The following is a 144,179-nucleotide window of genomic DNA, read 5'->3' as shown; positions in this document are numbered from 1 at the left end:
GCACCTGGGCCTGTGTAGGGATGTGATTCACTGAAGGAGGTGGGGATGTTTTGGATTTTATTAGATGTTTGTATTGTATAAGATGTTTATTTGTATATTTCGTTCACTACCCATAGAGTAGGTGGTAGCAGTACACCAATAGGTGTAGACTGCCATGAAACCTTAAAGACGAATAAATATGGTCGTATCCGGAAACGATCATTTCATTTCGATCATTTCGAAAACAAAACGTTTATTATTTCAGTGAAATGCCTGATTCACATAAATATGGTCGTATCCGGAAACGATCATTTCATTTCGATCATTTCGAAAACAAAACGTTTATTATTTCAGTGAAATGCCTGATTCACATTATAGTGCCAAACTAAACTATACTGGGCTGGCCTGGTTATACAATAATGCCTCAGTGAAAATATCCAAGCCAGCACAGTATGGTTCGGGTCAGTCCTATAGAATGAGCAATTAGTGTGTATTGGTGGTAAGTAATACAGGGTTCTATGGACTGCCTGCATCTGTCCATAGAGACTGCTATTTAAACAGACTTTGATTTGGTAATAGTGTAGTCGGCTGACTTACCCTTTTCTTAATTCACGGCCTCATACTCTTCTTTCTCTCTATAGGGATTAATCAGACACTTCAGGCCTATCATGGAGACCTGAATTGCAGAGTTCCAGCAGAAGGACCAAGCCAGAACTTAAATCACTCCTTCGTTCCCTTCCTCTACCCTTCATTCACAAATTATTTAAATAAAATGCATTGCTTCATTCATTGTGAATAATTGCCTTCCCGTTTTTGCCTTTGTCTGAAGTCGCCAATAAAGCTCAAATAGTTAAACAATTTAACAGTTGTGCTGTATATGTATTGTTCATTTAAGACTTGCAAAATTCAATCTTGGAATTGGTATTTGTTTCTTCATTTTGATGAATTGGTGTTCGTCTCTCCTGTCGTTTAACAGAAGGAACATTGTTGAGGAGCATGGTACATGCAATTGCAGCTGTTGATGATACAAATGAACTACTGTATGAATATCAGTATCCTGCAATTGCCCTATGAGGTCATTTAAATTTCTCACAGCAGAAATAGATGAATCCAGTCCACCATGTCAGAGTGAAACAGACCAAGAACAGTCTGGCATGTGATCTGACTGAATTAGCCCCCACCCCCAATTTGTTTAAATATTTTTTTATATAATTTTTGATTGGGCTCTTCAGATAGTATATGAACATTTCATAAAAAAAAAAAATTCAATGATTATTACAGAAAATTTGTTTTAAAAATGCAACATGTTCTCTCAGCCTCATGGCAAATGTGTAAAATAGCATGAGTTTAGTTCTAAAACTGCAAATGTTTCTCTGCCCTGTTAACTTTGCTGGCCCCGCGAAATGGAGGTATGCCACTGTTAGGACCGCATGGTCTATTAAGCACTTACAATGCCACAGTATGATTCATAATACCCATAAAACCTAGCGGTCAAACAGGAAAATGGTTCCAATAGTTTGTTTTTCCACCATTCAATTTTAGAAACACTTAAAATAAGGGTTGTGTTTTCTGTAGGCTTGCCCTAACGTGACCTTTTGATAATCGTGTAAATCTCTAAATATATTCGGCTTTCCTCTGATTCGAAAATGCTGTTTAGCAGTAGAAGTAGACATCGTGCAAGACTACAAATCCCTGCATACTCCGGCAGTCGTTACTAGCTACCTTGATCCAAAACGAAAGATATATTGAACATTTTAATTTACTATTCCATATTAACTAATGTCTTATTTGTCTATTTAGTCTTGTACAGAATACTTTCCTAGTAGCAATCAGATATTTATAGTGTGCCATGAATACTAGGCTAGGTTTTTTTTGCAAAGAAGTGTTATATAAATAATCTAATATCAAGCATTACTAGCAGACCTCAGATAACTCTGGGCCCAGTGTCCTCAGTCAAGTTTAGAGCCTACGTGCAATAACATGATTATCCGAAGGACACACAGCTGCCATCACGCAAATATACTCCCCTGTAAACTACAAAGAACATCCTGCAACACTAACGAGCTTAGAGTGCCAAACTATCTCACTGACATTGACCCTTGCATGCACTCCTGCAAAGACAGGAAACACCTGAGCCTAAAGCAGACATTGCCAGTCCCCCTATATCCACGCTTCCTTGACACACATACATTTCATGAGCACTGTACACTCACACTCTACCCCCCCCTACTGGTCGGGTGCCAAGAGCAGAGGACTTTGCTGTGCACCAATGGGGCTCCTGCTCTGGCTAGAGCAGGCCCGCCTCCATCTCTTCAGGACCAGTCAGAAGACCAACACGACGAGACTCCACCTACATTATTCTGTGTATACATTCTGCTGTAAACTCTGGCTGAGCAGCCTAATTATTCTGACTCCTCACAGAGTCATATTGCTTAGGTCCGTGCACGATGTAGGACAAGATATCTTTGACCAATAAACTGCCGTTTTGCTACACCTGATTCCACTCTGTCCAGCGTCCATGATGTGGTCTCGCCCTCCTGTATTTGAACATCAACAGAAGCTATATTGCTAGCTACCTACAGTACCAGTCAAAGGTTTGGACAGACCTACTCCTTCCAGGGTTTTTCTTTATTTGTACTATTTTCTACCGTGTGGAATAATAGTGAAGACATCGAAATTATGAAATAACACATATGACATGTTGTAACCAAAAAGGTATTGAATCAAAATATATTTGAGATTCTTCAAAGTAGCCACCCTTTGCCTTGATGACAGCTTTGCACACTCTTGGCATTCTCTGTACCAGCTTCATGAGGTAGTCACCTGGAATGCATTTCAATTAACAGGTTTGTCTTGTTAATTTGTGGAATTTCTTTGCTTAATGCGTTTGAGCCAATCAGTTGTTTTGTGACAAGGTAGGGGTGGTATACAGAAGATGGCTCTATTTGGTAAAAGAACAAGTCCATATTATGGCAAGAACAGCTCAAATAAGCAAAGAGAATTGACAGTCCATCATTACCTTAAGACATGAAAGTCAGTCAATGCGGAACATTTCAAGAACTTTTAAAGTTTCTTCAAGTGCAGCTGCAAAAACCACAGGAAACAGGAACAGGAAAGGCACAGGAAAGGAAGACCCAGAGTTACCTCTGCTGCAAAGGATAATATTTTTTGCAGGAATCTCCTTGTGATTGATTCTGCCGAAGATTGTATCTCTGCTGGGCTGGGCAACCTGCTTTTGCTATCTCGGATTGCAGCCCAAATAAATGCTTCAAAGAGATCAAGTAACAGACATCTCAACATCAACTGTTCAGAGGAGATAGTGAATCAGTCCTTTTTGGTCAAATTGCTGTGAAGAAATCATTACTAAAGGACACCAATAAGAAGAAAATACTTGCTTGGGCCAAGAAAAATGAGTAATGCACATTGGACCGGTGGAAATCAAATCAAATTTTATTGGTCACAAACACATGGTTAGCAGATGTTATTGCAAGTGTAGAGAAATGCTTGTGCTTCTAGAGCTGACATTACAGCAGTATCTTAGAGATAATATCTAACAATTCCACAACAAAACCAAATATCTAACAAATTCCACAACAAAACCAAATACACACAATCTAGTAAAGAAAATGGATAAGAATAAGTATAAAATATATGGATGAGCAGTGACAGAATGGCAGGATGCAATAGATAGTGCAGGATACAGTATATACATATGAGATAAGTAATGCGAGATACGTAAACATTTTTAAAGCGGCATTATTAAAGTCACTAGTATTCCATTTATTTAAGTGGCAAAATGATATCAAGTCTGTGTAGGTAGGTAGGCCTCTCTCTGCTAGTGGTGGCTGTTTAACAATCTGGTGGCCTTGAGATTGAAGCTGTTTTTCAATCTCTGTCCCAGCCTTGATGCACCTGTACTGACTTCACCTTCTGGATGGAAACTGGGTGAACAGGTAGTGGCTCAGGTGGTTATTGTCCTTGATGATCTTTTTTGCCTTCCTGTGACATTGGGTGTTGTAGGTGTCCTGGAGGGCAGGTAGTTTGCCCCCAACGATGCGTTGTGCAGACCACACCACCCTCTGGAGAGCCCTGCGGTTGTGGGCGGTGCAGTTGCCGTACCAGGGGGTGATGCAGCCCGACAGGATGCTCTCAATTGTGTAAAAGGTAGTGAAGGTTTTTGGTGGCAAGCCACATTTTTCCGCCTCCTGAGGTTGAAGAGGTGCTGTTGCGCCTTCTTCCCCACACTGTCTGTGTGTGTGGACCATTTCAGTTTGTCAGTGATATGTACACTGAGGAACTTAAAACTATCCACCTTCTCCACTGCTGTCCCATCGATGTGGATAGGGGGGTGCTGCCTTTGCTGTTTCCTGAAGTCCACGATCATCTCTTTTGTTTTGCTGACATTGAGTGAGAGTGTTTTTTCCTGACACCACACTCTGAAGGCCCTCACCTCCTCCCTGTAGGCTGTCTCGTCGTCGTTGGTAATCAAGCCTATCACTGTAGTGTCGTCTGCAACCTTGATGATTGAGTTGGAAGGTGTGCATGGCCACGAACTCGTGGGTGAACAGGGAGTACAGGAGGGGGCTGAGAATGCACCCTTGTGTTGAGGATCAGGGTAGTGGAGATGTTGTTTCATACATTCACCACCTGGGGGCAGCCCATCAGGAAGTCCAGAACCCAGTTGCACAGAGCAGGGTTGAGACCCACGGCCTCGAGCTTAATGATGAGCTTGGAGGGTACTATGGTGTTGAATGCTGAGCTATAGTCCATTAGCAGCATTCTAATGTAGGAATTCCTCTTGTCCAGATAGGTTAGGGCAGCGTGCAGTGTGATGGCGATTGCATCATCATCATGGACCTATTGGGGCAGTAAGCAAATTGAAGTGGGTCTAGGGTGACAGGTAGGGTGTAGGTGATATGATCCTTGACTAGTCTCTCAAAGCACTTCATGATGACAGGAGTGAGTGCTACGGGGCGATAGTAATATAGTTCAGTTACCATAGCTTTCTTGGGAACAGGAACAATGGTGGCAGGCTTTAAAAAATATATTTATTTTATTTTATTTAACCAGGTAGGCTATTTGAGAACAAGTTCTCATTTGCAACTGCAACCTAGCCAAGATAAAGCGTAGCAACACAGAGTTACACATGGAATAAACAAAACATACAGTCAAGAATACAGTAGAAACAAAAGAAAACAAAAAGTCTATATACACTGACTGCAAATTAGGTAAGATAAGGGAGTTAAGGAAATAAATAGGCCATGGTGGCGAGGTAATTACAATATAGCAATTAAACACTGGAATGGTAGATGCGCAGAAGATGAATGTGCAAGTAGAGATATTGGGGTGCAAAGGAGCAAGATAAATACATACAGTATGGGAATGAGGTAGATAGATGGGCTGTTTACAGATGGGCTATGTCCAGGTGGAGTGATCTGTGAGCTGCTCTGACAGCTGGTGCTTAAAGCTAGTGAGGGAGATATGAGTCTCCAGCTTCAGTGATTTTTGCAGTTCTTTCCAGTGATTGGCAGCAGAGAACTGGAAGGAAAGGCGACCAAAGGAGGAATTGGCTTTGGGGGTGACCACTGAGATATACCTGCTGGAACGCGTGCTACGAGTGGGTGTTGCTATGGTGACCATTGAGCTGAGATAAGGTGGGGATTTACCTTGCAGAGACTTGTAGATAACCTGTAGCCAGTGGGTTTGGCGATGAGTATGAAGCGAGGGCCAACCAACACGAGAGCGTACAGGTCGCAGTGGTGGGCAGTGTATGGGGCTTTGGTGACAAAACGGATGGTACTGTGACTGCGTCCAATTTGTTGAGTAGAGTGTTTATAAATGACATCGCCAAAGTAGGATGGTCAGTCTTACGAGGGTATGTTTGGCAGCATGAGTGAAGGATGCTTTGTTGCGATAAAGGAAGCCGATTCTAGGTTTAATTTTGGATTGGAGATGCTTAATGTGAGTCTGGAAGGAGAGTTTACAGTCTAACCAGACACCTAGGTATTTGTAGTTGTCCACGTATTCTAAATCAGAACCGTCCAGAGAAGGACGGGTGGGCAGGTGCAGGCAGTGATCGATTGAATGCATTTAGTTTTACTTACATTTAAGAGCAGTTGGAGGCCACGGAAGGAGAGTTGTAGGAATTGAAGCTCGTCTGGAGGTTAGTTACCACAGTGTTCAACGAAGGGCCAGAAGTATACATAATGGTGTCCTCTGCGTAGAGGTGGATCAGAGAATCACCAGCAGCAAGAGTGACATCATTGATGTATACAGAGAAGAGAGTCGGCCCGAGAATTGAACCCTGTGGCACCCCCATAGAGACTACCAGAGGTCTGAACAACAGGCCCTACGATTTGACACACTGAACTCTATCAGAGAAGTAGTTGGTGAACCAGGCGAGGCAATCATTTGAGAAACCAAGGCTGTCGAGTCTGGCAATAAGAATGTGGTGATTGACAGAGTCGAAAGCCTTGGCCAGGTCAATGAATACGGCTGCACAGTCATGTCTCTTATCGATGGCGGTCATGATGTCGTTTAGGGCCTTGAGCGTGGCTGAGGTGCACCCATGACCAGCTCTGAAACCGGATTGCATAGCGGAAGGATTAATTACGGTCGGTAATCTGTTTGTTAACTTGGCTTTCGAAGACCTGAGAAAGACAGGGTAGGATAGATATAGGTCTGTAGCAGTTTGGGTCTAGAGTGTCACCCCCTTTGAAGAGGGGGATGACTGCGGCAGCTTTCCAATCTTTGGGAATCTCAGATGATACGAAAGAGAGGTTGAACAGGCTAGTAATAGGGGTCGCAACAATTTCAGCACATAATTTTAGAAAGAGAGGGTCCAGATTGTCTAGCCCGGCTGATTTGTAGGGGTCCAGATTTGGCAGCTCTTTCAGAACAGCTCTTTCCAGATTTTGCAGCTTTCTATCTGGATTTGAGTGAAGGAGAAATGGTGGGGTCTTTGGCGGGTTGCTGTGGAGGGTACCGGGCAGTTGACCGGGGTAGGGGTAGCCAGGTGGAAAGCATGGCCAGCCATAGAGAAATGCTTATTAAAATTCTCAATTATAGTGGATTTATCGGGGGTAACAGTGTTTCCTAGCCTCAGAGAGCAGTGGGCAGCTGGGAGGAGGTGCTCTTATTCTCCATGGACTTTACAGTGTCCCAAAACCTTTTTGAGTTTGTACTACAGGATGCACATTTCTGTTTGAGAAAGCCTTAGCTTTCCTAACTGCCTGTGTATATTTGTTCCTAACTTCCCTGAAAAGTTGCATATCACAGGGGCTATTCGATGCAAAAAAAATAAAAATAAATTATTTATTTATTTTACCTTTATTTAACCAGGTAGGCAAGTTGAGAACAAGTTCTCATTTACAATTGCGACCTGGCCAAGATAAAGCAAAGCAGTTCGACAGATACAACGACACAGAGTTACACATGGAGTAAAACAAACATACAGTCAATAATGCAGTATAAACAAGTCTATATACGATGTGAGCAAATGAGGTGAGATAAGGGAGGTAAAGGCAAAAAAAAAGGCCATGGTGGCAAAGTAAATACAAAATAGCAAGTAAAACACTGGAATGGTAGATTTGCAGTGGAAGAATGTGCAAAGTAGAAATAAAAATAATGGGGTGCAAAGGAGCAAAATTAATTAATTAATTAATTAAATACAGTAGGGAAAGAGGTAGTTGTTTGGGCTAAATTATAGGTGGGCTATGTACAGGTGCAGTAATCTGTGAGCTGCTCTGACAGTTGGTGCTTAAAGCTAGAGAGGGAGTGTTTCCAGTTTCAGAGATTTTTGTAGTTCGTTCCAGTCATTGGCAGCAGAGAACTGGAAGGAGAGGCGGCCAAAGAAATAATTGTTTTTGGGGGTGACTAGAGAGATATACCTGCTGGAGCGTGTGTTACAGGTGGGAGATGCTATGGTGACCAGCGAGCTGAGATAAGGGGGAACTTTACCTAGCAGGGTCTTGTAGATGACATGGAGCCAGTGGGTTTGGCGACGAGTATGAAGCGAGGGCCAGCCAACGAGAGCGTACAGGTCGCAATGGTGGGTAGCATATGGGGCTTTGGTGACAAAACGGATTGCACTGTAATAGACTGCATCCAATTTGTTGAGTAGGGTATTGGAGACTATTTTGTAAATGACATCGCCGAAGTCGAGGATTGGTAGGATGGTCAATTTTACAAGGGTATGTTTGGCAGCATGAGTGAAGGATGCTTTGTTGCGAAAAAGGAAACCAATTCTAGATTTAACTTTGGATTGGAGATGTTTGATATGGGTCTGGAAGTAGAGTTTACAGTCTAACCAGACACCTAAGTAATTGTAGTTGTCCACGTATTCTAAGTCAGAGCCATCCAGAGTAATGATGTTGGACAGGCGGGCAGGTGCAGGTAGCGATCGGTTGAAGTGCATGCATTTAGTTTTACTTGTATTTAAGAGCAATTGGAGGCCACGGAAGGAGAGTTGTATGGCATTGAAGCTTGCCTGGAGGGTTGTTAACACAGTGTCCAAAGAAGGGCCAGAAGTATACAGAATGGTGTCAACTGCGTAGAGGTGGATCAGAGACTCACCAGCAGCAAGAGCGACATCATTGATGTATACAGAGAAGAGAGTCGGCCCGAGAATTGAACCCTGTGGCACCCCCATAGAGACTGCCAGAGGTCCGGACAGCAGACCCTCCGATTTGACACACTGAACTATATCAGAGAAGTAGTTGGTGAACCAGGCGAGGCAATCATTTGAGAAACCAAGGCTGTCGAGTCTGCCGATGAGGATGTGGTGATTGACAGAGTCGAAAGCCTTGGCCAGATCAATGAATACGGCTGCACAGTAATGTTTCTTATCGATGGCGGTTAAGATATCGTTTAGGACCTTGAGCGTGGCTGAGGTGCACCCATGACCAGCTCTGAAACCAGATTGCATAGCAGAGAAGGTATGGTGAGATTCGAAATGGTCGGTAATCTGTTTGTTGACTTGGCTTTCGAAGACCTTAGAAAGGCATGGTAGGATAGATATAGGTCTGTAGCAGTTTGGGTCAAGAGTGTCCCCCCCCTTTGAAGAGGGGGATGACCGCAGCTGCTTTCCAATCTTTGGGAATCTTAGACGACATGAAAGAGAGGTTGTACAGGCTAGTAATAGGGGTGGCAACAATTTCTGCACATAATTTTAGAAAGAAAGGGTCCAGATTGTCTAGCCCGGGCTGATTTGTAGGGGTCCAGATTTTGCAGCTCTTTCAGAACATCAGCTGAATGGATTTGGGAGAAGAAGAAATGGGGAAGGCTTGGGCGAGTTGCTGTGGGGGGTGCAGTGCTGTTGACTGGGGTAGGAGTAGCCAGGTGGAAAGCATGGCCAGCCGTAGAAAAATGCTTATTGAAATTATCAATTATGGTGGATTTATCAGTGGTGACAGTGTTTCCTATCTTCAGTGCAGTGGGCAGCTGGGAGGAGGTGTTCTTATTCTCCATGGACTTTACAGTGTCCCAGAACATTTTTGAGTTAGTGTTGCAGGAAGCAAATTTCTGCTTGAAAAAGCTAGCCTTGGCCCTTCTAACTGCCTGTGTATAATGGTTTCTAGCTTTCCTGAACAGCTGCATATCACGGGGGCTGTTCGATGCTAATGCAGAACGCCATAGGATGTTTTTGTGTTGGTTAAACCTCTTAGGGATAGTGAGACGCTAGCGTCTCAAGTGGCCAATAGCCTCGGGAAATGCATAGCGCCAAATTCAAATAAAAAGCGATAAAACTCAAACTTTCATTAAATCACACATGCAGGGTACTCAATTAAAGCTACACTCATTGTGAATCCAGCCAACATGTCAGATTTTAAAAATGCTTTTCAGCGAAAGCATGAAAAGCTATTATCTGATAGCATGCACCCCCCTGAACCAGCTGAAAACAGATGTAAACAAAATAATTAGCGTAGCCGACGCTACACAAAACGCTGAAATGAAATATAAAACATGCATTACCTTTGACGAGCTTCTTATTTGGCACTCCAATATGTCCCATAAACATCACAATTGGTCCTTTTTTTCGATTAAATCTGTCCACGTATACCCAAAATGTCCATTTATAAAGCAGGTTTGATCCGGAAAAAAACAGCTTTCCAAAAGACAACGTCACTCCAAAACATTTCAAACTACTTTTGTAATCCAACTTTAGGTATTTTTAAACGTTAATAATCGATCAAATTGTAGACGGGGCTAACTGTATTCGATAGAGAAAGTAAACAAAACATGCTCCTTTTTCCCTCTTGCGTAACTATCAAAAGTGTAACGTGTACCAGGAAGTGCCTCTTCTTCATTTCACCAATGATTAACTTCAACCCAATTCCAAAGACTGGTGACATCCTGTGGAAGTCATAGGAACTGTAAAATGGGCACTATCTAATTTCCCTTGACAAAGACAAGTGAGGGAACTGTCAGAGGGAAAACATTTTTTTTTATTCTGAATAGTTTTTCCTTGGGGTTTTGCCTGCTACATAAGTTCTGTTATAGTCACAGACATGATTGAACCAGTTTTAGAAACTTCAGAGTGTTTTCAATCCACACCTTGGATCTCTGTACCTTAAGTTCCGTAGTGAATATTTAGATTCTGCACACAGCTATGAATAGCAGAGAAGTAGACGAGTATCCCATTCACTCTAACTTCTTGTCTAACTTGTTGCTATGAATAGCAGAGAAGTAGACGAATATCCCATTCACTCTAACTTCTTGTCTAACTTGTTGCTATGAATAGCAGAGAAGTAGACGAATATCCCATTCACTCTAACTTCTTGTCTAACTTGTTGCTATGAATAGCAGAGAAGTAGACGAGTATCCCATTCACTCTAACTTCTTGTCTAACTTGTTGCAGTATTGGTCAAAATAGACACTGCTTGCCAAAATGTTAAAAAAACTGATGTTGGTGCTGTTACTTCAACTCCTGTAACTTTTGATGCAAATATCATTTTTGTCTCAAAACTCCAGATTTGAGTAGCAGAGAAGTAGACGAAGCTGGAACACTTGACATTTCTTGTCTAAGTGGTTGCAAAGTGGATTTATTAGCTGATTTGTGTCAAAAATGGCTTGATTTCACTTACAAAGAATGTCACTTGGAAGTGATGATGTCACAATGGGGCACTTGAGTTTCTTGAGAGATCCAATGAAAGCGGAAGGAGGACATAAAGAGGACAAGAAAGTGAAAATCGGAAACAGTATAACAGATATCAAAAATTCTATACAAACAACTTGATCGAGACCGTTGCGAATTTGTTGATATTGGAACGGCATTTCTAGCTTAAACGGTGTAGGAGGAGTGTCTCCTCATGATTTTGGCCCTGCAGCTTCTGCGAGTATCCTAGTCAACGGTTCCATTTGGAATATTATTATTGACACAGAGAGCTGTTAGTGAAGAGCAGGTGAGGGGTTTCTTAAATCGCTCTCCCTCGAGAACGGTAGACCCAATTTTAAAAGCGTTTCCGCCCTTGAGAAGCAGAGAAGTAGAGGAAGATTTTATGCCAAACTATGTTTGTGTAACTGTTTGTTTAGTGGTCAAAACGATAGTTGTTTGGGAAAGTAATAAATTGCCTTGCTGCTGTGGCATGATTTACAGACACTTGAAAGTTAGGCGATGGGTTACGAAAACGGCTATAGTTACAGATTGGTAGCCCCGATTTGAAATCCGCCTTTTTCTATGAAGAGCAGAGATCCAGAGATCCAATGAAAGCGGAAGGAGGACATAAAGAGGACAAGAAATTGAAAATCGGAAACAGTATAACAGATATCAAAAATTCTATGGTCAAACGTGATTTGGAGCTTGTTTATGGAAAAAAGGTTATTTCTGTATGTTGCAACTTGCTGAAAAGTGTCCACAGTGTTCATATCGTCTCAAATAAACAGCACAGCAAAAATTGTACATCCAGAGTGCATCAAACATGATTTAGAGCTTGTTTATGGAAAAAAGGTTATTTCTGTATGTTGCAACTTGCTGAAAAGTGTCCACAGTGTTCATATCGTCTCAAATAAACAGCACAGCAAAAATTGTACATCCAGAGTGCATCAAACATGATTTAGAGCTTGTTTATGGAAAAAAGGTTATTTCTGTATGTTGCAACTTGCTGAAAAGTGTCCACAGTGTTCATATCGTCTCAAATAGACAGCACAGCAAAAAATGTACATCCAGAGTGCATCAAACATGATTTAGAGCTTGTTTATGGAAAAAAGGTTATTTCTGTATGTTGCAACTTGCTGAAAATTGTCCACAGTTTTATTATCGTCTCGAATAAACAGCACAGCAAAAATTGTACATCCAGAGTGCATCAAACATGATTTAGAGCTTGTTTATGGAAAAAAGGTTATTTCTGTATGTTGCAACTTGCTGAAAACTGTCCACAGTGCTCATTTCATCTCGAATAGACGGCACAGCAAAAATTGTACATCCAGAGTGCATCAAACACAATTTACAGCTTGTTTATGGAAAAAAGGTTATTTCTGTATGTTGCAACTTGCTGAAAACTGTCCACAGTGTTAATTTCATCTCGAATAGACGGCACAGCAAAAATTGTACATCCATACCGGTCTTTATTTTGGCAAAATAACATGTGTTTCGGTGTCAAAGTGTCAATCATAGAGAGAAATGAGAACTCTAGATGGATATACAGTTGAAGTTGAAAGTTTATATACACCTTAGCCAAATACATTTAAACTCAGTTTTCCACAATTCCTGACATTTAGTCAGAGTAAAAATTCCCTGTCTTAGGTCATTTAGGATCACCACTTTATTTTAAGAATGTGAAATGTCAGAATAATAGTAGTTAGAATGATTTATTTCTGCTTTCATTTCTTTCATTACATTCCCAGTGGGTCAGAAGTTTACATGCACTCAATTAGTATTTGGTAGCATTGCCTTTTAAATTGTTTAACTTGGGTCAAACATTTTGGGTAGCCTTCCACAAGCTTCCCACAATACGTTGGGTGAATTTTGGCCCATTTCTCCTGACGGAGCCAGGTTTGTAGGCCTCCTTGCTTGCACATGCTTTTTCAGTTCTGCCTACACATTTTCTATAGGATTGAGGTCGGGGCTTTGTGATGGCCATTCCAATACCTTGACTTTGTTGTCCTTTAGCCATTTTGCCACAACTTTGGAATTATGCTTGGGGTCATTGTCCATTTGGAAGACCCATTTGCGACCACCATTTTCTGGAATTTTCCAAGCTGTTTAAAGGCACAGTCAACTTACTGCCAGTCTGGCAGGCTGGGACTGAAAAAGGCTGGAGCTGTGGTACATGATGGTACATACATCATCATCAGAGTGCTAATAGTCTGTCATAAGAGTGGGAGGCTCTTGTGTGCAGTACGCCAGTGTCGATTCAACAACCATGCTCCGTTCAGATGTAGGGTTGTGTTTGGTACCAGCCGGCCAGGATGTGCTCAAGGGCATACTCAATGGTTGCAATACGACTGTCCAGTGACTTAATCTCCTTGTGCATCTCAGTGCGTTGAGATTTGTGCCCAGGCAAGGATGAGCGATGGCGTTTATTGGGCGGTGGATCATGGACGAGTGAGACCCGTCATTAGACCTGGAGTGTTTGGAATTATCATTGATCTGTGTGACAGACTCAACAGATAGTCCAGTGGAAATGTTTGTGGTGTGCAGCTGACATCATAATTAAGGGTTTTTTAATTCCCGAGACAGTTTCCACGGTGAAAAAGAACACAGAACAGTTTAATTACCTCTGGTTATGGACACTTTTTGCCAGCAATACAGCTTCCACGGCCTGGTCCTCACACAGTGAGCATCTGGATATGACCGTTCAATCTAAAGCAGCACATGTCATTTTTTAGGATAAATCAACACAGCCAGTGCTGCTTACCTGAGATGCCATCTTCGTAGGTGTCCGCTTTGACTTCCTTTTGTGTCGGGGAAAAAATTGCTTTCAGACCAATTATTTACGATTTCGACAAAAAGACGCATATAACAATTTGCCTGTGAATAATCACACATTCATACAAACGTGCTACTGTATGCAGAAGTCTTGACGCGAAACTGAAGACGCTGCCCTATATGTTTCTCCTTGCTCCCTCAGAACTACAGATCTATACGTGCTTTATTTCAAAGGGATATTGTATCCATTCCTTATGTCACAAGTTACTGGAATACATTGGTCACTAATATCTGTTGGAAAAAACTATGGGTATTACCACACAAATACTTGCTTGTTAACAAGGTGAAAGGTCTCCTTCAGAATGATTCGTAGTATTACCCTGCGAATCATTACCTGAAGAAACTTTAAAAAAAGACTAACTTTGATTGTACTTTTTGTGTTGAGCATCCAGAAACAGTTTCACATTTATTTTGGCATTGTCTACATGTAAAATGTAGACAATTTCATCCCACCGTTCCGATTCTGGTCCTTCCTGACAAGAGTAATTATCTATCTCAATTTCTGAGTCACAAACAGATGAATCTAACCATGTCTCAGTAAAACATAAGACACCCACCTCTGATTTGCAAACCAACAGGCGTATCTCATCGATCTTCGGTAGTAGGCTTCGGACGTTTAAGTGCACAAAATGTAAACCCTTCTTCCCAAAGGCCTCATTGAATTCCTGATCCACTTGTAACTCGCCTCCCACTGCGCTGCCATCTTCCACTGCACTGCCTCCGGTGGCTTCTCTGTCGCCATGGAACACCCCTCCCCAGGTGCTACTCCATTGTCCTCACCACTGTGTCCCCCATCACTCGCCTCTGGTCGCCTCCGCTCCACTGTGGACCCCCCCTCTGGTGCACTCTCCACCCTCGGTAAGTCCTCTGGTCTCACTCCACCTCACACACCCCGCCGGTACAGCACACAGACAGCAACGGTAAGCTTCATTGACCTCATGACTTCATGTCCAAAGCTAGGATCGCTGCATTTTAGATGAATCCACTGCGCGCATTCCAAACATACCAAAACTTTGTTGTTACTGTTTGTTAAATGTTCGCAAGAGGAGCATGGGTGCATAGGCCGTTTGATGGGGTTCGTGATAAAGTGAGGTACAGGGCATTGATGGATATCACCCGATAAGAGAAGGCATAATGTTATTATAAGTCAACTTGTAACTGGGTTTTAGTCCAGAGAGGCCAGAAAAGTTATATAGATCGTCAATGAGATAATGCAGTAATCTACCTTGCGGACTTAATTTAAAACCTGAGTCATCGGCACACCTTTGTTTTTTTGCCTTGGATTTCTAATCCCTTAATCTATTCTTATTTTCTCTGATTTTAATAGCTAGCATTTCAATGGTCATAACGAATAGATATGGTGACAGCGGACACCCTTGTTTGACTCCTCTTGACAGTTCAAAACTCTCTGAGAAGTAGCCGTTATTTTACCCCTGGGGTTGCTATACATTACTTTTACCCATGACTGGTTTGTTGGTAAGTAGCTATTTTTAGTTTATAGATAGCCAGCTACATGTGGTTATTTGATAGGCTAGGCTATGATACTGTGATGTAGGCAACTAGCTAAATATATAGCCTCTCCCTAACGTGTAATATGAGGAAGATATGCATAGATAACGTTGCAGGTTTGATCCCAGCTAGTCAACGATAGTTAACTCATAATCAAGCAAACCTGATGACATGTTTGATGCATGTTGCCAGCTTGCATTCAATAATGTTTTAACTCAAACTGGCTAGCTACTGTATGATACCTAAATAATCTTTTAACAAGGCACACCTGTTAATTGAAATGCATTCCAGGTGACTACCTCATGAAGCTGGTTGAGAGAATGCCAATAGTGTGCAAAGCTGTCATCAAGGCATAATCTGAAATATAAAATATATTTTATTTGTTTAACTACATGATTCCATATGTGTTATTTCATATTTTTGATATCTTCACTATTATTCTACAATGTAGAAAATAGTAAAAATAAAGAAAACCCCTTGAATGAGTAGGTGTGTCCAAATGTTTTACTGGGCCTTTGGAAAGTATTCAGACCCCTTTTTCCAAATTTTGTGGCGTTACAGCCTTAAAATGGATGAAAACATTTGTTTAAATGATCAGCAATCTACACACAATACCCCAGAATGACAGAGCAAAAACAGGTTTTTAGAAATGTGTTCGAAAGAAAAAACGAAATACCTTATTTACATAAGTATTCAGACCCTTTGCTATGAGACTTGAAATTGAGCTCACGTGTATCCCGATTCCATTGATCATCCTTGAGGTGTTTCTATATCTTGATTGGAGTCCACCTGCTATAAATTCAATTGATTGGACATGATTTGGAAAGGCACACCTGTCTATATAAGGTCCCCCAGTTGACAGTGCATGTCAGAGCAAAGCCACAACGTCAAATAAATTGTCTGTAGAGCTTCGAAACATGATTGTGTCGAGACACAGTGCTGGGGATGAGTACCAAAAAATGTATGCAGCATTGAAGGTCCCCAAGAACAGTGGGCTCCATCATTCTTAAATGGAAGATGTTTGGAACCACCAAGACTCTTCTTAGAGCTGGCCGTCTGGCCAAACTGAGCAAGCGGGGGAGAAGGGCCTTGGTCAGGGAGGTGACCAAGAACCCGATAGTCCCTCTGATAGAGCTCTAGAGTTTCTCTGTGGAGATGGGAGAACCTTCCAGAAGGACAACCATCTCTGCAGCACTCCACCAATAAGGCCTTTATGGTAGAGTGGCCAGACGGAAGCCACTCCTCAGCAAAAGGCACATGACAGCCCGGTTGGCGTTTTCCAAAAAGGCGCCTAAAGGATTCTCATGCAATCATAAGCAATAAAAGGGCATATCTCATAAACGTTCACAATCCTGGTAATCAGCTATGCTTTGCAATAGGCCTAGCACATTTAGTCAACCCTGGATGTACTGATCTAGAGGCTTTACAAATGTCTCAGGAGCTTCAAAATACCGTGGTTCTAGGTATTCAGGATGCTGTGACTTTCTCTGACATAGTCAAATTTGAAACATTTCTGAACATCAAGATTGTGGTTTTGTACCACAGTAGAGCTAATGCAGCTCTCTTGAAATTCCAGAACAACCCACAACCTCATCCTCAGATTCTGTACTTTTATGTGCAAAACTACCATTATTATGCTATTACCAACATCACAGCATTTTTAGGAGCGCCATATGTGTGTATAGCATGTCATACAGGATACACCTGAAAGGGGGGGCACTCTTGTCGTTATAACTGTATGTCTGGATGAAACATGTCTGATGCAACCCTTAAACCTAACAGACTGTATTAAACCTAACAGACAATCCTGTGCGGATTGTCAACCCACATGTCGTTCGGCCTACTGCTACGAAAAACACAAAATTGAAACATGGCACCCCAAGGCATGTAAATCTGTAAGCAGTTGTGACATTAACAAGAAATGTAAAAAAAAAGCCATTGCAATTACAACCTTAAAATAGACAACCCTAAACCTCATGTGTGTGGAATCATACATTGCCCAATCTATAAAGGGCCTTTGAAAAGCAGAGACGTTGCAGTGGTTCAAGAAGTGCCACATGAGTGTTATATTCAGCCCTTGGCTGAAGATGAACATTCAGAGAAATATGTGCTTTATGATTTTGAGACTAATCAGCAATCTCATTTGCCTATTTTTGTATCTACCATGACTTTCAAGGGTGAAAAGTGGTCGGCAGAGGGGCTCAATTGTGCACTCCTCTTTCTAAAACAGAAAAGTACAGAAACTTCACATTTATAGCTCACAATTCTAGAGACTATGAATCCTATCTTCTTTTGAACAACACAAGGTGTTGTGTCATTGCTCAAGGTAGTAAAATCTTGTGTTTTGTAGACCCGCCTTCAACCAGAGATACATTGACAGTTTAAGTTTCTTACCAATGAGATTGGCTCAAATGCCTGAGGCCTTGGGTTTGGAAAACTCTGTAAAAGGGTGGTTTCCTCATTTCTTCACATCTGAGTAGAATCTACATTATATTGGATGTTATCCCAGCCCCGAAATGTACAGGTGTGATCAAATGTCTCCCAAAGAGCGAGAGATTCATGACCTGGTGTGTCATACATAGCACCTTTGATTTCCATAAAGAGATGGAGTCATACTGTGACAATGGTGTGGTTATACTTTGTGAAGGATGCCTCAGATTCAGAGAAGAGGTCATCAAAGATGCAGGAATTGACCCCTGGAGTTGTACAACTATTGCATCGGCATGCATGAAAACCTATCGTACACACTTTTTACCTCCAGCATCCATAGCTATTCCATCTCCTGACAACTACCGACGCCAATTCAAGTCATACTCTAGTTGGTCCATTCAAATGGTTGGAGTACTTGGCCCAGGATGAAAAAAAAATATTCACCATGTTTTGAATAGGGGTGAGAAGGCGTTTGGGCCTTATCACATAGATGGATACACACAGATTGACGGTGTTGAGACCGTGTCGGAGTACAACGGTTGTTTCTTCCACGGTTGTAAATCTTGCTTTGTGCCCCAGACCATGTGTGTCCTAACCCAAAATTATTTTGGGGAAATGCACCAAGAGTTCCAAGACAAATAGGAATCTTTACAGGCTACTTACGGGTTGAAAGTGAATGTGATGTGGGAGCATAAGTGGACCGCACTCAAAAAAGTCTCATCCTCATGTTTGAGCTTTCCTTTCCAGCTTTGACACACCAGAACCACAACAGACCTTACCAATGCATTGACATTGTGGTATTTTTATTTACTTTACTAGGCAAGTCAGTTAAGAACAAATTCTTATTTTCAATGACAGCCTAGGAACAGTGGGTTAACTGCCTTGTTCAGGAGCAGAACGACAGATTTGTACCTTGTCAGTTCAGGGATTTGAACTTGGAACCTTCCGGTTACTAGTCCAACACTCTAACCACTAGCCTACCCTGCCGCCTCCCGTATGTAGGGCAACCCGACGAGACAATAGGATATGTCGATTTTACATCCCTTTTTCCACATGTAATGAGTTCCTCATGCTATCCTATGGGGCATCCTGAAATTATTCACCATGACTTTGACTTACCCCAAAACTATTTTGGTCTGATCAAAGCAGCTGTCTACCCTCCTAGGGGTTTGTTTATGCCAGTGTTGCCTTATAAGGGCCCTCAAGGAAAACTTTTCTTTCCTCTTTGTTGCAACAAGTGAAAACAACAACCAGGAAAAAAGCCTTGTGATCACTCAGATCAAGAAAGAGTCCTGACAGGAGTATGGGTCACAGTTGAATTCTCTAAGGCTCTAGAGACGGGGTATCGTGTCGCCAAAATCTTTGAAGTGTGGAACTTTTCCAGGAAATCAGACACTCTTTTTAACTTCTTGGATATAGGGGGCGCTCTTTTAATTTATGGATAAAAAAACGTGCCTGTTTTAAGAGCAATATTTTGTCACAAAAAGATGCTCGACTATGCATATAATTGGCAGCTTTGGAAAGAAAACACTCTAAGGTTTCCAAAACTGCAAAGATATTATCTGTGAGTGCCACAGAACTCATGCTACAGGCGAAACCAAGATGATACTTCAACCAGGAAATGGGCAGAATTTTCAAAGCTCTGTTTTCTATTGTCCCCTTACGTGGCTGTGAATGCGCCGGGAATGAGCCTGCCCTTCCTATCGTTTCTCCAAGGTGTCTGCAGCATTGTGACGTATTTGTAGGCATATCATTGGAAGATTGGCCATAAGAGACTACTTTTTCCAGGGGTCCGCCCGGTGTCCTTTATCTAAATTGGTGCGTAATCTACAAGCTTCACGCAGTCATCCAGGAGAGAGAAGGCTTTCAACGAACGATATATCATGAAGAGATATGTGAAAAACACCTTGAGGATTGATTCTAAACAACGTTTACCATGTTTCAGTCGATGAATTAATGAATTAATCAATTAGTTAATTTGGAAAAAAGTTAGGCGTTTTGAAGACAGAATTTTCGTTTTTTTTTGGTAGCCAAACGTGACGCACCAAACGGAGCAATTTCTCCTAAACAAATCATCTTTCAGGAAAAACGGAGCATTTGCTATCTAACTGAGAGTCTCCTCATTGAAAACATCTGAAGTTCTTCAAAGGTAATGATTTTATTTGAATGATTTTCTGGTTTTTGTGAAAATGTTGCCTGCTAATGCTAACGCTAAATGCTACGCTAGGTGCGCTAGCTGTTACACAAATGCTTGTTTTGCTATGGTTGAGAAGCATATTTTGAAAATCTGAGATGACAGTGTTGTTAACAAAAGGCTAAGCGTGAGAGCTAGCATATTAATTTCATTTCATTTGCGATTTTCATGAATAGTTAACGTTGTGTTATGCTAATGAGCTGCGGGGATAATTACACTCCTGGATACAGGTTTTTTTCGTAGCTAAACGTGACGCACCAAACGGAGCGATTTCTCCTAAACAAATAATCTTTCAGGAAAAACTGAGCATTTGCTATATAACTGAGAGTCTCCTCATTGAAAACATCTGAAGTTCTTCAAAGGTAATGATTTTATTTGAATGATTTTCTGTTTATTGTGAAAATGTTGCCTGCTAATGCTAACGCTAAATGCTACGCTAGGTGCGCTAGCTGTTACACAAATGCTTGTTTTGCTATGGTTGAGAAGCATATTTAGAAAATCTAAGATGACAGTGTTGTTAACAAAAGGCTAAGCTTGAGAGCTAGCATATTCATTTCATTTCATTTGCGATTTTCATGAATAGTTAACGTTGCGTTATGGTAATGAGCTTGAGGCTGTATTCACGATCCCGGATCCGGGATGGCTCGACGCAAGAAGTTTTAAAGAGTACATAAAGACCTTCTTGAGATGCAAGCAAATGGCTTCAGGCTATCCTGCATCGGTCACAGATCAAGAGAGCAAAGACTGTAACGGCTGTCGTGGGTTGAAGAAGGTGAGGACCAAGGTGCAGAGTGGTACGTGTTCATCTTTTTTTATGAATTGAACAATGAATGGAAAAACAACAAAAGAGAATGAACGAAACCGAAACAGTTCTGTCTGGTACAGAATACAAAAACAGAAAACAACTACCCACAAACACAGCTGGGAACAGGCTACCTATGTATGGTTCTCAATCAGAGACAACGATTGACAGCTGCCTCTGATTGGGAACACATAGAAATACAACACACAGAACAAAACATATGATGAAAAACATATAATGACAAACATAGAATGCCCACCCCAACTCACGCCCTGACCAAACCAAAATAGAGACATAAAAAAGGAACTAAGGTCAGGACGTGACAAAGACAAGTACATTCAAGACTATCACGACAGAGAAGGCATACTTCTTGACCCTGACAGAATAGAGACCTTAGTGCTGCTTTTGATAGCATCGATCACCACATTCTTTTGGAGAGATTGGAAACCCAAATTGGTCTACATGGACAAGTTCTGGCCTGGTTTAGACCTTATCTGTCGGAAAGATATCAGTTTGTCTCTGTGAATGGTTTGTCCTCTGACAAATCAACTGTAAATCTCGGTGTTCCTCAAGGTTCCGTTTTAGGACCACTATTGTTTTCACTATATATTTTACCTCTTGGGGATGTCATTCGAAAACATAATGTTAACTTTCACTGCTATGCGGATGACACACAGCTGTACATTTCAATGAAACATGGTGAAGCCCCAAAATTGCCCTCGCTAGAAGCATGTGTTTCATACATAAGGAAGTGGATGGCTGCAAACGTTCTACTTTTAAACTCGGACAAAACAGAGATGCTTGTTCTAGGTCCCAAGAAACAAAGAGGTCTTCTGTTGAATCTGACAATTAATCTTAATGGTTGTACAGTCGTCTCAAATAAAACTGTGAAGGACCTCGGCGTTACTCTGGACCCTGATCTCTCTTTTGAAGAACATATCAAGACTGTTTCAAGGACAGCTTTTTTTCCATCTACGTAACATTGCAAAAATCAGAAACTTTCTGTCCAAAAATTATGTAGAAAAATGTATCCATGCTTTTGTCAGTTCTAGATAAGACTACTACAATGCTCTACTTTCCGGCTACCTGGATAAAGCACTAAATAAGCTTCAGTTAGTGCTAAATATGGCTGCTAGAATCCTGACTAGAACCAAAAAAAATTATCATATTACTCCAGTGCTCGCCTCTCTACACTGGCTTCCTGTCAAGGCAAGGGCTGATTTCAAGGTTTTACTGCTAACCTACAAAGCATTACATGGGCTTGCTCCTACCTAATCTCTCTGATTTGGTCCTGCCGTACATACCTACACGTACGCTACGGTCACAAGACGCAGGCCTCCTAATTGTCCCTAGAATTTCTAAGCAAACAGCTGGAGAAAGGGCTTTCACCTATAGAGCTCCATTTTTATGGAATGGTCTGCCTACCCATGTGAGAGACGGAAAACTCGGTCTCAACTTTTAAGTCTTTACTGAAGACTCATCTCTTCAGTGGGTCATATGATTGAGTGTAGTCTGGCCCAGGAGTATGAAGGTGAACGGAAAGGCTCTGGAGCAACGAACCGCCCTTGCTGTCTCTGCCTGGCCGGTTCCCCTCTTTCCACTGGGATTCTCTGCCTCTAACCCTGTTACAGGGGCTGAGTCACTGGCTTACTAGTGCTCTTTCATACCGTCCCTAGGAGGGGTGCGTCACTTGAGTGGGTTGAGTCACTGATGTGATCTTCCTGTATGGGTTGGCGCCCACCCTTGGGTTGTGCCGTGGCGGAGAACTTTGTGTGCTATACTCGGCCTTTTCTCAGGATGGTAAGTTGGTGGTTGAAGATATCCCTCTAGTGGTGTGGGGGCTGTGCTTTGGCAAAGTGGGTGGGGTTATATCCTTCCTGTTTGGCCCTCTCCGGGGGTGTCCTCGGATGGAGCCACAGTGCCTCCTGACCCCTCCTGTCTCAGCCTCCAGTATTTATGCTGCAGTAGTTTATGTGTCGGGGAGCTAGGGTCAGTTTGTTATATCTGGAGTACTTCTCCTGTCCTATCCGGTGTCCTGTGTGAATTTAAGTATGCTCTCTCTAATTCTCTCTTTCTCTCTTTCTTTCTCTCTCTCGGAGGACCTGAGCGCTAGGACGATGCCTCAGGACTACCTGACATGATGACTCCTTGCTGTCCCTAGTCCACCTGGCCGTGCTGCTGCTCCAGTTTCAACTGTTCTGCCTGTGATTATTATTATTTGACCATACTGGTCATTTATGAACATTTGAACATATTGGCCATGTTCTGTTATAATCTCCACCCGGCACAGCCAGAAGAGGACTGGCCACCCCACATAGCCTGGTTCCTCTCTAGGTTTCTTCCTAGGTATTGGCCTTTCTAGGGAGTTTTTCCTAGCCACCGTGCTTCTACACCTGCATTGCTTGCTGTTTGGGGTTTTAGGCTGGGTTTCTGTACAGCACTTTGAGATATCAGCTGATGTACGAAGGGCTATATAAATAAATTTGATTTGATTTGATTTATGTCCAAATTCCTCCTTTTGTTAGGGCGTATAGTAAACAACTCGAAACTCATGAGGCACGGGCAAGTCCAGCGGAAATGTCGGACGAAAATTCCAACAAGTTATATTACTGGTCATAGAAACAGATCAAACGATGTATAGAATCAATCTTTCGGATGTTTTTATCATAAATGTTCAATAATGTCCCAACCAGAGAATTAATTTGTCTGTAGAAAAGCAATGGAACGAGAGGTAACTTTCTCATGACCGCGCGTCACGAGACCGAGGCTGCTGGCAGACCTCTGACTCATTCTGCCCCCTTCACAATAGAAGCCTGAAACAATGTTTTAAACACTGTTGACATCTAGTGGAAGCCCTAGGAAGTGCAAGATGACCCATATCCCACTGTATATTCAATAGGGAATGAGTTGAAAACCTACAAACCTCAGATTTCCCACTTCCTTGTTGGATTTTTTTCTCAGGTTTCTGCCTGTCATATGAGTTTTGTTTTACTCACAGACATCATTCAAACAGTTTTAGAAACTTCAGAGTGCTTTCTATCCAATACTACTAATAATATGCATAGAGGAGCATCTGGGACTGAGTAGGAGGCAGTTTACTATGGGCACGTACATCCAAAAGTGAAAATGCTTCCCCCTATCCATAAGACGTTTTAACAGCATGGGAACTGGACTATGGCGCAAATGAGGGGTATTGTGAAGTATGCGTCATGGGCAGTGTTAATAGTAGTCAGGTTACTTTGGTAGCATTGTTGGGATATCATCTTCTGAGGGCATTGATGTTGAAATGTATACAGTGCTGAGTTACCTCAAGAGGAGGTCAAGTTGAATGAGGCCAACACAATTGTATATCAGGTGGCTATGGAGGAAGGAGATGAGGAGCAAAGTGAAAATCACATGGCTTGGGAACACCCCTTGGAGCCTGTGGTCTTAACAGGGAAGACATGGTGAATGCGTGAGTTTTTTTTAGGGACTTCATTTTTGTGGAAACCAGCAGAGAAGTATACTGAAGGCATAGTCAAGTGAAGAGAGAGTGGGAATTGTCATGTTATCAAACTTTGGTTTTGTCTTTGTATATATAATAACACATTATTAATACTGTTATGTTTTGTTTTTTACTTTTCAAGTCTTGTGATATCACTCTCTTAGGAACCAGAAGATGAAATGGATGAAGTCAAAAGCTCCAGCTGAAATGTCTTTTTTTTTCAACGAGAAATGGAAATAAGAGAGTGTGCATAGTGTGATTATAGAATAGAGGCCATAAGTCTTGGAGTTGTAAACATAGTAATATACTGTAAATGTTAACCACATTAGTCTACGTTAGCTTAATCCTGTAGAGGTTTTTAAGAGGGAGGTGACCGGGGGGAAAGTGGTTGAGGTGAGGCGAATGAGCAGTAAGAAAAGTGAGGGTGGAGTAGAAAGTACTACACTGCTGTTAGAGTTTGAAGGGAATCTTCCTAAATGAGTACATCTAGGATTCATCAGCTTTTATGTTAGGGAGTTTGTGCCAGTGCCGCTTTGGTGCTTTAAGTCAGCACATGGGACATGCAGCTAGCATCTGTAAGGGGCAGAGACATTCTGCGAGGTGTGGGGGACCACATGAATATGGCAAGTGTGGGGTGGAGGCCAAGGTAAGGTGCTGGAATCACACAAGTACTGGTATTTAACCCTTTCTCCGAAAGCTGAGTATCCTCCTTACACATCTGAACAGCCAGTACACCTCTGTTGCGTGACAGAACTTTAGTGATATCTGTTCTTCCTCACTTCATCTGACCTGAACTCGGCCAAAATTCCTCACTCCTCCCCAACTCACGGCTGTCCTGTTGTCTTTTACCAGACTGTGGCCCTTCTCCTTCCAATAGGATCCCTGATGTCTAACAATAACATATTCTGACAGATTGTAAATGTTCTACGTTCCCCTCTCTCCCTCAGTGACATGAGTAAGGAAATTTCATATGTTCAAGTTTAGAAGTCAGAAACCATCAATCAGTCCCCACTTTTGAACATTATATAGACTTGGAAATTACTTATAAATGAACAAAAAATAAAACACGATTAACATGGGGTTGGAAGTAACATGAATATTCCCCAGGACATAGACATTTCTGATATGGGCAGAAAACTTACATTCTTGTTAATGTAACTGCACTGTCCAATTTACCGTAGATATTACAGTGAAATAATACCATGCTATTGTTTGAGGAGAGTGCACAATTATTGTCACGCCCTGGCCGTAGTATTTTGTGTTTTCTTGATTATTTTGGTCAGGCCAGAGTGTGCCATGGGTGATTTATGTGGTTTGTTTTGTCTAGGGGTTTTGTAGTTTATGGGATTGTGTTTAGTATTCTAGGTAAGTCTATGGTTGCCTAGAGTGGTTCTCAATCAGAGGCAGGTGTTTATCGTTGTCTCTGATTGGGAACCATATTTAGGCAGCCATATTCTTTGAGTATTTCGTGGGTGATTGTTCCTGTCTCTGTGTTTGTTGCACCAGATAGGGCTGTTTCGGTTTTTTACGTTTCTTGTTTTTGTATATTGTTCGTATTTTTCATCTTTCATTAAAGATGTATAAAGATAACAGTGCTGCATTTTGGTCCTCCTCTCTTTCACCAGAAGAAAACCGTAACAGAATCACCCACCACAACAGGACCAAGCGGCGTGGTGACAGGCAGCGGCAGCTGGAGCAGTGCAAGGAGGAATGGACATGGGAGGACGTTTTGGACGGCAAGTGTTGCTACACATGGGAGGAGATCCTGGCGGGAAAGGATCGCCTCCCATGGGAACAGGTAGAGGCAGCTAGGAGAGCAGAGGCAGCCGGTGATACGAGGAAACACGGTTGGCAAGGAAGCCCGAGAGTCAGCCCCAAAAATGTATTGGGGGGCACACAGGGAGTATGGCGAAGCCAGGTAGGAGACCTGTGCCAACTTCCTGTGCTTACCGGGGGGCTAGAGAGACCGGGCAGGCACCGTGTTATGCTGTGGAGCGCACGGTGTCCCCAGTGCGGGTGCATAGCCCGGTGCGGTACATACCAGCTCCTCGTATCGGCCGGGCTAGAGTGGGCATCGAGCCAGGTGCCATGAAGCCGGCTCCACGCACCAGTGCGTCTCCTTGGGCCGGCGTACATGGCACCAGCCTTACGCATGGTGTCCCCGGTTCGCCTGCACAGCCCAGCTATTCCACCTCGCCGCACTGGCAGGGCGACCGGGAGCATTCAACCAGGTAAGGTTGGGCAGGCTCAAGAGCTCCAGTACGCCTGCACGGTCCGGTCTATCCAGTACCACCTCCACGCATCAGTCCTCCGGTGGCAGCTCCCCGCACCAAGCTTCCTGTGCGTGTCCTCGGCCCAGTCAGTCTTTCATTAAAGATGTATAAAGATAAATGCAGCGTGGTTTGGTCCTCCTCTCTTTCACCAGAAGAAAACCGTAACAATTATGAACTTGAAAATGTATTAATAAACCAATTAGGCACATTTGGACAGTCTTTGGACAACTTTGCACATGCACTGCTGCCATCTAGTGGCCAAAACTGTGCCTGGGCTGTATAAAACATTATGGCCTTTCTCTTGCATTTCAAAGATGATGGTACCCTATTCTCCTACATTTCTCATTTCCAGAAACTTCAAAGTGTTTCCTTTCAAATGGTGTCAAGAAAATGGATATCCTTGCTTCAAGGTCCTGGGCTACAGGCAGTTAGATTTAGGTATGTCATGTTATGTGAAAATTGAATGAAAAAAAAGAAACTGGAGCAGCAGCACGACCAGGTGGACTGCGGACAGCAAGGAGCCATCAGGCCAGGTAGTCCTGAGGCATGGTCCTAGGGCTCAGGTCCTCAGAGGAAAAAAAGAGAGAATTAGAGAGAGCATACTTAAATTCACACAGGACACCGGATAAGACAGGAAAAATACTCCAGATTGACCCTAGCCCCCCGTGTGGTGATAGAAATATGTAGGAATAGAGGTAACGTTCTAATAGTTCATTTCTATAACCCCATCAAACCTCTCAAATCAGCGCAGTTAGAAGGCAGTGGTTAGAGCATTGTAGTAGTAACCGAAAGGTTGATAGATCGAATCCCTGAGCTGACAAGGTAAGAATCTGTAACCCACTGTTCCTAAGCCGTTATTGTAAATAAGAATTTGTTCTTAACTGACTTGCGTAGTTAAGAATAACAAATAGACAAACATTGGCAGAAGAATGTCCTCACTGAAGAGCTGTCATAGGATGCCACCATTCCAACCGGTCAGTTTGTCAAATTTCTGCCCTTCTAGAGCTGCCCCGGTCAACTGTAAGTGCTGTTATTGTGAAGTGGAAACGTCTAGGAGCAACAATGGCTCAGCCACAAAGTGGTAGGCCACACAAGCTGACAGCATGGGACCGCTGAGGGGTGTAGAGTTTAAAAATTGCAACACTCACTACAGTGTTGCACATCTTCCAAGGAAGGTTATGTCAACACAAGAACTGTTTGTTGGGATCTTCATGAAATGTGTTTCCATGGCCGAGCAGCTGCACACATGCGCAATGCCAAGCGTCTGCTGGAGAGGTGTAAAGTGCGCCACCATTGGACTCCAAATGCATAGTGCCAACTGTAAAGTTTGGTGGAGGAGGAATAGGGGTCTAGGGATGTTTTTCACGGGTCTGGCTAGTCCCCTTAGTTCCAATGAAGGGAAATGTTAATGCTGCAGCTAATAATGACATTCTCGACTATTATGTGCTTAATTGAGTATCTTACATGTGTGATTTAATGAAAGTTTGATTTTTATGTAACTTTTTAAAATTTGCCGCACTGCATTTTCCCTGTTTTTTGCCCAAGTGGGACGCAAACGTCCCCTATCCTAAAGATTAACTCAGAAAGCGTTGAGACCTCGACACCATCTTTTTTTCTGGGCTAAAAGCCCATTTGGTCAAACCTGTGCTCACCAAGTTTCGTCTTCGAAGTCTTTTCCGTTTAGGAGAAATGGCCATGTCCGTTTGGTGATCTTTTGTCCATTTGCAATAAGCAGCCAGTCGCCATCTGGTGGAATTTTCCGGAACAGCGGAAAAATGTCCAAACATGTATTTTATAAAATGGAAACCAAGTGTACGAGAGACTTTATTTGATGACGACCTGAGTCTGTTGGCCTATTTTAATAACACTCGCGGACATCTATTAACCTCTCTGGGATATGTGGGACGCTAGCATCCCACCTGGCCAAAAGCCAGTGAAAATGCAGAGTGCCAAATTCAAATAAATTACTATAAAAATCAAACTTCCATGAAATCCATGTAAGATACCAAATTAAAGCTACACTCCAGCCAACATGTCAGATTTCAAAAACGATGCTATTATCTGAGGATAGCGCCTCCGTAAACAAAGAGAGAAAAGCACATTTCAACCCTGCAGGCGCGACACAAAACGCTGAAATAAAAATATAATTCATGCCTTACCTTTGACAAGCTTCTTTTGTTGACACTCCAATATGTCCCATAAACATCACAAACGGTCCTTTTGTTCAATTAATTCCGTCGATATATATCCAAAATGTGCATTTATTTGGCACGTTTGATCCAGAAAAACACCGGTTCCAACTTGTGCAACGTGACTACAAAATATCTCAAAAGTTAACTGTAAACTTTGCCAAAACATTTCAAATGACTTTTGTAATACAACTTTAGGTTTCTTTTAACGTAAATAATCGATAAAATTGAAGATGGGATGATCTGTGTTCAATACAGGAGGAAAACAAACTGTTGCATGCTTTCAGGTCACGCGCCTCTATCAAACAGTACACTTCAAGTTACCCTCGTTCAAGATGGCCGTACTTCTTCATTACACAAAAGAAAAACCTCAACCAATTTCTAAAGACTGTTGACATCCAGTGGAAGCGATAGGAACTGCATGAAGTTCGCTTAGAAATCTGGATTCCCAATGAAAACACATTGAAAAGAGAGTGACCTCAAAAACTAAATCTGAACTGTTTGTCCTTGGGGTTTCGCCTGCTAAATATGTTTTGTTATACTCACAGACATGATTCAAACAGTTTTAGAAACTTCAGAGTGTTTTCTATCCAAATCTACTAATAATATGCATATCTTCTCTTCTGGGGATGAGTAGCAGGCAGTTGAATTTGGGCATGCATTTCATCCGGATGTGAAAATACTGCACCCTGTCACCAAGAAGTTAACCTCTCTGGTATAAGTTTGAAGCTAGCGTCCCACCTCGACAACAGCCAGTGAAATTGCAGGGCGCCAAATTCAAAACAACAGAAATCCCATAATTAAAATTCCTCAAACATACAAGTATTAGCCACCATTTTAAAGATAAACTACTTGTAAATCCAACCACAGTGTCCAATTTCAAAAAGCCTTTACTGCGAAAGCACACCATGCGATTATGTTAGGTCTGCACCTAGTCACAGAAAACCATACAGCCTTTTTCCAGCCATGGAGAGGGCTCACGAGCCAGAAATAGTGATTAAATGAATCACTAACCTTTGATGATCTTCATCAGATGGCACTCATAGGACTTCATGTTACACAATACATGTATGTTTTGTTCGATAAAGTTCATATTTATATCCAAAAATCTCAGTTTACATTGGCGCTTTATGTTTAGAAATACATTGTCTCAAACAAAGATCCGGTGTTAAACGTAAGAGTAAAGAGTAAAGATACATTTCTCCTTAATCTAATTGCAGTGTCCAATTAACAGTAGCTATTACAGTGACAAAATACCATGCTATTGTTTGAGGAGAGCGTACAACAACAAAACACTTTTATAACAGCAACTGGTTTGATACATTCATCTCTGAAGGTAAATAATGTACTTACATTCAGTAATCTTGCTCTGACTTGTCATACTGAGGGTCCCAGAGATAAAATGTAGCATAGCTGTGTTTGATAAAATAAACGTTTATGTTCAAATGTAGGAACTGGGGTCTACAGTTTGACCCCACTGCTGTCTCTGGCTCTACACCCACCCCGCCCGGCCATCTAGATGTGTGAAAGTTAGAGTATTAACCTAAGTGTGTAAACAAAAAAATGTTATGACCATAGCATTTTTATATGTTCTCTATAGTTAGATGTATCAACTGACCAATTGGAAAACTCCTGGCAGATTTGATACGACATATTGTGCAGTAATGTAATTCTTCACTGGATCAGTCTGAAACTTTGGACACACACTTCTGCACTTCTAACCCTAACCCTAACCCTAAGCCAAAATCTAAATAAGTTACAACTGGACTACTATCTGAAAGTGTGGCCTTTCTCTTGCATTTGGAACAAAAGAAAATCAGATTTTTTTATTTTAGGGGGATGCATGTTTTTGTGTTTGTATTATCTTTTACCAGATCTAATGTGTTATTCTCCTACATTAATTTCACATTTACACAAACTACAAAGTGTTTCCTTTCAAATGCTATCAAGAAAATACATATAGTTGCTTCAGGTCCTGAGCTACAGGCAGTTAGATTTGCGTATGTCATTTTAGGGGAAAATTGAAAAAAAAGGGTCCGATCCTTAATAACAGACTCAAACACAATCACGCAATAGGCTAAATACAGTTAGCTTCACAGCTTCCCCCTGGGAAAGACGACGTATTGTAGCAGCAAAATATGATGTGTTGAGGTGGTGCTTCGGGAGAATAGACAGACAGAATAGATAGGTAGGGAGCAGTGGAGGCTGGTGGGAGGAGCTATAGGAGGACGGGCTCATTGGAATGGCTGGAATGGAATTAATGGAACGGAGTCAAATGTGGTTTCCATATGTTTGATACAGTTGAATGTGACATAAATTAGAATAATAAAAGGAATAATTAAAAAAAGCTAGATGGAATTAAAAAAGTACATTTGCAGAAATATAAAGGGAAGGCTCTCAAACACATTTACTCTACATGACAGAGAAGCATGTCAGTTCTATGTAGCACATTTCTATCTGACCGTTCTGCCATCTGATTACAGCTAACATGCTGTGAATGTGGGCTGTTAATTGCTAATGACTGTCACTTGCTGCCAGTGTGATTGGCTACCAGATAACACCTGGGGAGGGCCACATGCGACATCAATTACTGTGTTCCAGTGGTATAGTTTACAGCTGGGCTGCACTTGGTTGTTGACAGTGGTGGGCCACCTACAGGCCAAAGCTCCCTTTTGATTTGGCATGATGCATGTTTTTGAATGTTTGTAAGTCTTCTGAGCTTTTCTTATGCGGTGTACTTGTTACATCTGGAAATATTAATGAGTTATATATTTTTGTGTTATCTTAGTGTGACATGGATTTTGCTAGCTGTCCCAGTCACTGGTCTGTTCCAGAGTCCTAGTTCCAAGCCCAGTTCACATCCAGGTTAGTGCTACCTAATTCATTTTCTATTTAACCAGGTAGGCCAGTTGAGAACAAGTTCTTATTTAGAACTGCGACCTGACCAAGATCAAGCAAAGCAATGTGACAAAAACAGCAGTTGTACATAAACAAATGTACAGTCAACACAATAGAAAATACGTGTATATATTTATTGTGCAAATGTAGGGAGGTAGGCAATAAATAGGCCATAGAGGTGAAGTAATTACAATTTAGCATGAATAACACTGGCATGATAGATGTGTAGATGATGTGCAAGTAGAAATACTGGGGTGCAAGAGGGTAAGTAATAATATGAGGGTGAGGTAGTTGGGTGTGCTGTTTACAGATTGGCTGTGTACATTGATTGGTAAGCTGCTCTGACAACTGATACTTAAAGTTAGAGGGAGCTGTAAGATTTTTGCAATTTGTTCCAGTCAAGGATTGGAAGGATAGTCAGCCAACAAGAGCGTACAGGTCGCAGTGGTGGGTAGTGTATATGGGGCTTTGGTGACAAAACGGGTGGCACTGTGATCGACTGCATCCAATTTGCTGAGTAGTGTTGGAGGCTATTTTGTAAATGATGTCACTGAAGTCAAGGACTGGAAGGATATTCAGTTTTATGAAGGTATGTTTGGTGGCATGAGTGAAGGAGGCATTGTTGTGAAATAGGAATTTGATTCTAGATTTAACTTTGGATTGGAATTGCTTAATGTGACTCTGGAAGGAGAGTAGTCTAACCTGACACCTAGCTAGTTGTCCACATATTCTAGGTCAGAACTGTTTAGATTAGTGATGCTAGTTGGGAGGGTGCAAGCAGAAATCTGTTGAAGAGCATGCACTTAGTTTTACTAGCAGTTGGAGGCCACGGAAGGAGTGTTGTATGGTGTTGAAGCTCGTTTGGGGGTTTGTTAGCACAGTGTCCAAAGAAGGGCCAGAAGTATACAGAATGGTGTCATCAGTGTAGAGGTGGATTAGAGAATCACCAGCAGCAAGAGCGACATCATTGCTATATACAGAGAAAAGAGTTGTCCTGAGAACTGAACTCTGTGACACCCCCAGAGACTGCAGAGGTCTGGACAACAGTCCCTCTGATTTGACACACTTAACTCTATCTGAGAAGTAGTTTGTGAGGCAGTCATTTGAGAAGCCAGAGCTATTGAGTCTGCCAATAAGAATGCGGTGATTGACAGAGTCGAAAGCCTTGGCCAGGTTGATGAATACGGCCGCACAGTATTGTCTTTTATTGATGGCGGTTATGATATCGTTTAGGACCTTGAGCATGGCTGAGGTGCACCCATGACCAGCTTGGAAACCAGTTTGCATAGTGAAGGGACTGTGGGCTTTGAAATGGTTGGTGATCTGTTTGTTAACTTGGCTTTAGATTTTTTTTTTTTGAAAGGCAGGACCGGATGGATATAGTTCTATAACAGTTTTGGTCGAGTGTCTCCACCTTTTTAAGAGGGGGATGACCGCGGCAGCGTTCCAAACTTTAGGGATCTCATACGATACCAAGGAGGTTGAATAGGGGCAGCAAATATTTTGGCAGATAATTTGAGGTCCATATTGTTTTGCCCAGCTGATTTGTAGCTCTTTCATAATATTGGCTGTCTGGTTTTGGGTGAAGGAGAAGTGGGTGGGTGTTTGGGCAATTTGCTTCAGGGGGTGCTGAGGTGTTGGCCGGCGTAGGGGTTGCCAGGTGGAAAGAATGGCCAGCTGTAGAAAAATGCATATTGAAATGATCAATAATCGTAGCTTTATCAGTGGTGAGTGTTTCCTATCCTCAGTGCAGTGGGCAGCTGGGAGGAGGTGCTCTTATTCTCCATTGACCTTAGTGTCCAAGATCTTTTTGGAGATAGTGCTACAAGAAGCAAATTTTTGTTTGAAAAAGCTAGCCTTAGCGTTTCTAACCGACTGAGTATATTGGTTCCTGACTTCCCTGAAAAGTTGCATATCGCGGGGGCTATGCGACGCTAGCCCCCCCAGTTAAGTCTGGGGTGAGCTAAGGGTTATATCGGGTCTTAGTTCTACATTTTAAGAATGGGGCATGCTTATTTAAGATGGTGAGGAAAGCACTTTTGAAGAGCACCCAGGCATCCTCCACTGACGGGATGAGGTCAATATCCTTCCAGGATACCCGGGCCAGGTCAATTAGAAAGGGCTGCTCGCTGAAGTGTTTGAGGGAGTGTTTGACAGTGAGGGGTTTTTGTTTGACCGTGGACCCACTACGGGTAATGAGGCAGTGATCACTGAGATCCTGGTTGAAGACAGCAGAGGTGTATTTAGAGGGCAAGTTGGTAAGGATTATATCTAAGAGGGTTCCCGTGTTCACGGGTTTGGGGTTGCACCTTGTAGGTTCATTAATAATTTGTGAGATTGAGGGCATCTAGCTTAGATTGTAGGATGGCTGGGATGTTAAGCATGTCCCAGCTAAGGTCACCTAACCATACAAACTCTGAAGATGGATGGGGGGTGATCAATTCACATATAGTTTCCAGGGACCAGCTTCGGGCTGAAGGGGGTCTAACAAGCAGCAACGGTGAGAAACTTGTTTCTGGAAAGGTGTTTTTTTAAGTAGAAGCTTGACTTGTTTGGGCACAGACCTGGATAGCCTGCATAGTTCTGTCATGCTAGCTCTGTAGTAGATTGCAACTCTGCTCTCTTTGGCAGTTCTATCTTGTCGGAAATGTTATAGTTCGGGATGGACATTGGCGGCCTTCCTAAGCCAGGATTCAGACACGGCTAGGACGTACGGGTTGGCGGAGTGTGCTAAAGCAGTGAATAAATCAACTTGAGGCTTCTAATGTTAACATGCATGAAACAATGCTTTTACGGTTACAGAATTCAACCAATGAGAGCGCCTGGGGAATGGGAGTGATGCTGGGAGCTGCAGGGCCTTCTTGGTTAACCTCTACATCACCGGAGGAGTAGGATAAAAGTATGGCTGAAGGCCAAAATAACTGGTCGTCTAGTGCATTTGGAACAGAGTAAAAGGAACAGATTTCTAGGTGTGGTAGAATAGATTCAAGGCATAATGTACCGACAAGGGTGTGGTAGGATGCGAGTACAGTGGAGGTAAGCCTAGTCATTGAGTGACGATGAGAGGTTTTGTCTCTAGATGCTCCTTTTAAGCCAGGTGAGGTCACTGCATGTGTGGGGGGTGGAACAAAAGGGGTAGCTAAGGCATATTGAGCAGGGCTGGAGGCTCTCCAGTGAAAAAAGACTAACCAAAACAGCAGTAGACAAGCCATCTTGAAAATAGGGAGAGGTATGTGTAGCCGAGTGATCGTAGGGTCCAGTGAGTAACTAGGTGACCTGGAGGCATGGCAATTTCAGACAGCTAGCAGATGGGCCTCGGATGTCGCAACGGGAGAGTCTGAAGTAACCCCCTCGGACAGTTACATCGGCAGACCAGTCGTGATGGATCGGCGGGGCTCCGTGTCGGCAGCAAATGGTCCAAGTCAATTGGCAAAATGTATTGAACCCCAGGAATTGTCTGGATCTCTTCGGCTAGCCGGGAGATGGGGCCTAGCTCGAGGCTAAGTGTCGCTTGCTTCAGGACAGACGTTAGCCAAGAGTAGCCACTCGGATAGCAGCTAGCTAGCTGCGATGATCCAGAGTAAAAGTTCAGAGCTTGCAGTAGGAATCCGTAGATGTAGTAGAGAAAAAGCAGTCTGATATGCTCTGGTTTGATATCGAAGATGTCTGAGTCAATGGTGATGACCGCTAGCAGTGGCTAACTGACTACTAGCCGTTATCTGGCTAGCTTCTGAACGGGGTTCCAGTTCTCATGTATAAAAAAAATATTAGATCCATACCACATTGGGTGAGATGGGTTGCAGGAGAGCATGTTCAGTCTGTAGATTGAGATTAAAAATATATGCGAAGAAAAAATGAGACAAGACAAAGAACATATCTGACTGCTACCCCAAATGATCTAAGTTGTTTAATTTTTGCCTGTAGTGCATCTGTACCTACTTAACACTGATCAATATGACTTACTGGCACCTTCTCTCCAAACAGATGGTGGTTTGAGGTCTGAGTGCCTTTGGAATATCATGAGGCTAACATTGGACGAAGCTCTGGCTGTGGGGAGCCAGCTAGAAATTGCTGTCATCAGTGAGTAGATTCTCCATGTTTATGTGAACGTTACTCTCAAATCTGCTCTGCTCTTATCCACCACTGTGCTTTCAGATGGCACTGAAATTATACCGTTGTCGCCCACCTTGGCTGCCCAGTGTGGATACAGCATGGACTCTGACCCTTGGGGGAACACAAAAGTCTTTGTGTCCTTGTTGGGCTGTTATGTTGACAACCAGGTAATCTTAAAGGGACATTGAAGTTCACAAATGACAACTTGAGGGTGTTTCTTGATCTGGTTACCTGGTGTCTGTTAACTCCTCGAATCACTAATGCGTATTCATTTAGGGAAAATGTCAAAAGCTCTTGCAGCACTACCAGCGTTCTAGGTATTCAACCCCTGTTTCAGCCAGTTTATGTTTAGTGCATAATGAACTTGACCCAGTACTACATTTGTTCCCATAGGCGGATGAGACATTTAACCTTGGCCTGCGATTCCAAATGTATGGCGATGGCCTGTCAAAGAAGATCCAGCATGACGTGACCGAGACATGCAGCTACTCCCGCTGGGCGTCCCGGGAAATTCTCTGTGACAGGAACTACATGGAGGTGAGGCAATCCTGATCATCCCTAGATTTTCAGGTGGCCATATCAATACATGGCTTTACAGTACATTTGGATTGGGGGGTGCTGGCAGGCAATGGTTTGGTTTAGAATTTACTGAGCATGCTTTGGTGACTTGCTCTGTCCCTTAGGTGTCAACCCTCATGGTCACTCCAGAAGTCCCAGTCACCATGGATGGCCAGAAAGTTCAAGAGACCTGGCAGGATGCCATCCCTGACGTATGTCTCATGAATAGATTTAGTTTGTATACAGCTGGCAAGAATGACTTGTCTGAACTGAGTTGCTATTTTCCCTTGATAGGCCGTTGCGCCAAACAGCATCTGGAAGATGACATTTCACACCCCTGACTCGAAGGTCATGGTGCTGAAGGATGCTCACCGAGCTGGCTACGGTGCAATGACTACCCCAACAAGACTGGTGTTGCGAAGCCCCTACAACATGCCGGAGACCTACGCTGAAGAAGTGAGCCTCTGCCCAAGCATCTTCTGCATCCTGGTGTATCACTTCCCTGTTAGCATGGCAGACATTTATTGGCTAGAATATGCCTGTCATGTAGAAGGATCATTTTCCTTCTCTCCCCAGGTGGCAGGAGTTCCCATGGAGGTCTTCAGTGTGTCCACTTACTACAAGCAGGTTCGCAGGCTGGCCATCATAGTTTCGGCTGCTGCCTGTCCTACAGGTATGTGTATATGTTGTTTAAATGGGACTCTCACTATGTTTTCATTCCTGCTTGGAGTACTGCTGTAGCATAGGGGTTTTGTCCCAGCTTCATTTATCACACCTGACTAAACTGATTGGTGAACTCCCTGGATTAGCAGTATTGGCAGGTTAGCCACTTAGCTGGGGCTACTTAGCATTGAGGATCACTAATCAATGTGCCTATGGAACTGCTCATTTGCTTCCTCTGCAGGTGGCTTGGTCTTCACTGATGAGGTGATCACCTGGTACGTGCCTCGCCGCATCCCCCCGCTGATCTCTAGCGCCTTCAAGATCCTGGAGACTCACATGGGCATCGATGGCCAGAGGTTGGACAAAACCATGATGGCCATCAGACGCTACAAGCTGTCAATCACAGAGTCCCATGTTGTCATTGAGCTTCCTGTGGGGTCACCTGATGGCTACTACAAGGTCTGACATGACTTACATTTTCATTACGGCACAACTAATAATTTTCAATGGTTCATTAGCATTTTGGACTAGTCCCTTTCAGTCAATTTTCATCTGTTTGGTGCCCATTGAACACAACCCTCTTAAGATGACATTATTTACCTGATTTGTAATTACTTCATTCTGAGTGCAGAGTCACGCCCCAGATTATTCATACCACATAACCTACACTGTTGAACCCATGCTTGAGTTGCTGTGGAGGGCAGAAGACACACGGGCTGACACGCGATATAAAGTCCTCTTTCCCATCACTACCCCTCTGATGCCCAGACCTCCACATGTTACTGAAAGTGAGTCTACTTCACTTGTAGTAAAGGCAGGCTGTATAGTGCTAAACTGTTTCCCAATGTCTAGTTTAAATGGGTGCTAGTCCAAGTAGGAAGTCATAGCTTGCTGGTCCCGAATACAAAAATGATGACACTGATGTAGAATATGGCATGTTGGCTCTAATTCAATTACTCTCTGCAATGTTTTGTGCATTAACACACCCCATTAAACGTAGCTGTTTAACCCATGTTGGCCTCTACCCGTTGTCTTCTAGGCATAGTTCCTGAGCAGAAGGTGTTCAACGTCCTCTTAGGGACCTTCCTCCATGATGTGTCGCTGCTGAACATTACTTTCACTACTGGGGTGCTGACTGTCACGGAGTGCAATGCCAGAGGTTTTGACTTTCAGGAGCACCGCTTCGCCAACAGCTCAAAGACCTTCTCGCTACAAGTGCCCTTCTCAGATGAAGTTGTCCTGAAACATGTAGGTCCCTTTGGTCAAATCGATTGTAGAATGTTGTAAATATATTTATGCCAGTATAAATCTCGTAAAGTAACATTTTGGGATTTTCAGTTTAGAGTACTTGAACAGATGACATGCAGAACACTACCAACATGTAATGCTCTTTTTTTTTAAACTTCCACAATCTGCAGAACCCTAATCCCTTGACAACTGTCTACTTCCTCCCTCTGGTCTTCGGTCTGCTCATCCTGCCTGAACAAATCCCATTCCCCCACCCTGCAGAGCTGGAGGCCTCCCTGGAAGATGTTGGTAAGGCCACTTGGGTTAAATCTCCTCTAGCTCCCTTCAGTAGAATGACTCAAGGATGTTGGGCATCATATTGCATGCACCCAGCCAGGTGCTTCAGATCAACTAAAGGATTCGATTATTTGTCATGACAGAACTGAATTTAAGCTTTACCCCTTTAGTTCTTCCCACGACCACTGGATTCTGTGACCAGGACAATTTCTACATTTCTGTCAAATATGGGAGCCAAGGGGATAACTTCCAGATCATGATGCTTCATGCTGGTTCATGGAGGGAGCTAGACACTGAGCTGTATAGTCTCACTGACAACAACACTCACGTCAGTATCGTAGTGCCGTACACCGCTCCTGATACAGTTTTTGAGGTATGAGGTGTCTGCTCATGTTTACTTGTAGCTCTAATACCACTACACTACCCTTGCAAGCCAAACTTGTGTAACAATGGGGATCAGCTAACCTTTTTATTGACCTACCTAATAAGCCAGGGGTTGTTAGACTTTTGCCCCAGTTTCCAGATTTGTACATTTCCACGTTGTCTTAATGTAACATGTTTTGAAGTTTAGCTTACTTGGGGCCAATTAGCAGTGACTGTTCCTGACCATCAGTTTAATCTTGTCCAGCTGCTAAATCGTACTTGCCTGCCCCTGAATGATTGTTTTATATTTTTTAAGACGGTGCAGTCTGACTCTATCAGAGCCAGAGTAGACTTGTTGCTCTTGGAGACCCCTAACATGTGGCAACTCAACGACCTCTCGCTTGCCTGCTACTTCCCCTTGACCATGACTGGTTTGTTTTCAATTTTAAGTCATATGCTTTATACTTGATTAAGACTATTAGAAAGTTAAAGAGCTGATTTAAATATTACAAGAACAGCATGTTGACTTGGGTAAGGGTGCACTACCTTTTCTACACTTGCTTTGTTGAACACTTTGCTTTTATTTCAGAGTGCTACCCCAATGGCACAGTGACTGCACTGGCAGTGAAGGTGGAATCTGTTCGCAACCTAAACCCCAAATACCTGACCTTGAGTGACCAGTCATGTAAACCGGTCTTCAGCAATGACCGCTTTGCCTTCTTCTCCTTCAACCTCAACTCCTGTGGCACCACCAGAACAGTGAGACTGTTTCTGGGCCCATAGTTCTAAAGTGTCTCAGATTAGGAGTGCTGAGCTGTGACCTGGTTTTTAATTGCAGGGGCTATTTGTGCCTATGTTAGCACTCCTGTGCTGACACAGGCCCAGTTGTCTAGACTTTACCTTTCTGTACTGTAAATGACTTGTCTAATACTGTACATGTACTGATAAGTTTGCAGCTCTAATAGGCCTCTCCTCTCTTTGTAGTTCTTCGACAATGTCATGGCGTACGAGAATGAAATCTCCATGCACCACAGCATGGGCAAACATAAAAGTAGGAAAGGTCTAATCAATCCAGACTATCGGTAAGAATGTGCCACTATGTTGTGACCACCCCTCAGTCATATGCATATCCCTCACTGGTTTGACTGCTTCTTTCAGGCACACAGTCTCCTGCTACTACCTGGTCAACGACACTGAGACCATGGCATTCCGTACTAGGCCAAGGAACAGCGACCCCAAGGCTGATCCTGGAGTGGGACAACTAGTGGTCCAAATGAGACTAGCCCAGGGTAAAACTAGACTAGTTTGGGTGCAACCCTGTCCCAATATGGGTGTTCTATTCACTGAATGTTGAGGTTACATTTTTACCTTAAACCTAAACTTAAGTATGCTCAATTTTTCCAACCATAGATGTCTAAATAAATCTTATGGCTGGGGGGGGTGGTTGTTATCCCTATTCCCTGAAAGTGATGTAAAAATATTTTTGATAATTCATCAACATCTAATTAACATCTAACATGGCTACCCTGACTTTTTGCATCCCCCCCCCCCTTAAACTGCTGCTATATCTATGCATCGTCACTTTAATAACTCTACCTACTTGTACATATTACATCAACTAACCGGTGCCCCTGTACATTGACTCTGTACCCATATATAGCCTCGCTGCTCTTTAATTATTTGGTACTTTTATTTATTTTGTAGTTATTTTTAACTGCATTTTAAGTATTTGCAAGGTCTACACCTCTTGGCGCATGTGACAATTCTATTTCTGTTTTCAGAGGTTTCTTATGACTTATTCTACCAAACTGAGGACTACCCAGTGGTGAAGTACTTGCAACAGCCTCTGTATTTTGAAGTGGAGCTGATGTGGTCTACTGACCCTCGGATTGCACTGGTCTTGGAGAACTGCTGGGCAACTCTACATGAGGACAGGACCACTCTACCTAGCTGGGACCTCATTGTGAAACGGTAGCTAGCATGACTTTTGATATACAAACTTTGAGACTTGTCTTGGATAACCAGGATAACCAAGTGACATGATTAGGGTTGCAGTTACTAGGATTTAAACTTGTCTTAATTTCTTGTTGCCAGCAGTTTGCTTGTCTGCACACTGGGCAAAAAAAGTAAACGTCCCATTTTCAGGACCCTGTCTTTCAAAGAATTTGTCAAAATCCAAATAACTTCACAGATCTTCATTGCAAAGGGTTTAAACACTTTCCCCTGCTTGTTCATTGAACCCTAAACCATTAGTGAACATGCACCAGTGGAAGGGTTAAGACGCTTACAAATGTTAGACAATTAAGGTGACCATTATGAAAATGTTGGCCACTAGAGGCCTTTCTACTGACTCTGGAAAAACACCAAAAGAAAGATTCCCAGGGTCCCTGCTCATCTGCGTGAACGTGCCTTAGGCGTGCTGCAAGGAGGCATGAGGACTGCAAACATGGCCAGGGCAATAAATTGCGACGTCCGTACTGTGAGATGCCTAAGACGGCGCTACAGGACAGACAGCTGAACGTCCTCGCAGTGGCAGACCACGTGTAACACCTGCACAGGATTAGTACATCCGACCATCACACCTGCGGGACAGGATGGCAACCACTGCCCGAGTTACACCAAGAAAGCACAATCCCTTCATCAGTGTTCGCAGGAGGCTGAGAGAGGCTGGACTGAGGGCTTGTAGGTCTGTTTTAAGGCAGGTCCTCACCGGCAACAACGTCTCCTATAGGCGCAAACCCACCATCGCTGGATAAGACAGGTCTGGCAAAGGGTGCTCTTCATTGCCGAGTCGCGGTTTTGTCTCACCAGGGGTGATGGTCAGATTTGCGTTTATTGTCACCGGAATGAGCATTACACTGAGGACTGTACTCTGGAGCGGGATAGATTTGGCGGTGGAGGGTCCATCATGGTCTGGGGCGGTGTGTCACAGCATCATCAGACTGAGCTTGTGAGATTGCATACAATGATGTCAATGCTGTGTATTACAGGGAAGACATCCTCCTCCCTCATGTGGTACCCTTCCTGCAGGCTCACCCTGACATGACAATGCCATACTGCTCGTTCTGTGCGTGATTTCCTGCAAGACAGGAATGTCAGTTCTGCCATGGCCAGCAACGAGGACGAATCCCATTGAGAACGTCTGGGACCTGTTGGATCGGCGGGTGAGGGCTAGGGCCCCCCCTTTGTTTAAGGACACGCTATTCCATTTCTGTTAGTCACATGTCTGTGGAACTTGTTCAGTTTGTCTCGGTTGTTGAATCTTATGTTCATACAAATATTTACATGTTAAGTTTGCTGAAAATAAATGCAGTTTTTATATGAACCTGACAACTCACCCTGAATTCTTGCTGCTATATCAATCTCCATTCATTGTGGGGGATGGCCTATGGCTGGCGTGATGTGGATGGGTAGCCAGGCTAAAAATGATTAGAACCCAGGGTCAGTCACTACACACCAAACAGGGAGAGACTACTTTAACTTAACCAAAAAATTGGTGTTCTGCTGCATAACATTTAAAGCAAATGTATTCTCTTTCTCCCCTCAGTTGTGAGAATCTTGATGACCGCTACATAGTCTTCCATCCAGTTGTTGCAGACGCCAGGATTCATATACCCGCTCATGTCAAACGCTTCTCAGTCAAGATGTTCACCTTCACCACGGATGAGACAGTCCTGAAAGAACAGGTAATTTAGACCAGTTGCTCTGAAGGGCCTACGTTCTTTGTGATGCTAGCTTGAGTCATTTAAAAACTATATATTAAAACTGACTCCTCTCCATAGATCTTTGTTCATTGTGATGCAGACCTCTGCGACACCACCAAACCTGATGGCATCTGCTCTGGCCAGTGTGCAAGCCCCCTTTGGAACGCAAAGCCTCTCAAACCAACTGGCTCAAGAAGAGGTATGTTCATAAGTCAACCCCCCCCCACATTAGTACCACATTAGTATGAACTTCGTCCTGTCCTCCTGACCCTTTGTATGATCTTGTTCTAGGTCGCAGAGCTGCAGACATCAGCCAGCATCAGATCTCATCTGGACCTATTCTTCTGTCTGACTCATCCAACTTTGTTTAGAAAATGTAATAAAAGTGTTCCATTTATTTGTTTATGCTTCATTGTACAATTTTAAATAAATTCCGATTGGTTTAGTCAGCACCTTAAGAACTCATTTCTTTCAAACTCTAACGTGGTGCTGAGTAATGAGCTAGCTAGTCCAGGGATAACTTGACAAATGGTGTGCCCCCTCAACAGAGGTTGTTGGGACACTGACACTTGGTCATGGCAGTGAAGCTATTTTTCAATAAAGTAATACAATTGTATTAACATTTTAACTCTGGTTCAACTCTTTCCAACATTTCAGGACCAGTGCTAACACTAACACAATACCTAAATATTCTAATAACTAAGACTTGACATTCTTGGTGACCCGGGTACATGGCATCAAGGCCTTCTCCCATGCACTGTAAGGCTTTGTCTCAAAGTGGTGCACAACAGTATTCCCACTGGAAGTAGGAGGGTTGCCCCTTTCACATTGCCAATGCATCCTGTGACAAACTAACCAGGGGAATGAAGTGTGTACTTTTCCCATTGGCTTCTGACATTATGCCAAATATTTGACAACTTTCTCTTGCAATGTAAATCCCTTGCTACTTAAATTTCCAGGTGTTTTTAAAGGGGCACTGCACCTGTTGACTTTGCTTTTGGGGGGGGGGGGGCTTGCTCCTGCAGAATTGCTGGCAGAAGCCAAATCTGAGTTGGCTTGGTCTCTGGGCAAGTACACACCAGTCAAACCTTGCCTACAGCTGCTTCCTCCTACTCAAACCTGCAGGTTGAGTTCAGTTACTACAGCTGTATGAGATTCTGGAGGAAGCTTTGACTAGGTCAGTAGTGTAATGTAGTTGCTTAATTTTAAACCCTTTTACCTGCCTCTGGACCAGGTCTCTTAGAAGAAGAAAAAAAAGCCAGCAGCAGGTTGGAACAATGAGACAAATCACAACTTTGAATTGGACGGAAAAGCATCCAACAAGTGCTCAGCATATGTGGAAACTCCTTCAAGACTGTTGGAAAAGTCTTTGTCCTGTCGTGTCCCTTGTATATATCGTTTTACATATTTTTCGTCGCATACCCTTTAAAATATTTTGCTAAACCTCCATCTAAATACTCTCCTGCAACCCGCCTCACCCAATGTGGCGTGGATCTGCTTTTTTTTTTCCCCCTAAAGTATTTACTTCGGATCCGGAATCCCTCAACTGAAGCTAGCCAGCTAACTACCAGCTATCAGTCAGCAAACCATTGCCAGCGGTCATCAGCTAACCTTCAGCACGGAAAGCTCTCGTCAGGTCGAACAACTTGACTCTAACCAGAGCATAACGGGCCTGTTATTTTTATCCCCGGATTCCTACCGCAAACTGAACATTTTCATCTGGATCTTCACAACTAGCTAACCGCAATCACGGATGACTACTCCTGACTAGCGTTTCCATCCCAGAGCAAGCACCAATTAGCTTGAAGCTAGCCCGGCCAGGGCTCCTGTGCTACCACCGAAGTATACTCCTGGGCTACAATATCCGGACCCCTTCTACAGCCGGTACGGGGCATGGAACCCCGCAGATCCCCTACGACCGGAATACGGACATAATCTGCCCGAGGACTCCAACAGGCCCCTCAGGCGCGACGCCCGCTGAAGGCCCATTATGCTAACCAGCTAGACCTGCTAGCTACCTAGAGCTACCTGGAACCCTACTAATTCCACGACCGGTCTATCGATGTCACCGCACGAAGAGGCAAAAACAGACTTACCCCCATCGTGACATCCCCCAAAGGCCTGCTATCTGCTTGCTTGCTAACCCGGTCTGCTAACTGCTAGCTTGCCGGGCCCGGTCTGCTAACTGATAGCTTGCCTGCCCGGTCTGCTAACTGCTAGCCCTTGCTAACTGCTTGCTTGCTAACCCGGTCTGCTTGCTAACCCGGCCTGCTAACTGCTAGCTTGCCCCGGTCTACTAACTGCTAGCTGCCTGCCCCGGCATGCTAACTGCTAGCTTACCTGCCCAGTCTGTAACTGCTAGCCCATGCTAACTGCTTGCTTGCTAACCCGGCCTGCTAACTGCTAGCTTGTTTAGCCCCGGCCTACTAACTGTTAGCTTGTTAGCCTGCTAACTGTCTGAATCGCCGTGTCCCCAGCCAGCCCAACCACTCACTGGACCCATATGTTCACTTGGCTACGCATGCCTCTCTCTAATATCAATATGCCTTGTCCATTACTGTCCTGGTTAGTGATTACTGTCTTATGTCACTGTAGAGCCTCTAGCCCAGCTCAATATGCCTTAACCTACCATGTTGTTCCACCTCCTACATATGCGATGACATCACCTGGTTTAAACATCTCTAGAGACTATCTCTCTTCATTACTCATTGCCTAGGTTTACCTCCAAGGTACTCACATCCTACCTTACCTTTGTCTGTACACGATGCCTTGAATCTATGCTATCGTGCCCAGAAACCTGCTCCTTTTACTCTCTGTTCTGAACGTGCTAGACGGCCAGTTCGTATAGTCTTTAGCCGTACCCTTATCTTTCTTCTCCTCTGTTCCTCTGGTGATGTGGAGTCCTGCAGTCCTGCAGTGCCTAGCTCCACTCCCGCCCCCCAGGTGCTCTCATTTGATGACTTCTGTAAATGTAAAAGCCTTGGTTTCATGCATGTTAACATTAGAAGCCAACTCCCTAAGTTTGTTTTACTCACTGCTTTAGCACACTCTGCCAACCCAGATGTCTTAGCCGTGTCTGAATCCTGGCATAGGAAAACCTCCAAAAACCCTGAAATCTCCATGGCTAACTATAACGTTTTCCGCCAAGATAGAACTGCCAAAGGGGGCGGTGTTGCAATCTACTGCAAAGATAGATAGTAATACAGAACTCTGCAGGCTAAGTCTGTACCCAAACAATTTGAGCTTCTACTTCTAAAGATTCACCTTTCCGGAAACAAGTCTCTCACTGTTGCCGCTTGCAATATACCTCCCTCTGCCCCCAGCTATGCCCTCGATACCATATGTGAATTGATTGCCCCCCATCTATCTTCTGAGCTTGTGCTACTAGGTGACCTAAACTGGGACATGCTTAACCTTTTGCGTGTAGGGGCAGTATTTTCGTTTTTGTCCCAAAAAAATGTACCCATTCGAAACTGCCTATTTCTCAGCCCCAGAAACTAGAATATACATATAATTGTCAGATTAAGATAGAAAACACTCTAAAGTTTCCAAAACTGCCCAAATATTGTCTGTGAGTATAACAGAACTGATATTGCAGGCGAAGGCCTGAGGAAAATCAAATCAGGAAGTGCCTCTTATTTTGAAACCTCTCTGTTCCTAAGCATGCCTATCCTCCATTTAAAGGGATATCAACCAGATTCCTTTTTCTATGGCTTCCCCAAGGTGTCGACAGTCTTTTAACATAGTTTCAGGCTTTTATTTTGAAAAATGAGCGTGAAGGATCACATTGCGTAAGTGGGTAGGTGGGGGCTCTCAGAGTGAGTTTTGCGCAACTGAGTAAAGCGGCCATTGTTTCTCCCGCTGTTATTGAAAAAGCTACACACTCGGTTGATATATTATCGAATACATATTGTAAAACAACTTGAGGATTGATTATAAAAAACGTTTGACATGTTTGTGGCGTGTTTGATCCAGAAAAACACCGGTCCCAACTTGTGCAATGTGACTACAAAATATCTCAAAAGTTACCTGTAAACTTTGCCAAAACATTTCAAATGACTTTTGTAATACAACTTTCGGTGTTTTTTAACGTAAATAATCAATCAAATTGAAGACGGGATGATCTGTGTTCAATACAGGAGGAAAACAAACTGTAGCATGCTTTCAGGTCACGTGCCTCTATCTAACAGTAAACTTCAAGTTACCCTTTTTCAAGATGGCCATACTTCTTCATTACACAAAGGAAAAATCTTAACCAATTTCTACAGACTGTTGACATCCAGTGGAAGCGACAGGAACTGCATGGAGGTCCCTTAGAAATCTAACCCATTGAAAAGAGTGACCTCAAAAAAAAATCTGAATGGTTTGTCCTTGGGGTTTCGCCTGCTAAATAAGTTATGTTATACTCACAGACATGATTCAAACAGTTTTAAAAACTTCAGAGTGTTTTCTATCCAAATCCACTAATAATATTCATATCTTATCTTCTGGGGATGAGGAGCAGGCAGTTGAATTTGGGCATGCATTTCATCCGGACGTGAAAATACTGCACCCTGTCACCAAGAAGTTAACCTCTCTGGTATAAGTTTGAAGCTGTCGTCCCACCTCGACAACAGCCAGTGAAATTGCAGGGCGCCAAATTCAAAACAACAGAAATCCCATAATTAAAATTCCTCAAACAAACAAGTATTATCCACCATTTTAAAGATAAACTAATTGTAAATCCAACCACAGTGTCCGATTTCAAAAAGGCTTTACTGCGAAAGCACACCATGCGATTATGTTAGGTCAGCACCTAGTCACAGAAAACCATACAGCCATTTTCCAACCAAGGAGAGTGCTCACAAGTCAGAAATAGTGATGAAATGAATCACTAACCTTTCATGATCTTCATCAGGTGGCACTCATAGGACTTCATGTTACACAATGCATGTATGTTTTGTCCGATAAAGTTCATATTTATATCCAAAAATCTCAGTTTACATTGGCGCTTTATGTTTAGAAATGCATTGTGTCAAACAAACATCCGGTGAAAGTGCAAAGAGCCACATCAAATTACAGAAATACTCATCATAAACACTGATAAATGATACAAGTGTTTAACATACGAATAAAGATAAACTTCTCCTTAATGCAACCGCTGTGTCAGATTTCAAAAAGGCCTTACGACGAAAACACACTTTGCGATTATGTTAGTCCACAGAAACCCATACAGCCATTTTCCAATTAGAGTGTCACAAAAGTCAGAAATAGCATTAAAATTAATCACTTACCTTTGATGATCTTCATCTGGTGGCACTCCCAGGTCTCCATGTTAGACAATAAATGTTTGTTTTGTTCGATAATGTCCCTCTTTATGATCAAAAACCGTATTTTTGTTTGTGCGTTTTGTCCGGTAATTCGAATGCTTATGTCCAGACGAAATGTTTTTAAAAAGTACAATTAAAGTTAGTAGAAACATGCCAAACGATGTTTAAAATCAACCCTCCGGTTGTTTTTGTCATAAATAATCAATAATATTTCAACCGGATAAAGCTTCGTCAATAGGAAAGGAGAAACAAGAAAGGCGCGTTCCCGATCAGGCGCATGGCTGATGTTTGGAAATTTCCACTGGCCTCTGATTGAAAGTGCTGTTTCTCCCTCATTTTTCAGAGTTAAATCCTGAAACAACTCATAAAGAATGGCCACATGTAGAGGAAGCCACAGAGCTCGTGAACTGGGTCCTAAGTCTTTGTATGATGGATAGGCTTTCAATGGAAAAACAGCCTTTCAAAATAATAGTACTTCCTGGTTGGATTTTCCTCGGGTTTTCGCATGCCATATCAGTTCTGTTATTCTCACAGACATTATTTTAACGTTTTGGAAACTTTAGAGTGTTTTCTATCCAAATCTACTAATTATAGGCATATCCTATCTTCTGGGCCTGAGTAGCAGGCAGTTTAATTTGGGCACACTTTTCATCCAAAATTCCAAATGCTGCCCCCTACCCTAGTGAAGTTAATGGACTGTACATTTACAAAATGGAGATCCTCATCAACTATATGGGTAATGCCATTGGTGTCTCTTATCTAGGTAAGACACTAAAGTGAGAGTGGTGTGGAGCCTTCGAGGGACTCCGCAGAACCGTCTTTGTTTCGGCGATGGTCTTAGTGTTGCGACGAGAACGCCACTTACAGCTGCCGCTGAGAAAGCAGGGAAGACTGAAGTACAATAATGGCCTACAGAGGTATTTGTTTTATTTTATTTTTTATTTTTACAGGACAGTGGACATTAATCAATGTTTCAGTAAAAGTGCCGGTTTTAGCCAACCGGCTAATTTTCAACCGTATTTATTAGTGATCCCCATTCTCTTCCCGGTTTCATGACTGAGGATCAGGTTACAGTGGATTACAGTTCTACAGAAATCTCTCCCTCCAGCAGAGAGATTGATGGGGGGGGTTATGACCTCATGCCCATCGGAAGTTATGGCAGCAGCCATCTCTAGAGTGAGAGACTGGAATGTTTGTCAGCCCAAAACTATGTTTCACAGCCCAAAACTACAGGACATCAAATTTCTTCAGCCAAAACGGTGGTAACAATGATAGATGGAATATGAAGATAGAATATCCAGATCAAAGAGAATGTTTTTGTAATGATGAACTGTGATTTTAGTTGTCTAAACAAGATCATAGTAAGTCCTAATACCTTGCCTTGTAACTAGCTATGCCCCAAGGAATCCAGAGAGCGTTTCATAAATACAGGAACGCCCCCTTCTACCCTGGGGTATAAAACATGCGAGTTAAGAATTGACATAGCACGCGGTCCTCTAGTCTGCAGCCAGGGTCCACGATTAGTCACGATCCCAAAACGAGGTTGAGGAAGACAAAGGAACCTCTTAACAATCAATGCTACGGTTGATTGCTGTATCTAGGAAGGTGAATTCAAGCAGGACCATCCGGTTGTTCTTTTCAAGTCACCGGTTGTCTACACGGCCTTCTTACCCATGGCTGATTAGCCGTCCTCAGAAGACCACTCTCACAGAACGAGTGCAAGGAAACAGACAACTAAGAGAAAGGACATCGTGACATCTTTGGGCCTCATCACATTAAGGTCACGACACTGGGGTCCAAACACATTAGATATTGTCACAGATATATTATTACCCCTGTTTTTCACAAGCGTAGCAGACTGTGAATTCTGCAAACAACATTTCTGGCAGGACAATATATAATGGTCATATTGGTCATGACTCCCGAGTGGCGCACAATGGGATTGCCTTGCTGTGCTCCAGCTTTATCCACTGTAGGTGGACAAGTTTCAAGGCAGGAGTCACGGGAAGGGCCACAGAGCAGCGCACAGAAGACAGACCTTGCCCATGGGGAAAGGAGAAAAAGGAGGGGGGGGGGGGGGGGGGTGGACCCGCACTGGGTAGCACAGAGCTACACTTTAAGGGGCATTGCATTTATAATGGCACTGACAAGGGAAACGTTCCCGCTGTTCTTAGTGTCTGTCCACAATTTCAAACCAAAACAATGTAACTAATAATGGTGCGAAAAATGCCTCTTAGATATGAATTCGGAGGGTAGAAATAAAATAAAAAATAGAGCATTATACCTCTCACTAAAGGTGTCAGTCAAAAGTCATACTTTAATCCAAACTGGAATTAACGAAAAATTACATGAAAAGCACATATTTGTAAATTCCAAACTCTAAAAATAATTGGAAAGGTAAATACAAATAATTTGTGACATTGTGGTTACAATAAAGAGTGTAAACAAGATGTAAACTATTTACAGCAGTGGCATTTTGAAAACAGGTTTTCATGAATAAAAAACACAAGCTGGCGCACACCCAGAAAAAATATTTTGTGTGGAGGTGCATAAATGGAGAATAAACTTTCAACTTTCAAAACAAAGGGAGTCGCACACTCCACACAAACTCCCAGTAATTTAATATATATATTTAATATGTCATAAACTATTGTTTTTAACAGTTTCACTAATTCATACTAATTAAGTTAATCATTATGACACACCCCTCACTATTGTCATTAGTTACACTAATTTCACTGTTTGTCTACATAACCTGGCTCAAGTATTCATGACATTAACCTGAAGAAGGCACAGTGATGCCCAAATGTTGGTAAATACCTAATAAATTATTGGGATTTCATGTGTGGAGAGTGTGATTCTTTGTTTTGATAGAAACAGGTTTTGACAAGTGTACTGTAGTACTGTAGCAGGTGTAGCCCTATAGTAGTAGCAGGACAATAGACTCTTATGCAGATGTTTATTTCAAGTACATTTTAGATGCACTTCCACTATTGTTCCTACTCGATCACGTGTAATGTGCTTCGTGACATCCAAATATGTTCTCTTTGTCACGCCCTGATCTGTTTCACCGGTTCTTGTGATTGTGATGTCTGGCATATGAGCTTGTCTTTTTATGCCAATAACAAATTCACATACTGTATCAACACAGAACCCGCAACTTTGAACACTTTAGCGATTGTTTAAATGCGGCGTGATACAAAGTTGGACTATTTGTAAACAGTATTCGTGCTCTCGCCCATATATACTGCCAATTTTAATATGTTACCTAATATCCAGTTTTTATTTATTAATAAATGTTACCTAATAATGTTACCTAATCTCCAGCTTATTATTTTGTATTTATTATTATTTATTATCCAACCCCAAAATCGGCTTCTGATTCTTCCCGTTACCCCACTAAATATACTACTTTTCTTCATTTTAGCCAATTTCGAGCTCTATTGCCTCTACACTCACTTTTCCAATGACCAACGGACCCACACACTATGCTTCGGTATTTTTCTACTACCCCCGCAATATACATTTTGAAACCTGCCATCAGAAAATACACATTTTATCAATATACTCACATACCCAAGCTGTGCTCGAATACCCTTACTAATATATTTTGTACTACATACTGAATGAGTATATACTTCCTACTATTAGTTCATTTTAGTATACTGTAAAACACACCATAACATTTCAGTTTGAGCTTCACATGTTTACAGGAAGTTGATGTTGTTGCTATGCAGCCTCTTGCTAGCTTGTAAGCATAATAAATTACTAGTTGATACATTTTACGACTTTGGGTGTTTCGCAGTTAAGCACCCAAGCTAACTGGCTAAAGTTGGCTAGCTACTTCCAGACACAAATAAGAGAGCACCTCACTCTGACCACTTTCCTCACCCTAGCAGAGTTGGTAAGGCTTTTTTCATATTATCCAAAGTGTTTGGTGACTAACTGTGCTGCTTGCAACAATTTAATGATGTTATTTTTCCCAGACATTTACTGAGACTGGCCATATTCAATGAGTGTTGAGCATTCTTAATTCATCAGTTATTCTGTGCTCTGGTACATTGACGAGAGTGCTCATTGATGAAGAGACAAACCATTGGCTCCTCACGGCGGTTTAAAAAAATCTTTAAATACTGTCCAAGGGTGTCAACTGTCTCTACCTCAGGTCAGTCCATATGTGGGTTGTAAAGGGTTGTTTTCGGTGTAGGTCTGGTTTTCCAACCTCCCCTAGCTGCCCTCTGTTTGGTAGGTTTGTTTTGACATGCTCTGGCGAAATGTCCCTTCTTTCCGCAGTTGTAACAAGCAAAGTCTTACCATTAGAGTAAAAAATAAGATCACTTCAAGATAAAAACGTAATATTCAATATTGGTAAGTTAGACTTACTGAAGCCTTACTTGACATACAGATTAGATCCACGAGAGAAAATCTGGTACTTACAGGTATCCAAGAGAAAGAAGAAGTTACTAAATGTGTAGTTAGGGAGTTCCTCCTTACAGCGTTTCAGATCCCACTCGAAGCTGTCCAAAATCCAACTGGAACATGTACACTGTTTCGGACAAAGAGGGCAGAGGTATGAATGCCCAATCGTTACCAAATGTGCTTTCTTTAAAGATAAAATAATGGTTAAAATCCTGGGTAAAAGACTTGCTGGCACAAAAATAGGCATGAACGATCAATTCCCGAAGGAAATTGCAGAACGGCGTAAAGTTCTGTATCCAGTCTTAGATTGAAAGGAAAATAGATTGAAAGGGAAATGCCTAGCTTTCATAGTCGATAAACTGTATATTGATAACCAAATGTTCAGAGACACAGACTACTCTAAAGATTACAAACAATTACGAATTTATTTTCTCATTTGCAACTGCGACCTGGCCAAGATAAAGCGTAGCAATTCGACACATACAACAACACAGATTTACACATGGAATAAACAAAACATACAGTCAATAATACAGTAGAACAAAATAAAACAAAAAGTCTATATACAGTGAGTGCAAATGAGATAAGTTAAGGAAATAAATAGGCCATGGTGGAAAACGTAATTACAATATATCAATTAAACACTGGATTGGTAGATCGGCAGAAGATGATTGTGCAGGTAGAGATACTGGGGTGCAGAGGAGCAAAATAAATAAATACCAGTATGGGGATGAGGTAGGTAGATAGATAGCTTGTTTACAGATGGGCTATGTACAGGTGCAGTGATCTCTAAGCTGCTCTGACAGCTGGTGCTTAAGCTAGTGAGGGAGATGTGAGTCTCCAGCGTCAGAGATTTTTGCAATTCGTTCCAGTCATGGGCAGCAGAGAACTGGAAGGAAAGACGACCAAAGGAGGAATTGGCTTTGGGGGTGACCAAAGCCAATTGAGATATACCTGCTGGAGCGCGCGCTACGAGTGGGTGCTGCTATGGTGACCAGTGAGCTAAGGCGGGGCTTTACCTAGCAGAGACTTGTAGATAACCTGTAGCCAGTGGGTTTGGCGACGAGTAAGAAGCGAGGGCCAACCAACGAGAGCGTACAGGTCGCAATGGTGGGTAGTGTATGGGGCTTTGGTGACAAAACGGATGGCACTGTGATAGACTGCATCCAGTTTGTTGAGTAGAGTGTTGGAGGCTATTTTATAGATGACATCACCGAAGTCGAGGATCGGTAGGATGGTCAGTTTTACGAGGGTATGTTTGGCAGCATGAGTGAAGGATGCTTTGATATAGGAGGCCGATTCTAGATTTAATTTTGGATTGGAGATGCTTTATGTGAGTCTGGAAGGAGAGTTTACAGTCTAACCAGACAGCCAGGTATTTGTAGTTGTCCACGTATTCTAAGTCAGAGCCGTCCAGAGTAGTGATGCTGGACGGGCGAGCATTTGCGGGCAGTGATCGATTGAATAGCATGCATTTAGTTTTACTTGCGTTTAAGAGCAGTTGGAGTCCACGGAAGGAGAGTTGTATGGCATTGAAGCTCGTCTGGAGGAGAGTTAACACAGTGTCCAAGGAGGGGCCAGAAGTATACAGAATGGTGTCGTTTGTGTAGAGGTGGATCAGAGAATCACCAGCAGCAAGAGCAACATCATTGATGTATACAGAAAAGAGAGTCGGCCTGAGAATTGAACCCTGTGGCACACCCATAGAGACTGTCAAAGGTCCAGACAACAGGCCCTCCGATTTGACACACTGAACGCTATATCAGAGAAGTAGTTGGTAAACCAGGCGAGGCAATCATTTGAGAAACCAAGGCTGTCGAGTCTGCCAATAAGAATGTTGTGATTGACAGTCGAAAGCCTTGGCCAGGTCGATGAATACGGCTGCACAATAATGTCTCTTATCGATGGCGGTTATGATGTCGTTTAGAACCTTGAGCGTGGCTGAGGTGCACCCATGACCAGCTCTGAAACCAGATTGCATAGCGGAGAAGGTATGGTGGGACTCGAAATGGTCAGTAATCTGTTTGTTAACTTGGCTTTCGAAGACCTTAGAAAGACAGGGTAGGATAGATATAGGTCTGTAGAGGTTTGAGTGTTGTCACGAACCGGCTCAACGCCCGTAACAAAGGGAGACAACGTGGAGATAAGGAGTAACAAAATATATATTTATTAACTAAAGCAACTAAGGAAAATATACAATGGTGTGTGTAATCAGTAATCAGTAGTGTAAGTGAGTGTTTTGCATGAATGTGATAATGCAGGGTGTTGAAAGGTGCCAAAGCAAACAAACAAAAGGCCACCAAGAACCACAACACAATCTACAAAGGTGTCTGCATGGAGAGAGTCTTCTCCATGAATGGGGAAGTGGTGTATTTATCCTGGGAGACACCGGGCCCAGGTGTTTCCCATAAAGCTGACGACCCTCCCAACTCCGCCCACCAGCATCCTAATAAGGAAATAACAGAGAGAGAATACAGCAGACAGAGTGGGAGGGTCGTCACAGTGTCAACCCCTTTGAAGAGGGGGATGACCGCGGCAGCTTTCCAATCTTTGGGAATCTCAGACGATACGAAAGAGAGGTTGAACAGGCTAGTAATAGGGGTTGCAACAATTTCGGCAGATAATTTTAGAAAGAGAGGGTCCAGATTGTCTAGCCCGGCTGATTTGTAGGGGTCCAGATTTTGCAGCTCTTTCAGAACATCAGCTATCTGGATTTGGGTAAAGGAGAAATGGTGGGGGCTTTGGCGGTTTGCTGTGGAGGGTGCCGGGCAGTTGACCGGGGTAGGGGTAGCCATGTGAAAAGCATGGCCAGCCGTAGAGAAATGCTTATTGAAATTCTCAATTATAGTGGATTTATCGGTGACAGTGTTTCCTAGTCTCAGAGCAGTGGGCAGCTGGGAGGAGGTGCTCTTATTCTCCATGGACTTTACAGTGTCCCAGAACTTTTTTGAGTTAGTACTACAGGATGCAAATTTCTGTTTGAAAAAGCTTGCCTTAGCTTTTCTAACTGCCTGTGTATATTTGTTCCTAATTTCCCTGAAAAGTAGCATATCACGGGGGCTATTCGATGCTAATGCAGAACGCCACAGGATGTTTTTGTGCTGGTCAAGGGCAGACAGGTCTGGAGTGAACCAAGACTATATTTATTCCTAGTTCTACATTTTTTTGAGAGGGGCATGCTTATGGTGAGGAAAGCACTTTTATGAATAGCCAGGCATCATCTACTGACGGGATGAGGTCAATGTCATTCCAGGATACCCCGGCCAGGTCGATTAGAAAGGCCTGCTCGGAGAAGTGTTTCAGGGAGCGTTTGACAGTGATGAGGGGTGGTCGTTTGGTCGCAGACCCATTACGGATGCAGGCAATGAGGCAGTGATCGCTGAGATCTTGATTGAAAATAGCAGAGGTGTATTTGGAGCGCGAATTAGTTAGGATGACATCTATGAGGGTGCCCATGTTTACTGATTTGGGGTTGTACCTGGTAGGTTCATTGATCATTTGTGTGAGATTGAGGGCATCAAGCTTAGTTTGTAGGATGGCCGGGGTGTTAAGCATGTCCCAGGTTAGGTCACCTAGTAGCACGAGCTCAGAAGATAGATGGGGGCAATCAATTCACATATGGTATCGAGGGCACAGCTGGGGGCAGAGGGAGGTCTATTGCAAGTGGCAACAGTGAGAGACTTGTTTCCGGAAAGGTGAATTTTTAGAAGTAGAAGCTCAAATTGTTTGGGTTGCAGACACCGCCCCCTTTGGCAGTTCTATCTTGGCGGAAAACATTATAGTTAGCAATGGAGATTTCAGGATTTTTGGAGGTTTTTCTACGCCAGGATTCAGACATGGCTAAGACATCTGGGTTGGCAGAGTGTGCTAAAGCAGTGAGTAAAACAAACTTAGGGAGTAGGCTTCTAATGTTAACATGCATGAAACCAAGGCTTTTACATTTACAGAAGTCATCAAATGAGAGCACCTGGGGGGCGGGAGTGGAGCTAGGCACTGCAGGACCTGGATTAACCTCCACATCACCAGAGGAGAAGTAGGATAAGGGTACGGCTAAAGACTATACGAACTGGCCGTCTAGCACGTTCAGAACAGAGAGTAAAAGGAGCAGGTTTCTGGGCACGATAGCATAGATTCAAGGCATCGTGTACAGACAAAGGTAAGGTAGGATGTGAGTACCTTGGAGGTAAACCTAGGCAATGAGTAATGAAGAGAGATAGTCTCTAGAGATGTTTAAACCAGGTGATGTCATCGCATATGTAGGAGGTGGAACAACATGGTAGGTTAAGGCATATTGAGCTGGGCTAGAGGCTCTACAGTGACATAAGACAGTAATCACTAACCAGGACAGTAATGGACAAGGCATATTGATATTAGAGAGAGGCATGCGTAGCCAAGTGAACATATGGGTCCAGTGAGTGGTTGGGCTGGCTGGGGACACGGCGATTCAGACAGTTAGCAGGCTAACAAGCTAACAGTTAGTAGGCCGGGGCTAAACAAGCTAGCAGTTAGCAGGCCGGGTTAGCAAGCAAGCAGTTAGCATGGGCTAGCAGTTACAGACCGGGCAGGTAAGCTAGCAGTTAGCAGGCCGGGGCAGGCAGCTAGCAGTTAGTAGACCGGGGCAAGCTAGCAGTTAGCAGGCCGGGTTAGCAAGCAGTTAGCAGGGGCTAGCAGTTAGCAGGCCGGGTTAGCAAGCAGTTAGCAGGGGCTAGCAGTTAGCAGACCGGGTTAGCAAGCAAGCAGTTAGCAACGGCTAGCAGTTAGCAGACCGGGCAGGCAAGCTATCAGTTAGCAGACCGGGCCCGGCAAGCTAGCAGTTAACAGACCGGGTTAGCAAGCAAGCAGATAGCAGGGGCTAGATAGTTAGCCTTTGGGGGATGTCACGATGGGGGTAAGTCTGTTTTTGCCTCTTCGTGCGGTGACATCGATAGACCGGTCGTGGAATTAGTAGGGTTCCAGGTAGCTCTAGGTAGCTAGCAGGTCTAGCTGGTTAGCATAATGGGCCTTCAGCGGGCGTCGCGCCTGAGGGGCCTGTTGGAGTCCTCGGGCAGATTATGTCCGTATTCCGGTCGTAGGGGATCTGCGGGGTTCCATGCCCCATACCGGCTGTAGAAGGGGTCCGGATATTGTAGCCCAGGAGTATACTTCGGTGGTAGCACAGGAGCCCTGGCCGGGCTAGCTTCAAGCTAATTGGTGCTTGCTCTGGGATGGAAACGCTAGTCAGGAGTAGTCATCCGTGATTGCGGTTAGCTAGTTGTGAAGATCCAGATGAAAATGTTCAGTTTGCGGTAGGAATCCGGGGATAAAAATAACAGGCCCGTTATGCTCTGGTTAGAGTCAAGTTGTTCGACCTGACGAGAGCTTTCCGTGCTGAAGGTTAGCTGATGACCGCTGGCAATGGTTTGCTGACTGATAGCTGGTAGTTAGCTGGCTAGCTTCAGTTGAGGGATTCCGGATCCGAAGTAAATACTTTAGGGGGAAAAAAAAAAGCAGATCCACGCCACATTGGGTGAGGCGGGTTGCAGGAGAGTATTTAGATGGAGGTTTAGCAAAATATTTTAAAGGGTATGCGACGAAAAATATGTAAAACGATATATACAAGGGACACGACAGGACAAAGACTTTTCCAACAGTCTTGAAGGAGTTTCCACATATGCTGAGCACTTGTTGGATGCTTTTCCGTCCAATTCAAAGTTGTGATTTGTCTCATTGTTCCAACCTGCTGCTGGCTTTTTTTTCTTCTTCTAAGAGACCTGGTCCAGAGGCAGGTAAAAGGGTTTAAAATTAAGCAACTACATTACACTACTGACCTAGTCAAAGCTTCCTCCAGAATCTCATACAGCTGTAGTAACTGAACTCAACCTGCAGGTTTGAGTAGGAGGAAGCAGCTGTAGGCAAGGTTTGACTGGTGTGTACTTGCCCAGAGACCAAGCCAACTCAGATTTGGCTTCTGCCAGCAATTCTGCAGGAGCAAGCCCCCCCCCCCCCAAAAGCAAAGTCAACAGGTGCAGTGCCCCTTTAAAAACACCTGGAAATTTAAGTAGCAAGGGATTTACATTGCAAGAGAAAGTTGTCAAATATTTGGCATAATGTCAGAAGCCAATGGGAAAAGTACACACTTCATTCCCCTGGTTAGTTTGTCACAGGATGCATTGGCAATGTGAAAGGGGCAACCCTCCTACTTCCAGTGGGAATACTGTTGTGCACCACTTTGAGACAAAGCCTTACAGTGCATGGGAGAAGGCCTTGATGCCATGTACCCGGGTCACCAAGAATGTCAAGTCTTAGTTATTAGAATATTTAGGTATTGTGTTAGTGTTAGCACTGGTCCTGAAATGTTGGAAAGAGTTGAACCAGAGTTAAAATGTTAATACAATTGTATTACTTTATTGAAAAATAGCTTCACTGCCATGACCAAGTGTCAGTGTCCCAACAACCTCTGTTGAGGGGGCACACCATTTGTCAAGTTATCCCTGGACTAGCTAGCTCATTACTCAGCACCACGTTAGAGTTTGAAAGAAATGAGTTCTTAAGGTGCTGACTAAACCAATCGGAATTTATTTAAAATTGTACAATGAAGCATAAACAAATAAATGGAACACTTTTATTACATTTTCTAAACAAAGTTGGATGAGTCAGACAGAAGAATAGGTCCAGATGAGATCTGATGCTGGCTGATGTCTGCAGCTCTGCGACCTAGAACAAGATCATACAGGGTCAGGAGGACAGGACGAAGTTCATACTAATGTGGTACTAATGTGGGGGGGGTTGACTTATGAACATACCTCTTCTTGAGCCAGTTGGTTTGAGAGGCTTTGCGTTCCAAAGGGGGCTTGCACACTGGCCAGAGCAGATGCCATCAGGTTTGGTGGTGTCGCAGAGGTCTGCATCACAATGAACAAATATCTATGGAGAGGAGTCAGTTTTAATATATAGTTTTTAAATGACTCAAGCTAGCATCACAAAGAACGTAGGCCCTTCAGAGCAACTGGTCTAAATTACCTGTTCTTTCAGGACTGTCTCATCCGTGGTGAAGGTGAACATCTTGACTGAGAAGCGTTTGACATGAGCGGGTATATGAATCCTGGCGTCTGCAACAACTGGATGGAAGACTATGTAGCGGTCATCAAGATTCTCACAACTGAGGGGAGAAAGAGAATACATTTGCTTTAAATGTTAGGCAGCAGAACACCAATTTTTTGGTTAAGTTCAAGTAGTCTCTCCCTGTTTGGTGTGTAGTGACTGACCCTGGGTTCTAGTCATTTTTAGCCTGGCTACCCATCCACATCACGCCAGCCATAGGCCATCCCCCACAATGAATGGAGATTGATATAGCAGCAAGAATTCAGGGTGAGTTGTCAGGTTCATATAAAAACTGCATTTATTTTCAGCAAACTTAACATGTAAATATTTGTATGAACATAAGATTCAACAACCGAGACAAACTGAACAAGTTCCACAGACATGTGACTAACAGAAATGGAATAGCGTGTCCTTAAACAAAGGGGGGGCCCTAGCCCTCACCCGCCGATCCAACAGGTCCCAGACGTTCTCAATGGGATTCGTCCTCGTTGCTGGCCATGGCAGAACTGACATTCCTGTCTTGCAGGAAATCACGCACAGAACGAGCAGTATGGCATTGTCATGTCAGGGTGAGCCTGCAGGAAGGGTACCACATGAGGGAGGAGGATGTCTTCCCTGTAATACACAGCATTGACATCATTGTATGCAATCTCACAAGCTCAGTCTGATGATGCTGTGACACACCGCCCCAGACCATGATGGATCCTCCACCGCCAAATCTATCCCGCTCCAGAGTACAGTCCTCAGTGTAATGCTCATTCCGGTGACAATAAACGCAAATCTGACCATCACCCCTGGTGAGACAAAACCGCGACTCGGCAATGAAGAGCACCCTTTGCCAGACCTGTCTTATCCAGCGATGGTGGGTTTGCGCCTATAGGAGACGTTGTTGCCAGTGAGGACCTGCCTTAAAACAGACCTACAAGCCCTCAGTCCAGCCTCTCTCAGCCTCCTGCGAACACTGATGGAGGGATTGTGCTTTCTTGGTGTAACTCGGGCAGTGGTTGCCATCCTGTCCCGCAGGTGTGATGGTCGGATGCACTAATCCTGTGCAGGTGTTACACGTGGTCTGCCACTGCGAGGACGTTCAGCTGTCTGTCCTGTAGCGCCGTCTTAGGCATCTCACAGTACGGACGTCGCAATTTATTGCCCTGGCCATGTTTGCAGTCCTCATGCCTCCTTGCAGCACGTTCACGCAGATGAGCAGGGACCCTGGGAATCTTTCTTTTGGTGTTTTTCCAGAGTCAGTAGAAAGGCCTCTAGTGGCCAACATTTTCATAATGGTCACCTTAATTGTCTAACATTTGTAAGCGTCTTAACCCTTCCACTGGTGCATGTTCACTAATGGTTTAGGGTTCAATGAACAAGCAGGGGAAAGTGTTTAAACCCTTTGCAATGAAGATCTGTGAAGTTATTTGGATTTTGACAAATTCTTTGAAAAACGTTTACGTTTACTTTTTTTGCCCAGTGTGCAGACAAGCAAACTGCTGGCAACAAGAAATTAAGACGATGTTTAAATCCTAGTAACTGCAACCCTAATCATGTCACTTGGTTATCCTGGTTATCCAAGACAAGTCTCAAAGTTTGTATATCAAAAGTCATGCTAGCTACCGTTTCACAATGAGGTCCCAGCTAGGTAGAGTGGTCCTGTCCTCATGTAGAGTTGCCCAGCAGTTCTCCAAGACCAGTGCAATCCGAGGGTCAGTAGACCACATCAGCTCCACTTCAAAATACAGAGGCTGTTGCAAGTACTTCACCACTGGGTAGTCCTCAGTTTGGTAGAATAAGTCATAAGAAACCTCTGAAAACAGAAATAGAATTGTCACATGCGCCAAGAGGTGTAGACCTTGCAAATACTTAAAATGCAGTTAAAAATAACTACAAAATAAATAAAAGTACCAAATAATTAAAGAGCAGCGAGGCTATATATGGGTACAGAGTCAATGTACAGGGGCACCGGTTAGTTGATGTAATATGTACAAGTAGGTAGAGTTATTAAAGTGACGATGCATAGATATAGCAGCAGTTTAAGGGGGGGGGGGGATGCAAAAAGTCAGGGTAGCCATGTTAGATGTTAATTAGATGTTGATGAATTATCAAAAATATTTTTACATCACTTTCAGGGAATAGGGATAACAACCACCCCCCCCAGCCATAAGATTTATTTAGACATCTATGGTTGGAAAAATTGAGCATACTTAAGTTTAGGTTTAAGGTAAAAATGTAACCTCAACATTCAGTGAATAGAACACCCATATTGGGACAGGGTTGCACCCAAACTAGTCTAGTTTTACCCTGGGCTAGTCTCATTTGGACCACTAGTTGTCCCACTCCAGGATCAGCCTTGGGGTCGCTGTTCCTTGGCCTAGTACGGAATGCCATGGTCTCAGTGTCGTTGACCAGGTAGTAGCAGGAGACTGTGTGCCTGAAAGAAGCAGTCAAACCAGTGAGGGATATGCATATGACTGAGGGGTGGTCACAACATAGTGGCACATTCTTACCGATAGTCTGGATTGATTAGACCTTTCCTACTTTGATGTTTGCCCATGCTGTGGTGCATGGAGATTTCATTCTCGTACGCCATGACATTGTCGAAGAACTACAAAGAGAGGAGAGGCCTATTAGAGCTGCAAACTTATCAGTACATGTACAGTATTAGACAAGTCATTTACAGTACAGAAAGGTAAAGTCTAGACAACTGGGCCTGTGTCAGCACAGGAGTGCTAACATAGGCACAAATACCCCCTGCAATTAAAAACCAGGTCACAGCTCAGCACTCCTAATCTGAGACACTTTAGAACTATGGGCCCAGAAACAGTCTCACTGTTCTGGTGGTGCCACAGGAGTTGAGGTTGAAGGAGAAGAAGGCAAAGCGGTCATTGCTGAAGACCGGTTTACATGACTGGTCACTCAAGGTCAGGTATTTGGGGTTTAGGTTGCGAACAGATTCCACCTTCACTGCCAGTGCAGTCACTGTGCCATTGGGGTAGCACTCTGAAATAAAAGCAAAGTGTTCAACAAAGCAAGTGTAGAAAAGGTAGTGCACCCTTACCCAAGTCAACATGCTGTTCTTGTAATATTTAAATCAGCTCTTTAACTTTCTAATAGTCTTAATCAAGTATAAAGCATATGACTTAAAATTGAAAACAAACCAGTCATGGTCAAGGGGAAGTAGCAGGCAAGCGAGAGGTCGTTGAGTTGCCACATGTTAGGGGTCTCCAAGAGCAACAAGTCTACTCTGGCTCTGATAGAGTCAGACTGCACCGTCTTAAAAAATATAAAACAATCATTCAGGGGCAGGCAAGTACGATTTAGCAGCTGGACAAGATTAAACTGATGGTCAGGAACAGTCACTGCTAATTGGCCCCAAGTAAGCTAAACTTCAAAACATGTTACATTAAGACAACGTGGAAATGTACAAATCTGGAAACTGGGGCAAAAGTCTAACAACCCCTGGCTTATTAGGTAGGTCAATAAAAAGGTTAGCTGATCCCCATTGTTACACAAGTTTGGCTTGCAAGGGTAGTGTAGTGGTATTAGAGCTACAAGTAAACATGAGCAGACACCTCATACCTCAAAAACTGTATCAGGAGCGGTGTACGGCACTACGATACTGACGTGAGTGTTGTTGTCAGTGAGACTATACAGCTCAGTGTCTAGCTCCCTCCATGAACCAGCATGAAGCATCATGATCTGGAAGTTATCCCCTTGGCTCCCATATTTGACAGAAATGTAGAAATTGTCCTGGTCACAGAATCCAGTGGTCGTGGGAAGAACTAAAGGGGTAAAGCTTAAATTCAGTTCTGTCATGACAAATAATCTAATCCTTTAGTTGATCTGAAGCACCTGGCTGGGTGCATGCAATATGATGCCCAACATCCTTGAGTCATTCTACTGAAGGGAGCTAGAGGAGATTTAACCCATGTGGCCTTACCAACATCTTCCAGGGAGGCCTCCAGCTCTGCAGGGTGGGGGAATGGGATTTGTTCAGGCAGGATGAGCAGACCGAAGACCAGAGGGAGGAAGTAGACAGTTGTCAAGGGATTAGGGTTCTGCAGATTGTGGAAGTAAAAAAAAAAAAAAGAGCATTACATGTTGGTAGTGTTCTGCATGTCATCTGTTCAAGTACTCTAAACTGAAAATCCCAAAATGTTACTTTACGAGATTTATACTGGCATAAATATATTTACAACATTCTACAATCGATTTGACCAAAGGGACCTACATGTTTCAGGACAACTTCATCTGAGAAGGGCACTTGTAGCGAGAAGGTCTTTGAGCTGTTGGCGAAGCGGTGCTCCTGAAAGTCAAAACCTCTGGCATTGCACTCCGTGACAGTCAGCACCCCAGTAGTGAAAGTAATGTTCAGCAGCGACACATCATGGAGGAAGGTCCCTAAGAGGACGTTGAACACCTTCTGCTCAGGAACTATGCCTAGAAGACAACGGGTAGAGGCCAACATGGGTTAAACAGCTACGTTTAATGGGGTGTGTTAATGCACAAAACATTGCAGAGAGTAATTGAATTAGAGCCAACATGCCATATTCTACATCAGTGTCATCATTTTTGTATTCGGGACCAGCAAGCTATGACTTCCTACTTGGACTAGCACCCATTTAAACTAGACATTGGGAAACAGTTTAGCACTATACAGCCTGCCTTTACTACAAGTGAAGTAGACTCACTTTCAGTAACATGTGGAGGTCTGGGCATCAGAGGGGTAGTGATGGGAAAGAGGACTTTATATCGCGTGTCAGCCCGTGTGTCTTCTGCCCTCCACAGCAACTCAAGCATGGGTTCAACAGTGTAGGTTATGTGGTATGAATAATCTGGGGCGTGACTCTGCACTCAGAATGAAGTAATTACAAATCAGGTAAATAATGTCATCTTAAGAGGGTTGTGTTCAATGGGCACCAAACAGATGAAAATTGACTGAAAGGGACTAGTCCAAAATGCTAATGAACCATTGAAAATTATTAGTTGTGCCGTAATGAAAATGTAAGTCATGTCAGACCTTGTAGTAGCCATCAGGTGACCCCACAGGAAGCTCAATGACAACATGGGACTCTGTGATTGACAGCTTGTAGCGTCTGATGGCCATCATGGTTTTGTCCAACCTCTGGCCATCGATGCCCATGTGAGTCTCCAGGATCTTGAAGGCGCTAGAGATCAGCGGGGGGATGCGGCGAGGCACGTACCAGGTGATCACCTCATCAGTGAAGACCAAGCCACCTGCAGAGGAAGCAAATGAGCAGTTCCATAGGCACATTGATTAGTGATCCTCAATGCTAAGTAGCCCCAGCTAAGTGGCTAACCTGCCAATACTGCTAATCCAGGGAGTTCACCAATCAGTTTAGTCAGGTGTGATAAATGAAGCTGGGACAAAACCCCTATGCTACAGCAGTACTCCAAGCAGGAATGAAAACATAGTGAGAGTCCCATTTAAACAACATATACACATACCTGTAGGACAGGCAGCAGCCGAAACTATGATGGCCAGCCTGCGAACCTGCTTGTAGTAAGTGGACACACTGAAGACCTCCATGGGAACTCCTGCCACCTGGGGAGAGAAGGAAAATGATCCTTCTACATGACAGGCATATTCTAGCCAATAAATGTCTGCCATGCTAACAGGGAAGTGATACACCAGGATGCAGAAGATGCTTGGGCAGAGGCTCACTTCTTCAGCGTAGGTCTCCGGCATGTTGTAGGGGCTTCGCAACACCAGTCTTGTTGGGGTAGTCATTGCACCGTAGCCAGCTCGGTGAGCATCCTTCAGCACCATGACCTTCGAGTCAGGGGTGTGAAATGTCATCTTCCAGATGCTGTTTGGCGCAACGGCCTATCAAGGGAAAATAGCAACTCAGTTCAGACAAGTCATTCTTGCCAGCTGTATACAAACTAAATCTATTCATGAGACATACGTCAGGGATGGCATCCTGCCAGGTCTCTTGAACTTTCTGGCCATCCATGGTGACTGGGACTTCTGGAGTGACCATGAGGGTTGACACCTAAGGGACAGAGCAAGTCACCAAAGCATGCTCAGTAAATTCTAAACCCAACCATTGCCTGCCAGCACCCCCCAATCCAAATGTACTGTAAAGCCATGTATTGATATGGCCACCTGAAAATCTAGGGATGATCAGGATTGCCTCACCTCCATGTAGTTCCTGTCACAGAGAATTTCCCGGGACGCCCAGCGGGAGTAGCTGCATGTCTCGGTCACGTCATGCTGGATCTTCTTTGACAGGCCATCGCCATACATTTGGAATCGCAGGCCAAGGTTAAATGTCTCATCCGCCTATGGGAACAAATGTAGTACTGGGTCAAGTTCATTATGCACTAAACATAAACTGGCTGAAACAGGGGTTGAATACCTAGAACGCTGGTAGTGCTGCAAGAGCTTTTGACATTTTCCCTAAATGAATACGCATTAGTGATTCGAGGAGTTAACAGACACCAGATAACCAGATCAAGAAACACCCTCAAGTTGTCATTTGTGAACTTCAATGTCCCTTTAAGATTACCTGGTTGTCAACATAACAGCCCAACAAGGACACAAAGACTTTTGTGTTCCCCCAAGGGTCAGAGTCCATGCTGTATCCACACTGGGCAGCCAAGGTGGGCGACAACGGTATAATTTCAGTGCCATCTGAAAGCACAGTGGTGGATAAGAGCAGAGCAGATTTGAGAGTAACGTTCACATAAACATGGAGAATCTACTCACTGATGACAGCAATTTCTAGCTGGCTCCCCACAGCCAGAGCTTCGTCCAATGTTAGCCTCATGATATTCCAAAGGCACTCAGACCTCAAACCACCATCTGTTTGGAGAGAAGGTGCCAGTAAGTCATATTGATCAGTGTTAAGTAGGTACAGATGCACTACAGGCAAAAATGAAACAACTTAGATCATTTGGGGTAGCAGTCAGATATGTTCTTTGTCTTGTCTCATTTTTTCTTCGCATATATTTTTAATCTCAATCTACAGACTGAACATGCTCTCCTGCAACCCATCTCACCCAATGTGGTATGGATCTAATATTTTTTTATACATGAGAACTGGAACCCCGTTCAGAAGCTAGCCAGATAACGGCTAGTAGTCAGTTAGCCACTGCTAGCGGTCATCACCATTGACTCAGACATCTTCGATATCAAACCAGAGCATATCAGACTGCTTTTTCTCTACTACATCTACGGATTCCTACTGCAAGCTCTGAACTTTTACTCTGGATCATCGCAGCTAGCTAGCTGCTATCCGAGTGACTACTCTTGGCTAACGTCTGTCCTGAAGCAAGCGACACTTAGCCTCGAGCTAGGCCCCATCTCCCGGCTAGCCGAAGAGATCCAGACAATTCCTGGGGTTCAATACATTTTGCCAATTGACTTGGACCATTTGCTGCCGACACGGTGCCCCGCCGATCCATCACGACTGATCTGCCGATGTAACTGTCCGAGGGGGTTACTTCAGACTCTCCCGTTGCGACATCCGAGGCCCATCTGCTAGCTGTCTGAAATTGCCATGCCTCCAGGTCACCTAGTTACTCACTGGACCCTACGATCACTCGGCTACACATACCTCTCCCTATTTTCAAGATGGCTTGTCTACTGCTGTTTTGGTTAGTCTTATTTCACTGGAGAGCCTCCAGCCCTGCTCAATATGCCTTAGCTACCCCTTTTGTTCCACCCCCCACACATGCAGTGACCTCACCTGGCTTAAAAGGAGCATCTAGAGACAAAACCTCTCATCGTCACTCAATGACTAGGCTTACCTCCACTGTACTCGCATCCTACCACACCCTTGTCGGTACATTATGCCTTGAATCTATTCTACCACACCTAGAAATCTGTTCCTTTTACTCTGTTCCGAATGCACTAGACGACCAGTTATTTTGGCCTTCAGCCATACTTTTATCCTACTCCTCCGGTGATGTAGAGGTTAACCAAGAAGGCCCTGCAGCTCCCAGCATCACTCCCATTCCCCAGGCGCTCTCATTGGTTGAATTCTGTAACCGTAAAAGCATTGTTTCATGCATGTTAACATTAGAAGCCTCAAGTTGATTTATTCACTGCTTTAGCACACTCCGCCAACCCATACGTCCTAGCCGTGTCTGAATCCTGGCTTAGGAAGGCCGCCAATGTCCATCCCGAACTATAACATTTCCGACAAGATAGAACTGCCAAAGAGAGCAGAGTTGCAATCTACTACAGAGCTAGCATGACAGAACTATGCAGGCTATCCAGGTCTGTGCCCAAACAAGTCAAGCTTCTACTTAAAAAAACACCTTTCCAGAAACAAGTTTCTCACCGTTGCTGCTTGTTAGACCCCCTTCAGCCCGAAGCTGGTCCCTGGAAACTATATGTGAATTGATCACCCCCCATCCATCTTCAGAGTTTGTATGGTTAGGTGACCTTAGCTGGGACATGCTTAACATCCCAGCCATCCTACAATCTAAGCTAGATGCCCTCAATCTCACAAATTATTAATGAACCTACAAGGTGCAACCCCAAACCCGTGAACACGGGAACCCTCTTAGATATAATCCTTACCAACTTGCCCTCTAAATACACCTCTGCTGTCTTCAACCAGGATCTCAGTGATCACTGCCTCATTGCCCGTAGTGGGTCCACGGTCAAACAAAAACCCCTCACTGTCAAACACTCCCTCAAACACTTCAGCGAGCAGCCCTTTCTAATTGACCTGGCCCGGGTATCCTGGAAGGATATTGACCTCATCCCGTCAGTGGAGGATGCCTGGGTGCTCTTCAAAAGTGCTTTCCTCACCATCTTAAATAAGCATGCCCCATTCTTAAAATGTAGAACTAAGACCCGATATAACCCTTAGCTCACCCCAGACTTAACTGGGGGGGCTAGCGTCGCATAGCCCCCACGATATGCAACTTTTCAGGGAAGTCAGGAACCAATATACTCAGTCGGTTAGAAACGCTAAGGCTAGCTTTTTCAAACAAAAATTTGCTTCTTGTAGCACTATCTCCAAAAAGATCTTGGACACTAAGGTCAATGGAGAATAAGAGCACCTCCTCCCAGCTGCCCACTGCACTGAGGATAGGAAACACTCACCACTGATAAAGCTACGATTATTGATCATTTCAATATGCATTTTTCTACAGCTGGCCATTCTTTCCACCTGGCAACCCCTACGCCGGCCAACACCTCAGCACCCCCTGAAGCAAATTGCCCAAACACCCACCCACTTCTCCTTCACCCAAAACCAGACAGCCAATATTATGAAAGAGCTACAAATCAGCTGGGCAAAACAATATGGACCTCAAATTATCTGCCAAAATATTTGCTGCCCCTATTCAACCTCCTTGGTATCGTATGAGATCCCTAAAGTTTGGAACGCTGCCGCGGTCATCCCCCTCTTAAAAAGGTGGAGACACTCGACCAAAACTGTTATAGAACTATATCCATCCGGTCCTGCCTTTCAAAAAAAAATAATCTAAAGCCAAGTTAACAAACAGATCACCAACCATTTCAAAGTCCACAGTCCCTTCACTATGCAAACTGGTTTCCAAGCTGGTCATGGGTGCACCTCAGCCATGCTCAAGGTCCTAAACGATATCATAACCGCCATCAATAAAAGACAATACTGTGCGGCCGTATTCATCAACCTGGCCAAGGCTTTCGACTCTGTCAATCACCGCATTCTTATTGGCAGACTCAATAGCTCTGGCTTCTCAAATGACTGCCTCACAAACTACTTCTCAGATAGAGTTAAGTGTGTCAAATCGGAGGGACTGTTGTCCAGACCTCTGCAGTCTCTGGGGGTGTCACAGAGTTCAGTTCTCAGGACAACTCTTTTCTCTGTATATAGCAATGATGTCGCTCTTGCTGCTGGTGATTCTCTAATCCACCTCTACACTGATGACACCATTCTGTATACTTCTGGCCCTTCTTTGGACACTGTGCTAACAAACCCCCAAACGAGCTTCAACACCATACAACACTCCTTCCGTGGCCTCCAACTGCTAGTAAAACTAAGTGCATGCTCTTCAACAGATTTCTGCTTGCACCCTCCCAACTAGCATCACTAATCTAAACAGTTCTGACCTAGAATATGTGGACAACTAGCTAGGTGTCAGGTTAGACTACTCTCCTTCCAGACTCACATTAAGCAATTCCAATCCAAAGTTAAATCTAGAATCAAATTCCTATTTCACAACAATGCCTCCTTCACTCATGCCACCAAACATACCTTCATAAAACTGAATATCCTTCCAGTCCTTGACTTCAGTGACATCATTTACAAAATAGCCTCCAACACTACTCAGCAAATTGGATGCAGTCGATCACAGTGCCACCCGTTTTGTCACCAAAGCCCCATATACACTACCCACCACTGCGACCTGTACGCTCTTGTTGGCTGACTATCCTTCCAATCCTTGACTGGAACAAATTGCAAAAATCTTACAGCTCCCTCTAACTTTAAGTATCAGTTGTCAGAGCAGCTTACCAATCAATGTACACAGCCAATCTGTAAACAGCACACCCAACTACCTCACCCTCATATTATTACTTACCCTCTTGCACCCCAGTATTTCTACTTGCACATCATCTACACATCTATCATGCCAGTGTTATTCATGCTAAATTGTAATTACTTCACCTCTATGGCCTATTTATTGCCTACCTCCCTACATTTGCACAATAAATATATACACGTATTTTCTATTGTGTTGACTGTACATTTGTTTATGTACAACTGCTGTTTTTGTCACATTGCTTTGCTTGATCTTGGTCAGGTCGCAGTTCTAAATAAGAACTTGTTCTCAACTGGCCTACCTGGTTAAATAAAAAATGAATTAGGTAGCACTAACCTGGATGTGAACTGGGCTTGGAACTAGGACTCTGGAACAGACCAGTGACTGGGACAGCTAGCAAAATCCATGTCACACTAAGATAACACAAAAATATATAACTCATTAATATTTCCAGATGTAACAAGTACACCGCATAAGAAAAGCTCAGAAGACTTACAAACATTCAAAAACATGCATCATGCCAAATCAAAAGGGAGCTTTGGCCTGTAGGTGGCCCACCACTGTCAACAACCAAGTGCAGCCCAGCTGTAAACTATACCACTGGAACACAGTAATTGATGTCGCATGTGGCCCTCCCCAGGTGTTATCTGGTAGCCAATCACACTGGCAGCAAGTGACAGTCATTAGCAATTAACAGCCCACATTCACAGCATGTTAGCTGTAATCAGATGGCAGAACGGTCAGATAGAAATGTGCTACATAGAACTGACATGCTTCTCTGTCATGTAGAGTAAATGTGTTTGAGAGCCTTCCCTTTATATTTCTGCAAATGTACTTTTTTAATTCCATCTAGCTTTTTTTAATTATTCCTTTTATTATTCTAATTTATGTCACATTCAACTGTATCAAACATATGGAAACCACATTTGACTCCGTTCCATTAATTCCATTCCAGCCATTCCAATGAGCCCGTCCTCCTATAGCTCCTCCCACCAGCCTCCACTGCTCCCTACCTATCTATTCTGTCTGTCTATTCTCCCGAAGCACCACCTCAACACATCATATTTTGCTGCTACAATACGTCGTCTTTCCCAGGGGGAAGCTGTGAAGCTAACTGTATTTAGCCTATTGCGTGATTGTGTTTGAGTCTGTTATTAAGGATCGGACCCTTTTTTTTCAATTTTCCCCTAAAATGACATACGCAAATCTAACTGCCTGTAGCTCAGGACCTGAAGCAACTATATGTATTTTCTTGATAGCATTTGAAAGGAAACACTTTGTAGTTTGTGTAAATGTGAAATTAATGTAGGAGAATAACACATTAGATCTGGTAAAAGATAATACAAACACAAAAACATGCATCCCCCTAAAATAAAAAAATCTGATTTTCTTTTGTTCCAAATGCAAGAGAAAGGCCACACTTTCAGATAGTAGTCCAGTTGTAACTTATTTAGATTTTGGGTTAGGGTTAGGGTTAGGGTTAGAAGTGCAGAAGTGTGTGTCCAAAGTTTCAGACTGATCCAGTGAAGAATTACATTACTGCACAATATGTCGTATCAAATCTGCCAGGAGTTTTCCAATTGGTCAGTTGATACATCTAACTATAGAGAACATATAAAAATGCTATGGTCATAACATTTTTTTGTTTACACACTTAGGTTAATACTCTAACTTTCACACATCTAGATGGCCGGGCGGGGTGGGTGTAGAGCCAGAGACAGCAGTGGGGTCAAACTGTAGACCCCAGTTCCTACATTTGAACATAAACATTTATTTTATCAAACACAGCTATGCTACATTTTATCTCTGGGACCCTCAGTATGACAAGTCAGAGCAAGATTACTGAATGTAAGTACATTATTTACCTTCAGAGATGAATGTATCAAACCAGTTGCTGTTATAAAAGTGTTTTGTTGTTGTACGCTCTCCTCAAACAATAGCATGGTATTTTGTCACTGTAATAGCTACTGTTAATTGGACACTGCAATTAGATTAAGGAGAAATGTATCTTTACTCTTTACTCTTACGTTTAACACCGGATCTTTGTTTGAGACAATGTATTTCTAAACATAAAGCGCCAATGTAAACTGAGATTTTTGGATATAAATATGAACTTTATCGAACAAAACATACATGTATTGTGTAACATGAAGTCCTATGAGTGCCATCTGATGAAGATCATCAAAGGTTAGTGATTCATTTAATCACTATTTCTGGCTCGTGAGCCCTCTCCATGGCTGGAAAAAGGCTGTATGGTTTTCTGTGACTAGGTGCAGACCTAACATAATCGCATGGTGTGCTTTCGCAGTAAAGGCTTTTTGAAATTGGACACTGTGGTTGGATTTACAAGTAGTTTATCTTTAAAATGGTGGCTAATACTTGTATGTTTGAGGAATTTTAATTATGGGATTTCTGTTGTTTTGAATTTGGCGCCCTGCAATTTCACTGGCTGTTGTCGAGGTGGGACGCTAGCTTCAAACTTATACCAGAGAGGTTAACTTCTTGGTGACAGGGTGCAGTATTTTCACATCCGGATGAAATGCATGCCCAAATTCAACTGCCTGCTACTCATCCCCAGAAGAGAGGATATGCATATTATTAGTAGATTTGGATAGAAAACACTCTGAAGTTTCTAAAACTGTTTGAATCATGTCTGTGAGTATAACAAAACATATTTAGCAGGCGAAACCCCAAGGACAAACAGTTCAGATTTAGTTTTTGAGGTCACTCTCTTTTCAATGTGTTTTCATTGGGAATCCAGATTTCTAAGCGAACTTCATGCAGTTCCTATCGCTTCCACTGGATGACAACAGTCTTTAGAAATTGGTTGAGGTTTTTCTTTTGTGTAATGAAGAAGTACGGCCATCTTGAACGAGGGTAACTTGAAGTGTACTGTTTGATAGAGGCGCGTGACCTGAAAGCATGCAACAGTTTGTTTTCCTCCTGTATTGAACACAGATCATCCCATCTTCAATTTTATCGATTATTTACGTTAAAAGAAACCTAAAGTTGTATTACAAAAGTCATTTGAAATGTTTTGGCAAAGTTTACAGTTAACTTTTGAGATATTTTGTAGTCACGTTGCACAAGTTGGAACCGGTGTTTTTCTGGATCAAACGTGCCAAATAAATGCACATTTTGGATATATATCGACGGAATTAATTGAACAAAAGGACCGTTTGTGATGTTTATGGGACATATTGGAGTGTCAACAAAAGAAGCTTGTCAAAGGTAAGGCATGAATTATATTTTTATTTCAGCGTTTTGTGTCGCGCCTGCAGGGTTGAAATGTGCTTTTCTCTCTTTGTTTACGGAGGCGCTATCCTCAGATAATAGCATCGTTTTTGAAATCTGACATGTTGGCTGGAGTGTAGCTTTAATTTGGTATCTTACATGGATTTCATGGAAGTTTGATTTTTATAGTAATTTATTTGAATTTGGCACTCTGCATTTTCACTGGCTTTTGGCCAGGTGGGATGCTAGCGTCCCACATATCCCAGAGAGGTTAATAGATGTCCGCGAGTGTTATTAAAATAGGCCAACAGACTCAGGTCGTCATCAAATAAAGTCTCTCGTACACTTGGTTTCCATTTTATAAAATACATGTTTGGACATTTTTCCGCTGTTCCGGAAAATTCCACCAGATGGCGACTGGCTGCTTATTGCAAATGGACAAAAGATCACCAAACGGACATGGCCATTTCTCCTAAACGGAAAAGACTTCGAAGACGAAACTTGGTGAGCACAGGTTTGACCAAATGGGCTTTTAGCCCAGAAAAAAAGATGGTGTCGAGGTCTCAACGCTTTCTGAGTTAATCTTTAGGATAGGGGACGTTTGCGTCCCACTTGGGCAAAAAACAGGGAAAATGCAGTGCGGCAAATTTTAAAAAGTTACATAAAAATCAAACTTTCATTAAATCACACATGTAAGATACTCAATTAAGCACATAATAGTCGAGAATGTCATTATTAGCTGCAGCATTAACATTTCCCTTCATTGGAACTAAGGGGACTAGCCAGACCCGTGAAAAACATCCCTAGACCCCTATTCCTCCTCCACCAAACTTTACAGTTGGCACTATGCATTTGGAGTCCAATGGTGGCGCACTTTACACCTCTCCAGCAGACGCTTGGCATTGCGCATGTGTGCAGCTGCTCGGCCATGGAAACACATTTCATGAAGATCCCAACAAACAGTTCTTGTGTTGACATAACCTTCCTTGGAAGATGTGCAACACTGTAGTGAGTGTTGCAATTTTTAAACTCTACACCCCTCAGCGGTCCCATGCTGTCAGCTTGTGTGGCCTACCACTTTGTGGCTGAGCCATTGTTGCTCCTAGACGTTTCCACTTCACAATAACAGCACTTACAGTTGACCGGGGCAGCTCTAGAAGGGCAGAAATTTGACAAACTGACCGGTTGGAATGGTGGCATCCTATGACAGCTCTTCAGTGAGGACATTCTTCTGCCAATGTTTGTCTATTTGTTATTCTTAACTACGCAAGTCAGTTAAGAACAAATTCTTATTTACAATAACGGCTTAGGAACAGTGGGTTACAGATTCTTACCTTGTCAGCTCAGGGATTCGATCTATCAACCTTTCGGTTACTACTACAATGCTCTAACCACTGCCTTCTAACTGCGCTGATTTGAGAGGTTTGATGGGGTTATAGAAATGAACTATTAGAACGTTACCTCTATTCCTACATATTTCTATCACCACACGGGGGGCTAGGGTCAATCTGGAGTATTTTTCCTGTCTTATCCGGTGTCCTGTGTGAATTTAAGTATGCTCTCTCTAATTCTCTCTTTTTTTCCTCTGAGGACCTGAGCCCTAGGACCATGCCTCAGGACTACCTGGCCTGATGGCTCCTTGCTGTCCGCAGTCCACCTGGTCGTGCTGCTGCTCCAGTTTCTTTTTTTTCTTCAATTTTCACATAACATGACATACCTAAATCTAACTGCCTGTAGCCCAGGACCTTGAAGCAAGGATAACCATTTTCTTGACACCATTTGAAAGGAAACACTTTGAAGTTTCTGGAAATGAGAAATGTAGGAGAATAGGGTACCATCATCTTTGAAATGCAAGAGAAAGGCCATAATGTTTTATACAGCCCAGGCACAGTTTTGGCCACTAGATGGCAGCAGTGCATGTGCAAAGTTGTCCAAAGACTGTCCAAATGTGCCTAATTGGTTTATTAATACATTTTCAAGTTCATAATTGTTACGGTTTTCTTCTGGTGAAAGAGAGGAGGACCAAACCACGCTGCATTTATCTTTATACATCTTTAATGAAAGACTGACTGGGCCGAGGACACGCACAGGAAGCTTGGTGCGGGGAGCTGCCACCGGAGGACTGATGCGTGGAGGTGGTACTGGATAGACCGGACCGTGCAGGCGTACTGGAGCTCTTGAGCCTGCCCAACCTTACCTGGTTGAATGCTCCCGGTCGCCCTGCCAGTGCGGCGAGGTGGAATAGCTGGGCTGTGCAGGCGAACCGGGGACACCATGCGTAAGGCTGGTGCCATGTACGCCGGCCCAAGGAGACGCACTGGAGACCAGATGCGTGGAGCCGGCTTCATGGCACCTGGCTCGATGCCCACTCTAGCCCGGCCGATACGAGGAGCTGGTATGTACCGCACCGGGCTATGCACCCGCACTGGGGACACCGTGCGCTCCACAGCATAACACGGTGCCTGCCCGGTCTCTCTAGCCCCCCGGTAAGCACAGGAAGTTGGCACAGGTCTCCTACCTGGCTTCGCCATACTCCCTGTGTGCCCCCCAATACATTTTTGGGGCTGACTCTCGGGCTTCCTTGCCAACCGTGTTTCCTCGTATCACTGGCTGCCTCTGCTCTCCTAGCTGCCTCTACCTGTTCCCATGGGAGGCGATCCTTTCCCGCCAGGATCTCCTCCCATGTGTAGCAACACTTGCCGTCCAAAACGTCCTCCCATGTCCATTCCTCCTTGCACTGCTCCAGCTGCCGCTGCCTGTCACCACGCCGCTTGGTCCTGTTGTGGTGGGTGATTCTGTTACGGTTTTCTTCTGGTGAAAGAGAGGAGGACCAAAATGCAGCACTGTTATCTTTATACATCTTTAATGAAAGATGAAAAATACGAACAATATACAAAAACAAGAAACGTAAAAAACCGAAACAGCCCTATCTGGTGCAACAAACACAGAGACAGGAACAATCACCCACGAAATACTCAAAGAATATGGCTGCCTAAATATGGTTCCCAATCAGAGACAACGATAAACACCTGCCTCTGATTGAGAACCACTCTAGGCAACCATAGACTTACCTAGAATACTAAACACAATCCCATAAACTACAAAACCCCTAGACAAAACAAACCACATAAATCACCCATGGCACACTCTGGCCTGACCAAAATAATCAAGAAAACACAAAATACTACGGCCAGGGCGTGACAATAATTGTGCACTCTCCTCAAACAATAGCATGGTATTATTTCACTGTAATATCTACGGTAAATTGGACAGTGCAGTTACATTAACAAGAATGTAAGTTTTCTGCCCATATCAGAAATGTCTATGTCCTGGGGAATATTCATGTTACTTCCAACCCCATGTTAATCGTGTTTTATTTTTTGTTCATTTATAAGTAATTTCCAAGTCTATATAATGTTCAAAAGTGGGGACTGATTGATGGTTTCTGACTTCTAAACTTGAACATATGAAATTTCCTTACTCATGTCACTGAGGGAGAGAGGGGAACGTAGAACATTTACAATCTGTCAGAATATGTTATTGTTAGACATCAGGGATCCTATTGGAAGGAGAAGGGCCACAGTCTGGTAAAAGACAACAGGACAGCCGTGAGTTGGGGAGGAGTGAGGAATTTTGGCCGAGTTCAGGTCAGATGAAGTGAGGAAGAACAGATATCACTAAAGTTCTGTCACGCAACAGAGGTGTACTGGCTGTTCAGATGTGTAAGGAGGATACTCAGCTTTCGGAGAAAGGGTTAAATACCAGTACTTGTGTGATTCCAGCACCTTACCTTGGCCTCCACCCCACACTTGCCATATTCATGTGGTCCCCCACACCTCGCAGAATGTCTCTGCCCCTTACAGATGCTAGCTGCATGTCCCATGTGCTGACTTAAAGCACCAAAGCGGCACTGGCACAAACTCCCTAACATAAAAGCTGATGAATCCTAGATGTACTCATTTAGGAAGATTCCCTTCAAACTCTAACAGCAGTGTAGTACTTTCTACTCCACCCTCACTTTTCTTACTGCTCATTCGCCTCACCTCAACCACTTTCCCCCCGGTCACCTCCCTCTTAAAAACCTCTACAGGATCAGTGTCCCCCCCACGGGACTGTTAAGCTAACGTAGACTAATGTGGTTAACATTTACAGTATATTACTATGTTTACAACTCCAAGACTTATGGCCTCTATTCTATAATCACACTATGCACACTCTCTTATTTCCATTTCTCGTTGAAAAAAAAAAGACATTTCAGCTGGAGCTTTTGACTTCATCCATTTCATCTTCTGGTTCCTAAGAGAGTGATATCACAAGACTTGAAAAGTAAAAAACAAAACATAACAGTATTAATAATGTGTTATTATATATACAAAGACAAAACCAAAGTTTGATAACATGACAATTCCCACTCTCTCTTCACTTGACTATGCCTTCAGTATACTTCTCTGCTGGTTTCCACAAAAATGAAGAAACTCACGCATTCACCATGTCTTCCCTGTTAAGACCACAGGCTCCAAGGGGTGTTCCCAAGCCATGTAATTTTCACTTTGCTCCTCATCTCCTTCCTCCATAGCCACCTGATATACAATTGTGTTGGCCTCATTCAACTTGACCTCCTCTTGAGGTAACTCAGCACTGTATACATTTCAACATCAATGCCCTCAGAAGATGATATCCCAACAATGCTACCAAAGTAACCCCGACTACTATTAACACTGCCCATGACGCATACTTCACAATACCCCTCATTTGCGCCATAGTCCAGTTCCCATGCTGTTAAAACGTCTTATGGATAGGGGGCAGCATTTTCACTTTTGGATGTGTTATAGCTACTGTTAATAGCTACTGTTAATAGCTACTGTCAATTAGATTAACAATAATTGAAGCTTTCTGCTAATAATAGACATATCTATGTCCCGAAATGTTGGCTGTTGTATACAACATCATTCGAGTCACATTAGTGCACGTTAGCAATAACCGTCCCGGTTTAGGGACACCTATCCCATAGAGGTTTTAAGCAGGGGGACACGTCTGGCACTGCAAGATTTGAGTCCCTGGCGGCGTAGTGTGTTACTGATGGTAGGCTTTGTTACTTTGGTCCCAGCTCTCTGCAGGTCATTCACTAGGACCCCCATGTGGTTCTGGGATTTTTGCTCACCGTTCTTGTGATCATTTTGACCCCACGGGTGAGATCTTGCGTGGAGCCCCAGATCGAGGGAGATTATCAGAGGTCTTGTATGTCTTCCATTTCCTAATAATTGCTCCCATAGTTGATTTCTTCAAACCAACCTGCTTACCTATTGCAGATTCAGTCTTCCCAGCCTGGTGCAGGTCTACAATTTAGTTTCTGGTGTCCTTTGACAGCTCTTTGGTCTTGGCCATAGTGGAGTTTGGAGTGTGACTGTTTGAGGTTGTGGACAGGTGTCTTTTATACTGATAACAAGTTCAAACAGGTGTCATTAATACAGGTAACGAGTGGAGGACAGAGGAGCCTCTTAAAGAAGAAGTTACAGGTCTGTGAGAGCCATAAATCTTGCTTGTTTGTAGATGACCAAATACTTATTTTCCACCATAATTTGCAACTAAATTCATAAAAAATCCTACAATGTGATTTTCTGGATTTTTACTTCTCATTTTGTCTGTCATAGTTTAAATGTACCTATGATGAAAATTACAGGCCTCTCTCATCTTTTTAACAGCTAAATACTTTTTTGCCCCACTGTATATCCAAATGTCCATTTATTTGATGCGTTTGATCCAGAAAAAAACAGCTTCCAAAAAACGCAACGTCACTACAAAATATCTCAAAAGTTGCCTATAAACTTTGCCAAAACATTTCAAACTACTTTTGTAATACAACTTTAGGTATTTTTAAACGTTAATAATCGATCAAATTGAAGACGGGTCTGTGTTCAATACAGGAAGACAACAAACCATGCTACTTTTCACGTCTTGAGCATTCTCACACCTACTTTTTCATAGCACTAATGAATAACCTCAACCAAATTCCAAATACTGGTGACATCCAGTGGAAGTGGTAGGAACTGAAAACAGGTTCCTAAGAAATATCATTTGCCAATGAGAGCTCAGTGCACAGACAGAGACCAAAAAATAAAAAATCTGAACGGTTACTAAGGGTTTTGCCTGCTACATAAGTTCTGTTATACTCACAGACGTGATTCAAACAGTTTTAGAAACTTCAGAGTGTTCTCTATCCAAATCTACTAATAATATGCATATCGTATATTCCTGGCATGAGTAGCAGGAAGTTGAAATTGGGCATGCTATTTATCCAAAAGTGAAAATGCTGCCCCCTATTCCTTAAGAAGTTAATCTATCCATCGTGTTCAATTTAAAAAATGCTTAACAGCTAAAGCACAACATATGATTATGTTAGGTCAGAGCCAAGTCACAAAAACACAGACATTTTTCCAGACAAAGAGAGGAGTCACAAAAAGCAGAAATATAGATAAAATGAATCACTAACCTTTGATGATCTTCATCAGATGACACTCATTGGACATCATGTTACACAATACATGTATGTTTTATTCGATAATGTGCATATTAATATCCAAAAATCTCAGTTTACATTGGCGCCTTACGTGCAGTAATGTTTTGATTCCAAAACATCCGGTGATTTTGCAGAAATATTCATAATAAACATTGATAAAAGATACAGGTGTTATTCACAGAATTAAAAATAGACTTCTACTTAATGCAACCGCTGTGTCAGATTTCAAAAAAACTTTACGGAAAAGCATAATCTGACAACTGCGCTCAAAGCCCAAATCAGCCAGAGGAATATCCACCATTTTGGAATCAACAAAGTTATAAACAATACCATATATATTCACTTACCTTTGATGCTCTTCATCAGAAGGCACTCCAAGGAATCCCAGTTCGACAATAAATTACTGATTTGTTCCATAAAGTTCCATCATTTATGTCCAAATAGCCACTTGTTGTTAGCGTGTTCAGCCCAGTAATCCATCTTCATGAGGCGCAAGCATTTTGTCCAGACAAAAACTCGAAAAGTTATGTTACAGTCCATTAGAAACATATCAAACAATGTATGGAATCAATCGTTAGGATGTTTTTAACATAAAACATCAATAATGGTCCAACCGGAGAAGTCCTTTGTCTTCAGAAAAGCATTGGAACGAGAGGTAACTCTGTCGAGGGCTCTCTGCCAGACCACTGACTCAAAGAGGTCTCTTGAGCCCCTCTTTTATAGTAGAATCCTCAAACCAGTTTCTAAAGACGGTTGACATCTAGTGGAAGCCCTAGGAAGTGCAACCTCATCCACATCTCAATGTGTATTCGGTAGGGCAAGCTTTGAAAACTACAAACCTCAGATGTCCCACTTCCTGGTTGGATTTTTCTCAGGTTTTCGCCTGCCATATGAGTTCTGTTATACTCACAGACATCATTCAAACAGTTTTAGAAACGTCAGAGTGTTTTCTATCCAATACTAATAATAATATGCATATATTAGCATCTGGGACAGAGTAGGAGGCAGTTCACTCTGGGCACGCTATACATCCAAAAGTGAAAATGCTGCCACCTATCCCAAAAAGGTTAACCACATTAGCCTACATCAGCTTAACAGTCCCGTGGGGGGACACCGATCCTGTAGAGGTTTTTAAGAAGGAGGTGACCGGGGGGAAAGTGGTTGAGGTGAGGCAAATGAGCAGTAAGAAAAGTGAGGGTGGAGTAGAGAGTACTACACTGCTGTTAGAGTTTGACAGAACTTTAGTGATATCTGTTCTTCCTCACATCCTCTGACCTGAACTCGGCCAAAATTCCTCACTCCTCCCCAGCTCACGGCTGTCCTGTTGTCTTTTACCAGACTGTGGCCCTTCTCCTTCCAATAGGATCCCTGATGTCTAACAATAACATATTCTGACAGATTGTAAACATTCTACGTTCCCCTCTCTCCCTCAGTGACATGAGTAAGGATATTTCATATGTTCAAGTTTAGAAGTCAGAACCCATCAGTCCCCCCTTTTGAACATTATATAAACGTGGAAATTACTTATAAATGAACAAAAAATAAAACACGATTAACATGGTGTTGGAAGTAACATGAACATTTCCCAGGACATAGACATATCTGATATGGGCAGAAAACTTACATTCTTGTTAATGTAACTGCACGGTCCAATTTACAGTAGATATTACTCATTCTATTGTTTGAGGAGAGTGCACAATTATGAACTTGAAAATGTATTAATAAACCAATTAGGCACATTTGGACAGTCTTGATACAACATTTTGAACATGTAGACCGATCCAATGGACCATTGCCTATAACTTTGCACGTGCACTGCTGCCATCTAGTGGCCAAAATCTAAATGGCGCCTGGGCTGTATAAATACATTATGGCCTTTCTCTTGCATTTCAAAGATGATGGTACCCTATTCTCCTACATTCATTTCTCATTTCCATAAACTTCAAAGTGTTTCCTTTCAAATGGTGTCAAGAAAATGCGTATCCTTGCTTCAAGGTCCTGAGCTACAGGCAGTTAGATTTGGGTAATTGTAATTATTCGCCTACCTCCTCATGCCTTTTGCACACAATGTATATAGACTCTCTTTTTTTCTACTGTGTTATTGACTTGTTAATTGTTTACTCCATGTGTAACTCTGTGTTGTCTGTTCACACTGCTATGCTTTATCTTGGCCAGGTCGCAGTTGCAAATGAGAACTTGTTCTCAACTAGCCTACCTGGTTAAATAAAGGTGAAATAAAACAAATTAAAAAATATGTAATTTTAGGTGAAAATTGAAAAAAAAGAATGAAAAAAGAAACTAGAGCAGCAGCACGACCAGGTGGACTGCGGACAGCAAGGAGTCATCAGGCCAGGTAGTCCTGAGGCATGGTCCTAGGGCTCAGGCCCTCAGAGAGAAAGAAAGAAAGACCAAAAGAGAGACAAAGGAGAGAGAGAGAATTTGAGAGAGCATACTTAAATTCACACAGGACACCGGATAAGACAGGAAAAATACTCCAGATATAACAGACTGACACTAGCCCCCGTGTGGTGTTAGAATGTGTGAAGATAGAAATATGTAGGAATAGAGGTAACATTCTAAGAGTTCATTTCTATAACCCCATCAAACCTCTCAAATTAGCACAGTTAGAAGGCAGTGGTTAGAGTGTTGGAGTAGTAACTGAAAGGTTGATAGATCGAATCCCTGAGCTGACAAGGTAAGAATCTGTCGTTCTGCCACTGAACAAGGCAGTTAACCCACTGTTCCTAAGCCGTCATTGTAAATAAGAATTTGTTCTTAACTGACTTGCCTAGTTAAAAATAACAAATAGACAAACATTGGCAGAAGAATGTCCTCACTGAAGAGCTAGAGCTGCCCCGGTCAACTGTAAGGGAACACCCCCCTGAAATGTACAAAAATGAATGGGAAGTCATTGGCACTGGACAACCCAGTCAGAAATTGCCTGGTGCTATTGAACACGGTGTCCAATACCACTCAATTCGGCGTTGCTTCATTCAAAGTTGATTGCAAATGCCATATGGCAAATGCCAGGTGTAACACTTTAAAAATCCAACAGATGGCGAGTGCGCTCCACCGTGATTTTTCATATTGCAAATGTAACACAAGTCAACATCCAAAAGTAAAAATTTTGAAAAAACTGACAAAAAAATCTAAAACTTATCACCCCCTTAAAAAAGAAATTATTTATATTTTTTTGTCAATTACACATGTAAGAACTGTATGAATATACTTTTGTCCAATGTTATTATCATAATTTTTTTATATATTTTTTTACATGCGCATAAGGCATATGTTTTGTCCATTTGCAATATGATTTCAGAGGAAGTCAAAAGTCAAAAATAGCAAACATTTTGAAAAAACTTATCACACCCTTAAGGAATTAGAAATCCAAGGCAAAAAAGATGAAGGTGTCCATGTATACCGATGACTCAAGTTTTAAATTAAGTCTGCAAGGTAGATTACTGCATTATCTTATTGAAGATCTAGATAACTTTTCTGGCCTCTCTGGACTAACACCCATTTATTATAAGTTGACTCATAATAACTCTATGCCTTCTCTTATCGGGTGATATTCATCAATGCCCTGGACCTCACTTTATCACGAACCCCATCAAACGGCCTATGCACCCATGCTCCTCTTGCGAACGTTTGATAAACAGTAACAGCAAAGTTTTGGTATGTTTGGAATGCGCGCAGTGGATTCATCTAAAATGCAGCGATCCTAGCTTTGGACATGGTGTCAATGAAGCTTACTGTTGCTGTCTGTGTGCTGTACCCATGGGGTGTGTGAGCATTGAAGGTGGAGTGGGACCAGAGGACTTACCGAGGGTGGAGAGTGCACTGGAGAAGGGGGGTCCACAGCGGAGCGGAGGCGACCAGAAGCAAGTGATGGGGGATGATTAATCTGTTTGTGACTCAGAAATTGAGATTGGTCATTATTCTGTTGTCAGGAAGGATCGGAATCGGAATGGTGAGAGGGATATGTGCATTTGTAAGATCAGACATTGCTTTTAACATCAGATTTATTAAGCTCTGATCTGGAGATTGTCTGGCTGGATATCTGCCTTCCCAAAACCAAGCCGATTTGGTTGTGGGTGTGTTACAGGCCAGGTCGCAGTCGTAAATGAGAACTTGTTCTCAACTACCTGGTTAAATAAAGATGAAATAAAAAAATACAAAATAAAAGAAGGCCGCGCAAGCAGAATGCATTCTATGAAGTTCTTGAAATTGTGTTGTCAAACTGTAATGATTCCCTGTTGAAGGAAATCATTATGTTAGGGGATTTCAATACTGATGTCTGCAAAAAGAATAGCCCAACCCACAATGTATTTATGCACTTTTGTAGATCACTTGCTCTGACCCAAATGAAAAAAGATCCCACCAGGATATTTGAAACAGTGCAAAGTACTATTGACTTAATATTGGTGTATGAAAAATAAAAAATATTGCAGAGTGGAGTAATAGTATATGGAATCAGTGATCCTTTTATTACATTTTGCATAAGGAGGATTTTTAAAGATGATATATTTAAGTGTCACAAAACTGTTAGAATCAGAGGACTCAAAAACTACTGTGTTGAAAAGTTTAGGGAGGAAGTGGGTAAAATTGACTGGTCACCTGTGCTAGATAGTGAAGTTGTAGACAGTGCCTGGGACGTCTTTAAATGTAGATTCCTTTTTAAAATTTATTTCACCTTTAATTAACCAGGTAGGCAAGTTGAGAACAAGTTCTCATTTACAATTGCGACCTGGCCAAGATAAAGCAAAACAGTTCGACACATGCAACAACACAGAGTTACACATGGAGTAAAACAAACATACAGTCAACAATACAGTAGAAAATTAAGTCTGTATACAATATTCAATTCCTTGATGTGGTTAATGTAATGGCTCCCATTAGACGGGTCAGGCTAAAGCAGAGATCTAGCCCTTGGTTTAATCATGAAATTCTAGAATCTATCCAAGCAAGTGTGGCCGATGTGAAATGGCTAGCTAGTTAGCGGTGGTGCGCGCTAATAGTGTTTCAGTTGGTGACGTCACTCGCTCTGAGACCTAGAAGTAGTTGTTCCCCTTGTTCTGCAAGGGCTGCGGCTTTTGTGGCGCGATGGGTAACGATGCTTCGTGAGTGACTGTGCTTGATGTGTGCAGAGGGTCCCTGGTTTGAGGCGAGGAGAGGGACGGAAGCTATACTGTTACACAAGGAATAAGGCCTTTAAACAAAAAATCAAGAGCAGCATGATTTTGTCCTATTTAAATGTCAGAGAAATGAAGCACAGAGCAGGATGGATGAAGCTAAGAGGGGTTACTTTGATGAGAAAATAATTGAGAATAAAAATGACCCTAAAAAGCTTTGGAAATCATTTAAGGAACTAGGCTGTAGTAGTACTACCAAAAACAAACTACACTGTCACACCCTGACCCTGTATATTTCTATGTTTTGATTGGTCAGGGTGTGAGCTGAGTGGGTATTCTATGTTTCATTGTCTAGTTTGTCTATTTCTATGTCTGGCCTGATATGGTTCTCAATCAGAGGCAGGTGTTAGTCATTGTCTCTGATTGGGAACCATATTTAGGTAGCCTGGGTTTAACTGTGTGTTTGTGGGTGATTGTTCCTGTCTCTGTGTTTTCACCAGATAGGGCTGTTTCGGTTTTCGTTACATTTCCTTTTTTGTAGTTTTGTTTTGATTCGTGTTTTACGTTTTTTTGATTAAACATGGATCGCAATCTACACATCGCATTTTGGTCCGACTCTCCTTCACCAAAAGAGAACCGTTACATACACAGTATTGGACTGAACATCACGGGGGAGATGGTATATGGAAAAACACATTTTTACCTCTGTTGCGAGCAAGTTGGTTAGCAAGCTGCCCACCAGTTCTGGTTTGTATGGAAGCAACCAAGTCAAAGTATTATGTAGAGTTAGGGGTTCAGCCAAACTCTTTTTCTTTTGCAAAGGTAGCAACAGCCAAAATAGTCAGTATGCTGGCAGAGGCAAAACCAATGAGTCGTGGCATTCCGCAAGGGAGAGTGCTTGGACCTGTGCTGTTTTTATTGTATATTAACGAAATGAAAGATGGTTGTTTTTGCTGTCTTTTTCTTCATGCGGATGACTCTACACTTCTGGTGTGTCACAAAAGTAAAACTGTTGGAGAGCATACATTGCACAGAGCTTACTAACATTAGCAAATGGCTTGGAGATAATAAGCTATCTCTGCACTTACGGAAAACTAAAGCAATTATTTTGGGATCCAGACCTAAATTGAGTAGGTCCTCTGAAATCAGTGTGGATTTAGGGGGCAAGGTGTTGACTACTAAAACCTATGTTAGCTACTTGGGATGTATACTTGATGGAAGCTTGGGAGGTGTGAGCATGACCAATAAAGTGCAAAGTACTATTGACTTAATATTGGTGTATGAAAAATAAAAAATATTGCAGAGTGGAGTAATAGTATATGGAATCAGTGATCCTTTTATTACATTTTGCATAAGGAGGATTTTTAAAGATATATTTAAGTGTCACAAAACTGTTAGAATCAGAGGACTCAAACTACTGTGTTGAAAAGTTTAGGGAGGAAGTGTGTAAAATTGACTGGTCACCTGTGCTAGATAGTGAAGTTGTAGACAGTGCCTGGGAAGTCTTTAAATGTAGATTCCTTTTTTAAATGTATTTCACCTTTAATTAACCAGGTAGGGAAGGTTAATGCCAGGACTACGTTTTTGGCTAGAAAGTCCAAGCTGCTTGATAGGTACTCCATGAAAGTGCTAGCTACTGCCCTCATTCAATGCCATTTTGACTATGCAAGTACTTCCTGGTTTGGGGGATAATCTACATTTATGAAGGGGAAGCGCCAGATATCCCAGAATAAGTTGATCAGGGTAGTATTGAAGGTGAGTCCACGTACTCACATAGGCAGGAGCTGCTTTCAGGAACTCAACTGGCTGCCTGTTGAGGCTAGAGTGTCCCAGATTAGACTAGGTTTGGTTTACAGGAGTATTTATGGACCTGCGTCCAGATATCTAAGTGATTACTTTCCTTGTGTTAGGGATGCATACAATCACAGCACCAGATCAGGTGTTGCTGATGTGCGCTTATACATGTTCAGGAGTGATTCTGGGAAAGGTACTTTCTTGTGTACTGGAGCCTCAGAATGGAATGAGTTGCCTCTGCCTATAAATACAACTCAGAATGGAATGAGTTGCCTCTGACTATAAATACAACTCAGGATGGAATGAGTTGCCTCTGCCTATAAATACAACTCAGGATGGAATGAGTTGCCTCTGCCTATAAATACAACTCAGGATGGAATGAGTTGCCTCTGCCCATAAAAACAACATCCTCTCTGGACAGCTTTAAACATAAAGTGAAAATATGTTTGATGTTTTCTGTGCCTGTATGAACAACCCCTATGATGTAACTGGAATGATGAGATAGATGTTCTTCTTCTCTGTTGTTGTGTTATTATTTCACTGCCATACTGTGTTGGATCTTGTCTAGCCATCTTATCTCAAGAGGACCACAATGGAAATAAGTCCCAGACTTTGTTATCCTCAATGATTTTATTCATGTGCATGTATGGCTTTTGACATTTTTATGTGTGTTTTTTTTAAATGTTCAAATTAATAAACTAAACTAAAAAGTGTACCATATTACGTATTGGATCTGTAAAAAGACACAACTTTTACATTACCATGCCGTTCCCCTATAAAATGGACCGAAGGTGAAGTAGACATACTTGGTATTCATATCACAAAACATATAAATAAGCTCTCCACAATGAATTTCAATAGAACATTTGTATTAAAAAAAACATGGAGAGATAAATAGCAGTCTATTTATGGAAAAATTACACTGAATAACTAATTAGTCATATCTCAGTTTGCTCACTTACTTATGGCATTGCCTAGTCATGATGACTCGATTTTCAAATCATATACGCAACAAATATTCCCTCTTATCTGGGACGCTAAGTCAGACAAGATAAAGCTTGCCTTTCTACAAAAGGAATATGAACTGGGTTGAGTTATTTATTTTAATTTTTATATTGAAGCACTAAACCTCTCACTAAAGGCTTCACTTCTATAAAAGTTTTACTTAAGCCGAAATGGTTCTCAAGTGGATCACTAAGAAAAGGGAAGCAGGTAGCCTAGCAGTGCTGGTTCCAATCCCCGAGCCGAATAGGTGACAAATCTGTCAATGTTCCCTGGAGCAAGGCACTTAGTCCTAATTGCTCCTGTAAATTGCTCTGGATAAGAGAATCTGCTAAATGACAAATATGTTAATGTAAAAGCTCATCCCATGTTTAAAAATTGCCTTTTTGCCTTTTTGCAGATTTTCAATTCACCAAAAATTAAAAGTGGCAATCAAACCTTCTCTTTTTTAAACAGGCAATACAGAGCTAGTTACAATTTCTGTTTCATCCCCCGTAAAATATAGAAAAAAATATTGTGATTGAACTCAAATGTACTGCTTGAGAAAATACCTGAATTTATGGAAAATACGTATAAGGAGGGTATTTTGTTTTTAAATGGTAGTGTAAACTGAAATGGCAGAGTTGTGTCTTACATGGAGCTATACCTGGGTCTGATGCCATGCAAGCTCTCACACACAGCACACACACACAGCACACACACAGGCTGTTACACATGTTTATAGTGCCACACATGCATACACACAGTTGGCCTTGCGGTGTTCAATATTGTTGACCTGGATGTCTTTTGTGTTGCGTTGTGTTGCTTTATTTTATCTTTTTGTTGGTTGGTCCTTGTTTGGATGGGTTGCACAGGGAGGGTGACTCAGAAGGGGATTGGATGGTTGAGGGGCGGCAGGTTGCCTGGCGGTTGGGAGTGTTGGGCCGGTGGCTGAGAGGTAGCAGGTTCGGACCTTGTCGGCTGGGTGGGGGATCTGTGGATGTGCCCTTGAGCAGGGCACTTGACCCCAATTACTCCTGCGGGTCGCTCTGGATGGGAGCGTCTGTTAATGACTGGAATGTAATGTGAATGTTGAGCGGCTTCACTGCAGGTAGATTGTATGTTTCAAAATTCAATCCCAAAAGATGCAATAAAAACACGCACACCCCAGTTCCAGGTTTCACGGTTGACAGCTCAAGTAGTAGCTATTCGGATGAAATCCATGTCCTGGCCTTCTACCCAAGATTGTTGAACATCTTTATGGGAGCCCAATTTCACTCCTATTTGCTGAGCGAAATGTGTGAGCGGTGCACACCTATGTAGACTTGACAACAAATCAATGAGTGGGTTACATTAATCTCACACGGGGGCCAGTGTAGGCATGTTTTGAAAATTGATTGCATTGGATTCTGGAACATTGCAGAACAGTTTGTGCTGAACGACATGTTTCTCCATAAAGGTTATTGTACGTTCTTTAACAGATTTTAAGGTATGTTTGCTTCCATTTGGTGGGTGTGGCAGGGTGAGGCTTAAAGCAATGAGTGACGTATGCTACATGACCAAAAGTGTGTGGACACGTGCTCATTGCATATTTCATTCCAAAATAATACGCAAAAATATGGAGTTGGTCCCCATATGCTGCTTTAACAGCCTCCACTCTTCTGGGAAAGCTGTCCACTATATATTGGAACATTGCTGCGTGGATTTGCTTCCATTCAGCAAACAAGAGCATTAGTGAGGTTGGGCACTGATGTTGGGCAATTTGGCCTGACTCGCAGTCGGCATTCAAATTCGTCCCAAAGGTGTTCGATGGGGTTGAGGTCAGGGCTCTGTGTTGGCCAGTCAAGTTCTTCCACACCGATCTTGACAAACCATTTCTGAATGGACGTCGCTTTGTACACAGGGGCGTTGTAATGCTGAAACAGGAAAGGGCCTTCCCCAAACTGTTGCCACAAAGTTGGAAGCACAGAATCGTCTAGAATGTAATTCATTGTATGCTGTTGTGTTAAGATTGCCCTTCACTGGAACTAAGGGGCCTAGCCCAAACCATGAAAAACAGCCCCAAACCATTATTCTTCCTCCACATAACTGTGCAGTTGTTACTGTGCTTTGGGTCAGGTAGTGTTCTCCTGCCATCCGCCAAAACCAGATTTGTCTGTCGGGCTGCCAGATGGTGAAAGTGAATCATCACTCCAGCGTGTCCACTGCTCCAGAGCCCAATGGCAGCGAGCTTTACATCACTCCAGCAGACGCTTGGCATTGTAAATGGTGATCTGCTTTTAAAAAGAGAGAGTGGAATCAAGTATGATGCCATGGTACTAAAAAAATTCAAATCAGATACCACCTGGAGTTTCTCCCGATACAGACATCTGGCTCAGTAGCATCAGTTGCCCGTTTTGTGTAGAACATGCAGTTTTTCTCACATTGAGATGCAAACATGAATCACTGAGCCACCTCGTAACCTGGACCATTACAGTAGTGAGTTATTGTGCAGCTTGTTTGCTCTTTGCATTACATTTGACCCAGTACAGGCAGAAGGCAGATCATTAATGTACAGGCTGAACAGGAGGGGCTCCAGTATTGACCACTGGGGCACGCCCACATCATAGCTGAGAGTGGGCGACAGCTCATTGCCACATTGGGTTCTGCCTTCAAGGTATGATTTCATCCATTTCAAGGCATCAGGGGAAAAGTTGAACTTGGACAGTTTTGTGATGAGAACCTCATGGTTAACAGTATCAAAAGCTTTCCTTGGGTTAGAAATGCAGCCCCAACAACGCCACCTTTGTCCATCTTGGACTTTCACCTTTTCCAGAAGAAAGCAATTGGCCGTTTCTGTGGAGTGTTTTGCTCTGAAAGCCAAACTGCACAGAGTGTAATGTAAAGGAGCTGTTGTTGAGGTGGGCTATCAGTTGCTCTGCTACACACGTTTCAGCAACCTTCAACACCACATGGAGTATATTGGATGAGCCTGTAGTTACTCATGTCAGCAGGATCACCTGATTTAAAGATGCCCATCTTCCAGAGCCTTGGAAAGACCCCTGACCAATTGATGTGTTAGTGACCTTAGTAAATGGGGTCAATGAGTGACTCTGTAGTTAAGGTAGAGTCCAGCACATCTTTGGCTAAGAGTTCTCAGTGAGCTAATCACCTTGTTCACCTCTGACTCAGAAACCTCCCTTAATGAATGACACTCAACCTAGCGCTGAGCCCAAGAAACCAGTGGGGAGGTGTTCTGTGTCAGTACTTTGACAGCGTAAAAAAAAAGTCAGAATTGAAGACTGTTGCTATTTCGACTGCATCCTGTCATTCACATTGATTTCTAGTATTTTTGCAGTGTTACTATGGTCTTTCCCTCTTATCTTTTTTTAGATTCTTCCAGATAAATGTTGAAATTGCTTTGGCACAGCTGTCAATTTTCTGGTTCTTAGATTAAACTGATATACTTTTTCACAATTTTCTACCAGCAATTTCGTTTTTTAATTCAGAGCCGACAGACAAGTTCTTTACTTTCTCCCCCTTCCACTTTCCTTTCTGTGGTAATGCTGCAATTAGTTGGTTGTAATTTTGGGTAGAGCAGACATTTCCATAGATTGTTAACTACATGTGTGACAACTCCAGTCGTATTTATGATATCACTTAAAGATTAAACAGTTTGAAAAATATATGGGTTTATTGTCAATTGGTATATTTGAGTTTAACCAAAATATTTGTATTGTTGCCAATGCTACAAAAGAGCAAAATGAGATAATAACTAGGTAAGACACTAAAGTGAGAGTGGTGTGGAGCCGTAGAGGGACTCCGCAGAGAAAGCAGGGAAGGCTGAAGTACTAACACTAATTGCCTACCAGAATTATTTGTATTTATTAGGGATCCCATTCCCATTCTCTTCCCGGTGTCATGACTGAGTATCGGGTTACAGTGGATCACAGTCCTACAGAAATCTCTCCCTCCCACAGAGGGATTGATGGGGGGGGGGGGGTTCTCATGACCTCACGCCCATCGTAAGATATAATGCAGGAGCAAACTCCCTTCTCGTCTCTAGCGTGTGAGACTGGAATGTTTGTGTGCACTACATAGGAAGACTTCACACCCAAAACTACAGGATATCAAATTTCTTCAGCCAAAATGGTGGTAACAATGATAGATGGAATATGAAAATGAATGTCAATTTTGTGATAACGAAAACATTGTTACTGGAAGAGTTTCAATAATGTGTATATGTTTACATCCTTTTTGTTGTGTGGAAAATATCCAGATCAAAAGAGAAAGTTCATTGTTACAAAAACAGTGGTTTTAGTTGTCTAAACGAGATCATAGTAAGTTCTAATACCTTGCAACTGGCTACACCCCAAGGAACCAAGAGAGCATGTCATAAAGATGGGAACGCACCCTTCTACCCTGGGGTATAAAGCACGCGAGTTAAGAATTTACATAGCGTGCGGTCCTCTAGTCTGCAGCCAGGGTCCACGATTAGTCACGATCCCAAAAAGACAAAGGAACCTCTTAACAATCAATGCTACAGTTGATTGCTGTATCTAGGAAGGTGAATTCAAGCAGGACCATCCGGTTGTTCTTTTCAAGTCACCGGTTGTCTACACGGCCTTCCTACCCATGGCTGATTAGCCGTCCTCAGAAGACCACTCTCACAGAACGAGTGCAAGGAAACAGACAACTAAGAGAAAGGACATTGTGACATCTTATGGCCTCATCACATTAACATCACGACACCGGGGTCCAAACACATTAACTTCTTATGGCCAAAAGTCAGGGAAAATGCAGCGCGGCAAATTCAAATAAAATGATATAAAAATCTAACTTTCATTAAATCACACATGTAAGATACTAAATTAAGCGGAGTTAGCATGTGTGAGAGGATCCTGCAACTTTTTAGCAAAATAATATAATTTAACCTATTTTATGGCACTTTTTACAACAAACGTTTCTTTCTAATACAAGATTGTAACTTTTTATATGGAAATGCCGAGTAATAAGCGACCAAAGGACAATAAATCCACAGCGGAGGCCTACTCCCCACTAAACAACGAGACAGACATGGCGGGAGGCACCTGCAATAATACTGACTCTACAATAAGTAATAAGCGACCAAAGGACAATAAATCCACAGCGGAGGCCTACTCCCCACTAAACAACGAGACAGACATGGCGGGAGGCACCTGCAATAATACTGACTCTACAATAAGTAATAAGCGACCAAAGGACAATAAATCCACAGCGGAGGCCTACTCCCCACTAAACAACGAGACAGACATGGCGGGAGGCACCTGCAATAATACTGACTCTACAATAAGTAATAAGCGACCAAAGGGCAATAAATCCACAGCGGAGGCCTACTCCCCACTAAACAACGAGACAGACATGGCGGGAGGCACCTGCAATAATACTGACTCTACAATAAGTAATAAGCGACCAAAGGGCAATAAATCCACAGCGGAGGCCTACTCCCCACTAAACAACGAGACAGACATGGCGGGAGGCACCTGCAATAATACTGACTCTACAATAAGTAATAAGCGACCAAAGGACAATAAATCCACAGCGGAGGCCTACTCCCCACTAAACAACGAGACAGACATGGCGGGAGGCACATGCAATAATACTGACTCTACAATAAGTAATAAGCGACCAAAGGACAATCAATCCACAGCGGAGGCCTACTCCCCACTAAACAACGAGACAGACATGGCGGGAGGCACCTGCAATAATACTGACTCTACAATAAGTAATAAGTGACCAAAGGACAATCAATCCACAGCGGAGGCCTGCTCCCCACTAAACAACGAGACAGACATGGCGGGAGGCACCTGCAATAATACTGACTCTACAATAAGTAATAAGCGACCAAAGGACAATAAATCCACAGCGGAGGCCTACTCCCCACTAAACAACGAGACAGACATGGCGGGAGGCACCTGCAATAATACTGACTCTACAATAAGTAATAAGTGACCAAAGGACAATAAATCCACAGCGGAGGCCTACTCCCCACTAAACAACGAGACAGACATGGCGGGAGGCACCTGCAATAATACTGACTCTACAATAAGTAATAAGCGACCAAAGGACAATAAATCCACAGCGGAGGCCTACTCCCCACTAAACAACGAGACAGACATGGCGGGAGGCACCTGCAATAATACTGACTCTACAATAAGTAATAAGTGACCAAAGGACAATAAATCCACAGCGGAGGCCTACTCCCCACTAAACAACGAGACAGACATGGTGGGAGGCACCTGCAATAATACTGACTCTACAATAAGTAATAAGCGACCAAAGGACAATAAATCCACAGCGGAGGCCTACTCCCCACTAAACAACGAGACAGACATGGCGGGAGGCACCTGCAATAATACTGACTCTACAATAAGTAATAAGCGACCAAAGGGCAATAAATCCACAGCGGAGGCCTACTCCCCACTAAACAACGAGACAGACATGGCGGGAGGCACCTGCAATAATACTGACTCTACAATAAGTAATAAGCGACCAAAGGGCAATAAATCCACAGCGGAGGCATTCTCCCCACTAAACAACGAGACAGACATGGCGGGAGGCACCTGCAATAATACTGACTCTACAATAAGTAATAAGCGACCAAAGGACAATAAATCCACAGCGGAGGCCTACTCCCCACTAAACAACGAGACAGACATGGCGGAAGGCACCTGCAATAATACTGACTCTACAATAAGTAATAAGCGACCAAAGGGCAATAAATCCACAGCGGAGGCCTACTCCCCACTAAACAACGAGACAGACATGGCGGGAGGCACCTGCAATAATACTGACTCTACAATAAGTAATAAGCGACCAAAGGACAATAAATCCACAGCGGAGGCCTACTCCCCACTAAACAACGAGACAGACATGGCGGGAGGCACCTGCAATAATACTGACTCTACAATAAGTAATAAGCGACCAAAGGGCAATAAATCCACAGCGGAGGCCTACTCCCCACTAAACAACGAGACAGACATGGCGGGAGGCACCTGCAATAATACTGACTCTACAATAAGTAATAAGCGACCAAAGGACAATAAATCCACAGCGGAGGCCTACTCCCCACTAAACAACGAGACAGACATGGCGGGAGGCACCTGCAATAATACTGACTCTACAATAAGTAATAAGCGACCAAAGGACAATAAATCCACAGCGGAGGCCTACTCCCCACTAAACAACGAGACAGACATGGCGGGAGGCACCTGCAATAATACTGACTCTACAATAAGTAATAAGCGACCAAAGGACAATAAATCCACAGCGGAGGCCTACTCCCCACTAAACAACGAGACAGACATGGCGGGAGGCACCTGCAATAATACTGACTCTACAATAAGTAATAAGCGACCAAAGGACAATAAATCCACAGCGGAGGCCTACTCCCCACTAAACAACGAGACAGACATGGCGGGAGGCACCTGCAATAATACTGACTCTACAATAAGTAATAAGCGACCAAAGGGCAATAAATCCACAGCGGAGGCCTACTCCCCACTAAACAACGAGACAGACATGGCGGGAGGCACCTGCAATAATACTGACTCTACAATAAGTAATAAGCGACCAAAGGACAATAAATCCACAGCGGAGGCCTACTCCCCACTAAACAACGAGACAGACATGGCGGGAGGCACCTGCAATAATACTGACTCTACAATAAGTAATAAGCGACCAAAGGACAATAAATCCACAGCGGAGGCCTACTCCCCACTAAACAACGAGACAGACATGGCGGGAGGCACCTGCAATAATACTGACTCTACAATAAGTAATAAGCGACCAAAGGACAATAAATCCACAGCGGAGGCCTACTCCCCACTAAACAACGAGACAGACATGGCGGGAGGCACCTGCAATAATACTGACTCTACAATAAGTAATAAGCGACCAAAGGACAATAAATCCACAGCGGAGGCCTACTCCCCACTAAACAACGAGACAGACATGGCGGGAGGCACCTGCAATAATACTGACTCTACAATAAGTAATAAGCGACCAAAGGACAATAAATCCACAGCGGAGGCCTACTCCCCACTAAACAACGAGACAGACATGGCGGGAGGCACCTGCAATAATACTGACTCTACAATAAGTAATAAGCGACCAAAGGACAATAAATCCACAGCGGAGGCCTACTCCCCACTAAACAACGAGACAGACATGGCGGGAGGCACCTGCAATAATACTGACTCTACAATAAGTAATAAGCGACCAAAGGACAATAAATCCACAGCGGAGGCCTACTCCCCACTAAACAACGAGACAGACATGGCGGGAGGCACCTGCAATAATACTGACTCTACAATAAGTAATAAGTGACCAAAGGACAATAAATCCACAGCGGAGGCCTACTCCCCACTAAACAACGAGACAGACATGGCGGGAGGCACCTGCAACAACGTGACACTTACAGAACATACCCGGGCTTTGGGGGAGCTACGTGTTGCTATAGCTGAGGATCTTAAGGCCACTATTGCTGAACTGGACACCAAAATCGAGAGCATCATTCGAACGGTCGCTTCGCATGGCCAGAGTATTGTGGACCTTGAAAAAGCTTCTGAATTCAACGCTGGTAGAATCGACAAGTTAGAGAAGCTATGCACGTCATTGCAGGATAGTGTGCAGAGGCTTTCTGTGAAAGTGGTGGACCTGGAGGGCCGATCCAAACGTATAACCTTCGCGTTGTTGGTCTGGCAGAAGGGGTGGAGGCGGGCTCTCGCCCCTCCGACTTCTTCGCCAAGCTATTGAAGGATGCAATGGGATCGGATGTTTTGGCTTCGGATCCCCAGCTGGACCTTGCACATCACTCCCTTGTCCCAGTGCCTGGACCGGGCCAATGTCCTCGCCCAGTAATCATCTGTTGTCACAGTTTCAAGACCAAGGATCTTATTCTGCTTGAAGCTCGAATGAGGGGCAACCTGTCACATAAAGGGCACCCATTCCGTGTCTATGAGGATTATGCGCCCGATGTGGCAAAGCATCACGCCGACTACAGAGATGTCTTGACCAAACTCTACAAACTCCATCTTTGCCCAGCCTTGCTCTTCCCTGCAAGACTAAGAATTACCCCGCCTTCCGGTGAGAAGATTTGGCTCTCCTCGGTTTTGGACGCAGAGAAGTTTATCCGGGAATATACGCCAATCACCCATACAGGTTAGAGTGCCTTGTCATTGTGTGTTAGGGTCTGCTCTTGGACTCGAATCCATACTATACCATAATGGGTGAAACCATATTAAACGGTCTCAACAAGGTCTACCGAACATGTAAGATGCTGAGCCGACCAATGGATGGTGGTCAGAGCTCTCATTTAACGTTACGTTCACTTTCATCCCGGCTGTGTTCAGAGCGATGCATATTTTTTACTTCCAGGTTTGATCACTGACACCTTCGGATGGATATACTTATATTCCCCCATTTTTGTTTTGTTTCGTTATTTATTTTACAATCCTTACATTATTCTTATTACCATAGCATTTATTTATTGCTGGCAGGGGACTGGGGGTGATGGTTGGGAAGGGGCAGACACAGACACCTGGTTAGCAAGTTCATGTTTTGTGCCGTTCTGCCTTTGTCTAGCCGTGGGCCGCTCTCCCGACTAGAGTCCCACCAGCCCTCTGTAATGCTTGTGTCTGTGTAGGTGTGTGTACATATAATTATTATTACTAGAGTCCCAGCAGCCCTCTGTAGTGCTTGTGTCTGTGTAGGTGTGTGTACATATAATTATTATTACTAGAGTCCCACCAGCCCTCTGTAGTGCTTGTGTCTGTGTAGGTGTGTGTACATATAATTATTATTACTAGAGTCCCACCAGCCCTCTGTAGTGCTTGTGTCTGTGTAGGTGTGTGTACATATAATTATTATTACTAGAGTCCCACCAGCCCTCTGTAGTGCTTGTGTCTGTGTAGGTGTGTGTACATATAATTATTATTACTAGAGTCCCAGCAGCCCTCTGTAATGCTTGTGTCTGTGTAGGTGTGAGTACATATAATTATTATTACTAGAGTCCCAGCAGCCCTCTGTAATGCTTGTGTCTGTGTAGGTGTGTGTACATATAATTATTATTACTAGAGTCCCAGCAGCCCTCTGTAATGCTTGTGTCTGTGTAGGTGTGTGTACATATAATTATTATTACTAGAGTCCCAGCAGCCCTCTGTAATGCTTGTGTCTGTGTAGGTGTGAGTATTACTAGAGTCCCACCAGCCCTCTGTAGTGCTTGTGTCTGTGTAGGTGTGAGTACATATAATTATTATTACTAGAGTCCCAGCAGCCCTCTGTAATGCTTGTGTCTGTGTAGGTGTGAGTACTACTAGAGTCCCAGCAGCCCTCTGTAATGCTTGTGTCTGTGTAGGTGTGAGTACTACTAGAGTCCCACCAGCCCTCTGTAGTGCTTGTGTCTGTGTAGGTGTGTGTACATATAATTATTATTACTAGAGTCCCACCAGCCCTCTGTAGTGCTTGTGTCTGTGTAGGTGTGTGTACATATAATTATTATTACTAGAGTCCCAGCAGCCCTCTGTAATGCTTGTGTCTGTGTAGGTGTGTGTACATATAATTATTATTACTAGAGTCCCACCAGCCCTCTGTAGTGCTTGTGTCTGTGTAGGTGTGTGTACATATAATTATTATTACTAGAGTCCCACCAGCCCTCTGTAGTGCTTGTGTCTGTGTAGGTGTGTGTACATATAATTATTATTACTAGAGTCCCAGCAGCCCTCTGTAGTGCTTGTGTCTGTGTAGGTGTGCGTACATATAATTATTATTACTAGAGTCCCACCAGCCCTCTGTAGTGCTTGTGTCTGTGTAGGTGTGTGTACATATAATTATTATTACTAGAGTCCCAGCAGCCCTCTGTAGTGCTTGTGTCTGTGTAGGTGTGTGTACATATAATTATTATTACTAGAGTCCCACCAGCCCTCTGTAGTGCTTGTGTCTGTGTAGGTGTGTGTACATATAATTATTATTACTAGAGTCCCAGCAGCCCTCTGTAGTGCTTGTGTCTGTGTAGGTGTGTGTACATATAATTATTATTACTAGAGTCCCAGCAGCCCTCTGTAGTGCTTGTGTCTGTGTAGGTGTGCGTACATATAATTATTATTACTAGAGTCCCACCAGCCCTCTGTAGTGCTTGTGTCTGTGTAGGTGTGTGTACATATAATTATTATTACTAGAGTCCCACCAGCCCTCTGTAATGCTTGTGTCTGTGTAGGTGTGTGTACATATAATTATTATTACTAGAGTCCCAGCAGCCCTCTGTAGTGCTTGTGTCTGTGTAGGTGTGTGTACATATAATTATTATTACTAGAGTCCCAGCAGCCCTCTGTAGTGCTTGTGTCTGTGTAGGTGTGAGTATTACTAGAGTCCCAGCAGCCCTCTGTAGTGCTTGTGTCTGTGTAGGTGTGAGTATTACTAGAGTCCCAGCAGCCCTCTGTAATGCTTGTGTCTGTGTAGGTGTGAGTATTACTAGAGTCCCAGCAGCCCTCTGTAGTGCTTGTGTCTGTGTAGGTGTGAGTATTACTAGAGTCCCAGCAGCCCTCTGTAGTGCTTGTGTCTGTGTAGGTGTGAGTACTACTAGAGTCCCAGCAGCCCTCTGTAATGCTTGTGTCTGTGTAGGTGTGAGTACTACTAGAGTCCCAGCAGCCCTCTGTAGTGCTTGTGTCTGTGTAGGTGTGAGTATTACTAGAGTCCCACCAGCCCTCTGTAGTGCTTGTGTCTGTGTAGGTGTGAGTACTACTAGAGTCCCAGCAGCCCTCTGTAGTGCTTGTGTCTGTGTAGGTGTGAGTATTACTAGAGTCCCAGCAGCCCTCTGTAATGCTTGTGTCTGTGTAGGTGTGAGTACATATAATTATTATTACTAGAGTCCCACCAGCCCTCTGTAATGCTTGTGTCTGTGTAGGTGTGTGTACATATAATTATTATTACTAGAGTCCCACCAGCCCTCTGTAGTGCTTGTGTCTGTGTAGGTGTGTGTACATATAATTATTATTACTAGAGTCCCACCAGCCCTCTGTAGTGCTTGTGTCTGTGTAGGTGTGTGTACATATAATTATTATTACTAGAGTCCCACCAGCCCTCTGTAATGCTTGTGTCTGTGTAGGTGTGTGTACATATAATTATTATTACTAGAGTCCCACCAGCCCTCTGTAATGCTTGTGTCTGTGTAGGTGTGTGTACATATAATTATTATTACTAGAGTCCCACCAGCCCTCTGTAGTGCTTGTGTCTGTGTAGGTGTGAGTACATATAATTATTATTACTAGAGTCCCACCAGCCCTCTGTAGTGCTTGTGTCTGTGTAGGTGTGAGTACATATAATTATTATTACTAGAGTCCCACCAGCCCTCTGTAATGCTTGTGTCTGTGTAGGTGTGTGTACATATAATTATTATTACTAGAGTCCCACCAGCCCTCTGTAGTGCTTGTGTCTGTGTAGGTGTGTGTACATATAATTATTATTACTAGAGTCCCACCAGCCCTCTGTAATGCTTGTGTCTGTGTAGGTGTGTGTACATATAATTATTATTACTAGAGTCCCACCAGCCCTCTGTAGTGCTTGTGTCTGTGTAGGTGTGAGTACATATAATTATTATTACTAGAGTCCCACCAGCCCTCTGTAATGCTTGTGTCTGTGTAGGTGTGTGTACATATAATTATTATTACTAGAGTCCCACCAGCCCTCTGTAGTGCTTGTGTCTGTGTAGGTGTGAGTACATATAATTATTATTACTAGAGTCCCACCAGCCCTCTGTAGTGCTTGTGTCTGTGTAGGTGTGTGTACATATAATTATTATTACTAGAGTCCCAGCAGCCCTCTGTAGTGCTTGTGTCTGTGTAGGTGTGTGTACATATAATTATTATTACTAGAGTCCCAGCAGCCCTCTGTAATGCTTGTGTCTGTGTAGGTGTGTGTACATATAATTATTATTACTAGAGTCCCAGCAGCCCTCTGTAGTGCTTGTGTCTGTGTAGGTGTGTGTACATATAATTATTATTACTAGAGTCCCACCAGCCCTCTGTAGTGCTTGTGTCTGTGTAGGTGTGTGTACATATAATTATTATTACTAGAGTCCCACCAGCCCTCTGTAGTGCTTGTGTCTGTGTAGGTGTGTGTACATATAATTATTATTACTAGAGTCCCACCAGCCCTCTGTAGTGCTTGTGTCTGTGTAGGTGTGTGTACATATAATTATTATTACTAGAGTCCCAGCAGCCCTCTGTAGTGCTTGTGTCTGTGTAGGTGTGTGTACATATAATTATTATTACTAGAGTCCCACCAGCCCTCTGTAGTGCTTGTGTCTGTGTAGGTGTGAGTACATATAATTATTATTACTAGAGTCCCAGCAGCCCTCTGTAGTGCTTGTGTCTGTGTAGGTGTGCGTACATATAATTATTATTACTAGAGTCCCAGCAGCCCTCTGTAGTGCTTGTGTCTGTGTAGGTGTGTGTACATATAATTATTATTACTAGAGTCCCACCAGCCCTCTGTAGTGCTTGTGTCTGTGTAGGTGTGTGTACATATAATTATTATTACTAGAGTCCCAGCAGCCCTCTGTAGTGCTTGTGTCTGTGTAGGTGTGTGTACATATAATTATTATTACTAGAGTCCCAGCAGCCCTCTGTAGTGCTTGTGTCTGTGTAGGTGTGTGTACATATAATTATTATTACTAGAGTCCCACCAGCCCTCTGTAGTGCTTGTGTCTGTGTAGGTGTGTGTACATATAATTATTATTACTAGAGTCCCACCAGCCCTCTGTAATGCTTGTGTCTGTGTAGGTGTGTGTACATATAATTATTATTACTAGAGTCCCAGCAGCCCTCTGTAATGCTTGTGTCTGTGTAGGTGTGTGTACATATAATTATTATTACTAGAGTCCCACCAGCCCTCTGTAGTGCTTGTGTCTGTGTAGGTGTGCGTACATATAATTATTATTACTAGAGTCCCAGCAGCCCTCTGTAGTGCTTGTGTCTGTGTAGGTGTGTGTACATATAATTATTATTACTAGAGTCCCACCAGCCCTCTGTAGTGCTTGTGTCTGTGTAGGTGTGTGTACATATAATTATTATTACTAGAGTCCCACCAGCCCTCTGTAGTGCTTGTGTCTGTGTAGGTGTGTGTACATATAATTATTATTACTAGAGTCCCACCAGCCCTCTGTAGTGCTTGTGTCTGTGTAGGTGTGAGTACATATAATTATTATTACTAGAGTCCCACCAGCCCTCTGTAGTGCTTGTGTCTGTGTAGGTGTGAGTACATATAATTATTATTACTAGAGTCCCACCAGCCCTCTGTAATGCTTGTGTCTGTGTAGGTGTGTGTACATATAATTATTATTACTAGAGTCCCAGCAGCCCTCTGTAATGCTTGTGTCTGTGTAGGTGTGTGTACATATAATTATTATTACTAGAGTCCCACCAGCCCTCTGTAGTGCTTGTGTCTGTGTAGGTGTGCGTACATATAATTATTATTACTAGAGTCCCAGCAGCCCTCTGTAGTGCTTGTGTCTGTGTAGGTGTGCGTACATATAATTATTATTACTAGAGTCCCACCAGCCCTCTGTAGTGCTTGTGTCTGTGTAGGTGTGTGTACATATAATTATTATTACTAGATTCCCAGCAGCCCTCTGTAATGCTTGTGTCTGTGTAGGTGTGAGTACTACTAGAGTCCCAGCAGCCCTCTGTAGTGCTTGTGTCTGTGTAGGTGTGTGTACATATAATTATTATTACTAGAGTCCCACCAGCCCTCTGTAGTGCTTGTGTCTGTGTAGGTGTGAGTACATATAATTATTATTACTAGAGTCCCACCAGCCCTCTGTAATGCTTGTGTCTGTGTAGGTGTGTGTACATATAATTATTATTACTAGAGTCCCAGCAGCCCTCTGTAATGCTTGTGTCTGTGTAGGTGTGTGTACATATAATTATTATTACTAGAGTCCCACCAGCCCTCTGTAGTGCTTGTGTCTGTGTAGGTGTGCGTACATATAATTATTATTACTAGAGTCCCAGCAGCCCTCTGTAGTGCTTGTGTCTGTGTAGGTGTGCGTACATATAATTATTATTACTAGAGTCCCACCAGCCCTCTGTAGTGCTTGTGTCTGTGTAGGTGTGTGTACATATAATTATTATTACTAGATTCCCAGCAGCCCTCTGTAATGCTTGTGTCTGTGTAGGTGTGAGTACTACTAGAGTCCCAGCAGCCCTCTGTAGTGCTTGTGTCTGTGTAGGTGTGTGTACATATAATTATTATTACTAGAGTCCCACCAGCCCTCTGTAGTGCTTGTGTCTGTGTAGGTGTGAGTACATATAATTATTATTACTAGAGTCCCAGCAGCCCTCTGTAGTGCTTGTGTCTGTGTAGGTGTGTGTACATATAATTATTATTACTAGAGTCCCAGCAGCCCTCTGTAGTGCTTGTGTCTGTGTAGGTGTGAGTACATATAATTATTATTACTAGAGTCCCACCAGCCCTCTGTAATGCTTGTGTCTGTGTAGGTGTGCGTACATATAATTATTATTACTAGAGTCCCACCAGCCCTCTGTAATGCTTGTGTCTGTGTAGGTGTGAGTACTACTAGAGTCCCAGCAGCCCTCTGTAGTGCTTGTGTCTGTGTAGGTGTGCGTACATATAATTATTATTACTAGAGTCCCAGCAGCCCTCTGTAGTGCTTGTGTCTGTGTAGGTGTGCGTACATATAATTATTATTACTAGAGTCCCACCAGCCCTCTGTAATGCTTGTGTCTGTGTAGGTGTGTGTACATATAATTATTATTACTAGAGTCCCACCAGCCCTCTGTAGTGCTTGTGTCTGTGTAGGTGTGAGTACATATAATTATTATTACTAGAGTCCCACCAGCCCTCTGTAGTGCTTGTGTCTGTGTAGGTGTGAGTACATATAATTATTATTACTAGAGTCCCACCAGCCCTCTGTAATGCTTGTGTCTGTGTAGGTGTGTGTACATATAATTATTATTACTAGAGTCCCAGCAGCCCTCTGTAATGCTTGTGTCTGTGTAGGTGTGTGTACATATAATTATTATTACTAGAGTCCCACCAGCCCTCTGTAGTGCTTGTGTCTGTGTAGGTGTGCGTACATATAATTATTATTACTAGAGTCCCAGCAGCCCTCTGTAGTGCTTGTGTCTGTGTAGGTGTGCGTACATATAATTATTATTACTAGAGTCCCACCAGCCCTCTGTAGTGCTTGTGTCTGTGTAGGTGTGTGTACATATAATTATTATTACTAGATTCCCAGCAGCCCTCTGTAATGCTTGTGTCTGTGTAGGTGTGAGTACTACTAGAGTCCCAGCAGCCCTCTGTAGTGCTTGTGTCTGTGTAGGTGTGTGTACATATAATTATTATTACTAGAGTCCCACCAGCCCTCTGTAGTGCTTGTGTCTGTGTAGGTGTGAGTACATATAATTATTATTACTAGAGTCCCACCAGCCCTCTGTAATGCTTGTGTCTGTGTAGGTGTGTGTACATATAATTATTATTACTAGAGTCCCAGCAGCCCTCTGTAATGCTTGTGTCTGTGTAGGTGTGTGTACATATAATTATTATTACTAGAGTCCCACCAGCCCTCTGTAGTGCTTGTGTCTGTGTAGGTGTGCGTACATATAATTATTATTACTAGAGTCCCAGCAGCCCTCTGTAGTGCTTGTGTCTGTGTAGGTGTGCGTACATATAATTATTATTACTAGAGTCCCACCAGCCCTCTGTAGTGCTTGTGTCTGTGTAGGTGTGTGTACATATAATTATTATTACTAGATTCCCAGCAGCCCTCTGTAATGCTTGTGTCTGTGTAGGTGTGAGTACTACTAGAGTCCCAGCAGCCCTCTGTAGTGCTTGTGTCTGTGTAGGTGTGTGTACATATAATTATTATTACTAGAGTCCCACCAGCCCTCTGTAGTGCTTGTGTCTGTGTAGGTGTGAGTACATATAATTATTATTACTAGAGTCCCAGCAGCCCTCTGTAGTGCTTGTGTCTGTGTAGGTGTGTGTACATATAATTATTATTACTAGAGTCCCAGCAGCCCTCTGTAGTGCTTGTGTCTGTGTAGGTGTGAGTACATATAATTATTATTACTAGAGTCCCACCAGCCCTCTGTAATGCTTGTGTCTGTGTAGGTGTGCGTACATATAATTATTATTACTAGAGTCCCACCAGCCCTCTGTAATGCTTGTGTCTGTGTAGGTGTGAGTACTACTAGAGTCCCAGCAGCCCTCTGTAGTGCTTGTGTCTGTGTAGGTGTGCGTACATATAATTATTATTACTAGAGTCCCAGCAGCCCTCTGTAGTGCTTGTGTCTGTGTAGGTGTGCGTACATATAATTATTATTACTAGAGTCCCACCAGCCCTCTGTAATGCTTGTGTCTGTGTAGGTGTGTGTACATATAATTATTATTACTAGAGTCCCAGCAGCCCTCTGTAGTGCTTGTGTCTGTGTAGGTGTGTGTACATATAATTATTATTACTAGAGTCCCAGCAGCCCTCTGTAGTGCTTGTGTCTGTGTAGGTGTGTGTACATATAATTATTATTACTAGAGTCCCAGCAGCCCTCTGTAATGCTTGTGTCTGTGTAGGTGTGCGTACATATAATTATTATTACTAGAGTCCCAGCAGCCCTCTGTAATGCTTGTGTCTGTGTAGGTGTGAGTACTACTAGAGTCCCAGCAGCCCTCTGTAGTGCTTGTGTCTGTGTAGGTGTGCGTACATATAATTATTATTACTAGAGTCCCAGCAGCCCTCTGTAATGCTTGTGTCTGTGTAGGTGTGAGTACTACTAGAGTCCCAGCAGCCCTCTGTAGTGCTTGTGTCTGTGTAGGTGTGAGTACATATAATTATTATTACTAGAGTCCCAGCAGCCCTCTGTAGTGCTTGTGTCTGTGTAGGTGTGAGTACTACTAGAGTCCCAGCAGCCCTCTGTAATGCTTGTGTCTGTGTAGGTGTGCGTACATATAATTATTATTACTAGAGTCCCAGCAGCCCTCTGTAGTGCTTGTGTCTGTGTAGGTGTGCGTACATATAATTATTATTACTAGAGTCCCACCAGCCCTCTGTAATGCTTGTGTCTGTGTAGGTGTGCGTACATATAATTATTATTACTAGAGTCCCACCAGCCCTCTGTAGTGCTTGTGTCTGTGTAGGTGTGAGTACATATAATTATTATTACTAGAGTCCCAGCAGCCCTCTGTAGTGCTTGTGTCTGTGTAGGTGTGTGTACATATAATTATTATTACTAGAGTCCCAGCAGCCCTCTGTAGTGCTTGTGTCTGTGTAGGTGTGAGTACTACTAGAGTCCCACCAGCCCTCTGTAGTGCTTGTGTCTGTGTAGGTGTGAGTACATATAATTATTATTACTAGAGTCCCAGCAGCCCTCTGTAGTGCTTGTGTCTGTGTAGGTGTGTGTACATATAATTATTATTACTAGAGTCCCACCAGCCCTCTGTAGTGCTTGTGTCTGTGTAGGTGTGAGTACATATAATTATTATTACTAGAGTCCCACCAGCCCTCTGTAGTGCTTGTGTCTGTGTAGGTGTGAGTACATATAATTATTATTACTAGAGTCCCACCAGCCCTCTGTAGTGCTTGTGTCTGTGTAGGTGTGAGTATTACTAGAGTCCCACCAGCCCTCTGTAGTGCTTGTGTCTGTGTAGGTGTGTGTACATATAATTATTATTACTAGAGTCCCAGCAGCCCTCTGTAGTGCTTGTGTCTGTGTAGGTGTGTGTACATATAATTATTATTACTAGAGTCCCAGCAGCCCTCTGTAGTGCTTGTGTCTGTGTAGGTGTGTGTACATATAATTATTATTACTAGAGTCCCAGCAGCCCTCTGTAGTGCTTGTGTCTGTGTAGGTGTGTGTACATATAATTATTATTACTAGAGTCCCAGCAGCCCTCTGTAGTGCTTGTGTCTGTGTAGGTGTGTGTACATATAATTATTATTACTAGAGTCCCAGCAGCCCTCTGTAGTGCTTGTGTCTGTGTAGGTGTGTGTACATATAATTATTATTACTAGAGTCCCACCAGCCCTCTGTAGTGCTTGTGTCTGTGTAGGTGTGTGTACATATAATTATTATTACTAGAGTCCCAGCAGCCCTCTGTAGTGCTTGTGTCTGTGTAGGTGTGTGTACATATAATTATTATTACTAGAGTCCCAGCAGCCCTCTGTAGTGCTTGTGTCTGTGTAGGTGTGTGTACATATAATTATTATTACTAGAGTCCCACCAGCCCTCTGTAGTGCTTGTGTCTGTGTAGGTGTGTGTACATATAATTATTATTACTAGAGTCCCACCAGCCCTCTGTAATGCTTGTGTCTGTGTAGGTGTGTGTACATATAATTATTATTACTAGAGTCCCAGCAGCCCTCTGTAATGCTTGTGTCTGTGTAGGTGTGTGTACATATAATTATTATTACTAGAGTCCCACCAGCCCTCTGTAGTGCTTGTGTCTGTGTAGGTGTGCGTACATATAATTATTATTACTAGAGTCCCAGCAGCCCTCTGTAGTGCTTGTGTCTGTGTAGGTGTGTGTACATATAATTATTATTACTAGAGTCCCACCAGCCCTCTGTAGTGCTTGTGTCTGTGTAGGTGTGTGTACATATAATTATTATTACTAGAGTCCCACCAGCCCTCTGTAGTGCTTGTGTCTGTGTAGGTGTGTGTACATATAATTATTATTACTAGAGTCCCACCAGCCCTCTGTAGTGCTTGTGTCTGTGTAGGTGTGAGTACATATAATTATTATTACTAGAGTCCCACCAGCCCTCTGTAGTGCTTGTGTCTGTGTAGGTGTGAGTACATATAATTATTATTACTAGAGTCCCACCAGCCCTCTGTAATGCTTGTGTCTGTGTAGGTGTGTGTACATATAATTATTATTACTAGAGTCCCAGCAGCCCTCTGTAATGCTTGTGTCTGTGTAGGTGTGTGTACATATAATTATTATTACTAGAGTCCCACCAGCCCTCTGTAGTGCTTGTGTCTGTGTAGGTGTGCGTACATATAATTATTATTACTAGAGTCCCAGCAGCCCTCTGTAGTGCTTGTGTCTGTGTAGGTGTGCGTACATATAATTATTATTACTAGAGTCCCACCAGCCCTCTGTAGTGCTTGTGTCTGTGTAGGTGTGTGTACATATAATTATTATTACTAGATTCCCAGCAGCCCTCTGTAATGCTTGTGTCTGTGTAGGTGTGAGTACTACTAGAGTCCCAGCAGCCCTCTGTAGTGCTTGTGTCTGTGTAGGTGTGTGTACATATAATTATTATTACTAGAGTCCCACCAGCCCTCTGTAGTGCTTGTGTCTGTGTAGGTGTGAGTACATATAATTATTATTACTAGAGTCCCACCAGCCCTCTGTAATGCTTGTGTCTGTGTAGGTGTGTGTACATATAATTATTATTACTAGAGTCCCAGCAGCCCTCTGTAATGCTTGTGTCTGTGTAGGTGTGTGTACATATAATTATTATTACTAGAGTCCCACCAGCCCTCTGTAGTGCTTGTGTCTGTGTAGGTGTGCGTACATATAATTATTATTACTAGAGTCCCAGCAGCCCTCTGTAGTGCTTGTGTCTGTGTAGGTGTGCGTACATATAATTATTATTACTAGAGTCCCACCAGCCCTCTGTAGTGCTTGTGTCTGTGTAGGTGTGTGTACATATAATTATTATTACTAGATTCCCAGCAGCCCTCTGTAATGCTTGTGTCTGTGTAGGTGTGAGTACTACTAGAGTCACAGCAGCCCTCTGTAGTGCTTGTGTCTGTGTAGGTGTGTGTACATATAATTATTATTACTAGAGTCCCACCAGCCCTCTGTAGTGCTTGTGTCTGTGTAGGTGTGAGTACATATAATTATTATTACTAGAGTCCCAGCAGCCCTCTGTAGTGCTTGTGTCTGTGTAGGTGTGTGTACATATAATTATTATTACTAGAGTCCCAGCAGCCCTCTGTAGTGCTTGTGTCTGTGTAGGTGTGAGTACATATAATTATTATTACTAGAGTCCCACCAGCCCTCTGTAATGCTTGTGTCTGTGTAGGTGTGCGTACATATAATTATTATTACTAGAGTCCCACCAGCCCTCTGTAATGCTTGTGTCTGTGTAGGTGTGAGTACTACTAGAGTCCCAGCAGCCCTCTGTAGTGCTTGTGTCTGTGTAGGTGTGCGTACATATAATTATTATTACTAGAGTCCCAGCAGCCCTCTGTAGTGCTTGTGTCTGTGTAGGTGTGCGTACATATAATTATTATTACTAGAGTCCCACCAGCCCTCTGTAATGCTTGTGTCTGTGTAGGTGTGTGTACATATAATTATTATTACTAGAGTCCCAGCAGCCCTCTGTAGTGCTTGTGTCTGTGTAGGTGTGTGTACATATAATTATTATTACTAGAGTCCCAGCAGCCCTCTGTAGTGCTTGTGTCTGTGTAGGTGTGTGTACATATAATTATTATTACTAGAGTCCCAGCAGCCCTCTGTAATGCTTGTGTCTGTGTAGGTGTGCGTACATATAATTATTATTACTAGAGTCCCAGCAGCCCTCTGTAATGCTTGTGTCTGTGTAGGTGTGAGTACTACTAGAGTCCCAGCAGCCCTCTGTAGTGCTTGTGTCTGTGTAGGTGTGCGTACATATAATTATTATTACTAGAGTCCCAGCAGCCCTCTGTAATGCTTGTGTCTGTGTAGGTGTGAGTACTACTAGAGTCCCAGCAGCCCTCTGTAGTGCTTGTGTCTGTGTAGGTGTGAGTACATATAATTATTATTACTAGAGTCCCAGCAGCCCTCTGTAGTGCTTGTGTCTGTGTAGGTGTGAGTACTACTAGAGTCCCAGCAGCCCTCTGTAATGCTTGTGTCTGTGTAGGTGTGCGTACATATAATTATTATTACTAGAGTCCCAGCAGCCCTCTGTAGTGCTTGTGTCTGTGTAGGTGTGCGTACATATAATTATTATTACTAGAGTCCCACCAGCCCTCTGTAGTGCTTGTGTCTGTGTAGGTGTGAGTACATATAATTATTATTACTAGAGTCCCAGCAGCCCTCTGTAGTGCTTGTGTCTGTGTAGGTGTGTGTACATATAATTATTATTACTAGAGTCCCAGCAGCCCTCTGTAGTGCTTGTGTCTGTGTAGGTGTGAGTACTACTAGAGTCCCACCAGCCCTCTGTAGTGCTTGTGTCTGTGTAGGTGTGAGTACATATAATTATTATTACTAGAGTCCCAGCAGCCCTCTGTAGTGCTTGTGTCTGTGTAGGTGTGTGTACATATAATTATTATTACTAGAGTCCCACCAGCCCTCTGTAGTGCTTGTGTCTGTGTAGGTGTGAGTACATATAATTATTATTACTAGAGTCCCACCAGCCCTCTGTAGTGCTTGTGTCTGTGTAGGTGTGAGTACATATAATTATTATTACTAGAGTCCCACCAGCCCTCTGTAGTGCTTGTGTCTGTGTAGGTGTGAGTATTACTAGAGTCCCACCAGCCCTCTGTAGTGCTTGTGTCTGTGTAGGTGTGTGTACATATAATTATTATTACTAGAGTCCCAGCAGCCCTCTGTAGTGCTTGTGTCTGTGTAGGTGTGTGTACATATAATTATTATTACTAGAGTCCCACCAGCCCTCTGTAGTGCTTGTGTCTGTGTAGGTGTGAGTACATATAATTATTATTACTAGAGTCCCACCAGCCCTCTGTAGTGCTTGTGTCTGTGTAGGTGTGCGTACATATAATTATTATTACTAGAGTCCCAGCAGCCCTCTGTAGTGCTTGTGTCTGTGTAGGTGTGTGTACATATAATTATTATTACTAGAGTCCCACCAGCCCTCTGTAGTGCTTGTGTCTGTGTAGGTGTGCGTACATATAATTATTATTACTAGAGTCCCACCAGCCCTCTGTAGTGCTTGTGTCTGTGTAGGTGTGCGTACATATAATTATTATTACTAGAGTCCCAGCAGCCCTCTGTAGTGCTTGTGTCTGTGTAGGTGTGTGTACATATAATTATTATTACTAGAGTCCCACCAGCCCTCTGTAGTGCTTGTGTCTGTGTAGGTGTGTGTACATATAATTATTATTACTAGAGTCCCACCAGCCCTCTGTAGTGCTTGTGTCTGTGTAGGTGTGCGTACATATAATTATTATTACTAGAGTCCCAGCAGCCCTCTGTAGTGCTTGTGTCTGTGTAGGTGTGTGTACATATAATTATTATTACTAGAGTCCCACCAGCCCTCTGTAGTGCTTGTGTCTGTGTAGGTGTGTGTACATATAATTATTATTACTAGAGTCCCAGCAGCCCTCTGTAGTGCTTGTGTCTGTGTAGGTGTGCGTACATATAATTATTATTACTAGAGTCCCACCAGCCCTCTGTAGTGCTTGTGTCTGTGTAGGTGTGTGTACATATAATTATTATTACTAGAGTCCCACCAGCCCTCTGTAGTGCTTGTGTCTGTGTAGGTGTGCGTACATATAATTATTATTACTAGAGTCCCACCAGCCCTCTGTAGTGCTTGTGTCTGTGTAGGTGTGTGTACATATAATTATTATTACTAGAGTCCCAGCAGCCCTCTGTAGTGCTTGTGTCTGTGTAGGTGTGCGTACATATAATTATTATTACTAGAGTCCCACCAGCCCTCTGTAGTGCTTGTGTCTGTGTAGGTGTGTGTACATATAATTATTATTACTAGAGTCCCACCAGCCCTCTGTAGTGCTTGTGTCTGTGTAGGTGTGCGTACATATAATTATTATTACTAGAGTCCCACCAGCCCTCTGTAGTGCTTGTGTCTGTGTAGGTGTGTGTACATATAATTATTATTACTAGAGTCCCACCAGCCCTCTGTAGTGCTTGTGTCTGTGTAGGTGTGCGTACATATAATTATTATTACTAGAGTCCCACCAGCCCTCTGTAGTGCTTGTGTCTGTGTAGGTGTGTGTACATATAATTATTATTACTAGAGTCCCACCAGCCCTCTGTAGTGCTTATGTCTGTGTAGGTGTGTGTACATATAATTACTATTACTAGAGTCCCACCAGCCCTCTGTAGTGCTTGTGTCTGTGTAGGTGTGAGTACATATAATTATTATTACTAGAGTCCCACCAGCCCTCTGTAGTGCTTATGTCTGTGTAGGTGTGTGTACATATAATTACTATTACTAGAGTCCCACCAGCCCTCTGTAGTGCTTATGTCTGTGTAGGTGTGCGTACATATAATTATTATTACTAGAGTCCCACCAGCCCTCTGTAGTGCTTGTGTCTGTGTAGGTGTGTGTACATATAATTATTATTACTAGAGTCCCACCAGCCCTCTGTAGTGCTTATGTCTGTGTAGGTGTGTGTACATATAATTACTATTACTAGAGTCCCACCAGCCCTCTGTAGTGCTTGTGTCTGTGTAGGTGTGAGTACATATAATTATTATTACTAGAGTCCCACCAGCCCTCTGTAGTGCTTATGTCTGTGTAGGTGTGTGTACATATAATTACTATTACTAGAGTCCCACCAGCCCTCTGTAGTGCTTATGTCTGTGTAGGTGTGTGTACATATAATTATTATTACTAGATTCCCACCAGCCCTCTGTAGTGCTTGTGTCTGTGTAGGTGTGTGTACATATAATTATTATTACTAGAGTCCCACCAGCCCTCTGTAGTGCTTGTGTCTGTGTAGGTGTGAGTACATATAATTATTATTACTAGAGTCCCACCAGCCCTCTGTAGTGCTTGTGTCTGTGTAGGTGTGTGTACATATAATTATTATTACTAGAGTCCCACCAGCCCTCTGTAGTGCTTATGTCTGTGTAGGTGTGCGTACATATAATTATTATTACTAGAGTCCCACCAGCCCTCTGTAGTGCTTGTGTCTGTGTAGGTGTGTGTACATATAATTATTATTACTAGAGTCCCAGCAGCCCTCTGTAGTGCTTGTGTCTGTGTAGGTGTGAGTACATATAATTATTATTACTAGAGTCCCACCAGCCCTCTGTAGTGCTTATGTCTGTGTAGGTGTGCGTACATATAATTATTATTACTAGAGTCCCAGCAGCCCTCTGTAATGCTTGTGTCTGTGTAGGTGTGAGTACATATAATTATTATTACTAGAGTCCCAGCAGCCCTCTGTAGTGCTTGTGTCTGTGTAGGTGTGTGTACATATAATTATTATTACTAGAGTCCCAGCAGCCCTCTGTAGTGCTTGTGTCTGTGTAGGTGTGTGTACATATAATTATTATTACTAGAGTCCCAGCAGCCCTCTGTAGTGCTTGTGTCTGTGTAGGTGTGAGTACATATAATTATTATTACTAGAGTCCCACCAGCCCTCTGTAGTGCTTATGTCTGTGTAGGTGTGCGTACATATAATTATTATTACTAGAGTCCCAGCAGCCCTCTGTAGTGCTTGTGTCTGTGTAGGTGTGTGTACATATAATTATTATTACTAGAGTCCCAGCAGCCCTCTGTAATGCTTGTGTCTGTGTAGGTGTGAGTACATATAATTATTATTACTAGAGTCCCACCAGCCCTCTGTAGTGCTTGTGTCTGTGTAGGTGTGCGTACATATAATTATTATTACTAGAGTCCCACCAGCCCTCTGTAGTGCTTGTGTCTGTGTAGGTGTGTGTACATATAATTATTATTACTAGAGTCCCAGCAGCCCTCTGTAGTGCTTGTGTCTGTGTAGGTGTGAGTACATATAATTATTATTACTAGAGTCCCACCAGCCCTCTGTAGTGCTTATGTCTGTGTAGGTGTGCGTACATATAATTATTATTACTAGAGTCCCAGCAGCCCTCTGTAGTGCTTGTGTCTGTGTAGGTGTGTGTACATATAATTATTATTACTAGAGTCCCAGCAGCCCTCTGTAATGCTTGTGTCTGTGTAGGTGTGCGTACATATAATTATTATTACTAGAGTCCCACCAGCCCTCTGTAGTGCTTGTGTCTGTGTAGGTGTGAGTACATATAATTATTATTACTAGATTCCCAGCAGCCCTCTGTAGTGCTTATGGCTGTGTAGGTGTGAGTACATATAATTACTATTACTAGAGTCCCAGCAGCCCTCTGTAGTGCTTGTGTCTGTGTAGGTGTGAGTACATATAATTATTATTACTAGAGTCCCAGCAGCCCTCTGTAGTGCTTGTGTCTGTGTAGGTGTGTGTACATATAATTATTATTACTAGAGTCCCAGCAGCCCTCTGTAGTGCTTGTGTCTGTGTAGGTGTGTGTACATATAATTATTATTACTAGAGTCCCACCAGCCCTCTGTAGTGCTTGTGTCTGTGTAGGTGTGCGTACATATAATTATTATTACTAGAGTCCCACCAGCCCTCTGTAGTGCTTGTGTCTGTGTAGGTGTGTGTACATATAATTATTATTACTAGAGTCCCACCAGCCCTCTGTAGTGCTTGTGTCTGTGTAGGTGTGAGTACATATAATTATTATTACTAGAGTCCCACCAGCCCTCTGTAATGCTTGTGTCTGTGTAGGTGTGTGTACATATAATTATTATTACTAGAGTCCCAGCAGCCCTCTGTAATGCTTGTGTCTGTGTAGGTGTGAGTACATATAATTATTATTACTAGAGTCCCAGCAGCCCTCTGTAGTGCTTGTGTCTGTGTAGGTGTGTGTACATATAATTATTATTACTAGAGTCCCACCAGCCCTCTGTAGTGCTTGTGTCTGTGTAGGTGTGTGTACATATAATTATTATTACTAGAGTCCCACCAGCCCTCTGTAGTGCTTGTGTCTGTGTAGGTGTGAGTACATATAATTATTATTACTAGAGTCCCACCAGCCCTCTGTAATGCTTGTGTCTGTGTAGGTGTGTGTACATATAATTATTATTACTAGAGTCCCACCAGCCCTCTGTAGTGCTTGTGTCTGTGTAGGTGTGAGTACATATAATTATTATTACTAGAGTCCCAGCAGCCCTCTGTAATGCTTGTGTCTGTGTAGGTGTGCGTACATATAATTATTATTACTAGAGTCCCACCAGCCCTCTGTAGTGCTTGTGTCTGTGTAGGTGTGAGTACATATAATTATTATTACTAGATTCCCAGCAGCCCTCTGTAGTGCTTATGGCTGTGTAGGTGTGAGTACATATAATTACTATTACTAGAGTCCCAGCAGCCCTCTGTAGTGCTTGTGTCTGTGTAGGTGTGTGTACATATAATTATTATTACTAGAGTCCCAGCAGCCCTCTGTAATGCTTGTGTCTGTGTAGGTGTGTGTACATATAATTATTATTACTAGAGTCCCAGCAGCCCTCTGTAGTGCTTGTGTCTGTGTAGGTGTGTGTACATATAATTATTATTACTAGAGTCCTATCACATGATTAATGGAAATCAAATGTATCAACCCATGGAGGTCTGGATTTGGAGTGACACTCAAAATTCAAGTGGAAAACTACACTACAGGCTGATCCAACTTTGATGTAATGTCCTTAAAACAAGTCAAAATGAGGCTCCGTAGTGTGTGTGGCCTCCACGTGCCTGTATGACCTCCCTACCACGCCTGGGCATGCTCCTGATGAGGTGGCGGATGGTCCTCCTCCCAGGGATCTCCTCCCAGACCTGGACTAAAGCATCCGCCAACTCCTGGACAGTCTGTGGTGCTATGTGGCGTTGGTGGATGGAGCGAGACATGATGTCCCAGATGTGCTCAATTGGATTCAGGTCTGGGGAACGGGCGGGCCAGTCCATAGCATCAATGCCTTCCTCTTGCAGGAACTGCTGACACACTCCAGCCACATGAGGTCTAGCAATTTATTGCATTAGGAGGAACCCAGGGCCAACCGCACCAGCATATGGTCTCACAAGGGGTCTGAGGATCTCATCTCGGCAGCTAATGGCAGTCAGGATACCTCTGGCGAGCACATGGAGGGCTGTGAGGCCCCCCAAAGAAATGCCACCCCACACCATGACTGACCCACTGCCAAACCGGTCATGCTGGAGGATGTTGCAGGCAGCAGAACGTTCTCCACGGCGTTTCCAGACTCTGTCACGTCTGTCACATGTGCTCAGTGTGAACCTGCTTTCATCTGTGAAGAGCAGAGGTTGTTGCCCTCCTACAGCCTCCTCCACGTCTCCTGATGTACTGGCCTGTCTCCTGGTAGCGCCTCCATGCTCTGGACACTACGCTGATAGACACGGCAAACCTTCTTGCCACAGCTCGCATTGAGCTGCACTACCTGAGCCACTTGTGTGGGTTGTAGACGCCGTCTCACTAGAGTGAAAGCACCGCCAGCATTCAAAAGTGACCAACATCAGCTAGGAAGCATAGGAACTGAAGGTGTCTGTGGTTACCAACTGCAGAACCACTCCTTTATTGGGGGTGTCTTGCTAATTGCCTATAATTTCCACCTGTTGTCTATTCCATTTGCACAACAGCATGTGCAATTTATTGTCAATCAGTGTTGCTTCCTAAGTGGACAGTTTGATTTCACAGAAGTGTGATTGACTTGGAGTTACATTGTGTTGCTTAAGTGTTCCCTTTATTTTTTTGAGCAGTGTATATCCCCTGCTTTTTTCAGAACATTAACTGTGTAGGTAGATGTGGAAAGGTGATTGGGGGGGGGGGTTCTCACATCTCGGCTATAAGACACTACTTTATTAAAGGTTGAAGCCCTTTTCTCAGCTAATAGCCCATCCTGCTACGCTTGTGAAAAGCTAATAGTTTTTCCCTTTTCCACATGTTAAAGGTTCCATTTGATAAAGGCTGGGAGAACCTCCTCAGATTAATGCAGATGAAGGGAGTTAGATATGCATAGGAAGTGTAGTGTACTGTCTTTCTGTATATATGAATTACAAATAATCCTTTGCTTAAATCATGTTTCTAGACGATTTCATAGTTACAATGTGTAATCATTGTCCTAGGAGCAGGAGTGGTGAACACTAAAGTGTATAATTGTAATGCAGACACGGCATCATTCAAAGAATGGAGTGTGATGCACCTGGTATTGGATATGACTGAAAAGAACTTGACAAAATATGCACAATTGTTTTTTTCTACGTTAACTAGCATATTCTTCTCAATCGTACATTTTTACCTTGACTCGTTATGTTATAATTACTTACATTCGCTTCCACCGTAATGTTCGGTCAGCCATCTTTACTGAAGAAAGTCAACAGGGACGGGTGGGTCGGGTCAAATTTGTAATTGGAACCACTCGATATGATTGGTCTTAACCCTGGGACCCAAAGAGCACTCGTTATGCATAACTCCCCTTTGCTGTGGTCTGGGGCAATGAAGCTGTGACGCTGGGTACCTGTAAGTCCCACGGTGTAAGCTCGCAAGGAGGAACCACTGTAGCCTAATTGGAAGAGACGGTTACTTAAATGGAATGAATTTTAATATCTCATTGGCAATTGCGATAAAGCTGTGGCTGTGATCATAATTGAAAACTAAACATGCATATGAATTATTCCATGATAAAACAAGGTTACAAACAGCAATGGATTGAGGATGTGGGTAGTACGAGGCTGTAGTATTGTGCCCACAAATGTTTGTTTTTCTTTTAAGAATTGGCCGATATGTATATTATACATTTGTCGTATTACAGGTTAATCTTAAAATAGACGTTTAAGTCTGAAGCAGAAAGTGAATCTCCAGAGGTTGGTATTAAAAATATAGAGTAATATTGCCAGGGTAGACTACAATGTAAACATTGCTAAATTAATGCAACAGGTTAAACTGATGAGATTACTGGAAAGGGGCACTGGGATTGTTTACTTGAGAAGGTCTATTCCACTTAATTGAACACTGTGTTATCTGATGTGTTTGAGGAGGATTCTTTCTTCCAGGACTGATGGAAGTCCACTAGTATGTTAACTTCTTATGGCTGGGGGCAGGATTGAGTAGCTTGGATGAATAAGGTGCCCAGAGTAAACTGCCTGCTACTCAGGCTCAGAAGCTAAGATAAGCATATTATTAGTAGATTTGGATAGAAAACTGTTAAATGAAACTTGTGTTTTGTAAAACTGTTAAAGACCTGGAGAATAAACCCTCCTCCTCACAGCTGCCCATGTCCCTTAATGTTGATGTGGTTGTTACTGACAAAAAGCATATGGCTGAGCTCCTTTAATCACCACTTCATTAAGTCGAGATTCCTCTTTGACTCAGCCATGCCTCCTTGCCTAATGTGACTATTCCCGATGCTGTTCCCTTTTCCCCCACTACAAAGTTTCTCCCAACAGGCATTCACTGAGTCTGAGATGCTACAAGAGTTCCTGAAACTTTACACCAAAAAAACAGAGAGAGAGAGATGTTCCTTAAAGTAACTAACTTTGGCTTTCCGGATAGTCCGAGTACACTTATTTCTCATTTGCTTGAATGAGAGCCATTCTGCCTGAGTATGCGTGTGCCGAGCCTTATGCCAAATGCAATTCTTGAGGTAAGATCACGGTCGAACCAGGGGCTGAACCCATTTTTAAATATTTTCTTCTAAGGTGTGATTGTTAACAATACCACTGAAAATATCAAAAAAGGTACAAGCATCTTCGACAGAGGGGATCAAGCTGATTCTATACCATTTTGCAGAATAACTCAAACTGCAGTTATACTGCAAAATTACTGCAGTAAAGTTATTTTACACTTATACTACACTCTGACTATAATCATTTTTCAGAAGGGATGTGATAGCTAACTAGCTTACTTGTTTACAAATTGGTGAATGTGCTAAAAAGCTACCTAGCTAAACTCCTGTCTTTCAAAGATAATTCATAAAAATCCAAATAACTAAACAGATTTTCATTGTAAAGGGTTTAAACACTTTCCATGCGTGTTCAATGAACCATAAACAATTAATGAACATGCACCCGTGGAACGGTCGTTAAGAGACTAACAGCTTGCAGACGGTAGGCAATTAAGGTCAAAGTTATGAAAACTTTCTACCGACTCTGAAAAACACTAAAAGAAAGATGCCCAGGGTCCCTGCTCATCTGTGTGAATGTGCCTTAGGCATGCTGCAAGGAGGCATTAGGACTGCGGCAAGGGAAAATAATTGCAATGTCCGTACTGTGAAACGCCGAAGACAGCGCTACAGGGAGACAGGACAGACAGCTGATCGTCCTCGCAGTAGCAGGCCACGTGTAACACCTGCACAGGATCGGTACATCTGAACATCACACCTGAGGGTCAGGTACAGAATGGCGACAACAACTTCCCGAGTTACACTAGGAAACCACAATCCCTCCATCAGTGCTCAGATTGTTCACAATAGGCTGGACTGAGGGATTGTAGGCCTGTTGTAAGGCAGGTCCTCACCAGACATCACTGGCAACAATGTTGCCTATGGGCACAGACCCACAGTCGCTGGACCAGACAGGACTGGCAAAAAGTGCTCTTCACTGACGAGTCGCGGTTTTGTCTCACCAGGGGCGATGGTCGGATTCGCGTTTATCGTCGACGGAATGAGTGTTACACCAAGGCCTGTACTTTCGAGCGGGATCGATTTGGAGGTGGAGCGTCCGTCATGGTCTGGGGCGGTGTGTCACAGCATCATCTGACTGAGCTGTCATTGCAGGCAATCTCAACGCTGTGCTTTAAAGGGAAGACATCCTCCTCCCACATGTGGTACCCTTCCTGCAGGCTCATCCTGACATGACCCTCCAGCATGACAACGCCACCAGTCATACCGCTCATTCTGTGATTTCCTGCAAGACAGGAATGTCAGTGTTTTGCCATTGCCAGTGAAGAGCCCGGATCTCAGTCCCATTGAGCACATCTGGGACCTGTTAGATTAGAGGGTGAGGGTGGAGTAACATCTCACAGCAAGAACTGGCAAATCTGGTGCAGTCCATGAGGAGATGCACTGCAGTACTTAATCCCCTCCCCCCTTCATTCAGGGAAACATTATTCAATTTCTGTTAGTCACATGTCTGTGGAACTTGTTAAGTTTCAACAACTGAGACAAACTGATGTTCATACAAATATTTACAGTTTGCTGAAAATAAACCGTTGACAGTGGGAGGACGTTTATTTTTAGTTGACTGCTGTTGCTAGCCAAAAAGGACTTATCCTTTAAGACTTTAAATGTGTTCTTAAACTATGATTTTGAACATTCAAAGCAACTGGGAAACGTCCATGCAGGCTTTGTCACCTTACCTTGCTAAATTACTGGTTGTCGCGCTCTTCGTTCTATCACAATCAGCATTCACCATTGCACCCACACCTGTCTTTACTATGACAACTAGTGTAGACATGTCAGCAAATAACTGTCTTAACACACACAACCGATTGCAAAACAAAACTTGAGCATTAATGCCTGCAGTGTAAACAAGGCTTTAGGTCACTGAGCTTGCAATTCAAATGATCATTTTCATAATTTACTGACATGAGATGGCGCCAGATCTATGATTCGGGACAGAGAAGCTGCCTCCAAATAGATTTTAATACTGAATGTCATTCTGTAGGCCAGTCTCAACACTCCCGCGGCGTCCACTACTACCGTATGCTACATCCAAGAAATAGTATGTTTCATATAAATCCAGATTGAGTACAGAACCAAATAAATCCAAAAAGTAATGACATTTCTTTGCTCATATCAGGTAAAAATAGATACACTGCTCAGTCAGGTGATGAATACAAATGTTTATTGAATGTGTTTTTCACAAGGATCAAAACACAAGGTAAAGAAAAGGGCAGAAAGAGTAGCATGCATCCCCCACTGTTCACAAAGCCATTTATTCCCTCCACTTTCCTGATAAGGCATCTCTCTCCTTAAACAGGACAATCCATTCCAAAACCAACATTTATCAGATGTTTTCAGACCTCCGTTGAGACAAAATAAGACTCATCTTGACAACTTTTGGTTTTGGAGTGTACTTTCCCTTTAACGAGCAGCATCAGGTAATTTAACTGCAACACAATTCACTAGCTTAACTAAGCTAACAACGCAGGGTCACACAGAAGGCGGCGGATAATGGACATGGCACACAGGTGGCGGATTAACTGATGGACATCCAAGGCTAAATAAATAAAGGGACGAAGAGAACTGCTACAGATGTCCCCGTCAAACTCTGGACAAAAAAAACTGATTCAACAATAAGAGATCATAAGTGGATTGTCTTAAGAATGTTTATTTTTTTGAGTCACACAATATCAAATCTATAAGGAAAGGATGGTGTTTATTCTAAAGATGAACTGGTGATAGGCATTCACGCGATGGTACTTTCACTAATATATATATTTTTTTTACTAAGACATCATTGAAAGCTCCAATACAGTTGTTTTTATCTAAATATTAAATCATTTCTGGGTAACAATTAAGCACCTTACAGTGATTGTTTTTGACCATTTTAATTGAAAACAAAAACTGCTTCTTAGCAAAGAGCAATTTCCCAAGCAAGAATTTTGCTAGGACTGTTGGAGTGGTCTGAGTGGAGAACTGAACATTTACCTCTTAAGGCAAAGAAGTTTGTCACCATGGAAGGCCAAAACTCCATCCCACCAAAACAGGCAAACATTTTAGGCACGCTTTCAAACAGCTCTTATACTAAAAGGGCCAAATATTACACCGTTTAACCACTTGCCCCCAAAACACACATATTGGACTATAATTTGTGCCTTCCTGTACTATAATCATTCAAAAAATGTTATTCAACTGAGCCATTTATACTTTTAGTATTCTTCTCTTTTATTGTTATTATTGTTGCATTGTCGAGAAGGAACCTGTAAGGAAGCATTCCGTGTATCACATAAATACAACCAATACAACTTGAAACTTGAAGGGCCTTATCATTTTCACAGTATTACTCCAACCTCAGTGTAGAAATGTATATAAAAACAGGGAAATCACATTTGACTGCACTGGGCCTTTAAAGATGATCCCTCTCTAGAAATGCACTGCTGGGTTAAAAATGGCGAGCTGTGGGAGGCAACACACACACACACGAGGGGGGTCTTCAGGCAGGCATGTAGGGGGGAGGGGGCTCTTTAACTGGCATCTTCATTGCCATCTCGTAGGTGGGCAAGATGTACTGAGGAGAGAGAGAAAGTTAATCATTACTCATTTCATTAAACAATAAATAAATTTAGAAATATAGCCAACTTCGCAGTGTGAAAGGACCAGAGATGGACATGAATCATATTTGCGACATTTGATAATGCTATAATCTGTCTCTTAAACAATCTGGGAAGGAGACTGGGTGTACTGTATCAGTAACGTGCATATATTATGACGTTAAGTGTTTTCCAGATTTCAGACTAATTTACAGTCGGCTACTTTGTACACTTTTCAACTCTCTAGTCAGAAAGACTGCAGAGCCCTCTTCCGCTAGAATGAACAAAATGCACTAGTACAGGCGCCTGGTCAGTCAAAGTGAACGATGACAGAGAAACACTGCTGGTTTGGCAGTCATCTGTCCCACCTCTTAGTAACTTTGGGTGTGTGATGTGTACGCTCTGGTTCCAGTCACATTTCTTTACACGGAGGGAGACAGAATGAATTCACACACATCCCATATAATGTGGTAAAGATGTGGTAAAGTCAAAATCCACTCTGCTCATTGTTTTTAGACACATTCATTTATTTTATTTTGCAGGCAGGGTCCAACATCATTGATGAACCACTGACCCAGGGCCAGTAAAAATGTGTGTGGGGCCAGAGGATCTCGTCAGTCACTGGCCTGACAGAGACAGTAACATTTCGCATTCCAGTTCAACATTTACCTGCTCAGTCGCAGTCTACCATTGAAGACTACACAGGTAAATGTCATGCTATTTGTATTTGAGAAAAATGATTGGCCATTCATTCAAGCACCACCACGCTCCCACGAGTCACATCGTCTCAAGCAGTAGCATTTGTCTTGGAAAGCCTACTGTAGCCATGTCGATTGCTCTTTTGGAAATAGTGTCCTATTTTAAAATCTTCACAAAAAAATGACAATTTAGAAACAAAAATGAATGCAATTAATAGAATGCAGTTCTAAACAATGTAGTAATGACTTGCAATGCTAAATTATATTACACAGATGTTTAATAAACAATAACCAAATGTAGCCTATTAATAGCTGAATATAGAGAGAAAGCATGCCAACCTATAGGCCCCTGCATGTCCACAATGCATTTAAGAACTACACCATGTTCGGGCCAGTAGATCACCACTCCGGGCCAGTGAGAAGTGAATGTTGCACCCTGGCTAGTTTCATATGCAGCCACGGAGTGGTGGCGCATAGGCCAATTACTGTGCTTTGATTGACAGACAGCAAGCTTGGCTAGTCTTTAAAAAGGTGTCGTACTGACTCAAAGTTAATTTAATACAGTGCCAGTCAAAAGCTGACACCTACTCATTCAAGGGTTTCTTTTCTTTTTACTATTTTCTACATTGTAGAATAAAAGTGATGTAATAACACACATGGAATCATGCACTAACCAAAAAAGTGTTAAACAAATCAAAATCAAACAGGTGTGCCTTGGAAAGAAATTCCCAAAAATTATTTTTAACGCGTTTGAGCCAACAAGGTAGGGGTGGTATACAGAAGATAGCCCTATTTGGTAAAAGACCAAGTCCATATTATGGCAAGAACAGCTGTTATAAGCAAAGAGAAACAATCATTACATTAAGACGTGAAGGTAAGTGTGCAGTCGCAAAAACCATAAAGCACTATGATGAAACTAGCTCTCATGAGGACTGGCACAGGAAAGGAAGACCCAGAGTTACCGCTGCTGAAGAGCATAAGTTCATTAGTTACCAGCCTCAGAAAATACAGCCAAATAAATACTTCAGAGTTCAAGTAACAGACACAACAACTGAAATCAGGCCTTCATGGTCAAATTACTGCAAAGGAACCACTAAAGGACACCAATAAGAAGAAGAGGCTTGCTTGGGTAAGAAACACAAGCAATGGACATGGAAATCTGTCCTTTGACAGTCAAATTTGAGATTTTTGGATCCAACCGCCGTGTCTTTGTGAGACGCAGAGTAGGTGAACGGATGATCTCTGCAAATGTGGTTCCCACCACGAAGCATGGAGGAAGTGTGATGGTGCTTTGCAGGTGACATGGTCTGTGATTAGAATTCAAGGCACACTTAACCAGCATGGCTACCACAGCAATACGCCATCCCATCTGGTTTGCACTTAGTGGGACTATAATTTGTTTTTCAACAGGATAATGACCCAACAAACCCTTGGGCTTTGTAAGGGCTATTTGACCAAGAAGTAGATTGATGGAGTGCTGCATCAGATGACCTGGCCTCCACAATCACCCGACCTCAACCCAATTGAGATGGTTTGGAATGAGTCGGACCACAGTGAAGGGAAAAGCAGCCAACAAGTGCTCAGCATATGTGGGAACTCCTACAAGACTGTTGGAAAAGTATTCCAGGTGAACGTGGTTGAGAGAATGTCAAAGCCGCCAAAGAGGATGTGCAAAGCTGTCATCAAGGCAAAGTATTGCTAAAAATATATATTTTTTTGTATTAACACTTTAGTTACTACACGATTCCACATGTGTTATTTCATAATTTTTATGTCTTCATTATTCTTCTACAATGTAGAAAAAGGTCAACAAAAAAAAATACTTTTGACTAGTACTGTATATCCTTAATAAATCATACAATGTAGTTATATACACCGAGTCCACAAACATTAAGAAGACCTTCCTAATATTGAGTTTCACCCCTTTTGTCCTCAGAACCGCCTGAATTCGTTAGGAATTGACTTGACAAGGTGCTGAATGGCCCATGTTGACTCCAATGTTTCCCACAGCTGTGCCAAGTTGGCCAAATGTCCTTTGGGTGGTGGACCATTCTTGATACACACAGGAAACTGTAAAGTTGTTTTTTTTAACAGCAGCGTTGCAGTTCTTGACATAAAAACTGGTGCGCCTGGCACCTACTAACATACCCCGTTCAAAAGGCAATTAAATCTTCTGTCTGACCCATTCACCCTCTGAATGGCACACATACACATTCCATATCAAAATTATCTCAAGGCTTAAAAATCCTTGTTTAACCTGTCTCCTCCCCTTCATCGACACTAATTGAAGTGGATTTAACAGGTGACATCAATAAGGGATCATAGCTTTCACATGGAATCACCTGGTCAGTCGATGTCATGGAAAGATTGCCTAATGTTTCGTACACAGTGTACGTCCATAGTATCACATCGGGACAAGTAACGATCTTGTTTGTATTTTTTATATGAAATCCATCAGGACTTGCCAGACCATGACGTTAAAGTGAGTGACTCGTCAGTAGCCTACCAAATTCCATCGGTAAGATAGCTGTTCATTTGGCTCCCTAATTTGCATACTGGTAGGCCTTTTTGCGATTATCTGCAGATTAATTATGCAAATATTTGATGAAGATGGTGAATCCTCTTCACTGCAGAAACAATAGGTAGGATCTCTCCACTAGCCTAAATCTGGTCAAAAATATGATCAAATAAAACAGATTGAAGAAAAATAATGATACTTATTGATATTGATTTAATCAAAGTATTGACAATGGAGTAGTCAGCTGCTGCTGCTTTCTGTGTAGCAAAGCCAATGTTTGACACCTGCTTCATTCTTCAATCATACCTGTATGGCAGATGTATTTTCTCATCGGTCTTAAAAAAGGAAGCTTGAAGCTCGTGGGAGTCAGCAGACTCTTATAGGATTCATTAAAGGTCCAGTGCAGTCAAAATTAAAATGTTTCCGGTGTTTTATATCATATTGTACACCAGCTGATAAAACTAACACTAATTAGTGTGAAAATACCATATAGCATTAGAATGTACCAGAGGCCACCAAAATAGTTTGTTCTGCAAAAATGTCTTAAACCGGGGGAGCCTGGCTTGCTACTTTGAATTATTGGGCTAGCAACTTGTGCTTGTGGAAAACAGTTATTTTTATTCTGCAGTTTTTACTTCGGTTGATCGAGCACACATTTTTTTCCTCGAGGCAAGTCTAAGTTCGGTAGACAAAGTCCACGCCCCTTCGTCTGTGAATGGTCAACAGTACTACTCCTAGTGGAAGATGGAACTATGGACAGGATTCTTCAATTAAGTGTTTGTTGTCATTCAATGACAGACTAGTAGTTTTCATTCAAATCTTTTCACTTGAAATACTGCTCCAAACATCTTAGTTAGACCTCTGAAAAATCATCAACATTAATTACAGATTTCTTGATTTATCTTAGATTAATTCAGACTATTTTGATGAAGTATTTCAGGCTGTTGTTGCTCAAGAGGGATAAACAACAGTAATATTGGCATACTATTTTGACATTTTTCAAGTGAAGGTCTTCAGGGAGTATTCGAGCAGACGTTTGCATCGCCTAGTCAAGTTCTGCTAGGAGCAAACCGAACCTGTTTGCAGACTGCTTAAAGATGTGAAAGGTATGCTTCAGATGTAATTACCGGTAATCAGAGTAGGGGCTTTTCAGGCACAAACATACCTGGGGAGGCGCCGTAAAGGCAGGGTAGACGGCGATCTCCGGCAAGTTCCTGTTGTTGATGTACTTGTAGCAATTCCACACGCAGTTGATCAGGTAAGCCTGAGGGCAAAGTGGTCAAAATGTTTAGTCCTTCTACCTGATCCAGTGATGCTCAATCCTGGTCCTAGAGAGCCACAATGTGTGCAGGCTTTTGTTATAGCCCAGCTCAAAACACCCCTGATTCAGCATCTGAAGGCCTATAACCCATCTACTAAAGACCTGTCAGTCAGGGTCTATCAGTCTACTAAAGTACTTTCATGGATTGGTAATTCAGATCAAATCTCACATGAACACTAACAAGTGCAGTAAATCAAATAAATTGCATATTCTTGGGAATCTGGTTGGGGGTTGGGGGGTGGGGGGGGGGGGGGGGTGCAGCATTCAATCACAGCTATTTCCCCAAAGACCTTCATGATGATGAGAAAGGTGAAGAAGACGAGGACGAAGAGCAGCAGGCAGCTGGAGTCCATGGAGAGCAGGTTGTCCTTGTAGGGGAAGTCTGGCTGAGAGGCGAGGAGAGAGACATTCAGCACATACAGAAGCTAAACAAAACCCCATAAAGACAGACAGGCCAGGTGACAACGATAGTGAGAACACATTTAAACCCTCTAGGGGGGTATATTACAGAGCAAGGTCAATGAGTTAGCCAGCTAACGTTCCCAAGTACTCAGAAATGACTTTAGCTCTCTCTGAATATAAACTCTAACTTTGAATCAGCAACCCATATTAATGTTTTTCTTTAATTAACTGCTGTCATAGAGTGGTGAGGAGCAGTCTACCATATCCGGAAGCTAACTCAACATTCATTTTCTGTATATTTAGTTCACGCAAACAGTTTACGCTTTGTTTTACTACCGACAGTTAAAGCTCATATCGGGATTGTATAGAGATTACTTATATTTAAGGACAATCTGATTTATTAGTTTGTCTCAATTGTTTAATACATTTTTTTACCCTTAACCTTTTTTCAACTGACCATCGTATTTGTTGATTAAAATCGGGCTTTAATAATATAATGAGTAATCCAGGAATGTCACAAGTTAATTGACACGAGAAAACTTGAGAAAATAGCAATGCTAAAGATCGCAATGACTACAATGCATGGCTAAATTATTTCTGGACACTAACAGCCCTGCTATACTACAGCGTCCGGAGTTGCCGGCAGACATTAGCCATTGAGGGATGCTTCCTTTGAAATCAATAAAAGCTGCTAAACTGCTCGCGTTGAGTCACATCCTATGGCAGTGTTCAAGCTCCAGAATCTCAGAGGTTCCATTTTTGACTGATACACATTCATTCCATCTTGTGAATTGAAATAATGAGAAATAAAGTTGATTTTGGTTGCATAATGGCCCCCACTAGACACCACTGGCTATTTTACTAAGATTTATGAAGTTAAGAAGCTACTAGTTAACAGAAACTCTAGCTAGCTACATTGACTATGTTCACAATGTAAACAAAAGAGTACAATGAGTACTTGCGGAAAAACTGGACCAAAGCCATGGTACTTACGCATAATAGATCATTATGTAACAGTACAGATTTTTTAAAATAAAGATGCTCTTCCACTCTGCTCCTTCGCTCTCAAAACAACGCCCTCTGTGTAGCATGTAGAACGCCACATTGACACAACGCTGAAGGTAACGCAACTCTTATAGTGGAGCTGAAGTGTAAGGGTCCGCGGAGCGCCTCCTCACCACTAGATTGTGCTTTCACCAGAAAACAAAGAGCATTAACTGGATGTTTTACAGCAGATTTGTATTTTTCTGTATCATAAGAATGTCAGTTGGTTATCATAAAATTGTTCCTGTAAATTGTTAGAATAAAACAATTATTTTAACAAATTTAAAAAACATTCACAAGAATTCTGGTTCGCTTCATAATTGTGATTTGTGAGACTAGCTGACAGGCAGTGGTGAAGGACTAGACTGACTTACCAGCTCCTTCAAGTAGTCCTTTATCCTGGGCAGGTAGGTGAGGGAGCTGATGGCCACCAGGCAACTTAGAGCAAAGTCAAAGAGCTGGTAGCAAAAGAACGGGATAAGCCAGCCGTCACGATGCTACGGGGGGGAGGAAGGGAAAACCACACACATTACTAAACAAAAGTGTGAAAGGATGGCCATTTCACTAGAGTTCATCAGGAGGTTTGTCAAGCAAGGGCCATATGTAGCCATAGCAAAAGCTTAATCTAAATGTTGGGTACTATGTTGAGGATGTCACAAAATCAAGAGTTTCTATGTACAGTACCTTCAAAAACGATTCATACCTCTTGACTTATTCCACGTGTTACAGTCTGAATTCAAAATGGGTTAAATATACGTTATTGTATGGTTATAGGTTTTGGTTTTTCCATTTATGTTTTGAAGTTGGTCTTTTAGCACATAGGGCGCACCGATTGGTGTCACCTCGTTAGACGGAAGGTGCTCCAGTTGTCTTGAGAGATGTGGAGGGCCAACACCTTTAGTTGACTCTACCTGTTTGATCAAAATAAAAATTCCTGTCTGATCTTACCTGTTTACTTTTTGGTTTGCTTTCTGTCTAAGTTTGGTAGTGGGTGCTCATGGTGGATCTTTTTTTAGGTCCCAGTTGTTGCTATGCAACCTTCAGTGGACACCCTCCTAAAACCCACCCGTTTCATTTTGGTTATTGTCAGTGACTATTTGTTCGTTCCCCCTTCTGTTTGAACAACATTTTTGGTTTTCTTGTTGGGGAACGTAACAGTATACAGGCTTCCTTCTTTTCACCATGTCACTTAGGTTAGTAATGTGGAGTAACTACAAGGTTATTGATCCATCTGAAGTGTAATTAATAACTTCACCACACTCAAAGGGATATACAAATTATTTACCCATCTACCAATAGGTGTTTCTTTACAAGGCATTGGAAAACATCCCTGATCGGTGGTTGAATCTGTTTGAAATTAACTGCTCGACCTAGGGACCTTATAGATGATTGTATGAGTGGGATACAGAGATGAGGTAGTCATTTACAAATTGTGTTAAACACTACTATTGCACAGTGTGAGTCCATGTGACTTGTTCATAAAGTGATAAAAACATAATACCACCTTGACATTATGGGGTATTGTATGTAGGCCAGTGATACACAATCTCAATTTAATCCATTTTTAAAATTCAGTCTGTAGCAGAAACAAATGTTTTTTTTAAGTCAAGGGGTGTGAATGATTTCTGAAGGCACTGTACACATCTTTGCTTAGGTCATCATGACTGGTATTTAGCAGGGAGGCTACAGCCAGCAATGGACCTACTGTGTGAACACTGAATACAGGGCATCAACAAGGGTAAACTAAGAGCCTGCAGTCACAGCTAAGGCATAACGCTCTATGCTTACGCAGAACCTCTACGAAACGCAAGCGTTAGCTGTGCGTCGCCATTTAAACTAGCAGATCTAGTCGGGTCCACGTCACATAGCCGACAAACCTGTCAGTATGGATGCCCATCAGGCAGGCCTGGTGAGGTAAACATGATAATCGTTAGAGCAACGTTGTATAGCAAACATTCTGCTTGCCCTGGTGGGGCCAGTAGAATGCACAAGTAAGGAGTTTGCATGCAGTGAGTCAATGTCCATTGCTGAAAAAGCATTAAATACGTTAGAAATGGTTCTTTTAGACACCAGGATGTGACAAAGGGCTGCCACCTGAGTTGTATTCATTAGGGCATATCGTTTTAAAACATTTTGCAATGCAAAACTCAAAATGTTTGTTTATTATTTGACAACGCCAGGTAGTCCCTCCCTGTTTCAGTCCGCTTTCTTTCGTAATGGTTGAGGTTCAATAACATAATTTCAACCTCCTATTTTACACACGGTATTTGTCGTAGGCCCGCTTTACACGTTAATTTAATTTGTATTCAGGGTTTAGAATAGCCGCGACCAAAAGGTCTATTATTAGAAAGTAGGAAAACAAGGCTTTCATGAGTGTGTATTTAGGAGCAGACATTTGCATAACAAACCAAGAGAGTAGTCAGGATGAAAGATTATGCAGGGGGTTATTTTCCCACCCCTGAGCAAAAATGTTGAGAAGTTGCCTTTGTAATTGTTGTGAATTTCATTATGGACATGTGGATGAAAACACGCTCACACAGACACACAAATCAGAAGGAAATAACTTACAGTAATGGCTCCATAGACCATCATGGCGCTGATAGTGAGCATCAGCAGAGAGATGGCGAATCCCACACAGGCATTCTCTATACACACAGATAGAGACACTCATTAGGGTAAAATACTTTATTGAAGGACAAATAGGGTTGCAAAGGGTGGGAAACTTCCCGGTAAATTTCCTGAATTTTTCTGGAAATTTTCCATGGGAAATTAAGCCCTGGAATTTGGGGAATGTTGCTTAAATTCATTCTTTTTTAAATGAGCTTATAACAGTGAACCTTTTTGTGGGATATACATAAGGTAATTCTAGGTCCTGTGGCATATTTTGGTTAAACATTGCAATTGCAATGTGCAGATTATTCTCAAGATCTTGCACACTAATGAGATGCTATTGAGCACACCCTACTACACAGTCTGAGCTAAGGACTACATGCTTTCTGGTAAGTTTTGATTACAATACTGGGTGGGGTGAATATATTTTTTGACATACACGATTTTTTGTTAACTGGTAAATAGTAGCCTACAGCAAAGTGTGTTTAAATCATTTCGAACTTGTTAACAATTTCTGCTAGTTAGTTTTTGCTATCATGTGTTTTAGCTTGCTTGAGCCTGCTAACTGAGGAGTGTTATTTCACCTGTTTCCATACATGTTTCATTGTAAAACATTTCTCAAAGGAGTTGTTTAATTTAACTGCTTATCTATTTATTTGTACATGGAATTGTATTTGTTGTTTTTTACTATTTTTTTCTAATCATTACAGGAAAATGCCACAGGCACTATCTGATGTGTGGAGACATTTCACTGCAGCTAATGTAGAAGGAAAAGCTGTGTACATTTGCAAATACTGCACCAAATCATATGTGAAGAATGCAACAAAGATGCAGAACCATCTGGCCAAGTGCATAAAGTTCCCTCATCACTCACAACAAGCAACCTCTGACAAAAGTCCCTCTACTTCCATTCGAGGTGAAAATTATGAATCAGACACCTTATCGATAGCAACAGCTCATTGTCCTCCTGGAAATCAGATGTTTTTTTTACTCAATGGAGGAACGTAGTCAGAGAAATGCTGATGAATGTCATGCTCGAGCTGTGTATGGAACTGGTTCACCTCTGATGCTCACAGGCAATGTGTATTGGAAGAGATTTCTGAATGTTCTTCACCCAGCATACACCCCTCCAACCAGACATGCTTTATTTACCTCCTGCTAAGCTCGGGAATGATTAAGTCATTGAGGAGAGGCATGTGTGGTTCAGTCACAAGGCTCTCAAGGCCTATTATTCACACAATCACTCTTAATCTGTGCAGGAAGCCATCGATTTCTCAGGTATTTGAAGAGGGCCCTCTTCTTCCACACCTTGTACTTTGATATCACTAACAGACTATAGGTTACAGCAGTTTAGTCCCTCATCTTTTGTCTGTAAACAATATACATTTATTTTGTGGACTTTATTTAGACAGTAGGGGGGACATAGAAAGGGATGGACAGCATTGAAAAAGTGTCGGACCAGTGATTTTGAACCATTACTGCAGGGTGAAATCGGATGTGTAGATGCCAAACTCTGGCTCACGATCTCCTTCTTTAACATAGTAACTAAGTGGGAAGAGACCGATTAGAAATGGCACTGATGAAGCCATAGCAGTGCCAGGCTTTGATAATAGCCCAATCAATTTGCTGAATGCTGACATTGTATCAAAGCTAGGATTTATGTAGCGCACCCCCCACCCTGTAAACAGCAAGTCAACCACAGAGTGCATAGAACTGGGCCCAGTTTCATGATAGCGATAGAATTTAGGCTTAAGTGTGTTTTAACAATGCATCTTTTCTACAACGGCCAAAGACTCGTTTCCCAAAACACCATGCAGAGAGAACGGTCGACAAGTGCGTCAGAGGAATAGGGATCTTACAGATAAGATCGAAAGTAAGGGAGCACTGCTCTCGGATCAGCTTTGTCCATTAAAATGTTACCTTAAATTTGTAATTATTTCACAATACTTACAACGGATCGACTCCTATTACCACCTATGGCTGCAAATATGAGGCACCTTATTCTAATGGTTACCCAATACAAATGCAATGCATGGCTAAATTACTTCTGGACACTAACAGCCCTGCTACACTACAGCCATCGGGCGTCCGGAGTTGCCGCCAGACATTAACCATTAAGGGAATGCTCCCTATGAAATCATTAAAAGCTGCTAAACTGCTCGCGTTGAGTCACATCCAACGGCAGTGTTCAAGCTCCAGAATCTCAGAGGTTCCATTTTTGACTGATACACGTTCATTCCATCTTGTGAATTGAAATGAGAAATAAAGTTGATTTTGGTTGCATAATGGCCCCCACTAGACACAACTGGCTATTTTACTAAGATTTATGAAGTTAAGAAACTGCTAGTTAGTCAATGTAGCTAGTTCGAGTTTCTGCTATGTTCACAACGTAAACAAAAGCAACGTGTAATTAGAAGATATTTAGTACAACCACTAAAAACAACTTAAGAGTACTTGTGAAATAATTCTTAGTGTTCATTTACACAATACTGACAACGGATCAGCTCCTATTACCACCTACGGCCGAAAATATTGAGTCACATTGTGCACGTGTTACACATCATGAAATATATTGGGACAAATTACAAACAAAAGCCTGAAGGTATCAAAATAGAACTTCATTGATTAGTATTAAATGCATTTCAATGATTGAAATAGGCCTATAGCCTCCTGTTTATAATGCCATCATTTGATGTTTTCATTGAAATCATCTAGTGGCTTGCAAAAGTATTCACCCCATTTTTCCTATTTTGAAGCCTTTACAACCTGGAATTAAAATACATTTTTGGGGGGTTTGTATCATTTGATTTCCACAAAATGCCTACCACTTCGAAGATACAAAATATTTTTTGCGAAACAAACAAGAAATAAGATAAACACTGAAAACTTCAGCGTGCATAACTATTCACCCCCCCAAAGTCAATACTTTGTAGAGCTACCTTTTGCTGCAAGTCTCTTGGGGTCTCGATAAGCTTGGCACATCTAGCCACTGGGATTTTTACCCATTCTTCAAGGCAAAACTGCTCCAGCTCCTTCAAGTTGGATGGGTTCCCCTGGTGTACAGCAATCTTTAAGTCATACCACAGAGTCTCAATTGGATTGAGGTCTGGGCTTTGACTAGGCCATTCCAAGACATTTAAATGTTTCCCCTTAAACCACTCAAGTGTTGCTTTAGCAGTATGCTTAGAGTCATTGTCCTGCTGGAAGGAGAACCCCCATCCCAGTCTCAAATCTCTGGAAGACTGAAACAGGTTTCCCTCAAGAATTTCCCTGTATTTAGCGCCATCCATCATTCCTTCGATTCTGACCAGTTTCCAGTCCTTGCCGATGAAAAACAACCCCACAGCATGATGCTGCCACCACCATGCTTCAACTGTGGGGATGGAGTTCTCGGGTTGATGAGAGGTTTTGGGTTCGCGCCAGACAGCGTTTTCCTTCATGGCCAAAAAAAGCTAAATTGTAGTCCGCTGTGGAACTTTGCAGCTCCTTCAGGGTTACCTTTGGTCTCTTTGTTGCCCCTCTGATTTAATGCCCTCCTTGCCTGGTCCGTGAGTTTTGGTGGGCTGCCCTCTCTTGGCAGGTTTGTTGTTGGTGCCATATTCTTTCCATGTTTTAATAATGGATTTAATGGTGCTCTGTGGGATGTTCAAAGTTCCTGACATTTTTTATAACCCAACCCTGATCCTTACTTCTCCACAACTTTATCCCAGACCTATTTGGAGAGCTCCTTGGTCTGCATGGTGCCGCTTGCTTGGTGGTGCCCCTTGCTTTGTGGTGTTGCAGACTCTGGGGCCTTTCAGAACAGGTGTATATATACACTGAGATCATGTGACAAATCTTGTGACACTTAAAGTCCACCTGTGTGCAATCTAACTAATTATGTGACTTCTGAAGGTAATTCATTGCACCAGATCTTATTTAGGGGCTTCATAGCAATGGGGGTGAATACATATGCACGCACCACTTATCAGTTTTTTATTTTTTTCATTTCACTTCAGCAATTTGGACTATTTTGTGTATGTCCATTACATGAGTCTGTATTGGGCTAAAAAAAGGTTAAAGAATAAGGCATTTGGTGATAGTTATCCATGGCGATGTTATCAAGGGGATTTGGCTGCGTCTCTGTGTGTGTCTCTCGGTGTGTGTGGGACAGCCATGAGGTACCAGTATATAAAAAGGTAGTGCAGCTTTGCTAACTATGTGGAAATGTTAACAAATATTGTATAAAATCGGGGGACGATGCTAAATCATGCTAGCTACTGCCTGCAGCAATTGTGGACGATGACACTAATGGCGAACATAGACAACTCAAGTTGAACATGAGCCACACATGAAGATTAGATAAACTAACCCTTAAGGACATTCCCCTCTCCTTGGAAGGTGTGGCTAAAGTAGTGCTCAATGACCTCATACTGCAAGTCGACGGTGGGCACATTCTCTGGGTGGGTCACGGCCACAGTCAGCAGGATGCCCATCAACAGGTTCACCACCTGGCAAGAGAGAGAAAGGTATTGTTAGACTTATGTTCTTGAATACATAACCTGCTCCTAGATCCGTTTGTGTTGGTTTGCCAACGCCTATAATTTGGCGTGAGTGCAAATGACCATAGGAGTTGTCAAGACATTACAAATAGATCTGACTGGGCACCAGGCTAGGATATAATCTGTTGTAGATTAGAACATTTTATTACACCAGTTTCTGTTTCAATTTACGTTTCCTTTCCGCAGACATGAATGAGACTAAGGAATGTCAGTAAAAGTGGTTTTAAAAAAAAAGGAGTAGAAAGGGCAGAGACATGTAGCCAAGATGGATAGAAAGAAGGGAATGGAGGGAGATGTAGAGTCACATTCCATGAAACATTTAGTCTGGATAGTGTTCTCAAAAAAAACTTGTTAGTTTCTCTGAAGGTCAACTTCCCATCCGCCACCACTACACATGGTGGGCCTAAGCCTAACCAATTTATTTAATGAGGCCGATAGTCCCTTGTGGTTTAGGAACAACGTTATTATTCATTTCCACTGAAATAACGACTGTATAATGTTGGACATGGGACCGTCATTTTAAAGATGCATCTTTCCTACAACAGCCAAAGATGTGTTTTGGGAAGCCCATGTTACAACACAGAGAGAAATTGATAAGGCATCGTTGGAGCAGGTGTCGAAAAGAGCTGTGCCGGGTAGTAAGACAAAACGAGTATCATAACAGATAGTGGCATTTTTTTTAATTTTTTTGATACGATTATGATCCTAGTATTTTGTAATTATCTGTGATTGGGGAAGTACTTTTCGGATGCCAGCACGTATCTTTCTCATGTCAGTCAGTCATGTGCAAGGTTCAACGTGGTCTAAATAACTCAACTGGCTAGTTTGGCAGTCTGTAAAGAGAAGGGCAGGCTGTACGTTGATCCTGCTGTTCTGTTTGGATAGAGTGAAGCTGTATTTCTCCATCCACTCCCTACATAATTTCCCGAGCAGTTTCTCGCCCACTGCAAATTGGAGGACAAACACACCCCTCATAATCTGCATCTTTTTTTTTGCATAGAGAATGTGTAGGGAGGTATTTTACCAACATATATTTAGGCATATTAAAACACTTAAATAATCTCACAATACTGACGACGGATCAGCTCCTATTACCACCTACCACTGCAACTTTTGAGGCGGCTTATTTGAATGCATACTCAATACAAATTCACTAAAATCATTATCAGGCGGCTTATTTGAATGCATACTCAATACAAATTCACTAAAATCATTATCAGGCGGCTTATTTGAATGCATACTCAATACAAATTCACTAAAATCATTATCAGGCGGCTTATTTGAATGCATACTCAATACAAATTCACTAAAATCATTATCAGGCGGCTTATTTGAATGCATACTCAATACAAATTCACTAAAATCATTATCAGGCGGCTTATTTGAATGCATACTCAATACAAATTCACTAAAATCATTATCAGGCGGCTTATTTGAATGCATACTCAATACAAATTCACTAAAATCATTATCAGGCGGCTTATTTGAATGCATACTCAATACAAATTCACTAAAATCATTATTATTATTTGAATGCATACTCAATACAAATTCACTAAAATCATTATTATTATTTGAATGCATACTCAATACAAATTCACTAAAATCATTATTATTATTTGAATGCATACTCAATACAAATTCACTAAAATCATTATTATTATTTGAATGCATACTCAATACAAATTCACTAAAATCATTATTATTATTTGAATGCATACTCAATACAAATTCACTAAAATCATTATTATTATTTGAATGCATACTCAATACAAATTCACTAAAATCATTATTATTATTTGAATGCATACTCAATACAAATTCACTAAAATCATTATTATTATTTGAATGCATACTCAATACAAATTCACTAAAATCATTATTATTATTTGAATGCATACTCAATACAAATTCACTAAAATCATTATTATTATTTGAATGCATACTCAATACAAATTCACTAAAATCATTATTATTATTTGAATGCATACTCAATACAAATTCACTAAAATCATTATTATTATTTGAATGCATACTCAATACAAATTCACTAAAATCATTATTATTATTTGAATGCATACTCAATACAAATTCACTAAAATCATTATTATTATTTGAATGCATACTCAATACAAATTCACTAAAATCATTATTATTATTTGAATGCATACTCAATACAAATTCACTAAAATCATTATCAGGCGGCTTATTTGAATGCATACTCAATACAAATTCACTAAAATCATTATCAGGCGGCTTATTTGAATGCATACTCAATACAAATTCACTAAAATCATTATCAGGCGGCTTATTTGAATGCATACTCAATACAAATTCACTAAAATCATTATCAGGCGGCTTATTTGAATGCATACTCAATACAAATTCACTAAAATCATTATCAGGCGGCTTATTTGAATGCATACTCAATACAAATTCACTAAAATCATTATTATTATTTGAATGCATACTCAATACAAATTCACTAAAATCATTATTATTATTTGAATGCATACTCAATACAAATTCACTAAAATCATTATTATTATTTGAATGCATACTCAATACAAATTCACTAAAATCATTATTATTATTTGAATGCATACTCAATACAAATTCACTAAAATCATTATTATTATTTGAATGCATACTCAATACAAATTCACTAAAATCATTATTATTATTTGAATGCATACTCAATACAAATTCACTAAAATCATTATTATTATTTGAATGCATACTCAATACAAATTCACTAAAATCATTATTATTATTTGAATGCATACTCAATACAAATTCACTAAAATCATTATTATTATTTGAATGCATACTCAATACAAATTCACTAAAATCATTATTATTATTTGAATGCATACTCAATACAAATTCACTAAAATCATTATTATTATTTGAATGCATACTCAATACAAATTCACTAAAATCATTATTATTATTTGAATGCATACTCAATACAAATTCACTAAAATCATTATTATTATTTGAATGCATACTCAATACAAATTCACTAAAATCATTATTATTATTTGAATGCATACTCAATACAAATTCACTAAAATCATTATTATTATTTGAATGCATACTCAATACAAATTCACTAAAATCATTATTATTATTTGAATGCATACTCAATACAAATTCACTAAAATCATTATCAGGCGGCTTATTTGAATGCATACTCAATACAAATTCACTAAAATCATTATCAGGCGGCTTATTTGAATGCATACTCAATACAAATTCACTAAAATCATTATCAGGCGGCTTATTTGAATGCATACTCAATACAAATTCACTAAAATCATTATCAGGCGGCTTATTTGAATGCATACTCAATACAAATTCACTAAAATCATTATCAGGCGGCTTATTTGAATGCATACTCAATACAAATTCACTAAAATCATTATTATTATTTGAATGCATACTCAATACAAATTCACTAAAATCATTATTATTATTTGAATGCATACTCAATACAAATTCACTAAAATCATTATTATTATTTGAATGCATACTCAATACAAATTCACTAAAATCATTATTATTATTTGAATGCATACTCAATACAAATTCACTAAAATCATTATCAGGCGGCTTATTTGAATGCATACTCAATACAAATTCACTAAAATCATTATCAGGCGGCTTATTTGAATGCATACTCAATACAAATTCACTAAAATCATTATCAGGCGGCTTATTTGAATGCATACTCAATACAAATTCACTAAAATCATTATTATTATTTGAATGCATACTCAATACAAATTCACTAAAATCATTATTATTATTTGAATGCATACTCAATACAAATTCACTAAAATCATTATTATTATTTGAATGCATACTCAATACAAATTCACTAAAATCATTATTATTATTTGAATGCATACTCAATACAAATTCACTAAAATCATTATTATTATTTGAATGCATACTCAATACAAATTCACTAAAATCATTATTATTATTTGAATGCATACTCAATACAAATTCACTAAAATCATTATTATTATTTGAATGCATACTCAATACAAATTCACTAAAATCATTATTATTATTTGAATGCATACTCAATACAAATTCACTAAAATCATTATTATTATTTGAATGCATACTCAATACAAATTCACTAAAATCATTATTATTATTTGAATGCATACTCAATACAAATTCACTAAAATCATTATTATTATTTGAATGCATACTCAATACAAATTCACTAAAATCATTATTATTATTTGAATGCATACTCAATACAAATTCACTAAAATCATTATTATTATTTGAATGCATACTCAATACAAATTCACTAAAATCATTATCAATCATAATAAAAAAGAACTCAATATGATTGAAATAGTGTTTATATTTTAACAAAGTCATTTCGGTTTTCATTTGAAGCATATTGAAGACATTGGCAACTTCGTATTTGTAGTGAACTTTGTCCTGAAGTGATCAGGGGTCAGAGAGATGGATAAACTGATTCTTTGTTTAGCTGAGATCTTGTGTAAGGGCAAAGGGGGGAAAAAATATCTAAGGACACACTTAGCTGTTCTACGAGTGGTCTGAGGCAGGCGTTAAGATTACAAACATTTTCAAGTACAAATAACGATGGTTTTAAGAAACAGCTCAGATATATTTAACGATGCTCCTAAGAAGGTTCTAATGATGAACTTAACCTTAATATGATTTTTGGGAAACCGGGCCCAGGACACTTGTGTGTAGAATGTTTTGAATATTGATCAACTGAAAATAGTGACATGTCTTGATGTTCACACGAAGAAAGCAAACAGTGGAGTCCAAAATTATTGACACCCTTGATAAAGATGCGCAAAAACTACTGTATAAAATAATTATAATACTGAGCTATAATGTATACTAAAAAAATATATATATTCATACTAATATTTGTCTCAGATAAAGATTGTTTAAAAAAAAATACTTGCTAAAGGTAGGTGTCAAAATGATTGACTCCTGCATTCAATACCTCACCTTGCAAGGATAACAGCACTGAGCTTTATTCTAAAATGTTTTATGAGTTGGAGAACACATTAGGAGGGATCTTAGATCATAGTTCTAATCTAAGTGCAGTGTTTACCACTAGTGCAGGCTGTGGCTATATAGCCGGTTACGCACTCATTTTGAGCAGGTTACTTTTTCTAATTCAATTAACCTGTTATGGCTGCAATCAATCAATCAATGTTTATAGCCTAAATCTAAACATTTTGTAAACTATTTGTGCCGTGAATTCCATCTCTATCATTTTTTTACGGAGCATTCGGCGTGATTCGCCCCTGTATAAACAATAGTTTATATAGTCATGGTGGGTTTCAGTGCATTCCTCTGGATGTTTGCAACACAGTCAAACTTCATTGGTTTTTTTGCGGGGAGAATTGACCGAAGCGAGCTGATTTGAAGACAACGATAAACATGAGTCTTCAATATTCCAAGGTAAGAAGTTTTAGGCTGTAGTTAGAGGACTATTTCCCTCTATACCATTTGTATTTCATATACCTTTGACTATTGAATGTTCTTATAGGCACTTTAGTATTGCCAGTGTAACAATATAGCTTCCGTCCCTCTCCTCGCTCCTCCCTGGGCTCGAACCAGCAACACAACAGCCACCACATCGAAGCGTTACCCATGCAGAGCAAGGGAAACAACCACCCCAAGGCTCAGAGCGAGTGAAGTTTGAAATGTTATTAGCGCGCGCTAACTAGCCAGCCATTTCACTTCGGTCACACCAGCCTCATCTCGGGAGATGATAGGTTTGAAGTCATAAACAGCGCAATGCTTGATGCACAACGAAGAGCTGCTGGCAAAACGCACAAAAGTGCTGTTTGAATGAATGTTTACGCGCCTGCTTCTGCCTACCACCGCTCAGTCAGATACTTGTATGCTCAGTCAGATTATATGCAACACAGGACACGCTAGATAATATCTAGTAATATCATCAACCATGTGTAGTTAACTAGTGATTATGATTGATTGTTTTTTTATAAGATAAGTTTAATGCTAGCTAGCAACTTACCTTGGCTTACTGCATTCGCGTAACAGGCAGTCTCCTTGTGGAGTGCAACGAGAGAGAGGCAGGTCGTTATTGCGTTGGACTAGTTAACTGTAAGGTTGCAAGATTGGATCCCCCGAGCTGACAAGGTGCAAATCTGTCTTTCTGCCCCTGAACAAGGCAGTTAACCCACCGTTCCTAGGCCGTCATTGTAAATAAGAATGTGTTCTTAACTGACTTGCCTGGTTAAATAAAGATTAAATAAAAAGGTGTTAAATAAATATAAATAAATATATTTAAAAAATTAAAAATAATCGGCGCCCAAAAATACAGATTTCCCATTGTTATGTAAAACTTGAAATCGGCCATTCCGATTAATTGGTCGACATCTAGTCTTGACCCCGCACTGTGCAACTGGGTCCGGGACTTCCTGACAGTCCACTCCCAGGTGGTGAAGGTAGGAAACCATCTCCACTTCGATGACCCTCAACACTGAGGCCCCACAAGGGTGTGTGCTTAGCCCTCTCCTGTACTCCCTGTTCACCCATGACTGCGTGGCCATGCACGCCTCCAACTCAATCATCAAGTTTGCAGACGACACAACAGTGGTAGGCTTGAATACCAACAACAACGAGACAGCCTACAAGGGAGGAGGTGAGGGCCCATTGGAGTGTGGTGTCAGGAAAATAACCTCTCACTCAATGTCAGCAAAACAAGAGATTATCATGGACTTCAGGAAACAGCAAAGGGAGCACCCCCCTATCCACATCGACGGGACAGCAGTGGAGAAGGTGGAAGGTTTTAACTTCCTCGGTGTACATAGCACAGACGGTGTGGGGAAGAAGGTGCAACAGCGCCTCTTCAACCTCAGAAGGCTGAATAAATGTGGCTTGTCACCAAAAACCCTTAACTTTTACAGGTACACAATCGAGAGCATCCTGTCAAGTTGTATCACCGCCTGGTACGGCAACTGCACCGCCCACAAACGCAGGGCTCTCCAGAGGGTGGTGCAGTCTGCACAAAGCATCACCGGGGGCTAACTACCTGCCCTCCAGGAGACCTACAACACCCAAAGTCACAGTAAGGCAAAAAATATCATCAAGGACAATAACCACCCAAGCCACTGCCTGTTCACCCCTCTACCATCCAGGAGGTGAGGTCAGTACAGGTGCATCAAAACTGGGACAGAGGGATAGAAGCTGTTTTTCAATCTCAAGGCCATCAGACTGTTAAACAGCCATCCCTAGCACAGAGGCAGCTGTCTACCTACAGACTTGATATCATTGGCCACTAATAAAAGGAACGCTTGTCACTTTAATAATGCCACTTTAAGAACGTTTACATATCTCGCATTACTTATCTCATATGTATATACTGTATAGTGTATCCTATTATATACTATCTATTGCATCTTAGCTGCTCGGTCACTCCTCATCCATATATTTTATATATTCTTATCCTATTCCTTTACTAGATTGTGTATTAGGTGTTGTGGAATTTGTTAGGTATTAGGTTGTTATGGAATTGTTAGATACTAACTGTTAGATACTGCTGACCTGTCAGATCTAGAGTTATAAGCATTTCGCTACACTTGCAAGAACATCTGCAAACAAATCAAATTTGATTGTATGTCTATCAAGTCTATGAGACCGGTCTGGTGCAGAAGCATGAATGTTTCACTTCCCTACCTGTAAACTCCTGAATGGTCCCTTTCTGACCACTTCTTCCATGTGTAAACATGTATGGAAAGGGATGCGGTCAAAAAGTGATTGAATTCAAGTGGATTTACCCTAACATTACTGTTACTTGACACGCTGGTAACAACTAGCCTACGTTAGAACAACATCCGATGTGCACCGGGGGGAGCTGAAAGTCCATACGGGTAACGTTAACCGCTAGTTAGTTAGCTAGTTATCCGATAACATTAGCGCCAATATAGCAAATTCCATATAGATATAATGTTACAAAAGTATGGCACGCATCAGATATCAAACTAACTTTCTCGACAAAAATAGTCTTCGATTTAGCTTTTTGGTAGTTAGCACAATGGCCTACTCTCGATAGTACAGTGGCAACCAGGGGGTACTGCAACATAACCGCAAATAAGCTAACACTAGCTAGTTAACGTTAGCTAGCAACATCTAAAAAGCCAGGCGACATTGGCATTTGTACGTACCATGTACCAAGTGCCGAGAATGATGGTTCCCGTCCTGACATGGCAACACCCACAGCATCGCGTTGTGTAGAACCTGTGTCGATTCGGTTTAAAATGGTGCATGTCTTCCTCATGAGTAGGGATAAACATCGCTGAAAAAGCTGGGCGACTAAGAAAGCCTCCACTATCAACAACCGACGCTGATATGAAACGCCCACTTATGTGACAGGCGTGTTGAAAGAAAACACAAACGATTAGCTGTTTTGATTGACAACAGTTTTTGGCCATTGTGGAGCTAGGATGATGAACGTCAACCAATCAGCTGCCTCACCACACTGACATATCCGCAAAACTGTCCCTGTGGCGTAATCAGGGGTTGATGATGGGGAAATTCCTTTCCTACATCTCTATCGTTAGTTTCCCTTCTCTTACATCAGTTTCCCTTCTCTAAAAGCATGCTCTCTCTCTCTCTATTTTTTTTATTTTTATTCAGAACTTTTTTTAAATTGTTCTACCCTTATACTAAATATGGGCCTGCATCTTTCACTTCTGCTTTATGGGGTTTATGCAGTGCTTGACCTGGGCAGGAGTTCACCGGAGCTGAGTATGGGCAACTCAAATGTTTTACTGCTTGAGCTCCTGTTTCTCTTATAGCATATTAGCTCAAATGTATTGTGGAGCTCCTGCACCCAAATGTAAACAGTACCGGCACTTATTTCAATCCAAGTAAAGCACTGGGTTTACGAGTTACAAATAAAGATAATCTGTTAACATGAATAGAATACATATCTCAAGTGAATGCATACTGTACTCAGGTCAATGCCTCAGTAATGAAGAAGTCTTTTGGAGTGTGTTGTTGTTGTTTTAATACCCCGGCTAATGTTGGAATGATGGATACAAAACAGCAAATAACTATGTGTAGACCAAAGGCCATGTATGGAATTAGGGTATTATTACGTGTGACAAATTCAACTGAGATTCAGTCAAAGTACTCATCCTTTGAGCTCTAGATGGCAGGAGAGTACTAGTGATATAGTAGGTTTGACTTGCTTGTTCTAGGTCCCAAGAAACAAAGAGATCTTCTGTTGAATCTGACAATTAATCTTAATGGTTGTACAGTCGTCTCAAATAAAACTGTGAAGGACCTCGGCGTTACTCTGGACCCTGATCTCTCTTTTGAAGAACATATCAAGACCATTTCAAGGACAGCTTTTTTCCATCTATGTAACATTACAAAAATCAGAAACTTTCTGTCCAAAAATGATGCAGAAAAATTAATCCATCCTT

General features: G+C 42.2%; 3 protein-coding genes across 5 annotated transcripts; 1 reads left to right on the top strand and 2 right to left on the bottom strand.

The window, feature by feature from the left end:
- Positions 1–31,333: 31,333 nt before the first annotated feature.
- Positions 31,334–43,059, top strand: LOC109866226 (uncharacterized). Of its 2 annotated transcripts, XM_020454775.2 has the most exons (21): positions 31,334–31,492; positions 31,576–31,652; positions 35,670–35,765; positions 35,841–35,965; positions 36,192–36,335; positions 36,482–36,568; positions 36,651–36,812; positions 36,933–37,029; positions 37,261–37,478; positions 37,651–37,807; positions 38,059–38,267; positions 38,438–38,555; positions 38,714–38,916; positions 39,223–39,337; positions 39,496–39,665; positions 39,891–39,988; positions 40,065–40,195; positions 40,688–40,877; positions 42,454–42,592; positions 42,689–42,809; positions 42,902–43,059. In XM_020454775.2, the coding sequence occupies exons 1-21, from the start codon at positions 31,470–31,472 to the stop codon at positions 42,979–42,981; spliced, it is 2,760 nt and encodes a 919-aa protein (XP_020310364.2). In that variant the 5' UTR covers positions 31,334–31,469; the 3' UTR covers positions 42,982–43,059. The 2 variants fall into 2 exon arrangements, with proteins under 2 accessions (XP_020310364.2, XP_031656757.1); XM_031800897.1 differs by lacking the exons at positions 31,334–31,492; positions 31,576–31,652 and adding an exon at positions 32,161–32,274.
- A 15,814-nt stretch (positions 43,060–58,873) lies between these two features.
- Positions 58,874–70,550, bottom strand: LOC109891559 (uncharacterized). 2 transcript variants are annotated; one of them, XM_031800898.1, is made up of 21 exons: positions 70,418–70,550; positions 70,258–70,334; positions 66,146–66,241; positions 65,946–66,070; positions 65,576–65,719; positions 65,343–65,429; positions 65,099–65,260; positions 64,882–64,978; positions 64,433–64,650; positions 64,104–64,260; positions 63,644–63,852; positions 63,353–63,470; positions 62,992–63,194; positions 62,571–62,685; positions 62,243–62,412; positions 61,920–62,017; positions 61,713–61,843; positions 61,030–61,219; positions 59,338–59,476; positions 59,121–59,241; positions 58,874–59,031 (listed from the first exon to the last, which is right to left on the bottom strand). In XM_031800898.1, the coding sequence occupies exons 1-21, from the start codon at positions 70,438–70,440 to the stop codon at positions 58,952–58,954; spliced, it is 2,760 nt and encodes a 919-aa protein (XP_031656758.1). In that variant the 5' UTR covers positions 70,441–70,550; the 3' UTR covers positions 58,874–58,951. The 2 variants fall into 2 exon arrangements, with proteins under 2 accessions (XP_031656758.1, XP_031656759.1); XM_031800899.1 differs by lacking the exons at positions 70,258–70,334; positions 70,418–70,550 and adding an exon at positions 69,636–69,835.
- Positions 70,551–120,145: 49,595 nt separating this feature from the next.
- On the bottom strand, positions 120,146–143,229 carry LOC109884012 (lysosomal-associated transmembrane protein 4A). The gene is made up of 7 exons (XM_020476015.2): positions 142,914–143,229; positions 134,517–134,655; positions 130,124–130,200; positions 127,930–128,052; positions 126,400–126,495; positions 125,954–126,052; positions 120,146–121,550 (listed from the first exon to the last, which is right to left on the bottom strand). Exons 1-7 carry the CDS (start codon positions 143,178–143,180, stop codon positions 121,476–121,478), a joined length of 876 nt encoding a protein of 291 aa, XP_020331604.2. The 5' UTR covers positions 143,181–143,229; the 3' UTR covers positions 120,146–121,475.
- Between the last annotated feature and the right edge of the window lie 950 nt (positions 143,230–144,179).

This window comes from Oncorhynchus kisutch, linkage group LG21 (genome assembly GCF_002021735.2).
Source record: "Oncorhynchus kisutch isolate 150728-3 linkage group LG21, Okis_V2, whole genome shotgun sequence".
Lineage (NCBI taxonomy): Eukaryota > Metazoa > Chordata > Actinopteri > Salmoniformes > Salmonidae > Oncorhynchus > Oncorhynchus kisutch.
Note: the sequence above shows the minus strand (reverse complement) of the source record. Positions and strands in the feature narration are given on the sequence as shown.

What these genes read in the sequence shown, in the direction of transcription:
- LOC109884012 (XM_020476015.2), bottom strand. Translation starts at nt 143,180, where the DNA reads ATGGCCAAAAACTGTTGTCAATCAAAACAGCTAATCGTTTGTGTTTTC. An exon ending in AGGACTACTTGAAGGAGCTG is followed by an intron (nt 126,496 to 127,929) that starts GTAAGTCAGTCT and finishes CTCGCCTCTCAG; the next exon opens with CCAGACTTCCCCTACAAGGA. An exon ending in CCTTTACGGCGCCTCCCCAG is followed by an intron (nt 121,551 to 125,953) that starts GTATGTTTGTGC and finishes CTCTCTCCTCAG; the next exon opens with TACATCTTGCCCACCTACGA.
- LOC109891559 (XM_031800898.1), bottom strand. Translation starts at nt 70,440, where the DNA reads ATGATGCATGTTTTTGAATGTTT. An exon ending in CCAAATGAGACTAGCCCAGG is followed by an intron (nt 61,220 to 61,712) that starts GTAAAACTAGAC and finishes TTCTGTTTTCAG; the next exon opens with AGGTTTCTTATGACTTATTC. An exon ending in AGACAGTCCTGAAAGAACAG is followed by an intron (nt 59,242 to 59,337) that starts GTAATTTAGACC and finishes TCCTCTCCATAG; the next exon opens with ATATTTGTTCATTGTGATGC.
- LOC109866226 (XM_020454775.2), top strand. Translation starts at nt 31,470, where the DNA reads ATGATGCATGTTTTTGAATGTTT. An exon ending in GTGACAGGAACTACATGGAG is followed by an intron (nt 36,336 to 36,481) that starts GTGAGGCAATCC and finishes TCTGTCCCTTAG; the next exon opens with GTGTCAACCCTCATGGTCAC. An exon ending in ACCTCCACATGTTACTGAAA is followed by an intron (nt 37,808 to 38,058) that starts GTGAGTCTACTT and finishes GTTGTCTTCTAG; the next exon opens with GCATAGTTCCTGAGCAGAAG.